Source organism: Oncorhynchus mykiss, chromosome 17, assembly GCF_057628025.1.
Source record: "Oncorhynchus mykiss isolate SJ-2025 chromosome 17, ASM5762802v1, whole genome shotgun sequence".
NCBI classification, from domain to species: domain Eukaryota; kingdom Metazoa; phylum Chordata; class Actinopteri; order Salmoniformes; family Salmonidae; genus Oncorhynchus; species Oncorhynchus mykiss.
The window spans coordinates 74,168,271-74,312,449 of record NC_143038.1 but is presented as its reverse complement, the minus strand read 5'-3'; positions in this window follow the sequence as shown (position 1 = coordinate 74,312,449).

The following is a 144,179-nucleotide window of genomic DNA, read 5'->3' as shown; positions in this document are numbered from 1 at the left end:
CCCCTGGCCTGAATCTAGTAACTAGCCAGTCTGTTCTCCCATCCGCCCCCTGGCCTGAATCTAGTAACTAGCCAGTCTGTTCTCCCATCCGCCCCCTGGCCTGAATCTAGTAACTAGCCAGTCTGTTCTCCCATCTGCCCGCTGGCAGCTCACGTCATGTGTTTTGCTGCAGCGGGTCATTCATCATTGTCGCAGGGGAGCATAGAGATCTTTATTAAGTTGCACGAACCCAATGTCGCCAGGGCATCCATAGCTCCTGCTCCACACACGCCAGGTGATGAATGAGGACCTCACATATAGACTATAGTCAGAGATGATGATGATGATGGAGTAATAACGGCCATTTTCACAAAGCACGCATCGCCTGGTGGCTGGAAGGAGCCACGGGCATCAGACACATTCTTCAGAACGGTAACAGTATTATTTTTTTACTGCTTATGTTTCCATAGGATTTAGTTCATTATCAACCACTTCTGTGGGTTAATGAATTTTTACAGATCTAGTAAAATTTTGAGTCTTCCTCTATCTTATTCGAGAACCGTCTCCATGAAGTTCTGCCCGAGTGGCACAGCAATCTAAGGCACTGCATCTCAGTTTTAGAGGCGTCACTACAGACCCTGGTTTGATTCCAGGCTGTATCACAACCGGCTGTGATTGGGAGTCCCATAGGGCGGTGCACACGTGGCCCAGCGTTGTCCGGGTTTTAGCGGGGGTAGGCCGTCATTGTATCTAAGAATTTGTTCTTAACTGACTTGCCTTGTTAAATAAAGCTTATGTTTAAAAATAAAATAAAAACTGTAAGACTGAATAAACAAAGATGTAAAGAGCTTTAATATCACCCATAACATGACCTCTCTCATGGATGTCTCACAATGGAGAATATGGACTATTGCCTGTTGATTATTATTAGTGCAAAAAGTGTGTTTGTATAAAATCTCAAGAGGAGATGACAGAGCAACACCAGTCACTTCACATGACATTCACTCCCTGCCTGGATGCTTCAGAGCCACAGGCTTCAGAAGAGGATACCAGACACCTTTTTAACTGCTTATCTTGGGACTCTTAGCTAGAAAAATGGTTCCAAAAGGTTTCTCCGGGCTGTCCCCAAAGGAGAACCCTTTTTCGGTTCCAAATAAAACCCTTTTTAGTTCTAGGTAGAACTATTTTGGGATGCATGTAGAGAACTCTCTGTGGAAAGGGTTCAACCTAGAACCGAAAGTGGCCTACCTAGAACCAAAATGTCTTCTTCAAATGGTTGGGGACAGCCGAAAAGTGCAAGAGTGTAAAATACTTATATTTGACATGCATGGGATTTATTTCCACACCCGACTAAGACACGCTTAGTAGTGGCGTGGTTTAAAAAAAAATGTTTTTTGGGGGGGGGGGCACCCATTAGAGTAAATGTCACTCCTGTTCATACATTCTGTTGTATTGTCATCACGTGTTAAGGTTGAACACTGATGGTGTTATTGCTTCAATCAGGCTAACAGTGCTGTATGAGTTCCTCAAGAGCCTATGCACATCTTAAGGTTGGAATAGTTACCACTATTAAGACATGTAATATCCTATCTCCCTCTCTAGCTTTAAGCACCAGCTGTCAGAGCAGCTCACTGCTCTGTACATAGCCCATCTATAATTTAGCCCAAACAACTACCTCTCCCCCTACTGTATTTATTTATTTATTTTGCTCCTTTACACCCCATTATTTCTATCTCTATCTTGCACATTCTTCCACTGCAAATCTACCATTCCAGTGTTTAATTGCTATATTGTATTTACTTCGCCACCATGACCTATTGATTTCCTTTACCTCCCTTATCTCACCTCATTTGCTCACATTGTATATAGACTTATTTTTCTATTATATTATTGACTGTATGTTTGTTTTACTCCATGTGTAACTCTGTGTCGTTGTATCTGTCGAACTGCTTTGCTTTATCTTGGCCAGGTCGCAATTGTAAATGAGAACTTGTTCTCAACTTGCCTACCTGGTTAAATAAAGGTGACATAAAATTAAACATTTAAAAAAAAAAATAATAATTAATCAACAATGTTGTTATTATATTATAATATGTAATAAAAATTCAAGGTACATTTTAAAATGCGGTGTACTAACTTAACATGATGAACAGGAAAGGCATTTACACTAACAACTATCTGAAACCCACTCATTCAATCTGATAGGCTGCCAACTCTACAATCTATTATTAAAAAAGGTTCAAAATGTAACTCCTCCCATCACTAAAAGGTTAGAAATGTAACTCCTCCCATCACTAAAAGGTTCAAAATGTAACTCCTCCCATCACTAAAAGGTTCAAAATGTAACTCCTCCCATCACTAAAAGGTTCAAAATGTAACGCCTCCCATCACTAAAAGGGTTGAAATGTAACTCCTCCCATCACTAAAAGGTTCAAAATGTAACTCCTCCCATCACTAAAAGGTTCAAAATGTAACTCCTCCCATCACTAAAAGGTTCAAAATGTAACTCCTCCCATCACTAAAAGGTTCCGGATTGAAGGTAGATAGATTGTAGAGTTGGCAGCCTATCAGATTGATTGAACCTTTACACAGGGGTTCTTCGAAAACCCTTTTTATATAGTTTCCTCGAGGAACCTTTTTCAACTGGTTACACCAGTGTGGCAACCCTAAAGGTTCTTCTATGTACCTCCACTTCTAAGAGTAAAGGCTGCTTTACCATAGCAGCATTTCTGAGTTTTTTTTGTTTTTTTTAAGGTTTGAGTGACTATTTATTCTGTTAAAAGCTCCCACTTACTTGTAAGTCATGAAATACCGTTAACATTTCTGCAACGCTTTTGAGTGGTTTGAATTTTGCACTTAGATTGGCTTTGGGAAATAGAATATGAGCCTCTGTGAGCCAAGGCCATGTTTGACTGGAGGAAAACAGTTAAGTTAAATGGAATAAAAAAACACTTTCCAAATGGGAGTTGTTTGTGTGACTACACATCATGAAATACACCTGCCACCAACAGTAAAACACATTTAGAGAGAGTAACTCCAGAGTCCAGGACTGATACTTTGAACACCACACAACATGCAGTATATAACTCCAGAGTCCAGGACCGATACTTTGAACACCACACAACATGCATTATATAACTCCAGAGTCCAGGGCTGATACTTTGAACACCACACAACATGCAGTATATAAAGGTCAGTGATAGAAGTAGAGCTCTAGATTAGCCCTCCTCCATTCCATTTCCACATCATTCTAGTTCCAGGGAGGCTCTCCAGTTTCCATGACAACCCAAACCAGGAACAGGAACATTTGGCTCTCAGGAGGCAACTCTGGGGTCTCTCCCGATTTAGAGAAAGGTGGCGTCTTCAGGGGGTTGTTTTTGTGGGAGGGAGATCGGATAAAATCAAATTATATTATTTGCATATATATTTAGGAGATGTTATTGCGGGTGTAGCAAAATGCTGGTGTTCCTAGCTCCAACAGTGTAGTAATATTTAACAATACACAACAATACACACATATCTAAAAAGTAAAGACAACATGGACAGTAAACGTATAGAATACGTAAAACACTACTTGACCGAAAGTACGTGGACACCTTCTTGTCGAACGTCTCATTCCAAAATCATGTGCATTAACATGGAGTTGGTCCCCCCTTTGGTGCTATAACAGCCTCCACTTTTCTGGGAAGGCTTTCCACTAGATGTTGGAACACTTCTGCAGAGACTTGCTTCCATTCAGCCACACAAGCGTCAGTGAGGTCAGGCACTGATGTTGGGCGATTAGACCTGGCTCGTTCCAATTCATCCCAAAGGTGTTTGATGGGGTTGAGGTAAGGGCAGGCCAGTCATGTTCTTCCACACCTATCTCAACGAACCATTTATGTATGGATCTTGCTTTCTTTATGAGGTATTGTCATGCTGAAACAGGAAAGGGCATTCCCAAACTGTTGCCACAAAGTTGGAAGCACAGAATCATCTAGAATGGCATTGTATGCTGTAGTGTTAAGATTTCCCTCATTGGAACTAAGGGGCCTAGCCAGAACCCTGGTAAACAGCCCCAGACTATAATTCCTCCTCCACCAAACTTTACAGTTGGCCCTATGCATTCGGGCAGGTTGTGTTCTCCTGGCATCCACCAAACCCAGATTAGTCTGTCGGACTGACAGATGGTGAAGCGTGATTCATCACTCCAAAGAACACGTTTCCACTGCTCCAGAGTCCTATGGCGGCGAGCTTTACACCACTCCAGCCGATGTTTGACATTGTGCATTGTGATCTTAGGCTTATGTGTGGCTACTCGGCCATGGAAACCCATTTAATGAAGCTCCTGACGAAAAGTTATTGTGCTGACGTTGATCCAGAGGCAGTTTGGAACTAAGTAGTGAGTGTTGCAACCAAGGACAGACTATTTTTCCGCACTGCGTGCTTCAACACTTGGCTGTCCCATGCTGTGAGCTTGTGTGGCCTATCACTTCCCAGCTGAGTCGTTGTGCTCATAGATGTTTCCACGTCACATTAACAGCACTTACAATTGAACAGGGCAGCACTAGCAGTGCAGAAATTTGACGAACTGACTTGTTGGAGGGATGGAATCCTATGGCGGTGCCACATTGAAAGTCACTGAGCTCTTCGGTAAGGTCATTCTACTACCAATGTTTGTCTCCAGGAGATTGCATAGCTGTGTGCTCGATTTTATACATCGGGCAGCCATGGTTGTGTCCACATACACTACCGGTCGAAAGTTTTAGAATTGTAGAATAATTGTGAAGACATCAAAACTTTGAAGTAGCACATATGGAATCATGTAGTAACCCAAAAAGTGTTAAACAAATCAAAATATATTTTAGATTTGAGATTCTTCAAATAACCACCCTTTGCCTTGGTGACATCTTTGCACACTTTTGGCATTCTCTCAACCAGCTTCTCCTCGACGACTTTTCCAACAGTCTTGAAGTAGTTCCCACATATGCTGAGCATTTGTTGGTGGATTCCTTCACTCTGCGGTCCAACTCATCCCAAACCATCTCAATTGGGTTGAGGTCAGGTGATTGTGGAGGCCAGGTCATCTTATGCAGCACTTCATCGCTATCCTTCTTGGTCAAATAGCCTTACACAGCCTGGAGGTGTGTTGGGTCATTGTCCTGTTAAACACAAAATGATAGTCCCACTAAGTGCAAACCAGATGGGATGGCATATCGCTGCAGAATCCTTTGGTAGCCATGCTGGTTAAGTGTGCCTTAAATTCTAAATAAATCACAGACAGTGTCACCAGCAAAGCACCCTCCACACCATCACACCTCCTCCTCCATGCTTCACGTGGGAAATACACATGCGGAGATCATCCGTTCACCCACACCGCGTCCCACAAAGACACGGAGGTTTGAATCAAAAATCTTCAATTTGGACTCAGTTGCAAAGGACAAATTATTGGTGTTGTTTAGTAGTGGTTCCATTGCAGCGATTCGACCATGAAGGCCTGATTCACAAAGTCTCCTCTGAACAGTTGATGTTGAGATGTGTCTGTAACTCTGTGAAGAATGTATTTGGGCTGCAATTTCTTAGGCTGGTAACTCCAATGAACTTATCCTCTGCAGCAGAGGTAACTCTAGGTTTCCCATTCCTGTGGCGGTCATCATGAGAGCCAGTTTCATCATAGCACTTGAACAAACTTTAAAAGTTCTTGAATTTTTCTGGATTGACTGAAAGTAATGATGGACTGTCATTTCTCTTTGCTTATTTGAGCTGTTCTTGCCATAATATGGACTTGGTCTTTTACCAAATAGGGTTATCTTCTGTATACAACACCTACCTTGTCACAAGATAACTGATTGTCTCAAACACAATAAGAAGGAAAGAGTTTCCACATATTAACTTTTAAGAAGGCACACCTGTTAATTAAAATGCATTCCAGATGACTACCTCATGAAGCTGGTTGAGAGAATGCCAAGATCAAGGTAAAGGGTGGCTATTTGAGGAATCTTTGCCATTCCGGTAGGGAGAGTAGCAATGGTCAAACGTTTTTGAAGCATGAGTGGCGCAGGTGTGTTGATAAAACTTTTCCTCAGATTTGCTTTATTGAAGTCCCCAGCTACAATAAATACGGTCTCAGGATGTAAGGTTTGCAATTTTCTTTGAGAGCCGTCGTCCTATCAGCTTGAGGGGGAATATACACGGCTGTGACGATAACCAAAGGGAATTCTCTCGGTAGGTAATGCAGTCGGCATTTGACTGTAAATTAATTCTACGTAGGCCGGGTGAACAAAAGGACTTGAGTTCCTGTACGTTACCACAATCACACCATGAGTAGTTAATCATGAATCATAAACCTATGCCTTTCTTTTTCCCTCGAGATTTCTTTATTGAGAACCCAGCTGGCTGTATGGACAGGGACAGTATATCCAGAGAGAGCCATGATTCCGTGAAACAGAGTATGCTACAGTCCTGATGTCTCTCTGGAAGGAGATTCTTTATTACTTTATTGTTCAGGGACCGAAGATTAATTAGTGAGTAATATACTAGGAAGCGATGGGGGGTACCAACAAAGGATCGATCCAATTCAGGAAAATCCTATTTTTTGGGTCGAAATGCCGGTGAGTTACCTCCGCTCTAATATCCTAAAGGTAATTCCGTCTGTATGGAATAACGCAAAGGACATTCTGAGCTAATAAGGTGAGAAATAACACACCATTGTTTTTTACTGCATAGTTGCAATGGGTTCACCTAGAAAATATCCCACTTTTGAAATGTGCGTGCAGTAATCATTTGGTCTAATTTCAGGTTATAGAGATTCACTGATACAAGATGGTGGAGCCATGAAAAGAGTGACAATGTTATCGGAGGAGCCATGAACAGAGTGACAATGTTATCGGCGCCATCTTGTATCAGTGAATCTCTATAACCTGAAATTAGACCAAATTATCACTGCACGTACATTCAAAGGTGGGATATTTTCTAGGTGAAACCATTGCGCTAGAGTGGACAGTACATTTCAAAGGTGGGACATTTCCACACCTACTGCAGACTGTTTGTGCAAACCGACAGGAACGTTTCAACAGGTTTCTTCACTGACAATATAGGCAAAATAGCCTTATCCTTCCAACACAATGCGCCAATACATATTACCAATGCATATTACCAATACATATTACCAATGCATATTACCAATACATATTACCAATACATATTACCAATACATATTACCAATTCATATTACCAATACATATTACCAATACATATTACCAATACATACTACCAATACATACTACCAATACATACTACCAATACATATTACCAATGCATACTACCAATACATACTACCAATACATATTACCAATACATATTACCAATTCATATTACCAATACATACTACCAATACATACTACCAATACATACTACCAATACATACTACCAATACATACTACCAATGCATACTACCAATACATATTACCAATACATAATATACTGCATCTACAGAATATTTGCACCATTTGCTTCTTCTTTTATATATGAAGTGGACAGAAACTAAGGGTGTTATCTCTCGAGGTTTCCCTAAAGGCTTGGTGATGAGGATCACATCATGGTTTCTGAAACTGTCTCCTCTCATAAGATGTTCTCCTTTCACAATAATTCAGTGTGGATTCCACTCCCCCACCAGGCTTAGGAAAAGCCTACTATTGGCTCTTCTTCTGTCTGTTTATGCTATAGAGCACCTCAGCTATAGAATGTGTTCCACTTGTGTAAAATTCCATCCTTCCTTTTTTTCAGTTTTGTTTGAATCTGATCAGCAAGTCGTTTCTTTATTTTTTGCCACTTATTGTTTATTGTTTTATTCCACATCATAGATTTCCCTGTCTGGCCCACAGTCCCTCAGTATCAATATGTCTTGACTGTCATTATATCAAATATTTCCCTGTCATGACATCAACAGTGCAGTGATGTAAATAATACATTTATATTCAAATATATTTCACTATATTTCATAGTCATAGTATGTGTTGGTGGTATATAAAATATTCATTATTTTTCTCTATATTTCAGTGTAAAAAATGATGTGCTGACACAGACAGACAGACAGACAGACAGACAGACAGACAGACAGACAGACAGACATAGAGTCCTATGAGACCATAGGCTGATGAGACAGACAGACACAGTCTTAAGAGGCTCCCGAGTGACGCAGCGGTCTAAGGCACTGCATCTTAGTGCTAGAGGCATCACAACAGTCCCTGGTTTAAATCCATAGGCTGAGGAGACAGACAGACAGACAGACAGACAGAATCCTGTGAGACCACAGGCTGAGCAGACAGACAGCAGATGGATGCTGAGACATACAGGAGGAGTGACTGGACAGTGAACCCTGGTGGCTTAGATGTTTTGCTGTTCAGTACTTCCGAAGTAGTTACCAATGTATTCTCAATCTGTTTTCTGACATTCCAACTAGCCCATGGTGTGTTGCCTGGATCTATGTGTCTGTCTGTCTGTCTGTCTGTCTGTCTGTCTGTCTGTCTGTCTGTCTGTGCATGTTTAGTAATATAGAAAATAATATAAAATAATTATGTCTTTCTGCTGGTTATTTTAATTCAGACCAACCACGACAGTTCATAGTTTAATTCAGACCAACCACAACAGTTCATAGTTTAATTCAGACCAACCACGACAGTTCATAGTTTAATTCAGACCAACCACGACAGTTCATAGTTTAATTCAGACCAACCACGACAGTTCATAGTTTAATTCAGACCAACCACGACAGTTCAGTTTAATTCAGACCAACCACAACAGTTCATAGTTTAATTCACACCTACCACGACAGTTCATAGTTTAATTCAGACCAACCACGACAGTTCATAGTTTAATTCAGACCAACCACAACAGTTCATAGTTTAATTCAGACCAACCACGACAGTTCATAGTTTAATTCAGACCAACCACGACAGTTCATAGTTTAATTCAGACCAACCACGACAGTTCATAGTTTAATTCAGACCAACCACGACAGTTCATAGTTTAATTCAGACCAACCACAACAGTTCATAGTTTAATTCACACCAACCACGACAGTTCATAGTTTAATTCAGACCAACCACATCAGTTCATAGTTTAATTCACACCAACCACGACAGTTCATAGTTTAATTCAGACCAACCACCATTAAATTGTACAGCCTTTTAACATGCAGGATGGACACTCTCGAAGGTCTTCATCATAGGCTACGCCTACTTTCTCTGTTCCCTAATTCAAAAAAATGTAATATTAGCGACTATCTGTATCAGCCATCAGTAGGCCTAATATCCACACATATTCAACTGCCAATTTGCTGTTAGTTCCCTTTAGTTGCTATAGCACACATGATCAATTTACTTGTAGATCCCTTTAGTTTGTAAAGCCTACATTATCATTACATCATCTATTTCATTACATTGTTTTGTTTACCCAGGGCCAGCTCTAGCCCATTTATTGCCCCAAGCGAGATTTGGTTGCCCCTACTAATTTTGTTGTGGGTCAGAGATCAATTTTTTTTTTAATTTTCCTGCAATTCTACACAAAATCAAATGGGGGATCAGGGCCTCTGGGCACATGCCCTCCATGTCCAGTCGATATTCGGCCATAATTACTACAAGTTTAGAAAACTGGCTAGACTATCCTTAACCATCTGTAAATTGCAGCCTTGGCCTTAAGTGTCCACTTATGTCACTTATGCATGAAGCCGGTCCTGCGTTTACATTAATTTGCTCCCTCTGTAAACGCAGGGCCGGACGTGTGGTTGTTTCTGAGGATCATTAGTAACCGATGATAATATATATGTTTTTAAATTAAATCTAGGCTAATTAAATCATTATGGAAGAGGGGTGCGCAGACCAAGCCGTAACAGTTTTAACTCAAGGCTTAGCGCAATAGACCAGGTATAGCCTGCTATTGTACACTCTTCTCCCAATTATTATTCAGTGTACACTGATATTCCAAGAATTGAATATGGCAACTTTTAGGATGAATCAAACCTCTGAATGTTTTTATTGATCGATATATTTGGTGCGTGAAGGCAAATCAGTTTTTTTTTTTATCATTCAAAGGGATGACTTAAGATAAATGTCCTGAAAATCCTATTGAATGAAAACTCCATGACAATATCTGTTGGCCAAAACAAGTGGGAGGGTTTTCAGTATGTTGTTGAATTACATTCATTCAGAGCGCACAATGTAGCCACACCTGCAGAGCTCGTTGTGTGACCGAATTAAGGTAAGTCTGACATCCAAATACTGAGAAAGGGCAAATGTGTCCTGAGTCGGAGTCAGCTTCCCAGTGAGGTACTGGTCTGATTCAGCTGTTAATTAAGGGCAGCCTTTCTGTATGGAGAAGTAGGGGCTTTCTGTATCATTGAGTGTCCACGACCTTTGAAATGTTTTGAATTCTCCTTGATGTAATGTGATTTGTGGATTAAACTAATGTTTTTGACATTGTGTGCATGTGTGTGTGTGTGTGTGTATGTGCGCGTGTGTGTGTGTGTGTGTGTGTGTGTGTGTGTGTGTGTGTGTGTGTGTGTGTGCGTGTGTGTGTGTGCGTGTGTGTGTGTGTGTGTGCGTGTTAAACAAATATAACTTCTTAGCTGCAGTGACCCCTGAAGTGTACAGAAAGCAGAGAGGGCAGTGTTCTGTTTGAACAGGAAGGAAAAAGTCAACAAACATAAACAAACTAGAGGAATGGACAACAGCTTCTATCCCCAAGCCATGGGACTGCTGAACAGCTTCTACCCCGAAGCCATGGGACTGCTGAACAGCTTCTATGAGACTTCTGAACAGCTTCTATGAGACTTCTGAACAGCTTCTATGAGACTTCTGAACAGCTTCTATGAGACTTCTGAACAGCTTCTATGAGACTTCTGAACAGCTAATCAAATGGCTACCAGGACTATTTGCAGTGACCTCTCAATTTTTACACTGTTGCAACTCTGTTTATGATCTACTGTATGCATAGTATCTTTACATCTCCCTACATGTACATATTACCTCAATACCTCAACTAACCTGTGTCCACGTGCTGTAACTTTGTACCGATACCCCCTGTATATAGCCTCGTTATTGATATTTTATTGTTGCTCTTTAATGATTCCTTTATTAGATATTTCAGTTTATTTCAGGAAAAACTTTCTTAACACAATTGTTTTCTTAAAACTGCATTGTTGGTTAAAAGGCTTGTAAGTAAGCATTTCACTTTAAGGTCCAAACCTGTATTCGGCGCATGTTACAAATACAGTTTAATGTGATTTGATCAGGAAATGCCTTCAAAACTGTCCACTAGGGGAAACAGTGAGCATTATTACCATCAAGTAGACTTGGGTGTTGCTAGGGCTTTGTGGAGGGAGGTAGGCTTGGTTTCTGCTAGGGCTTTGTGGAGGGACGTAGGCTTGGGTTATGCTAGGGCTTTGTGGAGGGAGGTATGCTTGGGTTATGCTAGAGCTTTGTGGAGGGAGGTAGGCTTGGTTTATGCTAGAGCTTTGTGGAGGGACGTAGGCTTGGTATATGCTAGGGCTTTGTGGAGGGAGGTAGACGTGGGTTTTGCTAGGGCTTTGTGGAGGTAGGTAGGCTTGGGTTATGCTAGGGCTTTGTGGAGGGAGGTGGGCTTGGGTTATGCTAGGGCTTTGTGAAGGGAGGTAGGCTTTGGTTATGCTAGGGCTTTGTGGAGGGAGGTAGGCTTGGGTTATGCTAGGGCTTTGTGGAGGGAGGTAGGTAGGCTTGGGTTTTGCTAGGGCTTTGTGGAGGGAGGTAGGCTTGGGTTTTGCTAGGGCTTTGTGAAGGGAGGTAGGCTTTGGTTATGCTAGGGCTTTGTGGAGGGAGGTAGGCTTGGGTTATGCTAGGGCTTTGTGGAGGGAGGTAGGCTTGGGTTATGCTAGGGCTTTGTGGAGGGAGGTAGGTAGGCTTGGGTTTTGCTAGGGCTTTGTGGAGGGAGGTAGGCTTGGGTTTTGCTTGGCTTTGTGGAGGAAGGTAGACTTGGGTTTTGCTAGGGCTTTGTGGAGGGAGGTAGGCTTGGGTTTTACTAGGGCGTTGCGGAGGAAGGTAGGCTTGGGTTTTGCTAGGGCTTTGTGGAGGAAGGTAGGCTTGGGTTTTGCTAGGGTTTAGTGGAGGGAGCTAGACCTGGGTTTTGCTAGGGCTTTGTGGAGGGAGGTAGACTTGGGTTTTGCTAGGGCTTTGCGGATGAGTGTGGTGCATTCCTATGACTTTCGATCAGAAGGTTTTATGTTTGATCCCACAGAAGGTACCTAAACTTAACATTTTATCACTATCCAAAACCTTAACCTTCTAAAATTGATGTTTGGAGCAACTTAGAAATGTGTAATAACAATACCAGGGGGTCAAAAACACTTTGACATTTGACATGGATGCACACCCTCCAATTGGCAAATCTGACCGTAATTATGTACTCCTGATTCCTGCTTACAAGTTCAAATTAAAGCAGGAAGCAGCAGTTGTCAATAAAACAATTGATCAGATGAAGCAGATGCTAAACTCCAGGACTGTTTTGCTAGCACAGATTGGAATATGTTCCGTGATTCTTCCGATGGCGTTGAGTACAACACATCAGTCACTGGCTTCATCGATAAGTGCATTCGAAGACGTCCTCCCCACAGTGACTGTACGTACACACCCCAACCAGAAGCCATGGATTACAGGCAACATTCGCACTGAACTAAAGGGTAGAGCTGCCACTTTCAGGGAGCAGGACTCTAACCTGGAAGCTTATAAGAAATCCCGCTATGCCCTCCGACGAACCATCCAACAGGCAAAGTGTCAATAAAGTACTACGATTGAATCATACTACATCGGCTCCGACGCTCGTCGGATGTGACAGGGCTTGCAAACTATTACAGACTACAAAGGGAAGCACAGCCGAGAGCTGCCCAGTGACACAAACCTACCAGACGAGCTAAATTACTTCTATGCTCGCTTCGAGGCAAGTAACACTGAAACATGCATGAGAGCATCAGCTGTTCCAGACGACTGTGTGATCACGCTCTCCACAGCCGATGTGAGTAAGACCTTTAAACAAGTCAAAATTCATAAGGCCGCAGGGCCAGACTGGTTACCAGGATGTGCACTCCAAGCAAGCGATGATCAACTGGCAAGTATCTTCACAGACATTTTGATCCCTCTCCCTGTCTGAGTCTGTAATACCAACATGTTTCAAGCATGCCACCATAGTCCCTGTGCACAAGAACACTAAGGTAACCTGCCTAAATGATTACCGACCCGTAGCACTCACGTCTGCAGCCATGAAGTGCTTTGAAAGCCTGGTCATGGCTAAAATCAACACCATTATCCCAGACACCCTAATCCAACTCCAATTTGCATACCATCCCAACAGATCCACAGATGATGCAATATCTATTGCGTTCCACATTGCCCATTCACACCTGGACAAAAGGAACACCTATGCTATTCATTGACTACAGCTCAGAATTCAACACCATAATGCCCTCAAAGCTCATCATTAAGCTAAGGACTCTAGGACTAAACACCTCCCTCTGCAACTGGATCCAGGACCTCATGACGGGCTGCCCCCAGGTGGTAAGGGTAGGTAGCAACACATCCGCCACGCTGATCTTCAACACTGAGCACACACCCCTTAGAGGTGTGTGTGCTCAGTCCCCTCCTGTACTTCCTGTTCACTCATGACTGCACGGCCAGGCGCGACTCCAACACCATCATTAAGTTTGCCGATGACACAACAGAGGAAGGCCTGATCACCGACAATGACGAAACAGCCTACGGGGAGGAGGTCAGAGACCTGGTCGTGTGCTGCCAGGAAAATAACCTCTCCCTCAACGTGATCAAGACAAATGGCGTGAATGTGGACTACGGGAAAAGCAAGACCGAGCACATCCCCCATTCTCATCGACAGGGATGTAGTGGAGCAGGTTGAGAGCCTCAAGTTCATTGGTGTCAACATCACCAACAAACTAACATGGTCCAAGCACACCAAGACAGTTGTGAAGTGGCAAAGCTTCCTGCCATCCAGGACCTCTATACCAGCCGATGTCAGAGGGCCCAAAAAATTGTCAAAGACTCCAGCCACCTTAGTCATAGAGTGTTCTCTCTGCTACTGCACGGCAAGCAGTACCGGAGCACCAAGTCTCGGTCCAAGAGGCTTCTAAACAGCTTCTACCCCCAAGCCATAAGACTCCTCAACATCTAATCAAATGGCTACACAGACTATTCCCATTGCCCCGCCCCCCCCCCCCCCCCCCCTCCCCTCTCCACACCACTGCTATTTGCATTCCCCCCCTCTCTTGCTACTCTCTGTTATTATCTATGCATAGTCACTTTAATAACTCTACCTACATGTACATATTACCTCAATTACCTCGACTAACCGATGCCCTCACACATTGACTCTGTACCGGTACCCCCTGTATATAGTCTCCACATGGACTCTGTACCGGTACCCCCTGTATATAGTCTCCACATGTACTCTGTACCGGTACCCCCTGTATATAGTCTCCACATGGACTCTGTACCGGTACCCCCTGTACATAGTCTCCACATGGACTCTGTACCGGTACCCCCTGTATATAGTCTCCACATGGACTCTGTACCGGTACCCCCTGTATATAGCCTCCACATTGACTCGGTACCGTAACACCCTGTATAAAGCCTCACTATTGTTATTTTACAGCTCTATGATTATTTGTTACTTTTATTTCTTATTTTTCATATATTTTTCTTAAAACTGCATTGTTGGTTAAGGGCTTGTAAGTCAGCGTTTCACTGTAAGGTGAAATACCTGTTGTATTTGGCCCATGTGATTTCTGCCGTGAGACTCTGAGAGCTTGTTGAGGAACTCACCACTGCCTGATCTCTATGCACATTTAAAACACACTACATACGAACCCACACACACAAATACACACACACATACATACACACACACACACACATGAATACATACAGACACAATACACACACGCACACACAAATACGCACACCAGTACACATACACATACACATACAGACACAATACACACACGCACACACAAATACACACACACACGCACACACACAAATACACACACCCAAATACACACACACAAATATGCACACACACACACACACTTTCACACTCATCATTAGCAGATGATAGTGGGTGCTAGATCTTCAGTAGATTCTTGGATGTGTCCCTGTGGACCGGCTCCTCCATTCAGGAGGCTTCATTTCACTAGTCTGGCTTACACCAGCTCTCACACCAGCTCTCAAAGTATTCCTGAGAGTCTGGAATGGCTGCTTTGATGTGTCCATAATGAACGGGCTCTCAGACTTCAAGGCAGAATCCTATGCTGGTTGGATATCCCTGTTTCAAGTTGAATGAATCATGATCTATTGTTTTACAGAGGACCACCTAAGTCCTTTCGCTTCCAGTCCAATCCCTTCCAGCCAGTCCTTCAGCTTCCAGCCATCCCTTCCAGCCATCCCTTCTAGCCAAGTCCTTCAGCTTCCAGCCATCCCTTCCAGCCATGCCTTCCACCCAAGTCCTTCAGCTTCCAGCCATCCCTTCCACCCAAGTCCTTCCGCTTCCAGTCCAATCCCTTCCACCCAAGTCCTTCAGCTTCCAGCCAGCCCTTCCACCCAAGTCCTTCCGCTTCCAGTCCAATCCCTTCCACCCAAGTCCTTCAGCTTCCAGCCAGCCCTTCCACCCAAGTCCTTCAGCTTCCAGCCAGCCCTTCCACCCAAGTCCTTCAGCTTCCAGCCAGCCCTTCCACCCAAGTCCTTCAGCTTCCAGCCAGCCCTTCCACCCAAGTCCTTCAGCTTCCAGCCAGCCCTTCCACCCAAGTCCTTCCGCTTCCAGCCATCCCTTCCACCCAAGTCCTTCAGCTTCCAGCCATCCCTTCCAGCCAAGTCCTTCAGCTTCCAGCCATCCCTTCCAGCCATCCCTTCCACCCAAGTCCTTCCCGCTTCCAGCCATCCCAAACACACAGTATCTAGCTAGCTAGCACAAACATCAGGAGTTCTGACATCATTTGTTACTAACAACCTGAATAGGGTGGATAAATCATCAAACATTTTCAAAATGTTATAGCAACCCGTTCTGCACAAAAATGGGTGTCATATTAAACAACTGCAATCTGTTAAACGTTAAAATCTTGTGGCTAACAAGTAGCAACTAGCATTGTTCAGTCCACAGAAAGCCAGCCAGCTAATAACTTTAGCTTGCTTGCTATCAATTCGAAAATCAGCTAGCTAATCAAATGTATGTTTTAGTTATAACTACTTAGCTAATTAAGGTATAGGCTGAACATCTCCTTACCACACTGAAGTTTTTCATTTTCCTTTTTTGGTGTCCTCTGTTTACATAGCAAGGCAATGATGTGAATCAACCATGCATTTGAGCTACCTATGTTTCACTTCTGGCAAGTTTCCTCCCTGCCAACTTAATTCATATACATGTATAGATCATAGTCTGGCCCAAAGAGATCAGACTACAGAAAGTAGTGACCAACCAAACCAGAAGAGATATGAATCATCTTTGATCAAGTCAACCAAAAAAATAATGAAATATTTACTAATGTAAAGATCAAGAAAACAGAAAGTAATGTATAAAATTAACTTGACTTTTCAGGATGATATATTGATGATATATTGATGATATAATGATGATATATTGACGATATATCGATGATATATCGATGATATATCGATGATATAATCATGATATATTGACGATATATTGACAATATATTGATAATATAATTATGATATACTGTAATGATGTATAATGATGATATATTGACGATATATCGATGATATAATGATGATATAATGATGATATATTGACTATATATTGATAATATAATTATGATATATTGACGATATATCGATGATATAATGATGATATAATGATGATATATTGACGATATATCGATGATATAATGATGATATAATGATGATATATTGACGATATATCGATTATATAATGATGATATAATGATGATATATTGATGATATATCGATGATATAATGATGATATAATGATGATATATTGACGATATATTGACAATATATTGATAATATAATTATGATATACTGTAATGATGTATAATGATGATCCAATTTTATTGGTCACATACACATGTTTATCAGATGTTATTGCGGGTGTAGCGAAATGCTTGTGTTTCTAGCTCCGACAGTGCAGTAATATCTAACAAGTACTATCTAACAATTTCACAATATATACCCAATATACAGGTAAATCTAAGTAAGGAATGGTTTAAGAATATAAGAATATAAATATACAGATATCAAATCAAATTGTATTGGTCACATACACATGGTTAGCAGATGTTAATGTGAGTGTAGCGAAATGCCTGTGCTTCTAGTTCCGACCATGCAGTAATATCTAACAAGTAATCCAACAATTTCACAACAACTACCTTATACACACAAGTGTAAAGGAATTAATAAGAATTTGTACATATAAATATATGGATGAGCGATGGCAGTGCGGCATAGGCAAAATGCAGTAGATGGTATAGAGTACAGTATATACATATGAGATGAGTAATGTAGGGTATAAAAACATTATATAAAGTGGCATTGTTTAATTGTCACCGTGGATACAACATCACCGATGCACTTGCTAATAAACTCGCTCACCAAATCAGCATATACATCAGTGTTGTTGTCCAACGCTATCCGGAACATATCCCAGTCCATGTGATCGAAGCAATCTTGAAGAGTGGAATCCGATTGGTCAGACCAGCATTGAACAAACCTCAGCACGAGTGTTTCCTGTTTAAGTTTCTGTCTATAGACTCGGAGCAACAAAATTGAGTCATGGTCAGATTTGCCGAAAGGAGGGTGAGGGAGGGCTTTGTATGCGTCGAGGAAATTAGAGTAGCAATGATCCAGAATTTTGCCAGCCTGGTTAGCACATTCGATATGCTGATACATTTTAGGGAGACTTGTTTTCAGAATAGCCTTATTAAAATCCCCAGCTACAATAAATGCAGCCTCAGGAAATGTGGTTTCCAGTTTACATAGAGTCCAATGAAGTTCTTTCAGGGCCGTCGAGGTGTCTGCTTGGTGGGCGGGGATGTACACGACTGTGATTATAATCAAAGAGATTTCTCTTGGTAGATAATGTGGTCGGCATTGGATTGTAAGGAATTCTAGGTCAGGTGGACAAAAGGACTTGAGTTCCTGTGTGTTGTTATGATCACACCACGACTCGTTAATCATAAGGCATACACCCCCGCCCTTGATTCTGTCGATGCGGCGATGCGTGAAGAAACCGGGTGGCTGTTCCAACTCTGATAACGTATCCCGAGTGAGCAATGTTTCCGTGAAACCGAGAATGTTACAATCTCTGATGTCTCTCTAGAAGGCAACCCTTGCTCGCATTTTGTCTAACTTGTTGTCAAGAGACTGGACATGGGCGAGTAGTATGCTAGGGAGTGGTGAGCGATCTGCCCGTCTACGGATCCTGACCAGATTATCGCTTCATCTGCCCCTTCTGCGGCGCCGTTGTTTTGGGTCGCCTACTGGGATCTGATCCATTGTCCTGGGTGGTGGTCCAAACAGAGGATCTGCCTGGGGAAAGTCGTATTGTTGGGGAAAGTCGTAATGTCGTATTCCTGGTCGTAATGATGGTAAGTAGACGTTGCTCTTATATCCAATAGTTCCTCCCGGCTGTATGTAATAAGACTTAAGATTTACTGATATGTAAGAAATAATACATTAAAAAAAAACTTCGTTTTTTCCTAAGATTGTGAAGCGAGGAGACCGTCTCTGAAAAATGTCAAAATCGGTATTGGACTATGATTCAGTGGCATAGCATGGAGTACAGTATATACATATGAGATGGGTGATGCAATATTTACAAACAATTAAAGTGACTAAGATACCGTAGAATAGTATAGAGTACGGTTTACACATATGAGATGAGCAATACAAGATACGGAAACATTATTAAAGTGGCTAGTGTTTCATTTCCTTAAAGTGTTTTCTTGATGTTGAGCGAGAGGTTGTTTTCCAGACACCACACTCTCAAAGCCCTCATCTCCTCCCTGTAGGCTGTCTTGTAATTGTTGGTAATCAAGCCTACTACTGATGTGTCGTCAGCAAACTTAATGATTGAGTTGGAGGCGTGCGTGGCCACACAGTCATGGGTGAACAGGGAGTACAGGAGAGGGCTGAGCACGCATACTTCTGCTCCTTCTAATTCCCTCTCTCTCTTTCTCTCTCTCTCTAGCTATTCTCTCTGAGGACCTGAGCCATAGGACCATGCCTCAGGACTACATGGCCTGATGACTCCTTGCTGTCCCCAGTCCACCTGGTCGTGCTGATGCTCCAATTTCAACTGTTCTGCCAGCGGCTATGGAACCCTGACCTCTTCACCGGACGTTCCACCTTGTCCCAGACCTGCTTTTTTAAACTCTCTCTCTCTACCGCACCTGCTGTCTCTAACTCAAAATGATTGGCTATAAAAAGCCAAATGACATGTACTCCTGAGGTGCTGACCTGTTGCACCCTCTACAACTACTGTGAATGTTATTATTTGACCCTGCTGGTCATCTATGAAAGTTTGAACATCTTGGCCATGTTCTGTTATAATCTCCACACTGCACAGTCAGAAGAGGACTGGCCGCCTCTCATAGCCTGGTTCTTTTCTAGGTCTCTTCCTAGGTTTGTGCCTTTCTAGGTAGTTTACCCTAGCCAACGTGCTTCTACACCTGCATTGCTTACTGTTTGGGGTTTTAGGCTGGGTTTCTGTACAGCACTTTGATATATCAGCTGATGTAAGAAGGGCTTTATAAATATATTTGATTCATTGATTGATTTTCCATCTATAGCATTTCTTAATATGACTTAGTTACTTTCGCTTTGATGCCTCATGATTGAGCACAGCTCTGTTCAAGTAGTGTGTGATTTACTGTGATCTGATAGGGGTGTCTGTAGGCGGACTGTGAATGAGAGACTCCGGGTAGAGGTTAGTGATAAAGTTGTCTGCAGTACTACTACCTAGAGATGAGCTGTAGGTGTATCTATCATAGGAGTCCCCTCGAAGCCTACCATTGACTATGTACATACTCAGCGTCCGACAGAGCTGCGGGAGTTGTGACCCGTTTTTGTTGGGTGTGTTGTCGTACTTGTGTCTAGGGTGGCATATGGGGGAGGGAATGTTGTCACCTCCAGGTAGGCGTTTGTCCCCCCTGTATGCTGAGGGTGTCGGGTTCTTGTCCAGTTCTGGCATTTATGTCTCTGAGCCTGGAAAATGTTGAACTCCCCCTCTAGGATGGAGAAGCCTTCATCGTTAAGTATGGGGATTCTATTGGGTGGAAATACATGTAGGTAGCACACATGAGATTATTGAGACTATTATTGACATTATTATTGAGATTATTTCCTTATTAATTATTTCTACCCAGATGTAAAATGTTCCTGACTAATTTAATAGAGTGGGTCTGCTCTATACCCCCTTTGTCCTTTCCCTTTTTCCCATCTGGTAGTTTGGTGGATGGGACTACCATCTCTCTGTAACCCAGAGGACAACCAGTGTGTCCATCTCCTCTATACCACCCTTCTGGTAGTTTGGTGGATGGGACTACCATTTCTCTGTAACCCAGAGGACAACCAGTGTGTCCATCTCCTCTATACCACCCACCTGGTAGTGTGGTGGATGGGACTACCAGCTCTCTGTAACCTAGAGGAAAACCAGTGGGTCCATCTCCTCTATACCACCCACCTGGTAGTGTGGTGGATGGGACTACCAGCTCTCTGTAACCTAGAGGACAGCCAGTGGGTCCATCTCCTCTATACCACCCATCTGGTAGTGTGGTGGATGGGACTACCAGCTCTCTGTAACCTAGAGGACAGACAGTGGGTCCATCTCCTCTATACCACCCACCTGGTAGTGTGGTGGATGGGACTACCAGCTCTCTGTAACCTAGAGGACAGACAGTGGGTCCATCTCCTCTATACCACCCATCTGGTAGTGTGATGGATGGGACTACCAGCTCTCTGTAACCTAGAGGGCAACCAGTGGGTCCGTCTCCTTTATACCAGGTTTCTTGTAGGACGACAATGTCTGTATTTCCAATATCTTTGAAGTCTGGTTACTTGCTCTTTAGGCCTAAGGCAGATTACCTTGTATATTCCAGGATGAGATAGAAAAAGCTCTGTGTTCCATTGTGTCTAGTGTTGTTTTTGTGTGTTTTAGGCCCTGACCATCACAGTAGGTCTGAGCAGAGCATGATGAGCATCGAATACATTCCTCTTAGGTCTCAGGATGGGGCTTGGGCAGGTGTAATAGTGGGGGTTGGGCCTGTTGCTCTACTCATGGCCTGGGCATATGTCCTACTGTCAAGTTGAGGTCCTTGCCGTAGGGGCTGGGGGCAAGGTTGGGCAGAAGGGGCATAGGTCTGATATGGGGGGGCCTACATAAGGTGTGGCAGTGGTCTTAGCTGGTTGGGCTGTGGCTGGTGATCCTGTGGTCTTTGTGTTGGTCCACTTGGTGTGGGTTCTTTCGGTGTATGTCTTTCAAAGCGGGTCTTACAGGTCTGGGAGTGTTTCACATTTCTCGGTGGGGTGTCCGTTGCTCTGTTGCTCCTGTGTGAGGTGTTGGGGCTACGGTTGAGGGTGACGTCCTTCAGGGTCTTGGCAAAAGTTGGGATTGCTGCCTTGTATAGGTGGACCTGGTCATAGAGGCTGTTCAAGTCCAGGGTGGAGTGGTGGGCCAGGAAAACATTTGGTTTTGAGGCACAGTCACGGGAAATACTTGCATTTACCCGCTGTATTGTGGCAGGGTGGAAGTCTTTTCGTGGTAGCAGGGTGGAGATAAACACTTGTGCGTTGGGGAAGGTAGAAGAAGCCTTTTCAATCACTCCCTTCAGTGCTGTGGTCACCCTTTCCTGCTGGGCCCTCAGATAATTTGTGCCCGTGTGAATTATGATATGGCTGTGGGGGACCATAGTCTGTCCTCTGACAACACCTCCAGGGCATGCCTAGTGTTTGGGCACCAGAGTTCAGCCACTTTGTGTTTGGTAAAAAAAAAAGTATATCTGAAACTCTCCTGCTATTGTTGGAATTAAGAGTTTTCACACATCTGACTTCACACTTCACTGTTAATTGGAGGTGCTGCCAGGCTTCATTAGTAGCTTCAGACTGAACTCAGTTTTGTGTTGAATGGTGTTTCCACGTGCGATGTGTTGCTTCTGCATGTTTTGGGTTGTTAGATTTTTTTCTTGATAGTCCTTGTTAGTGGTAGGTCATTTTGTCCAAAATCAAGGTTTTAGGTATGGCATTTTGATTTGGATTGGAGGTTTTAATGTTGATGTTGGTATCCTTTTATAAGTCCTTGTGAATTTTTTTTCAGTTAATCCTAAATTTATCCATTTCTAATTCTCTTTTTTTGCAGGAGACCTAGGGAGCTCTCTCTCTCTCCCTCTCTCTCCCTCCATAGAATGTTTCCACATCTGTCAGGTAAAAATATGAAATGTTCTCCCATCTCCTGGTTCTCCTAGTTCATGGAGTATAGCATTTATTAGATAATCTAAGAAGTTAATGACCTTCTGAGATATGACTGTATACACAGCAATTTAGTTGGTGTAAAAATCTGTGTTGACGTTAAAATTGTTGTGTTAAATCTGAGTGTTGATTATGGTGGAGTTAACACCGGTGTTGTAGCTGAGTGTTGATTATAGTGGAGTTAACACCAGTTCTATATCTGAGTGTTGATTATAGTGGAGTCAACACCAGTGTTGTAGCTGAGTGTTGATTATAGTGGAGTTAACACCAGTTCTATATCTGAGTGTTGATTATAGTGGAGTCAACACCAGTGTTGTAGCTGAGTGTTGATTATGGTGGAGTCAACACCAGTGTTGTAGCTGAGTGTTGATTATAGTGGAGTTAACACCAATGTTATATCTGAGTGTTGATTCTAGTGGAGTTAACACCAGTGTTATATCTGAGTGTTGATTCTAGTGGAGTTAACACCAGTGTTATATCTGAGTGTTGATTCTAGGGAAGTTAACACCAGTGTTATATCTGAGTGTTGATTCTAGGGAAGTTAACACCAGTGTTATATCTGAGTGTTGATTCTAGTGGAGTTAACACCGGTGTTGTAGCTGAGTGTTGATTCTAGTGGAGTTAACACCGGTGTTGTAGCTGAGTGTTGATTCTAGTGGAGTTAACACCGGTGTTGTAGCTGAGTGTTGATTCTAGTGGAGTTAACACCAGTGTTATATCTGAGTGTTGATTCTAGTGGAGTTAACACCAGTGTTATATCTGAGTGTTGATTCTAGTGGAGTTAACACCAGTGTTATATCTGAGTGTTGATTCTAGGGAAGTTAACACCAGTGTTATATCTGAGTGTTGATTCTAGTGGAGTTAACACCGGTGTTGTAGCTGAGTGTTGATTCTAGGGGAGTTAACACCGGTGTTGTAACTGAGTGTTGATTATGGTGGAGTTAACACCAGTGTTGTAACTGAGTGTTGATTATGGTGGAGTTAACACCGGTGTTGTAACTCTTATAGTAATTGAAATAATTTATATAGAATGTTTGACGTCCAATTAAATAATTCCAAAAAACAATTTCTTCATTATTATAATTAAATCTTAATTTAAAAGGGGTATCATATTTTGATCTTTACATGACAATTAATATTTTTTTTAAAATGACAATTTTGATAATTTTGATAAGAAAAAGTTTGAATCTCGCAATATAAAATGCGTCTTTGAATAAAAAAAACATTAATTATTCTAAACTGTAGAACAATGATGTTCAAAAGTAAAATTGAAGCGGGAAACGAGTTATGACAAAGAAAAGATTGTTACGGTGGAATGGTGTCTGATACCCGGCACCTCTATGAAGCTGTATGTCTGCGGTGGAATGGTGTCTGATACCCGGCACCTCTATGAAGCTGTATGTCTGTATCTCACCCTGCTTTATTAGAAAACAGTGAACATTTTATAGAACTATGACTGTAAATCAAAAGAATGTTAATCAAAATGTGTGTAGATTTACGATCTGAAAATGTGTGATAGAAAAGGATGAGAGGAATGCATTTCTTATTAACCTCTTTTTCTCCGCAATTTCGATCTTGTCTCATCACTGCAACTCCCCAACGGGCTCGGGAGGCGAAGGTCAAGTCCTGCGTCCTCCGAAACAACACCCGCCTGCTTAACCCGGAAGCCAGCCGCACCAATGTGTTGGAGGAAACACAGTTCAACTGACAACCGAGGTCAACCTGCAGGCACCTGGCCCGTCACAAGGAGTCGCTAGAGCGTGATGAGCCAAGTAAAGCCCCCCAGCTAAACCCCCACCTAACCCGGACGACGCTGGGTCAATTGTGCACCGACCTATGGGACTTCTGATCACGGACTGTTATGGTAAAGCCCGGGATCGAACCCGGGTCTGTAGTAACCCCTCCAACACTGCAATGCAGTGCCTTAGAAGTTTTTTTTTATAAAACATGAGGTTGCCATTAGTCATACCATCATAAAGTGGTCAAATGATTATCCAGCAGTATCACTGAATTCCACCTGCATTCTACCACATATTCCCCCTGTATTCGCCCTGTATTCCACCTGTATCCCCCCTGTATTCCATCTGCATTCTACCACATATTCCCCCTGTATTCGCCCTGTATTCCATCTGTATTCTATCACATATTCCACCTGTATTCTATCACATATTCCCCCTGTATTCCACCTGTATCCCCCCTGTATTCCACCTGCATTCTACCACATATTCCCCCTGTATTCGCCCTGTATTCCATCTGTATTCTATCACATATTCCACCTGTATTCTATCACATATTCCCCCTGTATTCCATCTGTATCCCCCCTGTATTCCACCTGTATTCTACCACATATTCCACCTGTATTCCACCTGTATCCCCCCTGTATTCCACCTGCATTCTACCACATATTCCCCCTGTATTCGCCCTGTATTCCATCTGTATTCTATCACATATTCCACCTGTATTCTATCACATATTCCCCCTGTATTCCACCTGTATCCCCCCTGTATTCCACCTGTATTCTACCACATATTCCACCTGTATTCCACCTGTATCCCCCCTGTATTCCACCTGCATTCTACCACATATTCCCCCTGTATTCGCCCTGTATTCCATCTGTATTCTATCACATATTCCACCTGTATTCTATCACATAATCCACCTGTATTCCACCTGTATTCCACCTGTATCCCCCCTGTATTCCACCTGTATTCTATCACATATTCCACCTGTATTCCACCTGTATTCCACCCTCACATCCCAACATTATGTCAACACGGCACTCACTCTCACGATTCTCCAAATATCTCTGATCCAATATAACTTCATGTTACGTCTCTGGCTCACCCCCGTCAGCCTTTTGTACATTAGATGTAAAATTATTAGTAGCCGTGGCAAGTGTGCTGTCTTATCTAAAACCCTCTAGTTGGAGAGAGGGAGAGAGAGAGAGAAGGAGAGAGAGAGAGAGGGAGAGAGAGAGAGAGAGAGAGAGAGAGAGAGAGAGAGAGAGCGAGAGAGGGAAGGAGAGGGAGAGGGAGGGAGAGAGAGAGAGAGAGAGAGAGAGAGAGAGAGAGAGAGAGAGAGAGAGGGAAAGGGAGAGGGAGGGAGGGAGGGAGAGAGAGAGAGAGAGAGAGAGAGAGAGAGAGAGAGAGAGGGGGGGGGGTGGAGAGATAGACACCCTTCTGCCACAGGATAAAGTGTTAATACACTCTGTTGGGGTTATAACTGAGATAGAGACACCATTCTGCCGCAGGGTAAGTCTTGAACTGACAGCCTTGTAGCTATAAAATGTGTCTGTATATTTGCTATGCCTGGATAAAAGAAAGTAGAGAAGTAGAGGGCCATGAAGAATTGACTATGAAACCCTTATATCCACAGCAAGCTTGGGAGCTGTAGAACACAGTGGACTGACCTATATTGGTGTGAGACTTACTGAATTTATTTTAAAAATAAAAATCTTGAGTATTAAACAAAAAAATTATATAAATTATTCACGTGACTGAATAAGGCTTTTCACCCTTTGAATAATTTACAAATATTATTTTTAAAAAGAGGGTACACGACAGGACAGGACATGACATGAAGGATTAATCGTTTTAAACTGTTAAAATGTATTGTGAAGTTCTGAATAAAAAAAACATTTACAAACATTTTTTAGTTTTTAGTTACATTAATTTCACTATAGCATTTATCAGGGGGCTCTTATTAAGAAACTAGGTTGTGTAGGACCACTGACATATGTGGAAGCACGTCAGCGAGCTGTAACCAGACATGCTGTATGTGGCAGACTTACAGGTTTAGTTTTATGCGATTTCGGGGACTCCGATTTTTGACAGCTCAAGAAGATAAAATATTACTACAGTCTATTGGGGTTATACTTAAGAGATAGAGACACTTCTACTGCAGGATAAAATATTAATACACTCTGTTGGGGGTATAACTGAGCGATAGACACCCTTCTACTGCAGGATACATCATTCATACACTCTGTTGGGGGTATAACTGAGAGATAGACACCCTTCTACTGCAGGATACATCATTCATACACTCTCTTGGGTGTGTCATGACGCGGCCCTTTCTTGGTGTAGATCGTGGCTTCCCCCTGTCTCTCTCTCCTACACCCAGGTTCTGTTTTCTCAGGTCGTAAATTCCTGGCGGAGACTCTCTTCCCATTTTCATGCAGAGAGAGAGAGAGAAACCAAAGAGTGAACAAGGAATTTCACTTGGCCAAACTCCTAAATACCCAAAATGGGAGTTTAAAACAATATGTCCATCTTTGAGAGTGTGGGAATGGTTCGTGGACACTTAACCTCTTGGATCTCTAGGGGCGCTATTTCATTTTTGGATAAAAAACGTTCCCCTTTTAAGCGCAATATTTTGTCACGAAAATATGCTCGACTATGCATATTATTGACCGTGTTGGAAAGAAAACACTCTGAAGTTTCAGAATCTGCAAAGATATTGTCTGTAAGTGCCCCAGAACTCATTCTACAGGCGAAACCAAGATGATACGTCAACCAGGAAATGAGCAGAATCTCTGAAGCTCTGTTTTCCATTGTCTCCTTATATGGCTGTGATTGCGCAAAGAATGAGCCTACACTTTCTGTCGTTTCCCCAAGGCGTTTGCAGCATTGTGACGTATTTGTAGGTATATCATTGGAAGATTGACCATAAGAGACTACATTTTCCAAGTGTCCGCCTGGTGTCCCTGCGTCGAAATTGGAGCGTAAAGCCAGGTGCAATTATTTTTCCATTTGAGAGCAAGGAGAAACCAGGCTTCCACGAAGGATATATCATCGAAGAGATATGTGGAAAAACACCTTGAGGATTGATTCTAAACCACGTTTCCCATGTTTCAGTCGATATTATGGAGTTAATTTGGAAAAAAGTTTGCGTTTTGAGGGCTGAATTCGTTTTTTTTTTTTTTTTTTTGGTAGCCAAATGTGATGTACAAAACGGAGCTATTTCTAATACACAAAGAATCTTTTTGGAAAAACGGAGCATCTGCTATTTAACTGAGAGTCTCCTCATTGAAAACATCAGAAGTTCTTCAAAGGTAAGTTATTTTATTTGAAGGCTTTACTTGTTTTTGTGATAGTTGCCTGCTAAATGCTAATGCTAATGCTAACGCTAAATGCTACGCTAGCTAGCTACTGTTACACAAATGATTGTTTTCCTATGGTTGAAAAGCATATTTTGAAAATCTGAGATGACAGTGTTGTTAACAAAAGGCTAAGCTTGAGAGATAGCATATTTATTTCATTTCATTTGCGATTTTCATGAATAGTTAACATTGCGTTATGGTAATGAGCTTAGGTCTATAAATAGAATCCCGGATCCGGGTTTGGTCGTCGCAACAGGTTAAGGGACAGTCATGTTGAGTGTGTTTCATTTGGTGACCTGACGAGGGACAGGAAACACACAACTATATGTCTGAATGTGTACATTTCTGAATTATTGTGTTTGCATCTAATTCTTGTATAAAATGAATGAGTAAAGATGAAACTATTTGTGAAAGGATGTAATGTGATGTTAACCTTTAAGTTTAACTTGTCAGCGGCCACGCACCCGTGAGCACAGACCTGATTGGGCATCATTGAAGCGCCCTCTTCTACTGCTAGGAATAAAAGCCCCTCCTAAGAAAATCCTCTCTAGACTAATCAAACCCACAGAGTGAGCTGTGATTGTGAACAGTTAAGACTAAGCAAACCCACAGAGTGAGCTGTGATTGTGAACAGTTAAGACGCAAACCCCGGCATAAGCAAAGGTTGCAATGGTTGTTGAATTCCTAACCAACCCATGTGGAGCGTTGGCTACACGGCTGGAAATGGTGAAACTCTGAGACATTCGAACCCTACGGAATAAGAGCAAATCTTAGATACGAAGTACTAGTCTGCAGCTAGAAATGACGTAAACCGAGGACGAGAATACAGACAACCGCCGAAACATCTATCTATGAGAACATTTCTGAATGGTACTCTGAAGTATCCATTCTAACCACGAAATACTTCAGGGAAACAGGAAGAGAGAGAGAGAGACTCAGATGAACTCTCCAGCAGACGGACCGGATTCCAACAGAGAAGACAACAATGACATACACCGTAAATATGAACTCGCAATTATCCTCGAATGAGCAGCCATTCATGTGCGAAGGATTAGCATTTCAATCTATATAATTATAGACTGTGTAATGAATCCATTTGGTCTTTCCCGCTCTTTCTCAGGCCACACCCCCTTCGCTTTGTCCAGCAAGCCGTCCTATCGGTTTAGCCCACCAGGGGATCTTCCTTATCATTGTTAGTAACCAATATCTATTGTTTGTTTGTTATGCATTCCTGTGATTATTTATTTAGTAAATAAATGATTAAGCCAATTGGTGATTTGGATGATTGGATGATTTATAGTAAAGGCTGGGTTCATGTAGATAACCAAGAATTTGCAACGTTCATATGAGTCTGACGTGAGGTAAAGAGTAATTCATTAATAACAAAGTACAGATTGTTCAGATATACACAAAAAAATTATCACGTGTCCTGGTTTGAACTAGACAGCATCCTCACATCTTGATAGTCATTAACATTGAACTAGACAGCATCCTCACATCTTGATAGTCATTAACATTGAACTAGACAGCATCCTCACATCTTGATAGTCATTAACATTGAACTAGACAGCATCCTCATGTCTTGATAGTCATTAACATTGAACTAGACAGCATCCTCACATCTTGATAGTCATTAACATTGAACTAGACAGCATCCTCACATCTTGATAGTCATTAACATTGAACTAGACAGAATCCTCACATCTTGATAGTCATTAACATTGAACTAGACAGCATCCTCACATCTTGATAGTCATTAACATTGAACTAGACAGCATCCTCACGTCTTGATAGTTATTAACATTGTCCCTAATCATTGACTTTGTGTTTTTCTAATCCGAACTCTTTGAATTACCACTGGGATTCCTGCCGTTCCGTACACCTTAGTTTCTATATTGACCTCAAACTGACATAAATGGCGTACTTCTCCCAGCACTGTTGAAGTCAACACACTGCAAAGTTCAGCCGTTGTTTTCTCGACTACACATTACGTGTGCCCCTAAAATTGATAGCCAGCCAACACCTCCGTCCTCAGTCCAAACGTCCCTTGAAATGTGAAATGGAAAGATCACAATACATCCCTCCATCAGCTTTCTACAGTCCTGTCAGCATGTCACGCGTCAAGAGTACGATGTAACCCACACGTCTATCACGTTAGTGATGGATCGCCCGGAGGCAGGTAGAAATGGAACAACACACAACATGGTTTCTGCCAAGCACGATTAACACCATCTTCTTTGGGTTGTTCCACAAGAAGACATTAGCTGTGGTTAACTACAGTGTACGGAACCCGACATCAAAGTGTACATGAGAGAGAATGTAACAATTAAGTTAGAGATATTTTTTTTGTACTAACACAGACCTATATTTTTTTGTACAAACACGGACCTATATTTTGTTACAAAGGCTAATGTTGAAACATGTAACAATATATATTTTTTTATTCAATAAAGGCATTTGAAACACTTAAATGAAGAGAGTTTTGGCTCTGTCCTCCTCCTTTAAAAAAATATATACTTTTGTCTTATTGTTGAACATTTGGAAAGGACATGACATAAGGCCAGTATCGTCAGATATATGAGTGTGGATGTGTTTTGGAGAGAGGGCCTGTAGAATCAAACGTGAGTGTGGATGGGTTTTGGAGAGAGGACCTGTATTGTCAGATATGTGAGTGTGGATGGGTTTTGGAGAGAGGGCCTGTATCGTCAGATATGTGAGTGTGGATGGGTTTTGGAGAGAGGGCCTGTATCATCAGATATGTGAGTGTGGATGGGTTTTGTGCAAATTGAGCAAGTTCAGTAGACAAAACTGCTTGGAGTTACCTTGGATTGTAAACGTCTTCGGTCAAAACATACTGATGCAACAGTAGCTAAAATGGGGAGAAGTCTGTCCTTAATAAAGCATTGCTCTACCTTCTTAAGGCCCTAGATGGCACAGATAGAGATGGCAGCTTCGCTTCTAGTCCTTAGGAAACTGTGCAGTCTTTAGTTTTTGTATGTATTATTTCTTGAATTATTAGCCCAGAAAAGCTTACAAGCTCAACTTACAAGCACAAGCAGAACTACGAACAGGGATACGGCTTTCCCAAGGCAGATCCTTTGTCTGCACATCACAAAGAATTTGAAGTGTTTCCAGAGGCCGACCCAAAACAACGCTGCCGGAGGAGAGGGTATCGAAGAGGTCTTCTAGTGAGGCTTCGGATGCTCGCACACCACCCACCGCTTCCGAGTATATTACTCGCTAATGTCCAGTCCCTAGTTAACAAAGTTGATGAAATCAGGGCAAGAGTTGCTTTCCAAAGAGATATCAGGGATTGTAACACACTCTATTTCACGGAAACATGGCCAGCATGGGACATGCTGTCGGAGACAGTACAGCCAGTACAGCCGGCTGGTGTGTTTACGGACATATTCAATCAATCCCTAATGTAGTCTGCTGACCCCACATACTTTAAGGTGGCCACCATTGTTCCTGTTTCCAAGAAACCTAACTAAATGACTATCGCCCTGTAGCACTCACTTCTGTTATCATGAAATACTTTGAAGTACTTTGAGAGACTATTCATATCACCCTCACCCTACCTGTCACCCTAGACCCACTTCAATTTGCTTACTGCCCCAATAGGCCAACAGACAATGCAATCGCCATCACACTGCACACTGCCCTAACCCATCTGGACAAGAGAATTAGTATGTAAGAATAATAATGCTGTTCATTGACTACAGCTCAGCATTCATCACCATAGTACCCTCCAAACTCTTCATTAAGCTTGAGTCCCTGGGTCTTGACCCCACCCTGTGCAACTGAGTCCTGGACTTCCTGATGGGGCGCTGCCAGATGGGGAAGGTAGGAAACAACATCTCCACTCTGCTGATCCTCAACACTGGGGCCCCACAAGGATGCGTTCTCAGCCCTGTACTCCCTGTGCATGGCCATGCACGCCTCAAACTCAAATCATGAAGTTGGCAGACCACACTACAGTGGTAGGCTTGACACCAACAACAACGAGATGACCTACAGAGAGGAGGTGAGGGCCCTCGGAGTGTTGTGTCAGGAAAATAACCTCTCACTCAATGTCAGCAAAACAAAATAGATTATTGTGGATAGCAAAGGGAGAACCCCCAATCCACATTCACAGGACATCAGTGGAGAAGATCTTCTCACCGACAAACTGAAATGGTCCACGCACACTGGAATCTGGTCAAACTAAGGAATCTGAAAAAATGTGGCTTGTCACTAACTTTTACAGATGCACAATCGAGAGCATCCTGTCGGGCTGTATCACCGCCTGGTACGGCAACTGCACCGCCCACAACCGCAAGGCTCTCCAGAGTATGGTGCGCTCTGCGCAACGCATCACCCGGGGCAAACTACCTGCCCTTCAGGACACCTACAACACCCGATGTCACAGGAAGGCAAAAAATATAATCGAGGACTAAACATCCGAGCCACTGCCTGTTCACCCCGCTTCCATTCAGAAGGCGAGGTCAGTACAGGTGCATCAAAGCTGGGACAGAGAGACTGAAAAACAGCTTCTATCTCAAGGCCATCAGATTGTTAAACAGCTTCTATCTCAAGGCCATCAGACTGTTAAACAGCTTCTAAATCAAGGCCATCAGACTGTTAAACAGCTTCTATCTCAAGGCCATCAGACTGTTAAACAGCTTCTATCTCAAGGCCATCAGAATGTTAAATAGCTTATATCTCAAGGCCATCAGACTGTTAAACAGCTTCTATCTCAAGGCCATCAGACTGTTAAACAGCTTCTCTCTCAAGGCCATCAGACTGTTAAACAGCTTCTATCTCAAGGCCATCAGACTGTTAAACAGCTTCTATCTCAAGGCCATCAGACTGTTAAACAGCTTCTCTCTCAAGGCCATCAGACTGTTAAACAGCTTCTATCTCAAGGCCATCAGACTGTTAACCTGTTAGATCTCTAGGGGCGCTATTTCATTTTTGGAAACAGGAAATGAGCAGAATTTCTGAAGCTCTGTTTTCTAATGTCTCCTTATATGGCTGTGAATACGACAGGAATAAGCTTAGACCTTCTGCCGTTTCCCCAAGATGTCGGCAGCATTGTGACGTATTTGTAGGCATATCATTGGAAGATTGACCATAAGAGACTACATTTTCCAAGAGTCCGCCTGGTGTCCTGCGTCGAAACTGGTGCGCAAAGCCAGGTGCAAGTATTTTTCGATTTGATTGAGAGGAGAAACCATGCTTCCACGAACGATATATCATCGAAGAGATATGTGAAAAACACCTTGAGGATTGATTCTAAACAACGTTTGCCATGTTTTCAGTCGATATTATGGAGTTAATTTGGAAAAAAGTTTTCGTTTTGAGGACTGAATTTTCGGGTTTTTTTTGGTAGCCAAATGTGATGTACAAAACGGAGCTATTTCTAATACACAAAGAATCTTTTTGGAAAAACTGAGCATTTGCTATCTAACTGAGTCTCCTCATTGAAAACATCCGAAGTTCTTCAAAGGTAAATTATTTTATTTGAAGGCTTTTATGTTTTTGTTGAAATGTTGCGTGCTGGATGCTAACGCTAATGCTAATGCTAAATGCTACGCTAGCTAGCTACTTTTACACAAATGATTGTTTTCCTATGGTTGAGAAGCATATTTTGAAAATCTGAGATGACAGTGTTGTTTACAAAAGGCTAAGCTTGAGAGATGGCATATTTATTTCATTTCATTTCATGAATAGTTAATGTTGCGTTATGGTAATGAGCTTGAGTCTGTATTCACGATCCCGGATCCGGGATGGGGAGATCAGAAAGGTTAAGGACAGAGTTGTGGAGAAGTACAGATCAGGGTTGGGTTATAAAGAAATACAGAAACTTTGAACATCCCACGGAACACCATTATATACAGTATTAAAAAATGGAAAGAATATGGCACCACAACAAACCTATCAAGAGAGGGCCGCCCACCGAAACCCACTGACCAGGTAAGGAGGGTATTAATCAGAGAGGCAACAAAGAGACCAAAGAGAACCCTGAAGGAGCTGCAAAGCTCCACAGCGGAGATTGGAGTATCTGTCCATAGGACCACTTAAAGCCGTACACTCCACAGAGCTGGGCTTTATGGAAGAGTGGCCAGAAAAAAAAGCCATTGCCAAAAGACATGTGCTGTGGGGATGTTTTTCACCGGCAGGGACTGGGTAACTGGTCAGAATTGAAGGAATGATGGATGGCTCTAAATACAGGGAAATTCTTGAGGGAAACCTGTTTCAGTCTTCTAGAGATTTGAGACTGGGACGGAGGGAGGGGGGGGATAGTTATGCATGCTCAAGTTCTGTTTTTTTTGGCTTTCACAATAAAATATAGTTTGATGAAAAATACTTTCATTTTCAGCCATAGGAAAAATAAATAATAATAAATCAAATGATTCACACCCTCAAAAAATCATTTTTTAAATTCCAGGTTGTAAGGCAACAATATAGGACCAATTCCAACGGGGGGGGGGGGATACTTTCGCAAACCACTGTCATAAATGGAATACTAGTGATTTCAATGACACGACATTAAGAACGTTTACATATCTCACGTTACTTATCTCATATGTATATAGATTACGGTATCCTGTATCCTACACTATCTATTCTATACTATCTATTGCATCCTTAGCCGCTGTCACAGCTCATCCATATATTTTATATTTATATATTCTTATCCCATTCCTTTACTAGATTGTGTGTATTAGGTTTTGTTGTGGAATTGTTAGATACTGCTGCACTGTCAAATCTAGAAGAATAAGCATTTCACTACACTCGCAATCACATCTGCTAACCATCTGTATGTGACCAATACCATTTGATTTGATTTGTCACACCTGAACAACTGTCCAGTAGTTTGTTCAGGTTTCACAAAGAGGTACTTTAAAAGTTACAATTGGCCAGAACAAGGCTGGCTCTTAAATATACACAGAGAGCCAACATGAATCATATGTCCAGACAGAGTGTTGAGTTTATGAATTCCCGGTTCATTAACCCAATTTAACACAGGCTACTGTTTGGCAGTATCCCGTGCCAAATAAATCAAGGATCACAGAATAAAACAACAGCGACCATGGTTGGCAGATAGCAGGTTGACTGGCATGTCAGACCCCGGGTACTGGTGAGTACAACACAACCAACAAACAGCATAACACATAACACCTGTCTGTGAGGGTTGCTACAGAGCCTCCCGCACCACAAAGTCCTTCGTCGTCCCCGAGGGAACAAACAAAGTCTCTGAAGCGACCCGGATGTCTCCTTTGCCTGCATGGCCATGATGGGAGCAGAGTGTCCAGATGTGGATCAGGGGGCTAGTCCATGGTAGGGGGCTGCCCCTCTGGGGCCCAGGGGATGAAGGCAGGGACATGAGGGACAAGGAGGAGGGAACAGGGGATACATTCCATGTCTCTGGGGAACCACTCAGTGAAACAGGGAGGAAGATTGGGTGAGTGGGCTGTCTGGAGCCTTGTCTGCCGCACCTCTTTCTCAGGGGGCTGTAGATGCAGACCAGCTACCTAGCCCCGGGTGTGCACGTCATAGTTCCTCTTCTTCCTCACACCTGCAATCACCAGCTGCTCTCTGGCGAAGGTGTGGGCTTTCTCCAGGCGGTCCTGGAGTCTCCGGGGATACTCCGGGTTCCAGCACATACTCCGGAACAGGAGGGCTCCGGGACATACTCCGGAACAGGAGGGCTCCGGAACATACTCCGGAACAAGAGGGCTCCGGAACATACTCCGGAACAGGAAGGCTCCGGGACATACTCCGGAACAGGAGGGCTCCGGAACATACTCCGGAACAGGAGGGTTCCGGAACAAGATGGCTATCCAGGGGTCGACCAAACGGATCTCTTTCCCCAGCATGAGGGGGGCAAGCGTGCAAGAGGTGGAGTCTTGGACACCGGAGCAGCATGCCATGAGGCATATGGGCAAGTGCTTGTCCCAGTCACGATGTTGTTTTGCTGAGAGACGATGTCCAGCTGCTGTCCAAGCGTTTTGTTAAAGCGCTCCACAAGGCAATCACTTTGAGGATGGAGAGGAGTAGTGAGGGTCTTGTGCATACCCAGCGTCATACCCAGCCAGTTTCTGCCCTGGTCCCTGTGGATGGCCTCCGCAGCTCCAAACCTGCTGAACATCCTCGCTGTCAGGGCATCGACGATGGTCTCTGCCTCCTGGTCAGGCAGAGCATAGGCTTCGGGCCATTTTGTGAAATACTCCATGGCCATGAGCACCCAACGGTTTCCACTGTCTGTGGTGGGAAATGACTCAACCACATCTACTCCCACCCTCTCCACACAAGCCCCAACTGGGAACTGTTGGAGCTGAGCATGAGAACGGCCTGGAGGGCCCTTCACAGTGGTGGCAAAGTCATCCACATCTCTCTTGTGCTGCCCCCCATAAAGCCCTGATGGCGGTTGCGGAGGGTTTTTATGACCCCAAGGTGTCCGGTCTCCACCCCCCCCAATGAATACTCTGGAGCACAGCCTCACGCAGTGATTTTGGGACCACCACCTGCCACCACTCCTCTCCCGTATCTGGCTCCTTCCATGCCCGCTGTAGCACGCCATCAGCCAGCCACAGTCTCTCAAACTTTGACCACAATCCTTTGGTCACAAGTGAAGGCCTCTATCCGCTCAGTGTTGGCACCCGTCTGCAGTACAGGGCCGACAGGACATGGCGTCGGCATTGGAGTGGAGTGCCCCTGCCCTGTAAACCACTGGATAGCAGAGTGGTCAGTCCTTCTGCTAAAGGCCAAGCCACCCAGGTAGTACTTAAAGTGTCTGATGGAAGCGACAAAAGCTCCCATCGGGTGACATAGTAGCAGCGCTCATGCTTGTTGAATGTTTTACTGAAGTACACCATCACTCTCTCCCCCTCCTGCCCCACCTGGGCCAGCACCCCACCCATGCCCACATTGCTCGCATCTCTGTCCAGGGTAAAGGGCAAGGTGAGGTCCGGGTGGGCGGGGGAGGGGGGGTGAGCACGGGGGCCTCAATCAGCGCAAGTTCGAAGGTGTTGAAGGCATCCTCACACTCCTCTGTCCAAGTGAAGGCCTTGTCCTTCGGCAGCAGACGGTTCAGGGGAGCAGCAACGCTTGAGAAGCCCCGTACAAACCTCCTGTTGTACAAGGCTAGGCCCAGGAAGCTCTTTAGCTATTGGTGGTCGTTTGGGGTGGGCCAGTCTCGGACGGCCCCCACTTTGTCCTCCATGGTGCTGATACCCACCTCCCCCACTTGTTGGCCAACGAAGGACACCGCTCTCCTCATGAAGTGGCACTTCTCATGGTGGAGCTTCAGGCCTGCAGCAACCACCTTCTCCAGAACACACTGTATAGTCTCCAGGGCTGAATGGAAGGAGCTGCCATGGGCCAGGATGTCATCGAGGTATACCAGACACTGCTGTCGGGGATGCCATCCAGCACCCTGTCCATCAAACGCTCAAAAGTAGCTGGAGCGTTGCACAGGCCGAAGCACAGGACCTTGAACTGCCAGTTTCCTCTGTTAGTGGAGAATGCAGTTTTGGCTCTGGCCTCTGGGGAGAGGGGCACCTGCCAGTAGCCACTGCGGAGGTCTAGTGAGGAGAACCAGGAGGACCCCCTAACCAGGTCAAGCGTGGCTGAAATAGTCAAATCCACCAATTTGAAGGGGTGTCCACATACCTTTGTATATATAGTGTATATACTGTAACTGCATTAATGTTGCTGGACCCCAGGAAGAGTAGCTGCTGCATTGGCAGGAACTAATGGGGATCCTTAATAAACCCCAGGAAGAGTAGCTGCTGCCTTGGCAGGAACTAATGGGGATCCATAATAAACCCCAGGAAGAGTAGCTGCTGCATTGGCAGGAACTAATGGGGATCCTTAATAAACCCCAGGAAGACTATCTGCTGCCTTGGCAGGAACTAATGGGGATCCTTAATAAACCTCAGGAAGAGTAGCTGCTGCCTTGACAGGAACTAATGGGGATCCATAATAAACCCCAGGAAGAGTAGCTGCTGTCTTGACAGGAACTAATGGCGATCCATAATAAACCCCAGGAGGAGTAGCTGCTGCCTTGACAGGAACTAATGGGGATCCATAATAAACCCCAGGAAGAGTAGCTGGCTGCCTTGGCAGGAACTAATGGGGATCCATAATAAACCCCAGGAAGAGTAGCTGGCTGCCTTGGCAGGAACTAATGGGGATCCATAATAAACCCCAGGAAGAGTAGCTGCTGCCTTGGCAGGAACTAATAGGGATCCATAATAAACCCCAGGAAGAGTAGCTGCTGCCTTGACAGGAACTAATGGGGATCCTTAATAAACCCCAGGAAGAGTAGCTGCTGCATTGGCAGGAACTAATGGGGATCCTTAATAAACCCCAGGAAGAGTAGCTGCTGCCTTGACAGGAACTAATGGGGATCCATAATAAACCCCAGGAAGAGTAGCTGCTGCCTTGGCAGGAACTAATGGGGATCCATAATAAACCCCAGGAAGAGTAGCTGCTGCCTTGGCAGGAACTAATGGGGATCCATAATAAACCCCAGGAAGAGTATCTGCTGCCTTGGCAGGAACTAATGGGGATCCATAATAAACCCCAGGAAGAGTAGCTGCTGCCTTGACAACAGGAACTAATGGGGATCCATAATAAACCCCAGGAAGAGTAGCTGCTGCCTTGGCAGGAACTAATGGGGATCCATAATAAACCCCAGGAAGAGTAGCTGCTGCCTTGGCAGGAACTAATGGGGATCCATAATAAACCCCAGAAAGAGTAGCTGCTGCCTTGGCAGGAACTAATGGGGATCCATAATAAACCCCAGGAAGAGTAGCTGCTGCCTTGGCAGGAACTAATGGGGATCCGTAATAAACCCCAGGAAGAGTAGCTGCTGCCTTGGCAGGAACTAATGGGGATCCTTAATAAATGCAAATACATGCACGTCTAGGCAGGTGTTTAACAGCGTTGGAATCAGTCACTGAAAGGTCACTGGTTCAAATTCCTGAGAGGACTATCTGAAAAATCTTTTGATGTGCCCTTGAGCTGGGCACTTAACTCACGTCACCCTTCCAGGCTGTATCACAGCAAGGCCGGTGTTGGCGGCGCACGATCGGCCCAGCGTGGCCCAGGGTAGGCCGTAGGCCGCAATTGTAAATAACATTTTTTTCTTAACTGACTAAAATAAATAATTGCTCCGGTAAATCGCTCGGGATTAGAGCGTAAGCTAAATGACTAAAATGTAGTGTGGATGTGTTTTGGAGAGAGGGCCTGTAGCATCAACCATTAGTGTGGACATGTGTTTTGGAGAGAGGGCCAGTAGCATCCACCATGAGTGTGGACATGTGTTTTGGAGAGAGGGCCTGTAGCATCAACCATGAGTGTGGACATGTGTCTTGGAGAGAGGGCCTGTAGCATCAACCATGAGTGTGAACATGTGTCTTGGAGAGAGGGCCCGTAGCATCAGACTTGTGAGTGTGGACATGTGTTTTGGAGAGAGGGCCTGTAGCATCAATCATGAGTGTGGACATGTGTTTTGGAGAGAGGGCCTGTAGCATCAACCATGAGTGTGGACATGTGTTTTGGAGAGAGGGCCTGTAGCATCAATCAGCATCAATAAAGTGATAATTATCTTGTTGTTTATTTCTAATACATCACTGTGTGTCTAATACATCACTGTGTGTCTAATACATCACTGTGTGTCTAATACATCACTGTGTGACTAATACATCACTGTGTGACTAATACATCACTGTGTGTCTAATACATCACTGTGTGTCTAATACATCACTGTGTGACTAATACATCACTGTGTGTCTAATACATCACTGTGTGACTAATACATCACTGTGTGTCTAATACATCACCGTGTGTCTAATACATCACTTTATGTCTAATACATCACTGTGTGTCTAATACAACACTGTGTGTGTAATACATCACTGTGTGACTAATACATCACTGTGTGTCTAATACATCACTGTGTGTCTAATACATCACTGTGTGTCTAATACATCACTGTATGTGTAATACATCACTGTGTGTCTAATACATCACTGTGTGTCTAATACATCACTTTATGTCTAATACATCACTTTATGTCTAATACATCACTGTGTGTCTAATACATCACTGTGTGTGTAATACATCACTGTGTGACTAATACATCACTGTGTGTCTAATACATCACTGTGTGTGTAATACATCACTGTGTGACTAATACATCACTGTGTGTCTAATACATCACTGTGTGTCTAATACATCACTGAGTGTATTTACTCTTTTAACTCCAGCGTTTAGTTCCCAGGAGCCTCTGACATGATCAGTCTGATATGATGGGCATTAGGAAACAAAATTAGGTCACCAAGAAGATGCAGAATACGCTGGACCAGAACATCCTGTTTGCACGGTGGACCGTCCTGACCTGTACCCAGTCTCCCATCTGTTCATTGCAGAATGCCATGATTACTGTATTTACGGGGCAGACTATAGGCCTCTGCGTCAGAGTTAGCAATAAGCATACTTAGTATGTTGGTACAATCTTCAGTATCATCACAACGTATTTTTCATCATTTTGCAAACGTATTTAAAGTATTAATAATAATAACTACCCTCTCTCTTTCATCAGGCTAGTAGTTTTAGTAGTTTCTGACAGGCTAGTAGCTTCAATTCCAATCACAAGCCAGTTTGTTTTAGTTCTTATACCTAATGACAAAAACTCTTCAAATGGTCAATTTGAGCGTTATATTTTGTACAGCTATCAAAGAAAACACAAACATAAAAAAAGACAAGACACAAGCTAAATCATGTAGGCTACCTTGGTCCGTTTTGGTCGAGTTACTGACTGCAGCGTGAACAACAATCAACAGGCTAGCTGCCATTAGTTAGCTCCCAGACTTTGGTAGCTAGCAATCTAGCTAACGTTATCTGAGGAGACACTATAGTGGCCTGGAAATACGATGACATCGCTAAGGTAGGCAAGTAATTATTAGGAATCAAATTTGCCATCATCATGTCATCAAATTTACTTTAAAGAGATGGCAATTACCATAGCTAGAAAGTTAGTCAAAAATCGCTAGCTAGCAATGCTAACGTTGACTAGCCAAGATCCTGTCTCGTCCCTCAATCTTAGCTAGCTTGCTAAAGTTATACTCCATCTAAACTCAATCTGGCGACATCACAATGATGACAAAAAGCTTTTTCCTACTAAAGATTGGTCTCCCTTAGAAATGTCATAGTTCTTCAAAGTCACTATAATCATCTTTCAACACCCTGCATTATCACATTCATGCATGCAAAACACTCACATACACAACTGATTACTGATTACACACACCATTGTATATTATACTTAGTTACTTATTTAATAAATATATATTTTGTTACTCCTTATCGCCACGTTGTCTCCCTTTTATTACGGGCTTTGAGCCGGGTTCGTGACACACTATAATGCACAAAAGCAGAACAGATGACAGAGACAGACATTTTTATAGAAATGCATTTTACATTGTATCATGCAGCGTTGTGTATCTTAATGTATTACATTTATTCTGTTTCATTTCCTGTTTGGGCCCTAGGAATAGTAGCCGATGCCTTGCCAGCAGCTAATTTGGGATTCTAATAAAATACAAAATATTAAATTTGAGATCCATGCAAAGCTTGATTTGCCTGGCTAGCTAGACGCTTTGTTCCGGCCAAATGCTACGCACATGTGGAACTCGGCAGTTTGAAATTTCGTCATTGGCTTTAATACTCTGATTGGTGAGAGAAGATCCAATCGCTCATGACTATGTTTAGTACAACGCCCCTCATCACCAAAAATTACTTAATTGACGGCTAAACTACAGAATGCTTATTATTAGTTTATATTTTATTTTGTTTAACCTTTATTTAACAAGTCAAGTCAGCTAAGAACAAATTCTTATTTACAATGACGGCCTACCAAAAGGGAAACTTCCTCCTGCGTGGATGGGGCAGGGATTAAAAATAAAAATAAATGAAACATAAATATAGGACAAAACACATCACTACAAGAGAGACAACACTACATAAAGAGAGACCTAAGACAACAACATAGCAAAGGAGCAACACATGACAACACAGCATGGTAGCTGCACAACATGACAACGACATGGTAGCTGCACAACATGACAACAACATGGTAGCTGCACAACATGACAACAACATGGTAGCTGCACAACATGACAACACAGCATGGTAGCTGCACAACATGACAACAACATGGTAGCTGCACAACATGACAACAACATGGTAGCAACACAACATGGGAGCAGCAAAAACATGGGACAAACATTATTGGGCCCAGACAACAGCACAAAAGGCAAGAAGGTTAGAGACAACAATACATCACGCAAAGAAGCCACAACTGTCAGTATCCATGATGGAGTCTTTGAATGAAGAGATGGAGATAAAACTGTCCAGTTTGAGTGTTTGTTGCAGCTCGTTCCAGTTGCTAGCAGGCACATTTAGCGACAACATCTATGGGAACATTTGTTGTTTCTCATACCTGTGGAGAACGCATGGAGATAACTCATTGTGTGAAATAGGATAATACTACTACTAATAATAATATTAACAACAACAACAAAAATAATAATCAACAATAATAACAACAATAATAATAACAACATTAATAATAATAGTAACAATAATAATAATAATAATACTAAATTGTTATTATTGTTACTATTATTAATCTATAAAGTATGACAATAAAACATTTTCTGTCAAATAATACAGTTTACAACAATGTAGTTAATTGCTTCAAAATGTTAATCAATAGTAATTGAGTCTGTAATTGAATTGGCCTTAATGTAGAGGGACACAGTCTTCAAGGGCTATAATCTTGATGGTTTCTGTGTCTCTTTCGTACCTAATTGATCGATTCAAATGCCATTGATTTACTAGTGAATGACTAAAGTTCACACACGTGGTCACCCAGGTAGAAATAAGTATCTGATTACAAAGCAAAGAAACATAATAAAATTTAAAAAATTGTATTTAACCTTTATTTAACCAGGTAGGCTAGTTGAGAACAAGTTCTCATTTACAATTGCGACCTGGACCAAGAGAAAGCATAGCAGTTCGACACAAAGCAACAACACAGAGTTACACATGGAATGAACAAAACATACAGTCAATAATACAGTAGAACAAAAGAAAACAAAGTCTAGATGTAACAGTATAACTTTAGACTGTCCCCTCGCCCATACCCGGGCGCAAACCAGGGACGCTCTGCACACATCAACAACAGTCACCCTCGAAGCATCGCTCCACAAAAGCCGCGGCCCTTGCAGAACAAGGGGAACCACTACTTCAAGGTCTCAGAGCAAGTGACGTCACCCATTGAAACACTATTTAGCGTGCACCACCGCTAACTAAGCTAGCGTTTCACATCCGTTACATCAGCACCACCGCTAACTAAGCTAGCGTTTCACATCCGTTACATCAGCACCACCGCTAACTAAGCTAGCCGTTTCACATCCGTTACATCAGCACCACCGCTAACTAAGCTAGCCGTTTCACATCCGTTACATCAGCACCACCGCTAACTAAGCTACCCGTTTCACATCCGTTACATCAGCACCACCGCTAACTAAGCTAGCCGTTTCACATCCGTTACATCAGCACCACCGCTAACTAAGCTACCCGTTTCACATCCGTTACATCAGCACCACCGCTAACTAAGCTAGCCGTTTCACATCCGTTACAGCAGCACCACCGCTAACTAAGCTAGCCGTTTCACATCCGTTACATCAGCACCACCGCTAACTAAGCTAGCCGTTTCACATCCGTTACATCAGCACCACCGCTAACTAAGCTAGCCGTTTCACATCCGTTACATCAGCATCACCGCTAACTAAGCTAGCCGTTTCACATCCGTTACATCAGCATCACCGCTAACTAAGCTAGCCGTTTCACATCCGTTACATATACACAGTTAGTGCAAATTAAATCAAAGAAGGGAGTTAAGGCAATAAACAGGCCATGGTGGCGAAGTAATTACAATATGACAATTAAACACTGGAATGGTAGAGTTAATACCCTGCAGCCTTCTGGGACAGTAAGAGTGGATTCCCTAACGTAAAAGCATGTTGGTTATTTCCACTAACCATACATTTTTACATGTTACATTTAGGCAACAACCTGTGTTAAACGGTCCCTCTAGGGGTCACCTTGCATTTAACCTCTTTTCAGTGTCAAGATACGACATCTGTCTTCTCCAAACCCTCCGTCTAGGGGTCACATTGCATTTAACCTCTTTTCATTGTCAAGATACGACATATGTCTTCTCCAAACCCTCCCTCTAGGGGTCACCTTGCATGTAACCTCTTTTCAGTGTCAAGATACTACATCTGTCTTCTCCAAACCCTCCGTCTAGGGGTCACCTTGCATGTAACCTCTTTTCAGTGTCAAGATACTACATCTGTCTTCTCCATTCCCTCCCTCTAGGGGTCACCTTGCATGTAACCTCTTTTCAGTGTCAAGATACTACATCTGTCTTCTCCATTCCCTCCCTCTAGGGGTCACCTTGCATGTAACCTCTTTTCAGTGTCAAGATACTACATCTGTCTTCTCCAAACCCTCCGTCTAGGGGTCACCTTGCATGTAACCTCTTTTCAGTGTCAAGATACTACATCTGTCTTCTCCAAACCCTCCCTCTAGGGGTCACCTTGCATGTAACCTCTTTTCAGTGTCAAGATACTACATCTGTCTTCTTTATTCCCTCCCTCTAGGGGTCACCTTGCATGTAACCTCTTTTCAGTGTCAAGATACTACATCTGTCTTCTTCATTCCCTCCCTCTAGGGGTCACCTTGCATGTAACCTCTTTTCAGTGTCAAGATACTACATCTGTCTTCTTCATTCCCTCCCTCTAGGGGTCACCTTGCATGTAACCTCTTTTCAGTGTCAAGATACTACATCTGTCTTCTCCATTCCCTCCCTCTAGGGGTCACCTTGCATGTAACCTCTTTTCAGTGTCAAGATACTACATCTGTCTTCTTCATTCCCTCCCTCCCACCCATTAACATGTGCTGTAGCAGAGAACAACAAAGCATGTGTTGTAGCAGAGAACAGCAGATGGTTGTTCTGGGTTGCGTTCCAGCTGGACCCCTAGTCCCTGCATACTGTAGTGCCCTAGTTTTGACCAGAGATGATATGAGCCCCCATCAGAAGTAGTGCACTAGTTTTGACCAGAGCTGATATGAGCACTCATCAGAAGTAGTGCACTAGTTTTGACCAGAGCTGATATGATCCCCCATCAGAAGTAGTGCACTAGTTTTGACCAGAGCTGATATGAACCCCCATCAGAAGTAGTGCACTAGTATTGACCAGAGCTGATATGAGCCACCATCAGAAGTAGTGCACTAGTTTTGACCAGAGCTGATATGAACCCCCATCAGAAGTAGTGCACTAGTTTTGACCAGAACTGATATGAGCCACCATCAGAAGTAGTGCACTAGTTTTTACCAGAGCTGATATGAGCCCCCATCAGAAGTAGTGCACTAGTTTTGACCAGAGCTGATATGAGCCCCCATCAGAAGTAGTGCACTAGTTTTGACCAGAGCTGATATGAGCCCCCATCAGAAGTAGTGCACTAGTATTGACCAGAGCTGATTTGAGCCCCCATCAGAAGTAGTGCACTAGTATTGACCAGAGCTGATATGAGCCCCCATCAGAAGTAGTGCACTAGTTTTGACCAGAGCTGATATGAGCCCCCATCAGAAGTAGTGCACTAGTTTTGACCAGATCTGATATGAACCCCCATCAGAAGTAGTGCACTAGTTTTGACCAGAACTGATATGAGCCCCCATCAGAAGTAGTGCACTAGTATTGACCAGAGCTGATATGAGCCCCCATCAGAAGTAGTGCACTAGTTTTGACCAGAGCTGATATGAGCCCCCATGAGAAGTAGTGCACTAGTTTTGACCAGAGCTGATATGAGCCCCCATCAGAAGTAGTGCACTAGTTTTGACCAGAGCTGATATGAGCCCCCATCAGAAGTAGTGCACAACAGTCCCTTCAGAAAGTATTCACACCATTGAATTAGTTTCCACATTTTCTTGTGTTACAGCCTGAATTTAAACTAGATCATATTGAGATTTTGTTCACTGGCCTACACACAACACCCCATAATGTTAAAGTAGAATTATGTATATATGTTTTTCTTTACAATTGAATTTAATTTTTTTTTAAAGTGAAATGTCTTGAGTCAATAGGGCTCTGGTGAAAATTAGGGCTTAGGGTTCCTTTTGGAACTCAACCTATTGGAATGAAGCCCTTTCTCAATCTCTCTCCGTGACAGTCAAGCCCCTCTGGGTTTTCAGAACTGGGCTGTTTAGAATGGTGACTGATTAAGATAGATACACATTAGTTCTTGATCAGAACAACAGGGTATGTGTGTGTGTGTGTGTGTGTGTGTGTTTATAGCAGTACATCATTTTGTGCTCCCCTTTCACCATGCATTAATATCAGAAGTCGGATGGCACTATGGTGTGAAAAGATTGTCTACTAAATGATTAACTAAATATAGACACAAACCGGACAATTTATTATGTACACCCATCAACTGGCATCATGTAGTTGCTGCAGATTGGTGATTGGCGTTGATCCAGTGTTGGCGATGGCGTGCCCACTGGAGCCACTTCTTCTTGTTTTTAGCTGATAGGAGTGGAACCTGGTGTGGTCATCTGCTGCGATAGCCAATCCGTGACAAGGACTGACGAACCTGGTGTGGTCATCTGCTGCGATAGCCAATCCGTGACAAGGACCGACGAACCTGGTGTGGTCATCTGCTGCGATAGCCAATCCGTGACAAGGACCGACGAACCTGGTGTGGTCATCTGCTGCGATAGCCAATCCGTGACAAGGACCGACGAACCTGGTGTGGTCATCTGCTGCGATAGCCAATCCGTGACAAGGACCGACGAACCTGGTGTGGTCATCTGCTGCGATAGCCAATCCGTGACAAGGACCGACGAACCTGGTGTGGTCATCTGCTGCGATAGCCAATCCGTGACAAGGACCGACGAGTTGTGTGTTCTCTAGATGCCGTTCTACACACCACTGTTGTACTGTGCCGCTATTTCTCTGTTTGTGGCCCATTCCTGCCATCCTCCTTTAACCTCTCTCCTTTTCGCCCCCCACTGGACTGCCGTTGATGGGATATTTTTAGATGGTCGCACCATTCTTGGTAAACCCTAGAAACTGTCATGTGTGAAGAGCCCAGGAGGGCAGCCGTTTCTGAGATACTGGATCCGGGGGCGCCTGGAAACGACAATCATTCCATGATCACAGTCACTTCGGTCACTTGTTTAGCCCATTCTAACATTCAATAGAAAAGTAACTGAATGCCTTGATGCCTGTCTGCTTGCTTTACATAGCAAGCCACGGCCACTTGACTCACTGTCTGTAGTAGCGATCCATTTTCGTGAACGGGGTGGTGTACCAAATAAACTGTCCCGTGAGTGTAAGTTTAAAAATGGACAATTGGACAATTGCAAAGCATGCTGAGTATTATTCTAATGAGTTCCCGCCCCACAAAACACATTTTTGTCTACAAGGGATACAGATGTTTTCAAAATGGACTTTTTTGTAGCAGGTTTAGGAGAATTAACGGGATAGGTTAGGATAATTAGGTTAAGCCGTATCCTATCTGAAAACATGACCCTGAAACAAAGCCAAAACTTTTTACCCAGTGTGCTTTGCAGTTCATTTTGGTATGTTCATTTTCACATATACATTTTGGTCATTTAGCAGACCCTTATGCAGTGTGGCTTCCAGTCAGGTCAATAAACAACACGTCACAGTCAAGTCAAATGCTTCCGTAACCATTACTGAGAATGTTGTTGCTGTTCTGTATTTTGATAACATTCATCTCTATGGTATGGTCATTTTATTTTGTAATTTTAGCCCATTCCCTTTACAGCACACTACCTCCCTTGTATAGGGCTCCATGGGCCCTGGTTAGAAGTGGTATTTAGGGAATAGGCTGCCATTTTAAATGCAGAATATAAATGATGAATACAATGTTATTGTTATTTTAATATGCAACAAAATGGAGGTGCTGAAGACGATAGAGCGCATTACTTTTGTTGTTACATTTAGCACTCACACTTCAACCCTTTGTGTGGTGATTGGGTCAATGGGACCCATTGTCAATGATTAGTAAAAACAAAAATTATACAATGAATCATTTTTTCAACCTGAGACTCATTGGCTTTGGCTCATTTCCTGTGAAGAACATGAAACATCTTCATTGAGTGCAAACTGCACCCCACTACACATTTATATTTATATTACATACAGTGCCTTGCAAAAGTATCCATCCCCTTGGCATGTTTCCTATTGTGTTAAATTACAACCTGTAATTTAAATAGATTTTTATTTGGATTTCATGTAATGGACATACACAAAATAGTCCAAATTGATAAAGTGAAATGAAAAAAAAAAGCTTGTTATTAATAAATATTCAAAAAAATAAAAAAAAACTGAAAAGTGGTGTGTGCATATGTATTCACCCCCTTTGCTATGAAGCCCCTAAATAAGATCTGGTGCAACCACTTACCTTCAGAAGTAACATAATTAGTTAAATGAAGTCCACCTGTGTGCAATCTAAGTGTCACATGATCTGTCACATGATCTCAGTATATATACACAAACACTTGTTCTGAAAGACCCCAGAGTTTGCAACACCACTAAGCAAGGGGCACCACCAAGCAAGTGGCAACATGAAGACCAAGGAGCTCTCCAAACAGGTCAGGGACAAAGTTGTGGAGAATTACGGATAAGGGTTTAAAAACGTTGAACATCCCACGGAGCACCATTAAATCCATTATTATAAAATTGAAAGAATATGGCATCACAAAAAGCCTGTCAAGAGAGGGTCACCCACTAAAACTCATGGACCAGGCAAGGAGGGCATTAAACAGAGAGACCAAAGATAACCCCGAGGGAGCTGCAAAGCTCCACAGCGGATATTGGAGTATCTGTCCATAGGTCCACTTTAAGCCGTACACTCCACAGAGCTGGGCTTTACGGAAAGGTGGGCAGAATAAAGCCATTGCTTAAAGAAAAAAATAAGCAAACACATTTGGTGTTTGCCAAAAGGCATGTTTATTTTACCTTTATTTAACCAGGCAAGTCAGTTAAGAACAAATTCTTATTTTCAATGAAGGCCTAGGAACAGTGGGTTAACTGCCTGTTCAGGGGCAGAACGACAGATTTGTACCTTGTCAGCTCAGGGGTTTGAACTTGCAACCTTCCGGTTACTAGTCCAACACTCTAGCCACTTAGTTGGAAGAAGTGAGTTGGAAGAAGAGGATGAGATTGACCCTCAGCCAGCCCCATGACCAGCTCGTCAGCAGCCAGCCCCAGGACAAGCCCATCAGCAACCAGCCCCAGGACCAGCCCCAGGACCAGCCCCAGGACCAGCCCCAGGACCAGGACCAGCCCATCAGCAACCAGCCCATCAGCAGCCAGCCCCAGGACCAGCCCCAGGACCAGCCCATCAGCAACCAGCCCATCCGCAACCAGCCCATCAGCAACCAGCCCATCAGCAACCATCCCCAGGACCAGCCCATCAGCAACCAGCTCGTCAGCAGCCAGCCCCAGGACCAGCTCATCAGTAGCCTGCAGGAGGAGAAATATGGATGTAAAAAAAAACTGTGAAAATGAATGGTCTACTTTCCCAAGTAATGAGCAACCCAACATGGCTGCCAATGTGATAAGGATGCAACCAGGGCTGACGCGGATGGTGGTTACTCATGTTCAGGACATAAAGTCTTCTTTTGAACTGTTCATCTCAGACACCATGCAGAAAATCATTCAGGACTGCACTAATTTGGAGGGAAGGTGTGTTTTTGGAGAGAGACGGAAGGAGATGGACCAAACTCATTTACATGCATACTTTGGACTTCTTATCCTTGGTGGTGTTTTCAGATCCAATGGGGATTCCACATAATCCCTGTGGGATGCAGAAACTGGCAGATAACCTTTCTGTGCAACAATGTCTCTGGAAAACTTCCACATTATTTCCAGGATTATCAGATTCGAAAATCGAGACACTGCACCAGCTCGGCGGCAGAGAGACAAGCTAGCTGCAATCAGGTCAGTGTGGGACAAGTGGGTGGACTGCCTTCCTCTGTTTTACAACCCTGGGCCCAATGTTACTGTTGATGAGCAGCTTTTGCCATTTAGGGGCTGCTGCCCCTTCAGGCAGTACATACAGTCTAAACCCGCAAAAAATGGAATCAAGATCTGGGCTGCCGTTTAATGCCGCTTCATCATATGTGTGGAATTTGTGTATTTGTGTATACAGGGAAGCCAGATGGAGGAGCCCCTGAGAAGAACCAAGGGATGTGGGTTGTCCTGGACGTGACACAGGGACTCAATGGCCACAACATCACATGAAATCACTTTTTTTCTTCGCACAAGCTGGGACAGGAGTTCCCCAAGAGGAAGCTGATGATGGTACAAAACAGTATGAAAAAAACAAGCCAGAGCTTCCCCCTCAGCTGTTGAATACACAGAACAGGCCTATCAATTCCTGTAAATTTGTGTTCATGGCCATCACGTCCCTAGTGTCCTACATGCCAAAGAAAGGAAAACATGTGTGGTACTCATGAGTACGTTGCAAAGGGATGGGAGACTTTGTGGCCAGGAATATCAAAAAACAGAAATCATAAAGGATTACAATGCCACAAAAGGAGGGGTGGACAATTTTTATACAAGCTGGTGACTGGCTACAGCTGCAGAAGAAGAACTCTACGCTGGCCACTTGTGATATTCTACAACATCTTGGACATCTCGGCTTACAACACATTTGTCATCTGGATGGCGTTGAACCCAGATTGGAACAGAGGGAAGCTCCAGAGGAGAGAGACAGCTCCTTCTTGAGGAGATGGGCAACGCATTGGTAAGACCTAAAATCTAGAGGAGGAAACATATCCCAAGGACCCTAGCTTCTGCAGCCATTGTGAGGATTCAGGAGGAGGATGCTGGTACCCCATCCGCCCCAACCCACAGAACCAACAACTCCAATACCGGAAGTAAATGTGAGCAATGAACACAACAAGGTGATATTTGGGCCTCATGTTCTCTGTCTGGGGAAGTCCAAATGCCATGATGAAAGTGAATATTTCAAACACTCCCCTGTGTGTTAGGCCACAAACCTACACTACTTATCTATTCAACTTAAAGAAGATAAAAATAAACAAGACCCCCCCCTCCCCCCCTTCTCAGCTGTGTGATGGTTGAAGTGGCTAAATGCATCCCTCTTTCCAGTGTGATATGCCTTAAGCGGGTTGGCTATTCCCGGCTGTGTAATGTGGGGGAAGAGGTTTGGTGAAACCAGCACGGAGTCCCCTTGGGTGTCTGATTCTGCTAGAGACACTGATGGGATTGAGAAGAACAGACTGAGACTGAGGAGATTAAATCTGTATTATTGATCCCAGTGCTGTCTAGAGCACAATGACAGATGCCTCCTTCTCTGCACAGCAGACACTGGAGTTAACCTTTTAGAGACTATGGATGCGTCTCAAATGATTACGCAGTAGGGCACTACCCAAATGATTCCCTATCAGTGCACAACCCAAATGATTACGCATTAGTGCACTACCCAAATGATTCCCTATCAGTGCACTACCCAAATGATTACGCATTAGTGCACTACCCAAATGAGTCCCTACTGGAGAACTACCCAAATGATTCCCTATCAGTGCACAACCCAAATGATTCCCTATCAGTGCACAACCCAAATGAGTCCCTACTGGAGAACTACCCAAATGATTCCCTATCAGTGCACAACCCAAATGATTCCCTATTGGAGAACTACCCAAATGATTCCCTATCAGTGCACAACCCAAATGAGTCCCTACTGGAGAACTACCCAAATGATTCCCTATCAGTGCACAACCCAAATGATTCCCTATTGGAGAACTACCCAAATTATTCCCTATCAGTGCACAACCCAAATGATTCCCTATTGGAGAACTATCCAAATGATTCCCTATTAGACCATCATACAAATTGTACCCTATTCCTCATTAGTTGAAAAGGCTCCAATTTGTCTTATTCTTTTTTTGGGAACTTTCCCTTTAATTGTAATTTTTGGTTAACTGTCCCTTTAACTGCAGGCACCTTTGAGCAATATAGATATATAGAGATTGCAACTGATCAGTCCTCAAATAGTGCTGTCCATGTTAATGCCTGTCCCTTTCTCTTTTAATATAGGCTTTTAGTCAATACAGACCTCTATACATCTCCATGCTCTGAGCACACAGGCAGCCAATTCCCTTTATTAACACTCTAAGGTCGATGTAATTAGCATCATTGAAAAAAATCCATGAGTTTAAACTAGAGATATTGTTTTGTTTTCTTATAGCATTTAAAATGTGTCTCAATCAAACCGCATCAGCCGATGTTACACTTCACACTTGACAGAGCTAGAGAGCGGTGTTTGTCAGACCATGAGACATCCCATAAGTCAGTCTTCCCACAAAATCGTTTGTAGCGTCCAAATGGATTGGCCTGGAAAAAGGTGAGACTCTCACGAACTCGTACATGTCAGTTGTTTTGCTCCAGGAAACCGACAGGCTTCAGAAGACTCGTCTGAAAGTCCCCCGGGTACCAGTTAAAAAAACATTTACGGAAGTACAATATATATATATGGAGACTGTTTCATGAACTTTCTTAACTCTCTCAGATATGGGACCGACGCTTCAGAACGAAATTCATTTATATTTTTTTGAGGAACTATTTGTTGTCCCATGTGCGTTTGGATGAGCCAATAGCAGTAAGGACCCAAATATTTTTCATTCAATATTATTTTTTTTTAAATATATTTTGGGGATACTTCAAGGTATCTAAAAATTCTAAATCAAATAACAAAATGATCCTTGGTATGACCTTCTTAAAATAATTCCATATAACTTAATAGTACCCCACCCTCGACTTAGACAGGGTTGAAGGCTTTTTATGAATTAAATAACTGAGTTCCTTTTGTCTTTATTTTAGTGTTAAACAACTCCTGTCTCTTGAAGAAACCCTCCTGCATGGATCCTTTTTATATGTGTTATCTGATTGTCCAATGCACACTTATGGAGATGAAATGGATCATGGAAAGCATAAAATACAATTAAATTACCTTCATTTAAACAACTCTCTGAATTGAAACCCCAAGTCTCCATGAGCTATCCTTGTCCTCTAACAGGGTCAGCTGAATCAGCTGTCTGAACTGAAACCCCAAGTCTCCATGAGCTATCCTTGTCCTCTAACAGGGTCAGCTGAATCAGCTGTCTGAACTGAAACCCCAAGTCTCCATTAGCTATCCTTGTCCTCTAACAGGGTCAGCTGAATCAGCTCTCTGAACTGAAACCCCACGTCTCCATGGGCTATCCTTGTCCTCTAACAGGGACAGCTGAATCAGCTGGTACCTTATCTAGTGCACCCAGAATAGGCAACCTGCATTAATATTAGTGCACTACTTCTGCACACCGATAGGGGACACAGCCATAGAGAAAGGAGGGTGGAGACACAGCCCTAGGGAAAGGAGTATGGAGACACAGCCCTAGAGAAAGGAGGGTGGAGACACAGCCCTAGAGAAAGGAGGGTGGAGACCCAACCCTAGAGAAAGGAGGGTGGAGACACAGCCATAGAGAAAGGAGGATGGAGACACAGCCATAGAGAAAGGAGGGTGGAGACACAGCCCTAGAGAAAGAAGGGTGGAGACACAGCCCTAGGGAAAGGAGGGTGGAGACACAGCCATAGAGAAAGGAGGGTGGAGACACAGCCATAGAGAAAGGAGGGTGGAGACACAGCCCTAGGGAAAGGAGGGTGGAGAAACAGCCCCAGAGAAAGGAGGGTGGAGACACAGCCCACATATGTTAGTTAATCAGTTTATCTCAATTTACATAGTCAAGTCATTCAGTGAATAATTGGCTATGAGAATATGGCTTGACTATATGAAATATTAATGACAGTGACTATGTGAACTGACTAACGACCAAGTGACTGTGTGAAATGACTAAACGACCATGTGACTATGTGAAATGACTAAACGACCGTGTGACCATGTGAAATGACTAAATGACTATGTGAAATGACTAAACGACCATGTGACCATGTGAAATGACTAAACGACCATGTGACTATGTGAAATGACTAAACGACCGTGTGACCATGTGAAATGACTAAACGACCGTGTGACTATATCTTGACTATGTGAAATTATACAATATACAGCAACATATGCAATGCGCCACAGTAAATAGATATGCACTGAAACACACTTTACAATAAGAAGGAAGCATTAATGTAGAACCGATTGCATTTTAGGAACATGAAATCTTATTAAAATGTGTTAATTTACACACCCAGGGACAGTATGACACTTTTCCTTTACATTTACTGACAACCCAGCACTTAGATATGGTAATTTTCACGATTTCGTAAATTCTTAGAATGTTTGGGAATCACGTGTTGTTAGGCATTTGTGAAGATTCTATAACAATATAGAGTGGGAAAGGGGACATGTGTTTATACAATGAATTATACACTGCAGTAAATAAAACAGACCGGCGTGCCATAGCCAATCAGAGATACAGTAGGCCTTTATGCAAACAAGCCGTTTGCCGCGCGGGACTGTCATCATTCACTATGAACTGTGTGTTTACAGGCAGTAGGGCCTGTCATCATTCACTTTGAACTGGACTGTGTGTTTACAGACAGTAGGGCCTGTCATCATTCACTATGAACTGGACTGTGTGTTTACAGGCAGTAGGGCCTGTCATCATTCACTATGAACTGGACTGTGTGTTTACAGACAGTAGGGCCTGTCATCATTCACTATGAACTGGACTGTGTGTTTACAGGCAGTAGGGCCTGTCATCATTCACAATGAACTGGACTGTGTGTTTAGAGGCAGTAGGGCCTGTCATCATTCACTCTGAACTGGACTGTGTGTTTACAGACAGTAGGGCCTGTCATCATTCACTATGAACTGGACTGTGTGTTTACAGACAGTAGGGCCTGTCATCATTCACTATGAACTGGACTGTGTGTTTACAGGCAGTAGGGCCTGTCATCATTCACTATGAACTGTGTGTTTACAGGCAGTAGGGCCTGTCATCATTCACTATGAACTGTGTGTTTACAGGCAGTAGGGCCTGTCATCATTCACTATGAACTGGACTGTGTGTTTACAGGCAGTAGGGCCTGTCATCATTCACTATGAACTGGACTGTGTGTTTACAGGCAGTAGGGCCTGTCATCATTCACTATGAACTGGACTGTGTGTTTACAGGCAGTAGGGCCTGTCATCATTCACTATGAACTGGACTGTGTGTTTACAGGCAGTAGGGCCTGTCATCATTCACTATGAACTGGACTGTGTGTTTACAGGCAGTAGGGCCTGTCATCATTCACTATGAACTGGACTGTGTGTTTACAGGCAGTAGGGCCTGCCATCATTCACTATGAACTGGACTGTGTGTTTACAGGCAGTAGGGCCTGTCATCATTCACTATGAACTGGACTGTGTGTTTACAGGCAGTAGGGCCTGTCATCATTCACTATGAACTGGACTGTGTGTTTACAGGCAGTTGCTACACCGCACCTTTGTATCTTTAGAATGCATTCACATAAATCCCCAAAATATACCTGAATGGATTTCTGCAAATATGTAAGTACCATGGTAGTCTTTACAGTCCTGTTGATCAATCAACCATAAAAAGGTGGGCTATCTTTCCCTATATGCACATCAACAACTACAAGATCAACAATGAATGCTAGCCAGAGCAAGATGAGCTAAAATCTAATGAAGGAACCTTAGAAAAACAATCAAAACTTTTCAGCTAGTTGCCCGTCAAAATTGCACTGATAAACAATGTGGAAAATAGTAAGTAGCCTGCAGCTTGTCTGCAAATACATGCTTGTCCCATCAAAACACCCAAGCCAACTGGCTAAAGTTGACATGCTAGCTACTTACAGACATAAATGAGAGAACACGTCGCTATTTTACCCACCCTAGCAGAGCTGGTTAGGCTGTTTATATGTTTTCTAGAGCGTTAAACTTACGCTTTTTCCCGCCATATTCAGCGGGTGGTGCACGTTACTAAATTCATCACATTTTCTGCGCTCTAGCACACTCAGATGAGAGTGCTCTGAAATCAGTGTAGATCGCCAGAGTGAATTTTGCAAACGCAAGAGATGTGCTAACTGGATAACAGTCGTTCAAGTTCAAGCTAGCTTGCAAAACGATTCACATTTCTTGCTAGCTGCCACCTGCATCTCTCATGTGTAGCTACCCAAAAAATATATATGAGGGGTGAAAAAGTCTGTCAGGCAGTCACTCCTCCGAATGCCATGACAACCTCCTAACAGTTAGCTAACGTTAGGTTGTGTGTTTTTAGCTTTCTGCACAAATAGATACGCTAGCCTACTAGCCACGTTATAACTGACTTGTGAGCATTGCCCTTGCTAGTTTGATTGTGTTGACATTCCCAGCCATAGTTACATTTGTCCGTTTATGTCCAAAATATTGAGTCATCGAAACTTAAACAGTGCATCCCGAATGGAGGCAGCAAATAATGTACCGGGCCAGCTGTGATTTACAACCTGATAGCAATATTTTTTTGAACTAACAAGAAATGTACTGGTGAATTTTCATAAACCAATAAATTTCATAAACCAATAAAAATGTCATGTCTAGATCAGACTGATAACACTTTAATTGCTAAGTTGTAAAGGGTTTACACATTTTTTTTTTTAATACAGTCGTAAATAATTAATAAAGAGGCTGCAAGAGGATGCTGTTAAACCGTTAAATGGAAGTGCTAAATCCCAGGTCAAGGCCGTTTGACGTCAGTTTAACCTTCTTCCTCTGGCTGGAATTTAATCACTGTTGTGTATAAGACAGCAATGTTAGGGTCAGTCAGATTGAATCCACTCTACGTGGATCTGGCATAGAGAGGGTTAAAACCCCATCAAGACAGACACCACAGCACCCCTCATTATACAGAGTTGAATAGAGCATCTTAATATGTTTTTATTCCAGTGTATAGAAAATAAAATCTAACTTTACATCAGTAGCAAACCCAATGACCAAAGTGTAACGTAAACCGTAAATTACAACGTCTATTGTGGCGTTTTAGAACGAATATGATTTCCAGAACTGTGTGCGATTCGTTTATATAATCATGTAATGATGGCAGTTGGATTATTGTCATTGTTCTGTAATGTAATACTGACTGGTTAATTGTCATTGATTTATTGTCTTGCACAATGTATCACCTCCTAAAGCTTTTCCCCGAGAGAGAAAAATACAATATTCCAATCAACCTCTTAGTGTCCTGCCTCCGCCACTTACATTTAGAGTAAATGCATGGTGTTATCGGCTACAGTAAACCTGTCACATTATAAAATCGGCTATGTATACTCTCCCATTAATAGAAGGCTTTAAACCTCTTTTGGGGGGGGGGGGGGGTGTCTTCTCCTAACCCCTATTTAGTCCTGACGCGGTAATGTTCTCTGACTCACCGCTGGCACGTCCCTATATAACTTGGATAATTACAGCCTTGAGAAAAATAAATCACATTCACTGGAAATGTGTGAGACTGAGTCTGGGTATTTGCTCCAATGACAGAGTTGTTTGTAGTACCAGAGGTATGGAGAGAGAATTTCCTGGAAGTGGTCCTTCGGGTCAGATAACACAAATCTCTATAAACATGTGCCAACATGTCTTTAACATCTAGCAACATTTCCCTAAACAACTAAGGCCTTTTACAGATGTTACACCTAAAGTGCCTTCAGAAATTATTTAAACTTATTCCACATTTTGTTGTGTTACAGCCTGAATTCAAAATTGAAATGTTTTTATTTTTTCTCTCTCTCACCCATCTACCTCATAATGACAAAGTGAAAACATGTTTTTAGAAATTATTGAACATTGATTGAAAATTAAATACACAAATATTTAAATTACATATATATTCACATCCCTGGGTCAATACATGTTCGAATCACCTTAGGCAGTGATTTCAGTTGTGAGTCTTTCTGGGTGAGTCTTTCAAAAGAGCTTTGCACACCTCGATTGTACACTATTTACTCATTATTATCTTCAGCACTTTTTCAAGCTCTGTCAAATTGGCTGTTGATCATTGCTAGACAATCATTTTCAAGTCTTGCCAAAGATTTTCAAGCATATTAAAGTCAAAATGCGGCTACTCGGGAACATTCACTGTCTTCTTGATATGCAACTCCAGTGTAGATTTCACCTTGTGTTTTAGGTTATTGTCCTTCTGAAAGGTGAATTCTTCTCCCAGTGTCTGGTGGAAAGTAGACTGAACCAGGTTTTCCTTTAGGATTTGCCTGTGCTTAGCTCCATACTATTTATTTTTTTATCCTGAAAAACTCCCAGTCCTAAACGATTACAAGCACACTCATAACATGATGCAGCCACCACTATGCTTGAAAATATGGAGAATGGTACTTAGTAATGTGTTATATTGGATTTGCCGTAACATGAACACTTTGTATTCCAGACAACAAGTGAATTGGTTTGCCACATTGACTCTAGACATTTCAGCTTTCCTTTTTAATTAATAATAATAATTTAAAAAATAAATAAAACATCATTCCACTGACATTATGAGGCATTGTGTGTAGGCCATCAAAAAATATATTAATGTAAATACATTTTAAATTCCGGCTGCTACCAACAAAATGTGGAATAAGACAAAAGGGTGTGAATACATTCTGAAAACACTGTAGATGTGTACTGAAATGTCCTCTCTGTGATCTAAGAGTGTATTGGTTTAGATGTCCCCTTAACCCTACAGAGTATAGCCTTTCTAGGGAGTTTTTCCTAGCCACCGTGCTTCTACACCTGCATTGCTTGCTGTTTGGGGTTTTAGGCTGGGTTTCTGTACAGCACTTTGAGATATCAGCTGATGTACGAAGGGCTATATAAATACATTTGATTTGATTTGATTTGATTGTGTACAAAACATTAGGATCATCTTCCTAATATTGAGCTGCACCCCCCCCCCACCATTTGCCCCCAGAATAGCCTCAATTCACCGGGGCATAACCTCTACAAGGTGTCGAAAGCATTCAACAGGGATGCTGGCCCAGATTGACTCCAATGATTCCCACAGTTGTGTCAAGTTGGCTAGATGGCCTTTGGATGGTGGACCATTCTTGACACACACTGTGATATAAAAAAAAAAGTAGACAATAGGTTCTTAATTCCCACCCTCATTCAGAATACATGTAGAATTAATTGGTAACAATATATTGAATCACATTTGCTTAGTGGGCTTCCCTGAATAAAAAATAACAATACATTCAACTATTAGTTCTTGCATAGGAAAATGTGTCATGACTGTCCTGTGAGAATTAAATGCCTCAGATCAGCTTGGCAATGGTTGACAATAACCAGACCCTCTCCTACTCCCGCAAAATAGGGGAGGAGGGAACTTACAGATCACACTCTGTGGTAAATTAAGCAGGAGAGGACTCTCTCTTTACTCTCCGGTATTGACTCTCAATCCTGGCCCTAGGCTGCTGGTGGTAAATTTAGCAGGAGAGGACTCTCTCCGGTATTGGCTAAAGCGGGTATTCCCAAACTGGGGTACGGAAAATAAAAATATAATTCACAAAAACAGTCCATTTGTATTTTCCAACGGGGCTATACATTTGGGTGAGTTCGTTTTTTCTTACTTGAGTAGCCTCGTTTCACTGCCAAAAATAAAATGAAACCATCTAGTGTTCAGCGAAATAACAACACAATGTCAAATACAGGATGCCTAGTCAAATAATGAACATCCAATCACATTATTCATTACTCTCTCACAGGAATTCCACTAACAAACATAGCTCATGATCACCTTGAAAATGGATAAATGGTTAAAAAAAGTAAGGCCTTCATAGAGCCACATACCAGCTCTACTGGTAGTACTGCTACTACCAGCAGTACTACACCTGCTCCTGTCTACGACCCAAGTTGCTCTCCTTCCACGAGCACAGCAAATGCTTTGCACACTGTTGGCATTCTCTCAACCAGCTTTGTGAGGTAGTCACCTGGAATGCAATTCTAAGTGTGCCTTGTTAAAAGTACATTTGTGGACTTTCTTTCCTTCTTAATGTGGTTGAGCCAATCAGTTGTGTTATGACAAGATAGGGTTGGAATATCCTTGACTTTCCACATTCGAAAATTGATAAAATCTTATTTTATTTCCTTATCAATCTACACACATTAACCCATAATGACAAAGCAAAAACAGGTTTTTAGAAATCATAGAAAAACTATTAAGTATTCAGACCTTTTGCTATGATACTTGTTATTGAGTTGGGGTGCATCCTGTTACCATTGAACATCCTTGAGGTGTTTCTCCAGCTGTGGTAAATTTAATTGATTGGACATGATTTGGAAAGGCACACACTTGTCTATATAAGGTCCCACAGTTGACAGTGCATATCAGAGCAAAAATCAAGCCGTAAATTCAAAGGAATTGTCCGTAGAGCTCCCCAAGAACACAGTTGGTTCCATCATTCCTAAATGAAAGAAGTTTGGAATCACCAAGAATCTTCCTAGAGCTGGTAGCCCAGCCAATCTGAGCAATCGGGGGAGAAAGGCCATGGTCAGGGAGGTGACCAAGAACCCAATGGTACCTCTGACAGAGTTACAGAGTACTTCTGTGGAGATGGGAAAACCTTCCAGAAGGACAAGTATCTCTGCAGCACTCCACCAATCAGGCCTTTAAGGTAGAGTGGCCAGACGGAAGCCACTCCTTAGTCAAAGGCACATGACAGCCCACTTGGAGTTTCCAAAAGGCACATAGAGAACACAGGAGAACGCAGGAGTGGTTTCGGGACAAGTCTTTGAATGTCTCTAGTGAGTTCTGAAAATAGCTGTGCAGCAGTGCTCTCTATCCAACCTGACAGAGCTTGAGAGGATCTGCAGAGAAGAATGGGAGAAATACAGGTGTGCTAAGCTTGTATCGTCAAACCCACGAAGACTCGACACTGTAATCGAAAGCCAAAGGTACATTAACAACGTACTTAGTAAAGTGTTTGCAAACTTATGTAAATGTTATATTTCCGGGAGGGGTTTATACATTTGCCAAAGTGTCTAAAAATCTGTTTTTGCTTTGTCACTATGGGGTATTGTGTGTAGATTGGTGAGTATTCTTTTTTTGTTGCCATTTTAAAATAAGATTGTAACATAACAAATGTGGAAAAAGTCAAGGTGTCTGAATACTTTCTGAATGCGTGAATATATTTATTCAATTCAGAGTGAAAGCACTTTTTGTTTGTGTTTTTTTTCCTTTCATTTCCCACCCAATGGCGACTAAACAGCTGTCTCTGGTGATTAAGTATTGTACAAATCTGTGGAAACAGAAACACGCCTATAGCAGCTAGATCATTATTGAAGCATCTCATTCAGGTTAGTCGTAATTCAAAGCTGAAACTAATAAGCCTAACAAGGCGTTGTGTCCTCTATGAGCAGCAGATGCATGTAATTTAACACTTCACTGTCTCAGGGATTACTTAAATGCATTAGCAGGAACTCTGTCCTCATACTTAGTGTCTGTGCATTACACTGTTAGTTTACACCTGTTGTTTACAAAGAATATGACAAATAACATTTTATGAGATTTTCATTTCGTAATTAGTGTCTGGTGTGGGGCAATATGGCTGACAGGAGCTCTGTCCTCATAATTTGTGTATTTTGGTGTGGGGCGATGGGCTGACAGGGGCTCTCTCGTCATAATTAGTGTCTTTTGGTGTGGGTCGATGGGGCTGACAGGAGCTCTGTCTTCATAATTAGTGTCCTTTGGTGTGGGGTGATGGGGTTGACAGGAGCTGGCTTCTCTTTTAGATGTATTTTAATCACTATAATTCTTAATGACTGCTGTGATGACCATTGGACTGGCAGGGGCTCGTGTGAATGTAGCCAACATAAAGAATGAAGTCTATCCACATGTAGCCAACATAAAGAATCAAGTCTATCCACATGTAGCCAACATAAATGTTCAATTCTATCCACATGTAGCCAAAGTAAAGAATCAAGTCTATCCACATGTAGCTGTCGTGTCTTTGGCTATGCCGGATTAAGTGATATGACATGCTACTCTATAAAATCCTTTCTCTGTAATTAATATTGCCTGATTGAGCTAATCATGTAAATGTAATTAACTAAAAAGTCAGGGCACCACAAAATAATATTTATAGAGCAGTTATCTTCCGAATAAACTCTTAAAGACCTAGTAATATTTTACATCAATAGCAGTCAATATTAATCCTCACCTTATTTCAGTCTCATCTGAAAGTTGTAAATTCTTGGTTATTTTCACGAACCCTGGCTAACAAGTTGAAACAGCAATAAAAAAATTGGGTTTAATTATTTATTTACTAAATACCTAACTAATCACACAGAATTAAATATACACAGAATGAATCATACCTTGATTACAAATTATGTCATAAAGTGGGCGGAACAGATATGACAGCTGGTTACACAAAGAAAAGGGGGCTGGGTTTGAGTGAAAGAGCAGGAAGACTGAGGAACAAAGGGAGAAGCCATGTCTCTATCAGGCCGTAGGCAACTACTCTATAGTAAATACAGAATCTTATGCATTCTAAATTACCGCCCATTTGGAAAAGGAAAATGCAATAAATATTTACTCTGAGCTGCGCTTCGGTAGGTTGGTGGTAGATAGAAGGCCGTGTTGCCCAACAGAGTCCTTTGCCCTTTGAAGAATGTCTCTGGTGGTAAACTAGATACGTTGTAGTAATGTCATTGTGTGGTAGACGGGATTCTCTGTCTGTTCATTCCTAGCCCACGTTTGCAGCTGCTGTTGCTAACTCAATGGCTAGGATGTCTCACTTCTTTAGTGAGTAAGATTTCAAAGTTTATACCATTCACAACCAAAGCTCACGCTGAGGTTGGCTTACTTCTGTAGTTGACATGTTAGTCCTTTTCAACGTATGGGCCGTCATCCTAGGAACAGGAGGTTACATTTTCGTCAAGGGCTTATATAGTGGAGGGAGAAGGGTGTGTTTTTCATAGTTTTATTCTTTATTTATTTCACCTTTATTTAACCAGGTAGATAAGTTGAGAACAAGTTCTCATTTACAATTGCGACCTGGCCAAGATAAAGCAAAGCAGTTTGACACATACAACGACACAGAGTTAAACATGGAGTAAAACAAACACACAGTCAATAATACAGTATAAACAAGTCTATATACGATGCGAGCAAATGAGGTGAGATAAGGGAGGTAAAGGCAAAAAAAAGGCCATGGTGGCAAAGTAAATACACTATAGCAAGTAAAACACTGGAATGGTAGATTTGCAGTGGAAGAATGTACAAAGTAGAAATAAAAATAATGGGGTACAAAGGAGCAAAATAAATAAATAAATTAAATACAGTAGGGAAAGAGGTAGTTGTTTGGGCTAAATTATAGGTGGGCTATGTACAGGTGCAGTAATCTGTGAGCTGCTCTGACAGTTGGTGCTTAAAGCTAGTGAGGGAGATAAGTGTTTCCAGTTTCAGAGATTTTTGTAGTTCGTTCCAGTCATTGGCAGCAGAGAACTGGAAGGAGAGGCGGCCAAAGAAAGAATTGGTTTTGGGGGTGACCTGAGAGATATCCCTGCTGGAGCGCGTGCTACAGGTGGGTGATGCTATGGTGACCAGCGAGCTGAGATAAGGGGGGACTTTACCTAGCAGGGTCTTGTAGATGACATGGAGCCAGTGGGTTTGGCGACGAGTATGAAGCGAGGGCCAGCCAACGAGAGCGTACAGGTCGCAATGGTGGGTAGTATATGGGGCTTTGGTGACAAAACGGATTGCACTGTGATAGACTGCATCCAATTTGTTGAGTAGGTTATTGGAGGCTATTTTGTAAATGTCATCGCCGTAGTCGAGGATTGGTAGGATGGTCAGTTTTACAAGGGTATGTTTATAACCCATGTCTCTTCACAGGGGAGAGCCACTGATTGAGCAGAGCCCTAACCTTATGAAAACCCAAATCTCTCATTTGGAAGCTAAAATTACATTTAATCTTTTCACCAATAATTTTATTTTCAAACATTTAAATTGCACAACAATTCCATGTGAATCTGATAACTCTAATGTGTAGACTTTCCACTGTAGAGTTTATGTCATCCTATCATTGATGAGAATGTCTCAGATGACAACCGAACTGACATCATATTCATTAAGTACCAACCCATATGTTCAACTGGTCGGATTACCAGAATATGTTTCATTTCCCCCCACCCTCTGATGTTCCCAGAATCTCTGTTTAACAAAGGCTGTAGAGTCAAGAGAGAGGGAAGGGAGAAAGGTATTTATGGGGGGTGGGGGGGTCATAAACCTTTCCCACAGGCCAACGTCATGACATAGCCAACACAAAGAATCAAGTCTATCCACATGTAGCCAACATAAAGAATCAAGTCCATCCACATCTCTCTCCCTCTAGTAAATAGAATAGAACAAGGGCATCAAGAGGTGTTTTATTGTATATTTATGTAATGTCTTTGAATATCTAAGTAAACAGCCTCCTGTTGAAGCGACACTTACTGTTAAGGAGAGCGGCAAATAACACTGTCTCATTTGTCATGTAAATGGCCTGTCAGCAGACCTTAGAAGGCTTCAGTGTAGACGGGCAGATTAGACTGTCATCGCGGACAGGTATCTCTGAGAGAGGACTGAAGAGAGATTCAGGTCAACTAAACCTTGACATGAAGACAGATCGGACTGATACACACATTCTGAGGCATCTGAGGACATGAGCACATCTTGAATCAAACATCTCAAATAAAACTTTATTTGTCATATGCGCCGAATACAACCGTGAAAAGTTCAAGAAAGAGTTAAGACAATATTTACCAAATAAACTAAAGTACAAATTCTAAAAAGTAACACAATAAAATTACAATAATGAGGTTCTATTCAATCTGTATAACGGAAGATTGCTTTACAAAGTGATTGTCACACCCTGAGAACCATATCAGGCCAAACATAGAAATAGACAAACTAGACATGTAACATAGAATGCCCACTCAGATCACACCCTGACCATAGTTTGCTTTGTATGTTTCTATGTTTTGTTTGGTCAGGGTGTGATCTGAGTTGGCATTCTATGTTACATGTCTAGTTTGTCTATTTCTATGTTTGGCCTGATATGGTTCTCAATCAGAGGCAGGTGTTAGTCATTGTCTCTGATTGGGAACCATATTTAGGTAGCCTGTTTGGTGTTGGGATTTGTGGGTGATTGTTCCTGTCTCTGTGTTTGCACCAGATAGGTCTGTTTTGGTTTTTCACATTACTTGTTTTGTTAGTCTATTCATGTGTAGTTGCTTTATTAAAGAACCATGAATAATAACAACGCTGCATTTTGGTCCGCCTCTCCTTCAACTCAAGAAAACCGTTACAGTGATTGAGATTTAAAGGCAATGTTGTCATGTTAGCAGAGACGCTGAACGTGTCGGCTCAATTGGAAATTAGCTAAACATTTCTATCATGCAATCTGTAAGTGCTATATAGTAACCTGGCCTAGAAGGCAACATATAGAACAATCTGTGTACCAGCCAATCGCACTCTGAGACTGCTAGCAAGCTAACAAATCCTTCACTCTACATACCATCAACTCTGACATTAGATCTATGAGAGAACATACACCAAGCTAAATGTGATTCATCATGCTATGGGAAAGCTAACGTAACATTTTTTGTTTCTAGGGAAAAACACTTACCGAAATCTTCACTTGAAAGATTGTCTAAAAACAAATATGGTTTAAATCACTTTGTCAATTTTACAAATATTTGTCTGACATACTGTGTGTTTTTTATTTTCTTTATCCTATAAGTTTTCTAGTTTTATTTTTTACAGAGCCTTCAGGTGTTCATACCCCTTGACTTATTCCACGTTTTGTTGTGTTACAGCCTGAATTCTAAATAGATTATTTTTCTCACCCATCTACACACAATACCCCATAATGACAAAGTGAAAACATGTTTTATACATTTGTAGAAGCACCTTTGGCAGCGATTACAGCTGTGAATCTTACTGGGTCTCTAAGAGACCTGGATTTGCCCATTATTCTTTTCACAATTCTTTAAGCTCTGTCAAATTGGCTGTTGATCGTTGCTATGATCAATGCTACTTAAATATGATCCTCAATTACAGACAACGATAGCCAGCTGCCTCTAATTGGGAATCAGACCAAACACCAACATAGAAAACAAAACTAGAACCCCAAATAGAAAATATAAACTAGACTAACCCCGCAGTCACTCGCTGACCTACTCACCATAGAAAGTAAGGATTCTCTATGGTCAGGACGTGACACAGTGTCTCGTGGAAAGCTGACTGAACCAGGTTATCCTCTAGGATTTTGCCTGTGCTTAGCTACATTACGTTTATTTTTTATCCTGAAAAATTCCCCAGTCCTTAATGACTACAAGCATACCCATGACATGACGTGACGTGGTCACCACTATGCTTGAGAATATGGAGAGTGGTACTCAGTAATGTGTTGTATTGGATTTGGCCCAAACGTAACACCTTGTTTTCAGGACAAAAAGTGCACTGCTTTTTCAGTATTGTTGTCTTGTTGCAGAACAGGATGTATGTTTTGTAATATACAGGCTTCCTTATTTTCACTCTGTAAATTAGGTTAATATTGTGGAGTAATTACAATGTTGTTGATTTATCCTCAGTTTCTCGTATCACAGCCATCACTCTGTAACTCTTGGTCTCATTGTGAAATCCCTGAGCAGTTGCCTTTCCGGCAACAGAGTTAGGAAGGAAGCCTGTATTTTTGTAGTGACTGGGTGTATTGATACACCATCCAAAATGTGATTAATATCTTCATCATGCTCAAAGGGATATTCAATGTCTGCTTTTTATTTTATGTTTACCCACCTACCAATATGTGCCATTCTTTGTGAAGCATTAGAAAACCTCCCTGGTCTTTGTGGTTGAATCTGTGTTAGAAATTCACTGCTTGACTGAGGGATCAAACACTATTATGTGACTTGTTGAGCACATTTTTACAACTGAACTGACTTATGCTTGCCGTAACAAAGGGATTGAATACATATTGAGTCAAGATCAGCTTTTCATTTATTTGTAAAAATGTTGAATAACATAATTACATTTTGTCATTAAGGGGGTATTGTGTTTAGCCAGTGACACAAATCTAAATGTAATCCATGTTAAATTCAGGCTGTAACAAAATGTTTAATAAGTCTTTAGGTATTGAATTCTTTCTGAAAGCACTGTATGTCCGTATTGAAATAGTGTTCAACTAACAGAGAAATAGAGCTTGGCATGCTTCAATACAACATGTTCTACTCCTTGTAAATTATTACCTTTTGATTGTGGAGACATGGGTTTGTGCAGAGGATACATACAACGTGATAACAGCTGAGAGATAAATATTCAACTGGAGAGAAAGTTATATATAAATATAGATTATTTTGTGTTTACAGGACACTGGTGGTGCAGGGAGCAGTATTTATTAATGTAGATGTATGAGCCCAATAAAGATTTAGAAAAGAAACTCACCATAGAAAGGATCAATATGTTTTTGGGTTGTGAGGGGGAGAAAATAAAGATCTTACCCACATCCCAAATGGCACCCTATTCCCTATGTGGTGCACTATTTTTGACCAGGGCCCATAGGGACAAGTGTGCCATTTAGGATGCGCTGCTAGAGTTGAAGTAAGTGCCTAGAGTAATATTCTTTACGGGCTTATTTGTTGCGTGATATTCTGTTAATATTTCTTCCTTCTGTTGTTCTTCTTCTAAACCTGAATGACTTATATGTCTGGGTGCCAATAACATCACTAAAATCTAAAACCGACAGTAATGTACATCATACCAGCTCCTTCCTGGCCTCAAAAGAAAAATAGACCTTATACCGGTAATAAAATCCTATTTTCAGCTTGAGCTTCCTTGTTAAGTTCTCTACATGCACTATTTGTACACTTTATTAACTTGCTCTATAGTAGTCCAGCCAATGTAGCAATGACATGATTTGTAACATGCCTGACATTTGAAAATACCATGCATTTTGTTTTACCCGAATTTAGAATAGGCTTTAAATCAAACAGATTCTGTTGTATGATGTTAAATGCTCTTTGGGCATTTTCAAAAGCCAAAGATAAACTACTACCACTTGAATAAAGAACAGTATCATCTGCATAAAAAGGAACATCTGCTGTTTCAATAAGATCCCCAATGTTGAACAACAAAATGAACAACAATGGGCCCAAAATAGAACCTTGCGGAACACCTGAGCACACCTCTATGGAATCAGATTTACAACCATCCTCCATTACACATTGTGTATGATTTGATAGGTACTTTATAAACCCATCTAGATCATGACCAGTAATTCCACAACATTATAACCTTTGCCCTAACACAGCATGGTTCAGTGTCAAAAGCCTTCAACAAATCAATAAAAACAGACACATAATGTAACTTCTTATCAAGAGCATTTAAAACCTTAAATGTTGCTGAAACAGTGCTGTGGCCAGACCTAAAACCTGATTGCATTCCATTTAAGATGTTGTTTTCTTGGAAGTAGGTCTTTAGCTGCCGAATAACTAAGGACTCCAGTACCTTTGACAGTACAGACAATTTTGATATGGGTCGATAGTTGTCAAGTAGTGAAGGATCTCCACCTTTCAGGAGAGGCAGTACAAAAGCAGATTTCCATAACTTGGGGATTTCCTTTACATCAAGCGTAATGTTAAAAATACATGTTAAGGGGGAGCAATGAAGTCTGCGGCTAGGTTTAGGAGGCGGGGGTCTAGTTCATCAGAAAACATTTGCTAAACATTATGCTGTATCGTGTGTAGATTGTTGAGAGAAATCCATTTTGAATTCAGGCTGTAACACAATTTTTGGGGGGAATAAATCTATGTGTATGAATACGTTCTTGAAGGCAGTGTATACAAACGTAATGGCACGCTACTGTACAACTTCATGCTGTACAATACAATACCGGGACATGGTGTGCTACTTATCATATTTCTATCCAGGAGGTGGTCCAGTCAACTGTCTAGGCTAAGGAGAGGCTGTCTGGGTCTGGGCATCATAAGTCATCTTCATCCTCCTGGAGAGAGAGAGCTGGGCCTGAGGAGAAATGTGGTGGTACATTATGCATCAGCTCCTCCTTTACAGAGTACCTCAGTATGAGTCATACTACCCATAAAACCTAGAGGTCAAACAAGAAAATGGTTCAAATCGTTTTCAACCATTCATTTTTCATATATCATTGCTCCCAATCCTGCTATAGAAGTAGATAACAGTCACCATAAAGCATGATATAAGTCACTATAGAGCAGTAGATAACAGTCACTATAGAGCAGTAGATAACAGTCACTATAGAGCAGTAGATAACAGTCACTATAGAGCAGTAGATAACAGTCACTATAGAGCAGTAGATAACAGTCACTATAGAGCAGTAGTCAACAGTCACTATAGAGCAGTAGTCAACAGTCACCATAGAGCATTAGATAACAGTCACCATAGAGCAGTAGACAACAGTCACTATAGAGCAGTAGATAACAGTCACTATAGAGCAGTAGATAACAGTCACTATAGAGCAGTAGATAACAGTCACTATAGAGCAGTAGATAACAGTCACCATAGTCCATTAGATAACAGTCACCGTAGAGCAGCCGATAAGTCACTATAGAGCATCAGACAACAGTCACTATAGAGCAGTAGATAACAGTCACTATAGAGCAGGAGATAACAGTCACTATAGAGCAGTAGATAACAGTCACTATAGAGCAGTAGATAACAGTCACTATAGAGTAGTAGATAACAGTCACCATAGAGTAGTAGACAACAGTCACCATAAAGCATGACATAACTAAATTAATAGCAACAGTCACTACAGAGCAGTAGATTACAGTCACTATATAGCATTACAGTGGGGCAAAAAAGTGTTTAGTCAGCCACCAATTGTGCAAGTTCTCCCACTTAAAAAGATGAGAGTAATTTTTATCATAGGTACATTTCAACTATGACAGACAAAATGAGAAAAAACATCCAGAAAATCACATTGTAGGATTTTTAATGAATTTATATTTGCATATTATGGTGGAAATTAAGTATTTGTTCACCTACAAACAAGCAAGATATCTGGCTCTCACAGACCTGTAACTTCTTCTTTAAGAGGCTCTTCTGTGTCCTCTACTCGTTACCTGTATTAATGGCACCTGTTTGAACTTGTTATCAGTATAAAAGACACCTGTCCACAACCTCAAACAGTCACACTCCAAACTCCACTATGGCCAAGACCAAAGAGCTGTCAAAAAAATCACTTTGGACATACAGTTCTTTGCAACCAACAACTTACCGCTGGTTTGGTGCTTGTTCACTGGGACGATTCTAACTGAAACATCCTCCATCGTAATGAAGCTACGCAAACCAGCCAATAAGATGCCATGTTGAGTAGGTGAAGGCAAGACAAAACTAAAACCAAAAACCCATTGGCTTAACAATATAGTGGCAAGGGGAATCACCAATACAACCCTGTTACACTCTCCCCTACTGAATTCTGTTTGCAAAGAAAAATACAAAAAATACAAAACGTCACTGTGCAGACATACCTGTTTGGGTGCAGAGATGTAGTGGAGTCAGGCGCAGGACACAGATTTTGTGCAACACAACTGAGTTTACTCAAAAAGGTCAAGCAAAATTCCAAATAGGAACACACATACAAACGAGTACAATCAACAACCACTAAAGACACCAACAATCACGGACAGAACAGAAATGTATGCCAGAGGGTTAAATAAGGAGCATGATATGGGAATTGAAACCAGGTGTGTGTAATACAGACAAATCAAAAATAAACTGATACATGGATCGGTGGTGACTAGAAAGCCGGTGACGTCGACCCCCGAACACCACCCGAACAAGGAGACGAACACCAGCCGAACAAGGAGCCGAACACCACCCGAACAAGGAGCCGAACACCACCCGAACAAGGAGCCGAACAACACCCTGTCACGCCCTGGTCGAAGTATTTTGTGTTTATCTTTATTTATTTGGTCAGGCCAGGGTGTGGCATGGGTTTTTGTATGTGGTGTGTATGTATGGGGATTGTAGCTAGTGGGGTGTTCTAGCTAAGTCTATGGCTGTCTGAAGTGGTTCTCAATCAGAGGCAGGTGTTTATCGTTGTCTCTGATTGGGAACCATATTTAGGCAGCCATATTCTTTGAGTTTGTGGTGGGTGATTGTCCTTAGTGTCCTTGTTCCTGTCTATGCGTTAGTTTACACAAGTATAGGCTATTTCGGTTTTCGTTACGTTTATTGTTTTGTAGTGTTTGTGTTTAGTGTGTTTTTTCATTAAACATGAATTGCAATCGACACGCTGCATTTTGGTCCGACTCTCCTTCACATACAGAAAACCGTTACAGAATCACCCACCACCAACGGACCAAGCAGCGTGTCAACAGGCAGCAACAGCAGCGAAAAGAGGAGATACGTAGTAAGGATTTCTGGACATGGGAGGAAATCCTCGACGGGAGAGGACCCTGGGCTAAACCAGGGGAGTGTAGCCGCACCAAGGTGCAGCAGGAGAAGGAACAGAGGCAGCAGCAGCAGGAGCAGCTGCAGTGGGAGAGGCTGCACCACCTGGAGAAATGGACATGGGAGGAAGAACTGGACGGTAAAGGACCCTGGGCTCAGCCTGGAGAATATCGCCGCCCCAAGGAAGAACTGGAGGCGGCGAAAGCTGAGAGGCGCAGATATGAGGAGGCAGCTCGACGTAGCGAATGGAAGCCTGAGAGGCAGCCCCAAAAATTTCTTGGGGTGGGGCTAACAGGGAGTATGGCTACGCCAGGTAGGAGACCTGGGCAGACTCCCTGTGCTTACCGGGGGGCTAGAGAGACCGGACAGGCACCGTGTTATGCAGTGGTGCGCACGGTGTCTCCAGTGCGGTGCATAGCCCGGTGCGGTATATTCCAGCTCCGCGTGTCGGCCGGGCTAGATTGAGCGTCGAGCCTAATGCCATGAAGCCGGCTCTACGCAGCTGGTCCCCAGTGCGTCTCCTTGGGCCGGCTTACATGGCACCAGCCTTGCGCTCGGTGTCTCCGGTTCGCCTGCATAGCCCAGTGTGGGCTATTCCACCTCGCCGCACTGGCAGGGCGACCGTGAGCATTCAACCAGGTAAGGTTGGGCAGGCTCGGTGCTCAAGAGCTCCAGTGCGCCTGCACGGTCCGGTCTTTCCAGTACCACCTCCACACCCCAGCCCTCCGGTAGCAGCTCCCCGCACCAGGCTTCCTGTGCGTGTCCTCGGCCCAGTACCACCAGTGCCAGCACCACGCATCAGGCCTACAGTGCGCCTCGCCTGTCCAGCGCTGCCGGAGCCTTCCTCCTCTCCAGCGCTGTCGGAGTCTCCCGCCTGTTTAGCGCTGTCAGAGCTTTACGCCTCTACAGCGCTGCCGGAGTCTCCCGCCTGTTCAGAACTGCCAGTCTGCAAGGAGCTGCCAGTCTGCAAGGAGCTGCCAGTCTGCAAGGAGCTGCCAGTTTGCATAGAGCTGCCAGAGCTGCCAGTCTGCAGGATGCCGCCAAAGCTGCCAGTCTGCAAGGAGCCGCCAGAGCTGCCAGTCTGCAAGGAGCCGCCAGAGCTGCCAGTCTGCAAGGAGCAGCCAGAGCCGCCAGTTAGCATGGAGCAGCCAGAGCCGCCAGTCAGCATGGAGCAGCCAGAGCCGCCAGTCAGCATGGAGCAGCCAGGGCCGCCAGTCAGCATGGAGCAGCCAGAGCAGCCAGTCAGCATGGAGCAGCCAGGGCCGCCAGTCAGCATGGAGCAGCCAGTCAGCATGGAGCAGCCAGTCAGCATGGAGCAGCCAGAGCAGCCAGTCAGCATGGAGCAGCCAGAGCTGCCAGTCAGCATGGAGCAGCCAGAGCTCTCAGTCAGCATGGAGCAGCCAGAGCTGCCAGTCAGCATGGAGCAGGCAGAGCTGCCAGTCAACCAGACTCTTCCAGATCTGCCAGTCAACCAGACTCTTCCAGATCTGCCAGGTTACCAGACTCTTCCAGATCTGTCAGTCTACCAGACTCTTCCAGATCTGCCAGTCTACCAGACTCTTCCAGATCTGCCAGTCTACCAGACTCTTCCAGATCTGCCAGTCTACCAGACTCTTCCAGATCTGCCAGTCTACCAGACTCTTCCAGATCTGCCAGTCTACCAGACTCTTCCAGATCTGCCAGTCAACCAGACTCTTCCAGATCTGCCAGTCTACCAGACTCTTCCAGATCTGCCAGTCTACCAGACTCTTCCAGATCTGCCAGTCAGCCAGACTCTTCCAGATCTGCCAGTCAGCCAGACTCTTCCAGATCTGCCAGTCATCCAGACTCTTCCAGATCCGCCAGTCGGCCAGGATCTGCCAGATCTGCCAGTCAGCCAGGATCTGCCAGTCAGCCAGGATCTGCCGAAACCGCCAGCCAGCCAGGATCTGGTAGATTCATCAACCTGCCTGAGCTTCCTCTCACTCCTGAGCTTCCTCTCACTCCTGAGCTTGCCCTCAGTCCCGAGCTGCCTCAGTCCCGAGCTGCCCCTCAGTCCCGATCTGCTCCTCAGTCCAGTGGGGTTCTGGGTGAGGACTACTAGGCCATGGTCGGCGGCGAGGGTGGACTATCCAAGGACGCGAGGAGAAGGGACTAAGACATTGATTGAGTGGGGTCCACGTCCCGCGCCGAAGCCGCCACCATGGACAGACGCCCACCCGGACCCTCCCTATTGTTTTGAGGTGCGTTCGGGAGTCCGCACCTTAGGGGGGGGGGGTTCTGTCACGCCCTGGTCGAAGTATTTTGTGTTTATCTTTATTTATTTGGTCAGGCCAGGGTGTGGCATGGGTTTTTGTATGTGGTGTGTATGTATGGGGATTGTAGCTAGTGGGGTGTTCTAGCTAAGTCTATGGCTGTCTGAAGTGGTTCTCAATCAGAGGCAGGTGTTTATCGTTGTCTCTGATTGGGAACCATATTTAGGCAGCCATATTCTTTGAGTTTGTGGTGGGTGATTGTCCTTAGTGTCCTTGTTCCTGTCTATGCGTTAGTTTACAGAAGTATAGGCTGTTTCGGTTTTCGTTACGTTTATTGTTTTGTAGTGTTTGTGTTTAGTGTGTTTTTTCATTAAACATGAATCGCAATCGACACGCTGCATTTTGGTCCGACTCTCCTTCACATACAGAAAACCGTTACACACCCGAACACCACCTGAACAAGGAGCCGAACACCACCCGAACAAGGAGCCGAACACCACCCGAACAAGGAGAAGAGCCGAACACCACCCGAACAAGGAGAAGGGCCGACTTCGGCGGAAGTCGTGACAATAGCAGATACAGAGACACTCAACATACAGAATAATCCAGAAAAAGAAAGTATAAATATTTTTTATACTACCTAATAGAGAGAACTAAAAGGTAAAGCTGTGTATGGATGCAGACCCTGCTTTAAATCAGTCACTAAATATTCCAGTCATTAGACTATTCTCCTTGAGAATTAGAGTGAAAGCGGTTGATCAATTCCCTTAGCCCTCATAGGTAAACATGCCTGTTACATGTTAAGTACACTCAGTGACTTTAAAACATCCAAGTAATAAAATACACTACCATCAGAGACTGTATCATATCTGTCACCTCTAATCATGGTCACAATGATGTAAAATCAAAACAAATAAAAGATGTCAATACCATTGACCCTCTATTCACATATTAACCTTCAAGAGCTAACTTTCTGCTGATTCATAATCTCAATCAGTCTTGACACTGGTTTAAAATTTCTTGCTCCTACTTGAGACGCAGATGTCTCAACTAGGCACCTGGAAATGCAAATGCGCTACGCTAAATGCTAAATGTACTCGTTAAAACTCAAACGTTCATCAAAATACACATGCAGGGTATTGAATTAAAGCTCCACTCGTTGTGAATCTAGCCAACAAGTCAGATTTTTAAAATGCTTTTCGGCGAAAGCATGAGAAGCTATTATCTGATAGCATGCACCCCCCAAAATACCAGCACGACACGTAAACAACAGATTTTGCGGTAGCCGGCGCTACCCAAAACTCAGAAATAAAATATAAAACATTTATTACCTTTGATGATATTCTTTGTTGGCACTCCTATATGCCCCATAAACATCACTATTGGGTATTTTTTTCGATTAAATCGGTCCATTATTACCCAAAATAGCCATCTATGGAAAATGTGTAAATCAGAAAAAAACATTGTTTTAAAACGCAGCGTCATTTTTTTAAATTAAAAAAGTCGACGATAAACTTTCACAAAACACTTCGAAATACTTTTGTAATCCAACTTTAGGTATTAGTAAACATTTATAATCTATCAAAATGATTACAGGGCGATGTGTATTCAATAGCTCCTCGTCTTCAAATCAATGGCTGAAAATGTGCACTTCAAAACATCCTGGCGGAGACCGGAAGAAATGGAATCCAGTTAGTTGGATTTACCAAGAAAAAACTCCCTGGATAATGACGACAATGGCGACATCGTGTGGAATCTGTAGGAATTGCATGCAGGTCCATAATTCATTTTGTGCCTTTTTAACAATCCATGAAAGTGACGCATGGATATTATTTTTAGCTTTCAGTGTGCAGTTTTTCTTGCGCTTTTCGATGAAACACACAATCTGTTATAGTCACAGCCGTGATTTAACCAGTTTTAGAAACTTCAGAGTGTTTTCTATCCACACATACTAATCATATGCATATACTATATTCCTGGCATGAGTAGCAGGACGCTGAAAAGTTGCGCGATTTTTAACAGAATGTTCGAAAAAGGAGGGGGTAGGATGAAAAGGTTTAAATAGCCTTCCTGCCCTTGACCTAATACGACCCCGGCTACCTTAAACTGCATAAGGAGTGACAGTGTTGTGTACTGTTGCAGTAGTGGGTCTGTCAACACAGTCCGTGCTTAACTGATCAGGTAAGGAATGGTTCGAGTTTGGTAGCTCAGTATGGATATCGTAAGCAGACTGGTCAGTTAGCTCACTCACTACACTGTTACGGTCTCTGTCAGATTCTCTGTCAGACTCTCTGATCGAGGCGGACCATCGAGCTGCAGTATATCTTCCACAGAATCTAAAGGTGGAAAATCCTGAGCATCCAAGGATCACACATCACCCTCCAGGTTTGTGTCACCTGTTCCTTCAGAAGGCAACTCCGACACTCACACTCTTGTTCTGTACTCAGCACCATCATCCACTGCAGTGTCCATGGCAGCTGAGACCACAAGGGTGTTATTCATACCCTCAGACTCTGTTAATCCAAACATGTCTGTTCCCTCATCAACGGCAGCATGGGGAAGAGGAAGAAAGTTGGCTGGCATCATCAGGTTGCGATGTACCGTCTTCTCCCGTCCAGTGGAGCTATTATCCAGTGACAAGGTAGACAGTATCCTCCCAATGGTCAGCGAGATTCCGCTTTCCCCGCTCCCCCTTGTTAGCCAGCAATACTCGATCCGCAATCTCCACTGGTGCTCTCTGACTCTTCTGTCATGAAGGTGCCTGCTTCGCTGCAGATGCCTGTGCTGCATTCATGGCTTCTTTCAGATCTCTCCTCAAAGACTGAACAAACTGGTCATAGTCGGCAACGTCTGTTTTTTATTTATTTATTTATTTATTTATTTATTTATTCGTTATTTTACCAGGTAAGTTGACTGAGAACACGTTCTCATCTGCAGCAACGACCTGGGGAATAGTTACAGGGGAGAGGAGGGGGATGAATGAGCCAATTGTAAACTGGGGATTATTAGGTGACTGTGATGGTTTGAGGGCCAGATTGGGAATTTAGCCAGGACACCGGGGTTAACACCCCTACTCTTACGATAAGTGCCATGGGATCTTTAATGACCTCAGAGAGTCAGGACACCCATTTAATGTCCCATCTGAAAGACGGCACCCTACACAGGGCAGTGTCCCCAATGCCCTGGGGCATTGGGATATTTTTTTAGACCAGAGGACAGAGTACCTCCTACGGCCCTCCAACACCACTTCCAGCAGCATGTGGTCTCAAATCCAGGAACTGACCAGCACCAAGTTGGGTTCACTATGACAGAGCCAAAGACTATGTCAACAGGCAGTCTTGGCGTCCTCCCAAACATTAGCAGGAAAGGGGCAAAGCCTGTAGTCTCGTGGATTGTATGTGCTTTGCTCTCGTTGGCAGGGCCCGGATCATGTTTCCCAAAGTCCTATTCATCCTTTCGCAGGACCCGTTCCCCATCGGATGGTACGGCGTGGTGTGAGACTTCTGAACGCCTGCAACACTCAACAGTTTGGCTATTAAAGCGCTCTAAAAGTTGGCTCCCTGGTCTGAGTGTATACGGCGAGGCATCCCGTAGACAGAGAAATAGTTGTTCCACAACTGATGAGCTACTGTCTTAGCAGACTGGTTCGGACACAAGAAGGCATGAGCCAATTTGGAAAAAGTGGTCAGTAACAACAAGCACATCCAAGGACTTGTTTGAAGAATCTTCTGCAGACCAGAAGTCTTTGCACACTAGTTCAAGAGGCTCCGTTGTTATTATGCTCTCAAGAGGAGCTCTTGCTTCTGGATCAGGAGTCTTGCTCACCACACATCTCCTGCAGCACTTCACATAATCTTTTACCTCCCTCTCCAGGCCATGCCAGAAGAACCTCTGTCTTGTCAGGTAGACTGTTCTCTGTTGGCCCTGGTGGCCAGCTTCATCATGGACACCCTTCAACACCATTGCATGGAGGCTGGAACCACATACAGATACGTTTTCCTCTTTGTAACCACATTCTTTGAAACACGATACAGTACACCCATCTTCTTGGTCAACTTGTCCCAACTTCTGAGAAGACACAAAACCTCAAACACTCTCGTGGGCACGCTCTCTCCGGGATGGTCTTCTCCCCCGCTCCACAAAGAAGATCACTCTGCTGATCACGTTGTCATCACGCTGCTTACTCATCAGTAGGTCGTGTGGCAGAACATCGACATCGGTCTGCTCTGATGGCATAACAGCCTGTGGGAGCTGTGGCAACAGCAGTGCATGTGAGCCCACTTCACCCACCCAGCACCTGTGTGAATGAAGAACAGCTGCAACTTCATGTCTTGATAAAGCACCAGATGGGGGGTCTACAGTAGCCTGACAGCTAATGACCACTTCGTTGGAGTCAGAGGCTTTGTCAAAGGGGTGGCTGGACCAACGAAACACATCTTGCACTCTGTCTGTGCACACAGCGTCGGCTTCAGCTAGTAAGGTCTCGTATGGGACCCTTGTCAGGCGATGGAGTGCACTGGATCGTACGAAGGGCTCTCTGCTCAAAGCATCTGCAACAACATTTATTTTTCCAGGGATGTACTTGATGTCAAACTCGTACGGTGCCAGCTTGGCGACCCATCTCTGTTCACAAGCATCAAGCTTTGCTTTGGTCAGAATGTATGTCAAGGGAATATTATCCGTCCATACCGTGAACTGCTGTCGCCGTAGCCAGTGGTGGAACTTGTCACAGATAGCCCATTTCATGGCAAAGAACTCGAGCCTGTGCGCAGGATACCTCGACTGTGCATAACTGAGGGACTTGCTCGCGAAGGCTATAGGTCTCACTTGTAGCTCCCTGTTCCTGCACCTGGGACAGCACAGCACCTAAGAAATTGCTGGACGCATCCACCGAGAGTAGAAAGGGTTTTTCGAAGTTGGGGTGGGCCAACAAAACATGGTCCAGTAAGGCTTGCTTTAGCTGGAATAAGGCCTGTCTGCATTCTGTTGTCCAGTCGGCAGCCATCAACTTCCTGACAGGTGAGCGTCGCTTCTTTTTCCAGCGTGGAGACTTGTGTACAGCAGTCAATCCAAAGAGAGGCTTTGCGATGGTCAAGCAACCTTCAATGAACTGTTGATAATAACCACCATCGCAAGGAATGACCTCAATTTCTTCTGAGATGGAATGTCAGTGCCATCTTCCATCAGATCAGCTTCTGTTACTCCTGTAATGGCCCTCACCTTCTCAGGGTCTGTAGCTACACCATCTGCACTAATGATATGCCCCAGAAACTTCACAGACCTCTGCAGAAAGTTTTTTTGGCGCCAACATCCGGTTGTGAGCCTTGAGACGCTCAAAAACCATTTCCAGACGCTGTATAGCCAGATCTTCAGTGGGTGCATAGACCAAGACATTGTCAAGGTGACACAGCAGGCTAAGAAAGTTCTGATCCCCAAAGATGTTTAGCATCATCCATGTCATAGAAAGATTGTATTCGTACAATCCAAATGGCGACGTAAAAGCTGTGAATCTCCGGTCATCCTCATGCACTTCCACATTGTAGTAGCCAGAGGTAAGGTCCATTGTCGAGAAAAAGGCATTTCCACCTAAAGCAGCCAGTGCGTCAGCCTGGTGAGGGAGTGGGTGGGCGTCTTTGATGGTGCGAGCATTGAGCAAACGAAAATCAGTACAGAGTCTCAGGTCTCCAGACTTCTTCCATACAAGGACAAGGGGAGAGCCGAACTCAGTACTAGACTTCCTTATGATTTCACATTCTTCCATCTCATTCAATGCTTGTTTGAGCTTCTCATAATGATTTGGTGAAAGGCGTCGGTAGGGCATCCAAAAGGGTTTCTCATCACACAGTTGAATGCGGTGAAGACATCTGGAAGCGTTTCCACAATCCAACTTGTGCCTGGAAAAAATAGTCTGGTACTCAGCAATGAGCTGGATGAGTTTCTTCTTACCAGCAGGAGACGCTTGACAGGAGTCGACATCAATATCAGTCAAACCTAAGTCACGTAAGACCTCAGGATCGCTTGAACTGTCAGGTCCGTCAGTATCGTGAAGTTGGCTGGAACCGTCATCAGTCAGTGTCAAGTCATCTTGGCAGTCAGTGAGTATATCAGCCATTCTCTGCACTTGCTGCTGTAAAGCTGCTGATGAATCATCATTCACACACGAACAGTCAAAGTCCTCTAGAGCCATGCAAGGAAAGACATCGGCTTGAGTGGCGTTTCGTCTCAATGTCACTGTCTTCTGAGAAGGGTTTATCACTCTAACAGGGAGCCACCCATCACCCCGCAATAGAGCTACTGTCCTCCCTACCAGTATTGACCTTGGTGTTGAACTTGAACTGCTGGGCTCAATGAGAACAGCACTGCCTGCTGATAGAATCTGAGTGTTTCGTAGTCTGCCCCAGACTAAGTGCTCATGCATAGGCTCTAGAGTCACAGCCCCTTTTAGTCTCACAGTTACAACTTTGTCAGGTACTTCCTTGTCTCTCCATCCCTCCACATTAGCCATCATATCGATTAGCTTGCTCTCCTCACCCCCGTCACACACAGGAGTATAAACCCTCTTCCCAAGATCTCCATCCGTCTTCAGGTGGCGAATCAAGTGCTTTAGGAGATTGCTGCCCAAGATGAGGTCATCACTCTGGCCTTCAACCACCAGTGTAGGCACGGCAACTCTACATCCGTACACCTCCATCTCCAGCTCACATACGCCCATAGACCTCATCTTCAACCCACCACAACCAACCAACACTACCTCTGTAGGACTCAAAGTTGGACTTTTCACCACTCCAGCATGCAACAGTTCAGGTAAGACCCTAGAGCTCAAAGTACAAGCCATGGATCCACTGTCAAGCATAGCTCTCACTTCTACTTCTCCTCCTATTAACACCTGGACATAGAAGAAATCATCATATGCGGAAAGTCTCTGTGTGTTCTGCATTATGATACTCTTCTCAGTCTCCATTTCGTCACAAACACTTTTATATACAGACTCCAAATCAACAGTTCTCACAGATGGGGACTCTACAAAGGCCCAACACTCTCCCCTTCTACATGCAGGCCTACTAGTTTTCCGGAAGCTGAGCAGTGATTACTGTAGGGACTCCACCAGCTGTGCTCAGAGCTGCGGCCTTGGGGCACTGAGAGCGTGCGTGGCCAGCTACATGACAAAGAAAGCAGAGGTGATTGGCCCTGCAGTGAAAGTAAGTATCATGTCCAGCATCCCCGCACACGTTACATGGCCCATTAGACTTCACTTTGCTCCTATTCCCTTTTTGGAACTTATGGTCAGACTGTTGTGGCCTCTGCTCCAGCACACGTTCCAGCATGGCAAGGATACGTTCCATCGGCTCAGCTGAGCCCTGAATAGTCTGGGCTGGGTCAGGCAACGTGTTGGGTACTTCCATGTGGGGCCTCACAGCAGGCATGGTGATCGGCATGACAGCACCAACTTCCTGCTTCATTGTTGTGATGGCTGGGGTCAACTTAGATAAGTGAGAGTACCTCCGCTCCCTCCTGTATTCATCCAGCCTCTCGTGAACATCTGTAGCGGTCCACTGCTGTAATGGCTTGCACTTAAAGATAAGGGACAGTTCAGCGTTAGGGCAATGTCTGATGAACATGACTGTGAGCTCACGAGATGGGTCTTCAACACCTTTTTCCTGTCTCTTTAGACAATCTTCAGCAACCTCCATAACCCTGTTCAGTCTGAGCCAATATTCAAATGGTTGTTCATCAGTCAGAGGTAATGTGGCATAAAAGTCAGCAAGGGGCATACTTGAAAAAGCAGTGTCACTAAAATGTTGTTTCAGTATGTCAAAGATGGGACTCTGGCCTTTAGATAAATCAGGGATTGCTGCGTATGCCCACGTTAACAACATCGCGGGCCCTTCCCATAAGCCTGCCCATAACCTCAACTGCTTGGTCCATCACAGATACGCCCCTCTTGCGCATGTAAACCATGACCATATCCTCCCACTCATGCACCGTGCACTTTTCAGAGCCATCCCCCCTAAAGTACACTGGTTCCTTGATATCAGACTTCAATACCAGGTTCAGGCCTGACACATCCATAACCCTAGAGCTGCATACACTCCCCATAACATTGTCCCCAACATGTCCAACAATTGCCTTTGACTCCAAACAGGAGGCAATGTTCTCCCCAATGGAATGACCAATCTGCTGTATTATGTCTGCTATGAAATCCATGGAGACCTCCCCACTCCCTGTATTTGGCAAAACTCTTTCATACACATCCTTGGGCGTTTCCTTTGGTAAACTATCATCAAAACTCCCAAAACCCTCCAGTTTAGGCATAGGTGTAGAAGCAACTGGAATTTTGGATGAACCCATACCAACAGATGATGACAGATTAAATGACAGTAAATCCCTACCTCTCCCAACACCTTCCATTTTAACAACGGGAAATCAACACAATAATAAAAATGTAAATAGCAAAAAAAAAAATATATATATATATTTTAAACTCACGTCAAGATCTAACCTATATCTAGTACACTGGTAAAACTCACCCTCCTTATATCAGATATACGTTAGAATTGCAAATAAACAAGTAACACAAAAGTTATATTGTTTATCTGTGAAGAGTCTCAGCCAGAGAAATCATCAATTTCGATAATAAACGTTGCAGTAGCGCCCTCTTGTGTCGAAATGCGATATCGCCATAAACTGCACCAGCAACGTCTTGTCTGATTCTTCAACGGCAACCACGGCGAAGATCTGAGATGGAAATCCAGCGATCCCATCCAGAAGAACGGTCACGGCACCACTGTAACAGTACTCTGCTTGCGTTGTGTACAATCAATCATCGACACGAACTCCAACGTGTAGCACCAGTCATGGAGATTTATTTTGATAGGAACAGCACAAAAACTCCCAGTGTCTGATCTCTACTCCTAGTGACTGTTCTCTACTCCCAGTGTCTGTTGTCTACTATCAGTGTCTGTTCTCTACTCCCAGTGTCTGATCTCTCCTCCCAGTGTCTGCTCTCTACTCCCAGTGTCTGTTCTCTACTCCTAGTGACTGTTCTCTACTCCCAGTGACTGTTCTCTACTCCCAGTGTCTGATCTCTACTCCCAGTGTCTGATCTCTACTCCTAGTGACTGTTCTCTACTCCTAGTGACTGTTCTCTACTCCCAGTGTCTGTTCTCTACTATCAGTGTCTGTTCTCTACTCCCAGTGTCTGATCTCTACTCCTAGTGACTGTTCTCTACTCCCAGTGTCTGTTCGCTACTATCAGTGTCTGTTCTCTACTCCCAGTGTGTGATCTCTCCTCCCAGTGTCTGTTCTCTACTCCCAGTGTCTGTTCTCTACTCCTAGTGTCTGTTCGCTACTATCAGTGTCTGTTCTCTACTCCCAGTGTCTGTTCTCTACTCCCAGTGTCTGTTCGCTACTATCAGTGTCTGTTCTCTACTCCTAGTGACTGTTCTCTACTCCCAGTGTCTGTTCGCTACTATCAGTGTCTGTTCTCTACTCCCAGTGTCTGATCTCTCCTCCCAGTGTCTGTTCTCTACTCCCAGTGTCTGTTCGCTACTATCAGTGTCTGTTCTCTACTATCAGTGTCTGTTCTCTACTCTCAGTGTCTGATCTCTCCTCCCAGTGTCTGTTTTCTACTCCCAGTGTCTGTTCTCTACTATCAGTGTCTGTTCTCTACTCCCAGTGTCTGATCTCTCCTCCCAGTGTCTGCTCTCTACTCCCAGTGTCTCCTCTCTCCTACCAGTGTCTGATCTCTCCTCCCAGTGTCTGCTCTCTACTCCCAGTGTCTCCTCTCTCCTCCCAGTGTCTGCTCTCTACTCCCAGTGTCTCCTCTCTCCTCCCAGTGTCTGCTCTCTACTCTCAGTGTCTCCTCTCTACTCCCAGTGTCTGATCTCTACTCCCAGTGTCTGATCTCTACTCCCAGTGTCTGATCTCGACTCCAAGTGTCTGATCTCTATTCCCGGTGTCTGATCTCTACTCCCAGTGTCTGATCTCTACTCCCAGTGTCTGATCTCTACTCCCAGTGTCTGATCTCTATTCCCGGTGTCTGATCTCTACTCCCGGTGTCTGATCTCTACTCCCAGTGTCTGATCTCTACTCCCAGTGTCTGCTCTCTACTCCCAGTGTCTGTTCTCTACTCCCAGTGCCTGTTCTCTACTATAAGTGTCTGTTCGCTACTCCCAGTGTCTGTTCTCTACTTCTAGTGACTGTTCTCTACTATAAGTGTCTGTTCGCTACTATCAGTGTCTGCTCTCTACTCCCAGTGTCTCCTCTCTCCTCCCAGTGTCTCCTCTCTCCTCCCTGTGTCTGTTCTCTACTCCCAGTGTCTGCTCTCTACTCCCACACTCCCAGTGGGGCTGACGTGAAGTGTCAGGTTTCAGACCACACATTTGCATGAGGATTGGCTCGTTGGAGCGATTTCCTGTGAAACTCACGTCGGCCAAGCGCATATGAAACGGGAAAGTCTCTATATAATGCTACTTTAACGATTCTTCTATTTCTTTAAATGCAGTGGTAAATATGTTTTATAGTGGTAAATATTAAAAGAAAAAGCTTCCAAATGAAATCATTGATTCAACCATTTATTTCTATGTGTCGGTATTGTCCACTCAGTAGTGTTGAATTTTCGTGCTGCAATTTCAACGTGGCACCATCATATGATACCACCTTTCCAACAAGTCAGTTTGTAAGATTTCTGCCCTGCTATAGCTGCTCGGGGGGACTGTAAGTGTTGTCATTGTGAAGTGGAAACGTCTAGGAGCAACAACGGCTCATCCGTGAAGTGGTAGGCCACACAAGCAAAAAAATTGTCTGTCCTCGGGTTGCAACACTCACCACTGAATTCCAAACTGCCTCTGGAAGAAACGTCAGCGCAATAACTGTTCGCCGGCAGCTTCGTGAAATGGGTTTTCATGACCGAGCATTCGCACACAAGCATGACATCACCATGCGCAATGCCAAGCGTCGGCTGGAGTGGTGTAAAGTTCGCCACCATTGGAAACGCGTTCTATGGAGTGAACTGGTGGCAGGTAGCCTAGCGGTTAAGAATGTTAGGCCAGTAACCGAAAGGTTGCTGGTTTGAATCACTGAGCTGACTAGGTGAAAAAGGTTCATTTGAGCAAGACACTTAAACCCTAATTGATCCTGTAAGTCGTTCTGGATAAGAGCATCTGCTAAAATGTCAAATTAATCACTCTTCACCATCTGGCAGTCCAACGGATGATTCTGGGTTTTGTGGATGCCAAGAGAACGTTACCTGCCCCAATGCATAACGCCAAATGTAAAGTTTGGTGGAGGAGGAATAATGGTCTGGGGCTATTTTCCATTGTTTGGGCCCCTTAGTTCCAGTGAAGGGAAACTAGCTAGCTAGTTAAATTATGTTAAGTTAAATTCTGCTATCTGATTTAGCTAGCTAAATTGCTAACGTTAGATGGTTTGCTAGGTTGCCTAACATTAACGTTATATTCAGAGGAGAAAAAAATACAATTTATTCTTGAAGCTACCTAATCTGGTGTGTCTTTCAATTAGGGCAATGGCTAGCCCCAGCATCGTATTCACTCCAGCACCATGTGGATGTGATAGCCACAGGGCAGGGCTCTACTGTGCGACCATTTTACTCACACATGTGGCTAAATATTTTTGCTGGATAACCTGGAATTGTATTTAGGAGCACCTGTGCTCCTAGAAAAAATAAGTATTCTAGCTTTATTACTTCAAATATTTTTAATTGTGCTCCTAAATTTCTTTGTGTGTTTAACCATTTTCCTAAATGTGCTCCTTGTAAAAAAGGTCAGCGTAGAGGGGTCACTGAGGGGTTACCTGCAGGGGTCACGTTAACGCAAAAAAGGAAAGAAAAAAACACAGAAAAAAAATGTATTTTTGTGTTCTGTAAACACAGATCTAAAATGCTTCCTATTGTTAAATTATGTTCAGTTTCAGTCAGGACTTGTTTCCAAATCATGAAAAGAGTCTAAATCTAAAAAGAGTAATTTCAAGCATTTCAGTTGCACTTCACTCAGATGAAATATATTTGCTTTCATTATTGAATCACCAGACAGCGCTCTGACTGATGCTACTTTTCTCCTGTAATATCCTCTGGTGTAGTTTTTCTCTGGTAGAAAGTCAAAATACAAGTTTAGCTGTGATACACATTAGAAATATAACGGCCATATAACGGCCATGCAACCTTTTTGCAAAATATACCTATAGCTTTTTTCCATTTCAGTTAATTTACTGATGAAAGCAATATTTGTTTGGAAGTGTTGCAGGAATGTATTTTGGGTGAATGAAAACTGTAGTTGCACGCCCCTTACGTCCAAAATGTCTGGAGGCGGCGGTGTACAGGGGAGAGGGATCCACTGCAGCGAGGGTCAACATCTTGGACCACCTGTCTCAAAGCCAGACTCTTCCCAGAGCAGATGTGCTTAACGATGGGGAGCAGGTGTGCTTAACGATGGGGAGCAGGTGTGCTTAACGATGGGGAGCAGGTGTGCAACAAGACTGTTCCAACAGCTCAATCCTATCACGCATTTACAATTTCTGTAATATTCTGTACACACTAAAATTACTTTTATCTACCAGACCAATGCAAAAGTTATGTCACCTCACTGAACTACTAATGTAATGTATATACTGTCCTATAATCCAATAGTTATGTCACCTTACTACACTGCTATTGTATATACTGTAATATAATGCAATAGTTATATCACCTCACCTCTCTGCTAATGCATGTACTGTCATATCATTCAATAGCTATATCACCTCACTGCTCTGCTAATGTACTGTCATATCATTCAATAGCTATATCACCTCACTGCTCTGCTAAAGCATGTACTGTCATATCATTCAATAGCTATATCACCTCACTGCTCTGCTGGTGAGACAAAAAACGCGACTCGTCAGTGAAGAGCACTTTTTGCCAGTCCTGTCTGGTCCAGCGACGGTGGGTTTGTGCCCATAGGCGACGTTGTTGCCGGTGATGTCTGGTGAGGACCTGCCTTACAACAGGTCTACAAGCCCTCAGTCCAGCATCTCTCAGCCTATTGCGAACAGTCTGAGTACTGATGGAGAGATTGTGCATTCCTGGAGTAACTTGGGCAGTTGCTGTTTCCATCCTGCACCTGTCCCGCAGGTGTGATGTTCGGATGTACAGATCCTGTGCAGGTGTTGTTACACATGGTCTGCCACTGTGAGGACGATCAGCTGCCCGTCCTGTCTCCCGGTAGCGCTGTTTTAGGCATCTCACAGTACAGACATTGCAATTTATTGCCCTGGCCACATCTGCAGTCCTCATGCCTCCACGCAGCATGCCTAAGGCACGTTCACACAGATGAGCAGGGACCCTGGGCATCTTTCTTTTGGTGTTTTTCAGAGTCAGCAGAAAGGCCTCTTTAGTGTCCTAAGTTTTCATAACTGTGACCTTAATTTCCTACCGTCTGTAATCTGTTAGTGTCTAAACGACCGTTGTTCCACAGGTGCATGTTCATTAATTGTTTATGGGTCATTGAACAAGCATGGGAAACAGTGTTTAAACCCTTTACAATGAAGATCTGTGAAGTTATTTGGATTTTTACAAATTATCTTTGAAAGACAGGGTCCTGAAAAAGGAACCTGTCCTTTTTTGCTGAGTTTATATCCCTATAGGCAATTTTTATAAAATATTATAATTTAATTAATTTTATCTGCCTCTTTTACTTGATTTAGTTTGTTTAGTCTTTTTGTTAGTATGTTATACAAAGCTTTGAGAATGTATTCAGAGCCCTGGACTTTTTCCACATTTTGTTACCTTACAGCCTTGTTCTAAAATGGATGAAATAGTTTCCCCCTCATCATTCTACACACAATACCCCACAATGACAAAGCAAAAATAGTTTTAAAGATATTTTTCAAATATAATAATACAAAAAAATAATAATATCAGATTTACATAACTATTCAGACCCTTTACTCAGTACTTTGTTGAAGCACCTTTGGTAGCGATTACAGCCTCGAGTCATTGAGAATGACGCTACAAGCTTGGCACACCTGTAATTGGGGAGTTTCTGCCATTCTTCTCTGCAGATCCTCTCAAGCTCTGTCAGGTTAGATGGGGAGCGTCGATATACAGCTCTTTCAGAGATGTTTCATTGGGTTCAAGTCTAGGCTCTTGCTGTCCCACTCAAGGACATTCAGAGACTTGTCCCGAAACCACTCGTGCATTGTCTTGGCTGTGTGCTTAGGGTCGTTGTCTTGTTGGAAGGTGAACTTTCACCCCAGTCTGAGGTCCTGAATGCTCTGGAGCAGGTTCTCATCAAGGATCTCTCTGTACTTTGCTCCGTTTATCTTTCCCTCGACCCTGACTAGTTTCCCAGTCTCTGCTGCTGTAAAACATCCCCACAGCGTGATGCTGCCACCACCAGGCTTCACTGTAGAGATGGTGCCAGGTTTCCTCCAGATGTGATGCTTTGCATTCAGATCAAAGAGTTTAATATTGGATTCATCAGCCCAGATAATCTTGTTTCTTATGGTCTGAGAGTCCTTTAGGTGCCTTTTGGCAAACTCCAAGCAGGCTGTCGTGTGCATTTTACTGAGGAGTGGCTTCCTTCTGGCCACTCTACCATAAATGCCTGATTGGTGGAGTTCTGCAAAGATTGTTGTCCTTCTGGAAGGTTCTCCCATCTCCAAGGAGGAACTCTGAAGCTCTGTCAGAGCTCTGTCACCTCCCTGACCAAGGCCCTTCTCCCCCGATTGCTCAGTTCCATTTAAGAATGACGGAGGCCACTGTGTTCTTGGGGACCTTCAAAGCTACAGAATTTCTTTGGTACCCTTCCCCAGATCTGTGCCTCGACACAATCCTGTCTCAGAGCTCTACGGACAATTTCTTTGACTTAATGGCTTGGTTTTTGCTCTGACATGCACTGTCAAGTGTAGGACTTTATATAGACAGGCATAGGCCTTTCCAAACCATGTCCAATCAATTACATTTACCACAGGTAGAAACATCTCAAGGATGATTTAAGGAAACAGGATCCACCTGAGCTCAATTTGAAGAGACACAAACATGCACACAAGGTACAGACACAGTTAAATGAAGGTGAAATAAAACAAATAAAACATACCCACATGTATTGTGTTATTGTTGTATGGTGGTATTAAACATGTATTGTGATATTGTTGTATGGTGGTATTAAACATGTATTGTGATATTGTTGTATGGTGGTATTAAACATGTATTGTGATATTGTTGTATGGTGGTATTAAACATGTATTGTGATATTGTTGTATGGTGGTATTAAACATGTATTGTGATATTGTTGTATGGTGGTATTAAACATGTATTGTGATATTGTTGTATGGTGGTATTAAACATGTATTGTGATATTGTTGTATGGTGGTATTAAACATTTTAATATTGTAGAAAAGTAGTGGTGTAATAATGTTATATGGTGTACTGTTTTATCTTTTGTTTTATGTGTGTGATGTAACTGCTTTAATATGTTTAAACCCCAGGAAGAGTAGCTGCTGCCTTGGCAGGAAGTAATGAGGATCCATAATAAACCCCAGGAAGAGTAGCTGTTGCCTTGGCAGGAACTAATGGGGATTTATAATAAACCCCAGGAAGAGTAGCTGCTGCCTTGGCAGGAACTAATGGGGATCCATAATAAACCCCAGGAAGAGTAGCTGCTGCCTTGGCAGGAACTAATGGGGATTTATAATAAACCCCAGGAAGAGTAGCTGCTGCCTTGGCAGGAACTAATGGGGATCCATAATAAACCCCAGGAAGAGTAGCTGCTGCCTTGGCAGGAACTAATTGGGATTTATAATAAACCCCAGGAAGAGTAGCTGCTGCATTGGCAGGAACTAATGAGGATCCATAATAAACCCCAGGAAGAGTAGCTGCTGCCTTGGCAGGAACTAATGGGGATCCATAATAAACCCCAGGAAGAGTAGCTGCTGCCTTGGCAGGAACTAATGGTGATCCATAATAAACCCCAGGAAGAGTAGCTGCTGCTTTGACAGGAACTAATGGGGATCCATAATCAACCCCAGGAAAAGTAGCTGCTGCCTTGGCAGGAACTAATGGGGATCCATAATAAACCCCAGGAAGAGTAGCTGCTGCCTTGGCAGGAACTAATTGGGATTTATAATAAACCCCAGGAAGAGTAGCTGCTGCATTGGCAGGAACTAATGAGGATCCATAATAAACCCCAGGAAGAGTAGCTGCTGCCTTGGCAGGAACTAATGGTGATCCATAATAAACCCCAGGAAGAGTAGCTGCTGCTTTGACAGGAACTAATGGGGATCCATAATCAACCCCAGGAAAAGTAGCTGCTGCCTTGGCAGGAACTAATGGGGATCCATAATAAACCCCAGGAAGAGTAGCTGCTGCCTTGGCAAGAACTAATGGGGATCCATAATAAACCCCAGGAAGAGTAGCTGCTGCTTTGACAGGAACTAATGGGGATCCATAATCAACCCCAGGAAAAGTAGCTGCTGCCTTGTCAGGAACTAATGGGGATCCACAATAAACCCCAGGAAGAGTAGCTGCTGCCTTGGCAGGAACTAATGGGGATCCACAATAAACCCCGGGTGCTTCTACACCTGCATTGCTTGCTGTTTTGGGTTTTAGGCTGGGTTTCTGTACAGCACTTTGAAATACTGTATCAGCTGATGTACGAAGGGCTATATAAATAAATGTGATTTGATTTGATTTGATTTGAGTAGCTGCTGCCTTGACAGGAACTAATGGGGATCCATAATAAACCCCAGGAAGACTAGTTGCTGCTTGGCAGGAACTAATGGGGATCCATAATAAACCCCAGGAAGAGTAGCTGCTGCCTTGGCAGGAACTAATGGGGATCCATAATAAACCCCAGGAAGAGTAGCTGCTGCCTTGGCAGGAACTAATGGGGATCCATAATAAACCCCAGGAAGAGTAGCTGCTGCCTTGGCAGGAACTAATGGGGATTTATAATAAACCACAGGAAGAGTAGCTGCTGCCTTGGCAGGAACTAATGGGGATCCATAATAAACCCAAAGAAGAGTCGCTGCTGCCTTGGCAGGAACTAATGGGGATCCATAATAAACCCCAGGAAGAGTAGCTGCTGCCTTGGCAGGAACTAATGGGGATCCATAATAAACCCCAGGAAGAGTAGCTGCTGCCTTGGCAGGAACTAATGGGGGTCCTTAATGAATACAAATACCCATTTCGAGTCTCATAGCAATGCGACTGAATACTTATGTAATTAAGGTATTTCTGTTTTTATTTTTAATGCATTTCAATTTAAAAAAAATCTAAAAACCTGTTTTCACTTTGTCATTGTAGTGTATTGTGAGTAGATTAATGAGGAACAAAGTAATGTAATGCATCTATGAATAAGGCTTTAAAGTTACAAAATTTAGAAAAAGTCAAGGGGTCTGAATACTTAGTGTGACTCATTTCTCTCTAACCTGACACGGTGTTGGGCTCACTTCTCTCTAATCTGACACGGTGTTGGGCTCACTTCTCTCTAATCTGACAAAGTGTGGGGCTCACTTCTCTCTAATCTGACACGGTGTTGGGCTCACTTCTCTCTAATCTGACACGGTGTCGGGCTCACTTCTCTCTAATCTGACACAGTGTTGGGCTCACTTCTCTCTAATCTGACACGGTGTTCGGCTCACTTCTCTCTAATCTGACACGGTGTTTGGCTCACTTCTTTCTAATCTGACACGGTGTTGGGCTCACTTCTCTGTAATCTGACAAAGTGTGGGGCTCACTTCTCTCTAATCTGACACGGTGTTGGGCTCACTTCTCTCTAATCTGACACGGTGTTCGGCTCACTTCTCTCTAATCTGACACGGTGTTCGGCTCACTTCTTTCTAATCTGACACGGTGTTGGGCTCACTTCTCTCTAATCTGACACGGTGTTCGGCTCACTTCTTTCTGATCTGACAAGGTGTTGGGCTCACTTCTCTCTAATCTGACACGGTGTTGGGCTCACTTCTCTCTAATCTGACATGGTGTTGCTGGATGATACTATTTCAATCTTTTATTGAAAACACTCCGTTCTCAATCTCTTGCTGAGATGATTTCAGAGCTCTGCTGCCTGTGGATCAATTACGTTTTGGTGGGATTGATACAACGAATCAATTTAGCTGTGCACCATGATGGGTAAGGATTGCAAGAACAATTACGACAATGGATTTTTTGAAGTGCTCACACACACACACAGGTAATGCGTACATTTGCAGGTGGGCTCATACGATACGCACACAAGCACACACATCTGTGTGCCACTGCAGATGTACTGTGTGTGTGTGTGTGTGTGTGTGTGTGTGTGTGCGAGCACTTCTAAATAATCACACCAGTCCCTGAGTTTACTCTATGGACTTTTGTCAAAACACACACATGTTAGATTCTATCCAACCACTGAGGCTTCTAGGGGGACTTGTCACGTTCTGTAAACATGTGTATGTTATTATGGTTCTTGTTTTAATCAGTTTTCCGTTATATCAGCTATGTAATCCAATCAAGTTGGATCAATAGACATGATCTGTCATTGCAGCAGACCAAAGGCTCAACACATTTAATCGTTTTGATGCAACCAAAAAAAAAAAAGACTAAAGAAAAGGATTCAATCAAAGCCGCACTGCAGCAAAAACTAAACACTTCATTGTTTTATTCTGATGTTATGAACGGCTGTTGTTGATTTCACCTGTTTCTGGTCAATAACAACGATGTAGCTTTTACCTTGTACATTATAGTGGACAGGCATCAAATTAAACGGAAACAAGTCATTCTGAATGAATTCACACAGCATAAGAGGCTCCCGAGTGGCGCAGCGGTCTTCGAGAGCCGTCACTACAGTCCCTGGTTCGAATCCAGGCTGTATCACATCCAGCTGTGATTGGGAGTCCCATCGCGGGGGCGGCGCACAATCGTCCGGTTTTATGGCCCCGGGGGTAGGCCGTCCGTCACTGTAAAGTAGAATTTGTTCTTAAAACTGACTCGACTAGTTAAATAAAGGTTAGATTAAATTGTAAAACATAAAGCATGGTACTTCTCTCAGCAGGCTGCAGTGGTTCTCCGTCTGCATGCTGTGTGGGGGTGTTACCATTGTCTAGTGGAAACCTGCAGAGGCCACTAAACTCCAGGTACCCTTGGTGTTTCTGTCCGGTATTATTAAATTACCTGTTGTTTTCTAGTTGCTTCATTTGCAATTCCTTGACTCAGTTAAATTACATTTTAACAGTAATGTAGTACAGGCTACATTAACAGTAATGTAGTACAGGCTACATTAACAGTAATGTAGTACAGGCTACATTAACAGTAATGTAGTACAGGCTACATTTCAACAGTAATGTAGTACAGGCTACATTTCAACAGTAATGTAGTACAGGCTACATTTCAACAGTAATGTAGTACAGGCTACATTTCAACAGTAATGTAGTACAGGCTACATTTTAACAGTAATGTAGTGTAGTACAGGATACTTCAACAGTAATGTAGTACAGGCTAAATTTCAACAGTAACTGAGTGTTACGCACGCCTCTATGAAGAGGGAACGCAACACCCTGCTGCAAATAAACTCTGTGAAGTGAAAAAGGTATGGACTGTAGGTGCGAGTAAGAATGACAGACAGAATGTGGTACCATTTACAAGGACTTTATTCCTGTACACGGTAATATGGGGAAAAGGGGCTGGACGGAACCAAAGCAAAGAAAGTAAATCTCAAAGCCCCCCCCTCTCCTATCTTACCTGCCTACCCACTACTTACCTAATTTAGCACCACCTGGTGCCCTAACCAAAACACAGGGGGTGGTCCGCCCAGGTCTTACCTAGTGTGCCTAGACAGTGAATATACTACGGGTATATGTATGCCCGCGGGCCTCTTGCCTAAACACTCCCAAGGTGCCTTCCCCTTCCGCCCTGGGAACAAATGAAACAGAATATTAAACAATTTCACAAACAAACTAAGAAACAAAGGACATCAAATAAGCTCTATCTGAGCAACAAACTCACAAAACATACCAACTTCCCAGCAATGAACTCCCAGCAAATCAACCTCTAGCAAAAAACTCTATCACAAACAATCGCTCTGCAATGACCTCCCAGAAAAAAAAAAATCTCTAGCAAAATCTCTCTCAGCAATCCCTACCTCCAAAATCTCTCTCTCCTGAACAGAACACTGGCTTTTATATAGCTTTAGAAGGAATGTGTAACTGGAGACAGCTGTGTCTTGACGAGGGGGCGGGGTCAGCTCTCCAATTAGCCCTGGAGTCGACCAATCAGCTGCTTGAGGGATTTCAAGAAGCCATTTCCTGAAATAAACACATGCAAATACACAAACTACAACACATAAACTGGGGAACGTAACACTGAGTACAGGCTACATTTCAACAGTAGTGTAGTACAGGCTACATTTTAACAGTAGTGTAGTACAGGCTACATTTCAACAGTAATGTAGTACAGGCTACATTTCAACAGTAATGTAGTACAGGATACATTTCAACAGTAGTGTAGTACAGGATACATTTCAACAGTAATGTAGTACAGGATACATTTCAACAGTAATGTAGGACAGGATACAATTCAACAGTAACTGAGTACAGGCTACATTTCAACAGTAATGTAGTACAGGCTCCATTTCAACAGTAGTGTAGTACAGGCTACATTTCAACAGTAATGTAGTACAGGATACATTTCAACAGTAACTGAGTCCAGGCTACATTTCAACAGTAACTGAGTACAGGCTACATTTCAACAGTAGTGTAGTACAGGATACAATTCAACAGTAACTGAGTACAGGCTACATTTCAACAGTAATGTAGTACAGGCTCCATTTCAACAGTAGTGTAGTACAGGCTACATTTCAACAGTAATGTAGTACAGGATACATTTCAACAGTAATGTAGTACAGGATACATTTCAACAGTAACTGAGTACAGGCTCCATTTCAACAGTAGTGTAGTACAGGATACATTTCAACAGTAACTGAGTACAGGCTCCATTTCAACAGTAGTGTAGTACAGGCTACATTTCAACAGTAGTGTAGTACAGGATACATTTCAACAGTAACTGAGTACAGGCTACATTTCAACAGTAATGTAGTACAGGCTACATTTCAACAGTAACTGAGTACAGGCTCCATTTCAACAGTAGTGTAGTACAGGATACAATTCAACAGTAACTGAGTAAAGGCTACATTTCAACAGTAGTGTAGTACAGGATACAATTCAACAGTAACTGAGTACAGGCTACTTTTCAACAGTAATGTAGTACAGGCTCCATTTCAACAGTAGTGTAGTACAGGCTACATTTCAACAGTAATGTAGTACAGGATACATTTCAACAGTAATGTAGTACAGGATACATTTCAACAGTAACTGAGTACAGGCTCCATTTCAACAGTAATGTAGTACAGGCTACATTTCAACAGTAGTGTAGTACAGGATACATTTCAACAGTAACTGAGTACAGGCTACATTTCAACAGTAATGTAGTACAGGCTACATTTCAACAGTAACTGAGTACAGGCTCCATTTCAACAGTAACTGAGTACAGGCTACATTTCAACAGTAGTGTAGTACAGGATACATGTCAACAGTAATGTAGTACAGGCTACATTTCAACAGTAGTGTAGTACAGGATACATTTCAACAGTAATGTAGTACAGGATACATTTCAACAGTAGTGTAGTACAGGATACATGTCAACAGTAACTGAGTACAGGCTACATTTCAACAGTAACTGAGTACAGGCTACATTTCAACAGTAATGTAGTACAGGATACATGTCAACAGTAACTGAGTACAGGCTACATTTCAACAGTAGTGTAGTACAGGCTACATTTCAACAGTAATGTAGTACAGGCTACATTTCAACAGTAACTGAGTACAGGCTACATTTCAACAGTAATGTAGTACAGGATACATTTCAACAGTAACTGAGTACAGGCTACATTTCAACAGTAGTGTAGTACAGGATACATTTCAACAGTAACTGAGTCCAGGCTACATTTCAACAGTAGTGTAGTACAGGATACATTTCAACAGTAGTGTAGTACAGGATACATGTCAACAGTAACTGAGTACAGGCTACATTTCAACAGTAGTGTAGTACAGGATACATTTCAACAGTAATGTAGTACAGGATACATTTCAACAGTAATGTAGTACAGGATACAATTCAACGGTAATGTAGTACAGGATACATTTCAACAGTAATGTAGTACAGGATACATTTCAACAGTAACTGAGTACAGGCTCCATTTCAACAGTAGTGTAGTACAGGCTACATTTCAACAGTAGTGTAGTACAGGCTACATTTCAACAGTAACTGAGTACAGGCTACATTTCAACAGTAGTGTAGTACAGGATACATGTCAACAGTAACTGAGTACAGGCTACATTTCAACAGTAGTGTAGTACAGGCTACATTTCAACAGTAACTGAGTACAGGCTACATTTCAACAGTAGTGTAGTACAGGATACATGTCAACAGTAACTGAGTACAGGCTACATTTCAACAGTAACGTAGTACAGGATACATTTCAACAGTAACTGAGTACAGGATACATTTCAACAGTAGTGTAGTACAGGATACATTTCAACAGTAATGTAGTACAGGATACATTTCAACAGTAATGTAGTACAGGATACATTTCAACAGTAATGTAGTACAGGATACATTTCAACAGTAGTGTAGTACAGGATACATGTCAACAGTAACTGAGTACAGGCTACATTTCAACAGTAACTGAGTACAGGCTACATTTCAACAGTAGTGTAGTACAGGATACATGTCAACAGTAACTGAGTACAGGCTACATTTCAACAGTAGTGTAGTACAGGCTACATTTCAACAGTAGTGTAGTACAGGATACATTTCAACAGTAATGTAGTACAGGATACATTTCAACAGTAATGTAGTACAGGATACATTTCAACAGTAACTGAGTACAGGCTCCATTTCAACAGTAGTGTAGTACAGGATACATTTCAACAGTAATGTAGTACAGGCTACATTTCAACAGTAATGTAGTACAGGATACATTTCAACAGTAATGTAGTACAGGATACATTTCAACAGTAACTGAGTACAGGCTACATTTCAACAGTAGTGTAGTACAGGATACATGTCAACAGTAACTGAGTACAGGCTACATTTCAACAGTAGTGTAGTACAGGATACATTTCAACAGTAACTGAGTACAGGCTACATTTCAACAGTAGTGTAGTACAGGATACATGTCAACAGTAACTGAGTACAGGCTACATTTCAACAGTAGTGTAGTACAGGCTCCATTTCAACAGTAATGTAGTACAGGATACATTTCAACAGTAGTGTAGTACAGGCTACATTTCAACAGTAACTGAGTACAGGCTACATTTCAACAGTAATGTAGTACAGGCTACATTTCAACAGTAGTGTAGTACAGGATACATGTCAACAGTAACTGAGTACAGGCTACATTTCAACAGTAGTGTAGTACAGTATACATTTCAACAGTAACTGAGTACAGGCTACATTTCAACAGTAGTGTAGTACAGGATACATGTCAACAGTAACTGAGTACAGGCTACATTTCAACAGTAGTGTAGTACAGGCTCCATTTCAACAGTAACTGAGTACAGGCTACATTTCAACAGTAACTGAGTACAGGCTCCATTTCAACAGTAGTGTAGTACAGGATACATTTCAACAGTAACTGAGTACAGGCTCCATTTCAACAGTAGTGTAGTACAGGCTACATTTCAACAGTAGTGTAGTACAGGCTACATTTCAACAGTAACTGAGTACAGGCTACATTTCAACAGTAATGTAGTACAGGCTACATTTCAACAGTAACTGAGTACAGGCTCCATTTCAACAGTAGTGTAGTACAGGATACATGTCAACAGTAGTGTAGTACAGGATACATGTCAACAGTAATGTAGTACAGGCTACATTTCAACAGTAATGTAGTACAGGCTACATTTCAACAGTAACTGAGTACAGGCTACATTTCAACAGTAATGTAGTACAGGCTACATTTCAACAGTAACTGAGTACAGGCTACATTTCAACAGTAGTGTAGTACAGGATACATTTCAACAGTAACTGAGTACAGGCTCCATTTCAACAGTAATGTAGTACAGGATACAATTCAACAGTAGTGTAGTACAGGATACATTTCAACAGTAACTGAGTACAGGCTACATTTCAACAGTAGTGTAGTACAGGATACATGTCAACAGTAACTGAGTACAGGCTACATTTCAACAGTAGTGTAGTACAGGATACATTTCAACAGTAACTGAGTACAGGCTACATTTCAACAGTAACTAGTGTGGTACAGTGCTTGTCGTAAATTATTTAACTCCTCCAAAATTGTTCCTGGTAGATTCAACACATCAGAAACGCAATGAAAATACCGTTCCTTCCTGGTATCGTATATATCATGCTACTTACTGCACAGAGTACTTTTACGTAGCATGATAAGTCAAGTGATTTAAGGCAATAATGCAATGTATGCTATGTGATTAACACTTCATTCCCATCATGTAAAGCTGCCAGAGTGTTTCATCTTTGTTATCAAGTGAACTCGTTACATGGCACCAGTTCGCCATCCAATGATTCATTATATGGAAACTGGGGCAGGAGAGCGACACACGCAGCTGGGGTTCAGTTAAGTGATGCTTACTCTACTGGGAGAAGAGAAAAATGACATGGAAATATGTCGGCAGCAGTACAGTGCCTGACTATATAGTAGTTCAGTACAGGGCCTGACTATATAGTAGTTCAGTACAGGGCCTGACTATAAAGTAGTTCAGTACAGGGCCTGACTATATAGTAGTTCAGTACAGGGCCTGACTATATAGTAGTTCAGTACAGGGCCTGACTATATAGTAGTTCAGTACAGTGCCTGACTATAAAGTAGTTCAGTACAGGGCCTGACTATATAGTAGTTCAGAACAGGGCCTGACTATATAGTAGTTCAGTACAGGGCCTGACTATATAGTAGTTCAGTACAGGGCCTGACTATAAAGTAGTTCAGTACAGGGCCTGACTATATAGTAGTTCAGTACAGGGCCTGACTATATAGTAGTTAAGTACAGGGCCTGACTATATAGTAGTTCAGTACAGGGCCTGACTATGTAGTAGTTCAGTACAGGGCCTGACTATAAAGTAGTTCAGTACAGGGCCTGACTATATAGTAGTTCAGTACAGGGCCTGACTATATAGTAGTTCAGTACAGGGCCTGACTATATAGTAGTTCAGTACAGGGCCTGACTATATAGTAGTTCAGTACAGGGCCTGACTATATAGTAGTTCAGTACAGGGCCTGACTATATAGTAGTTCAGTACAGGGCCTGACTATATAGTAGTTCAGTACAGGGCCTGACTATAAAGTAGTTCAGTACAGGGCCTGACTATATAGTAGTTCAGTACAGGGCCTGACTATATAGTAGTTCAGTACAGGGCCTGACTATATAGTAGTTCAGTACAGGGCCTGACTATATAGTAGTTCAGTACAGGGCCTGACTATATATTAGTTTATTGTAGCAAGCTGATGTGTAGTGTAGTGTAGTGTAGTGTAGTGTAGTGTAGTGAAATGTAGTGTAGTGAACTGTAGTGTAGTGTGGTGTAGTGTAGTGAACTGTAGTGTAGTGTTGTGTAGTGTATTGAATTGTAATGTAGTGTAGTCTACTGTAGTTTAGCATAGCGTAGTGTAGTGTAGTGAACTGTAGTGTAGTGTAGTGTATTGATTTGTAGTGTAGTGTAGTCTACTGTAGTTTAGCATAGCGTAGCATAGCTACACTACAAATCAATACACTACACTACACTACAGTTCACTACACTACCCTACACTACAGTTCACTACACTACACTACGCTATGCTAAACTACAGTAGACTACACTACATTACAATTCAATACACTACACAACACTACAGTTCACTACACTACACAACACTACACTACAGTTCACTACACTACACTACACTACACTACAGTTCACTACACTACAGTTCACTACACTACACTACACTACACTACACTACACTACACTACACATCAGCTTGCTACAATAAACTAATATATAGTCAGGCCCTGTACTGAACTACTATATAGTCAGTTGTGTAGTTTGGTACAGTGTACTGTAGTGTAGTGTAGTGTAGTGTAGTGTAGTGTAGAGTAGAGTAGTGTAGAGTAGTGTAGTGTAGAGTAGTGTAGTCTACTGTAGTGTAGTTTGGTGTAGTGTAGAGTAGTGTAGGGTAGTGCTGTGAACTGTAGTGTAGTATAGTGTATTTTCTAGTGTATTAAATTGTAGTGTAGTGTAGTCATGCCAGAGGAAGAGAATGTGAGACAAACTTGGCTGCGTTTACACAGGCGGCTCAATTCAGATTTTTCTTTCTCTCACTAATTGGACTTTTGATCAATCAGATCAGTTCTGAAAAACAGCTGATTTTAAAAGATCTGATGTGATTTGTCAAAAGACCAATTGGTGTAAAAGATATCTGAATTGGTCTGTGCAAAGGCAACCAATGTGCCGTCATTTATTTATCATGTTCCCGAGGAGCGTAATGGAACAGAATGACATTTCGGTTCTTCCGGACCCTGTTTTGATTTTGAATATAAAAATTGTCCTTGGTAAACGAGTTGCAGCCTCATATCCCCTAATAAACAAACAGTCAACAATACATAGTTAAGGATATGTAAGATATCAACTTCATGTGGGAGATGCTGTACCACTCAAGTACTTACCATAATATATAAAAAAATGAAAAATAAACATTTTCTAGGAGCAAGCAAGTAAAGTATGTGCCTATTGAAACAGAATCCCATTGTAAGAGATTAAAAACATGACTCATATCAACTGAGTGATCATCTCTAAACCGGTAGAGACTGGAGGTTATTTAGGATATAGAAGGATATCGAGATAAAATCGGACCTCTCTGAAATTAAAATGGATGAACGCTTGAAAAAAAAACAAGTGTCTCACCCCTATACCCAAAATAATAATTAAAACATAAAGTGGATGGCAGAGAACATGCCTACCATTAACCCTCACCACTAGTAAAGACCAGAGAATTAGATATGAAGTTAACCCCTCACCCCTAGTACAGACCAGAGCATTAGATATGCAGTTAACCCTCACCCCTAGTACAGACCTGAGCATTAGATATGAAGTTAACCCTCACCCCTAGTACAGACCACAGCATTAGATATGCAGTTTACCCTCACTCTTAGTACAGACCAGAGCATTAGATATGAAGTTAACCCCTCACCCCTAGTACAGACCAGAGCATTAGATATGCAGTTGACCCTCACTCTTAGTACAGACCAGAGCATTAGATATGAAGTTAACCCCTCACCCCTAGTACAGACCAGAGCATTAGATATGCAGTTAACCCCTCACCCCTAGTACAGACCAGAGCATTAGATATGCAGTTAACCCTCACCCCTAGTACAGACCAGAGCATTAGATATGCAGTTAACCCTCACCCCTAGTACAGACCAGAGCATTATATATGAAGTTAACCCCTCACCCCTAGTACAGACCAGAGCATTAGATATGCAGTTAACCCTCACCCCTAGTACAGACCAGAGCATTAGATATGCAGTTAACCCTCACCCCTAGTACAGACCAGAGCATTAGATATGCAGTTAACCCTCACCCCTAGTACAGACCAGAGCATTAGATATGAAGTTAACCCCTCACCCCTAGTACAGACCAGAGCATTAGATATGAAGTTAACCCTCACCCCTAGTACAGACCAGAGCATTAGATATGAAGTTAACCCCTCACCCCTAGTACAGACCAGAGCATTAGATATGAAGTTAACCCTCACCCCTAGTACAGACCAGAGCATTAGATATGAAGTTAACCCTGACCACTAGTACAGACCAGAGCATTAGATATGAAGTTAACCCCTCACCCCTAGTACAGACCAGAGCATTAGATATGCAGTTAACCCTCACCCCTAGTACAGACCAGAGCATTAGATATGCAGTTAACCCCTCACCCCTAGTACAGACCAGAGCATTAGATATGCAGTTTACCCTCACTCTTAGTACAGACCAGAGCATTAGATATGAAGTTAACCCCTCACCCCTAGTACAGACCAGAGCATTATATATGCAGTTGACCCTCACTCTTAGTACAGACCAGAGCATTAGATATGAAGTTAACCCCTCACCCCTAGTACAGACCAGAGCATTAGATATGCAGTTAACCCCTCACCCCTAGTACAGACCAGAGCATTAGATATGAAGTTAACCCCTCACCCCTAGTACAGACCAGAGCATTAGATATGCAGTTAACCCCTCACCCCTAGTACAGACCAGAGCATTAGATATGAAGTTAACCCCTCACCCCTAGTACAGACCAGAGCATTAGATATGCAGTTAACCCCTCAACCCTAGTACAGACCAGAGCATTAGATATGCAGTTTACCCCTCACCCCTAGTACAGACCAGAGCATTAGATATGCAGTTAACCCCTCACCCCTAGTACAGACCAGAGCATTAGATATGCAGTTAACCCCTCACCCCTAGTACAGACCAGAGCATTAGATATGCAGTTAACCCCTCACCCCTAGTACAGACCAGATCTTTAGATATGCAGTTAACCCCTCACCCCTAGTACAGACCACAGCATTATATATGAAGTTAACCCCTCACCCCTAGTACAGACCAGAGCATTATATATGAAGTTAACCCCTCACCCCTAGTACAGACCAGAGCATTAGATATATGCAGTTAACCCTCACCCCTAGTACAGACCAGAGCATTAGATATGCAGTTATCCCTCACCCCTAGTACAGACCAGAGCATTAGATATGCAGTTAACCCTCACCCCTTGTACAGACCAGAGCATTAGATATGCAGTTAACCCTCACCCCTTGTACAGACCAGAGCATTAGATATGCAGTTTACCCTCACCACTAGTACAGACCAGAGCATTAGATATGAAGTTTACCCTCACCACTAGTACAGACCAGAGCATTAGATATGAAGTTAACCCCTCACCCCTAGTACAGACCAGAGCATTAGATATGAAGTTAACCCTGACCACTAGTACAGACCAGAGCATTAGATATGAAGTTAACCCCTCACCCCTACTACAGACCAGAGCATTAGATATGCAGTTAACCCTCACCCCTAGTACAGACCAGAGCATTAGATATGCAGTTAACCCCTCACCCCTAGTACAGACCAGAGCATTAGATATGCAGTTTACCCTCACTCTTAGTACAGACCAGAGCATTAGATATGAAGTTAACCCCTCACCCCTAGTACAGACCAGAGCATTATATATGCAGTTGACCCTCACTCTTAGTACAGACCAGAGCATTAGATATGCAGTTAACCCCTCACCCCTAGTACAGACCAGAGCATTAGATATGAAGTTAACCCCTCACCCCTAGTACAGACCAGAGCATTAGATATGCAGTTAACCCCTCACCCCTAGTACAGACCAGAGCATTAGATATGAAGTTAACCCCTCACCCCTAGTACAGACCAGAGCATTAGATATGCAGTTAACCCCTCAGCCCTAGTACAGACCAGAGCATTAGATATGCAGTTTACCCCTCACCCCTAGTACAGACCAGAGCATTAGATATGCAGTTAACCCCTCACCCCTAGTACAGACCAGAGCATTAGATATGCAGTTAACCCCTCACCCCTAGTACAGACCAGAGCATTAGATATGCAGTTAACCCCTCACCCCTAGTACAGACCAGATCTTTAGATATGCAGTTAACCCCTCACCCCTAGTACAGACCACAGCATTATATATGAAGTTAACCCCTCACCCCTAGTACAGACCAGAGCATTATATATGAAGTTAACCCCTCACCCCTAGTACAGACCAGAGCATTAGATATATGCAGTTAACCCTCACCCCTAGTACAGACCAGAGCATTAGATATGCAGTTATCCCTCACCCCTAGTACAGACCAGAGCATTAGATATGCAGTTAACCCTCACCCCTTGTACAGACCAGAGCATTAGATATGCAGTTAACCCTCACCCCTTGTACAGACCAGAGCATTAGATATGCAGTTTACCCTCACCACTAGTACAGACCAGAGCATTAGATATGAAGTTTACCCTCACCACTAGTACAGACCAGAGCATTAGATATGAAGTTAACCCCTCACCCCTAGTACAGACCAGAGCATTAGATATGCAGTTAACCCCTCACCCCTAGTACAGACCAGAGCATTAGATATGAAGTTAACCCCTCACCCCTAGTACAGACCAGAGCATTAGATATGCAGTTAACCCCTGACCCCTAGTACAGACCAGAGCATTAGATATGAAGTTAACCCCTCACCCCTAGTACAGACCAGAGCATTAGATATGCAGTTTACCCTCACCACTAGTACAGACCAGAGCATTAGATATGCAGTTAACCCCTCACCCCTAGTACAGACCAGAGCATTAGATATGAAGTTAACCCCTCACCCCTAGTACAGACCAGAGCATTAGATATGCAGTTAACCCCTCACCCCTAGTACAGACCAGAGCATTAGATATGAAGTTAACCCCTCACCCCTAGTACAGACCAGAGCATTAGATATGCAGTTAACCCCTCACCCCTAGTACAGACCAGAGTCTTAGATGTGCAGTTTTAGAAAAGTATTTAATGGCAAGGTAGCAGTGTTTCTAGCGTGCAGCGCTGTGGGCCAGAAGGTTGTAGGTTCACAGACCATAGCGAACAAGGCTAAGGGTTCAAATATATCCTTGTTTTTAACAAAAGCATTACACGAATCTACAATATCATCGTATTTGCCTGTCAAACAATCGTTTTTTATTATTATAAACACATTTCATGCAATTCTACATCATTTTACATGACTGGAGACAAGCAGAATGTATTCTAATACAACAGCAGAGCATGTGAGCTGAGTAGAGTGAGGAGTCGGTGTAATTTGTCTGGAGCGCAGAGAGGATTTAAAAAAAGATAGATCCATGGCCTAGGGCTCAGCCATGAGCTCTGGGCATGCTATTACCAGCATATTCCGGGTTGTTTTATCACAATTATTTTAATTAGGCCTATTATTTTTTTCTATTTATATAACCTACCCCATCACTATTAATGTGCAGAGATGTTGATATGAGTTGAACAAGATAAATAAATGTGTTTTTTTTTAAGGAGTGACTGAAGGAATTGTCTCACAAAATCTATGGACAGCAGACACTAATTTTGTTTGTTAACTCTTATTTCTTAAATAGAAAGAAATAGGCTCCAAACACAAAGCCCCATTGTTGTTAGTAAAGTTGAAATAAAATGAAGAATGTTTAACCCTTCCAGTTGAGGGTAAAGTTTGAAATCACTAAAATACTAATTTACATATTTTTTCCACCATGACACTTGACTGAAGTATGGGTCTGAAACGGAATAGTGACATCCATCATTTTCTGGTCCAGCAATTTGAAAACACAGGCCCCCCTTGATATTGCGCGTCCTGCAGAGAATCAAAGGGATAAGGGGCAGCATCAGGCAATATTGAAATTGAATTGATTACAAATGACATGACCCTACCCTGGACTAGACTGAAAAAAATACTAAACCATCCCCTTGACTGAAATTGAAATAGAGAAAGAGGCAAAGAGAGAGAAAGAGAGACGTTCTGACCTTAGTTCTTTTGTTATGTCTTTGTTTTGGTATGGTCAGGGCGTGAGTTGGGTGGGTAGTCTGTTCGTTTTTCTATGTTGTGGTTTTGTGTTTGGCCTGGTATGTTTCCCCATCAGAGGCAGGTGTCGTTCGTTGTCTCTGATTGAGAATCATACTTAGGTGGCCTTTCCCCACCTGTGTGGTGTGGGTGATCGTTTTTCTGTTATGTGTCTGTCACCTTACAGAACTGTTTCGTTTCTCCTTTGTTATTTTGTTCAGTGTTCTCTGTTTAATAAATATAATGATGAACACTCACCACGCTGCGCTTTGGTCCTCACCTCATTCCAACGACGAGCGTTACAGAATCACCCACCAACCAAGGACCAAGCAGCGTGGTATCGTGCAGCAGCAGAAATCTCTGGACTCATGGACATGGGAGGAGTTTCTGGACGGAGAAGGACCCTGGGCACAGGCTGGGGAATATCGCCGCCCCAAGGCAGAGCTGGAGGCAGTGAAAAAGCTGAGAGGCGGTGATATGAGGAGGCAGCACGGCTGGGATGAGAGGCAGCCCCAAAAATGTTCTGGGGGGGGGGGGTGGGTACACGGGGAGTGTGGCTAAGTCAAGTAGGAGACCTGAGCCAACTCCCCGTGGAGAGAGGTGGACCGGGCAGGCACCGTGTTATGCCGTGAGGCGCACGGTGTCCCCGGTGCGCAGGCATAGCCCGGTGCGCTACATCGCAGCGCCTTGTATCAGCCGGGCTAGAGTGGGCATCGACCCAGGTGCCATGAAGCTGGCTCAGCGCATCTGGTTTCCAGTGCGTCTCCTTGGGCCGGTGTACATGGCACCAGCCCTACGCACGGTGTTCCCGGTTCGCCAGCACAGCCCAGTGCGGTATGTTCCACCTCACCGCACTGGCCTGGCTACAGGGAGTATCCAGGCAGGTAGGGTTGGGGAGTATCCAGCCAGGTAGGGGTGTGCAGGCTGGGTGCTCGAGACCTCCAGTGCACCTCCACGGTCCGGTCTATCTGTTGCCTCCTCCACGCACCAGGCCTCCGGTAGAAGCCCCACGCACCAGGCTGTCTCTCCGTCTCCTTCCTCCAGGTGCTCCCATCTGTCCTGAGCTGCCAGAGTCTCCCGTCTGTCCTGAGCTGCCAGAGTCTCCCATCTGTCCTGAGCTGCCAGAGCCTCCCATTTGTCCTGAGCTGCCAGAGTCTCCCATCTGTCCTGAACTGCCAGAGTCTCCCGTCTGTCCTGAGCTGCCAGAGTCTCCCGTCAGTCAGGAGCTGCCAGAACCGCCCGTCAGTCAGGAGCTGCCAGAGCCGCCCGTCAGTCAGGAGCTGCCAGAGCCGCTCGCCAGTCAAGAGCTGCCAGAGCCGCCCGTCACTCCGGCGCTTTCGGAGTCGCCTTTCACGCCGGCGCTGCGGAGTCTCCCGTCTGGCCGGTGCTGCCGGAATCTCCCGTCCATTCGGGGCTCGCTGTCGCCGCTCTAAAGGCGCCACTGAGGCGGGGAAAGAAGCGGGCAAGACTACTATGGTGGAGTGGGGTCCACGTTCCGCACCAGATTCGCCACCGCGGACAGACGCCCACCCAGACCCTCCCCTATAGGTTCAGGTTTTGCGGCCGGAGTCCACACCTTTGGGGGGGGGGGCTACTGTCACGTTCTGACCTCAGTTATTTTGTTAAGTCTTTGTTTTGGTATGGTCAGGGTGTGAGTTGGGTGGGTAGTCTATGTTCGTTTTTCTATGTTGTGGTTTTGTGTTTGGCCTGGTATGGTTCCCCATCAGAGGCAGGTGTCGTTCGTTGTCTCTGATTGAGAATCATACTTAGGTGGCCTTTTGCCACCTGTGTGGTGTGGGTGATTGTTTTCTGTTATGTGTCTGTCACCTTACAGAACTGTTTCGTTTCGTTCTCCTTTGTTATTTTGTTCAGTGTTCTCTGTTTAATAAATATAATGATGAACACTTACGAGGCTGCGCTTTGGTCCTCACCTCATTCCAACGACGAGCGTTACAAGAGAGAAAAATATGAGAAAGAGAGAGAGAGAGAGAGGAGAGAGAGAGGAGAGAGAGAGAGAGAGAGAGAGAGAACCTGAGACGGAGCTGCATTTCCTGACAAAATGTAAAAAATATAAAACAATTAGAGAGTGTCATTTCCCCAAATTTGAAACCCTTAAGGTTTCAAAGACCTCTCTGATGAGAATAGGCTACCCTTCCTGTTGGGGAGGACGCAGAGAGCTGTGGGTTGGCAGCGCACTACATGGCTGCCTGCCATAAGTTGAGGGACAGTGTCTGACAAACCAACCAACCTGCACATGTCCTCTACTGTATGCTTATTGTTAAATGTATGGTTATTTTGACCCTTGATTATTGTTGTTACTGTTGTCCCGTTGACATGTTTATATTGTAAACATCCAAAATAAGCTTTGGCAATATGTACATTGTTACGTCATGCCAATAAAGCAAATTTAATTGAATTGAATTCAGAGAGACAAAGAGCGAAAGACAGAGTGAGAGAGACAAAGAGAGAGACAAAGAGAGAGACAAAGAGAGAGACAAAGAGACAGAGAGAGAGCGAGAGAGTTACATCAACTAGTATTTCCTGACATTCATACAAGCCTTTGAGGACTCCATGTAGCAGTGGTGGCTTGGAAACTACAGTGAGACATCAAGGTACAGCAGGCTGGGACCAGCATGGGCATGTGGTGTACTGTAGACTGGGACCAGCATGGGCATGTGGTGTACAGTACTGTAGACTGGGACCAGCATGGGCATGTGGTGTACTGTAGACTGGGACCAGCATGGGCATGTGGTGTACTGCAGACTGGGACCAGCATGGGTATGTGGTGTACTGTAGACTTGGACAAGCATGGGTGTGTGGTGTACTGTAGACTGGGACCAGCATGGGTATGTGGTGTACAGTACTGTAGACTGGGACCAGCATGGGTATGTGGTGTACAGTACTGTAAACTTGGACCAGCATGGGTATGTGGTGTACTGTAGACTGGGACCAGCATGGGTGTGTGGTGTACTGTAGACTAGGACCAGCATGGGTATGTGGTGTACAGTACTGTAGACTTGGACCAGCATGGGTATGTGGTGTACTGTAGACTGGGACCAGCATGGGTGTGTGGTGTACTGTAGACTAGGACCAGCATGGGTATGTGGTGTACAGTACTGTAGACTTGGACCAGCATGGGTATGTGGTGTACTGTAGACTAGGACCAGCATGGGTGTGTGGAGTACTGTAGACTAGGACCAGCATGGGTATGTGGTGTACAGTACTGTAGACTTGGACCAGCATGGGTATGTGGTGTACTGTAGACTAGGACCAGCATGGGTGTGTGGTGTACTGTAGACTAGGACCAGCATGGGTATGTGGTGTACAGTACTGTAGACTTGGACCAGCATGGGTATGTGGTGTACTGTAGACTGGGACCAGCATGGGTGTGTGGTGTACTGTAGACTAGGACCAGCATGGGTATGTGGTGTACAGTACTGTAGACTTGGACCAGCATGGGTATGTGGTGTACTTTAGACTAGGACCAGCATGGGTGTGTGGTGTACTGTAGACTAGGACCAGCATGGGTATGTGGTGTACAGTACTGTAGACTGGGACCAGCATGGGTATGTGGTGTACAGTACTGTAGAATGGGACCAGCATGGGTGTGTGGTGTACTGTAGACTAGGACCAGCATGGGTGTGTGGTGTACTGTAGAATAGGACCAGCATGGGTATGTGGTGTACTTTAGACTAGGACCAGCATGGGTGTGTGGTGTACTGTAGACTAGGACCAGCATGGGTATGTGGTGTACAGTACTGTAGACTGGGACCAGCATGGGTATGTGGTGTACAGTAATGTAGAATGGGACCAGCATGGGTGTGTGGTGTACTGTAGACTAGGACCAGCATGGGTGTGTGGTGTACTGTAGACTAGGACCAGCATGGGTATGTGGTGTATTGTAGAACATGTGCTCCACCTACTGTTTTTAGTTTGTAATTGATCTGTTAAATATACTGTTTACAGTTACAGAATTAAGAATATTGACCATACATTTAATATTATAATCACAAGGTTTTGGGATCAATTCCTGTAAGCATATGATTATCAGCTAAAGTGATGAACGTGAATCCAGTTTAAATATCCCCATTTTGCAACTCCAGCAGGGAGAAATATTGGATAGCTGACAATTAGATCTGGAGTGCACCTCGCATATAGTCATCTCAAACTGTGTTCTATCTCAGTCTCTATCAGACTGTGTACATCAGCCAATGTTCTATCAAACTGTGTTCTCTATCAGACTGTGTATTTATATATCTGTGTTCTATCTCAAACTGTGTTCTGTCAGACTGTGTTCTGTCAGACTGTGTTCTGTCAGACTGTGTTCTGTCAAACTGTGATCTATCAGACTATGTTATATCTCAAACTGTGTTCTGTCAGACTGTGTTCTCTATCAAACTGTGTTCTTTCAGACTGTGTTCTATCAAGAGGTGTTCAGTCAAACTGTTTTATATCGAACTGTGTTCTATTAAACCTTGTTGTCTATCAAACTGTGTTCTGTAAGACTGTGTTCTGTCAGACTGTTTTATATCAAACTGTGTTCTGTCAGACTGTGTTCTGTCAGACTGTGTTCTATCAAACTGTGTTCTGTCAGACTGTGTTCTGTCAGACTGTTTTATATCAAACTGTGTTCTATCAAACTGTGTTCTATTAAACAGTTTTATATCAAAATGTGTTCTATCAAACCTTGTTGTCTATCAGACTGCGTTCTCTATCTAACTCTGGTCTATCAGACTGCATTCTCTATCTAACTCTGGTCTATCAGACTGCGTTCTCTATCTAACTCTGGTCTATCAGACTGCGTTCTCTATCTAACTTTGGTCTATCAGACTGCGTTCTCTATCTAACTCTGGTCTATCAGACTGCGTTCTCTATCTAACTCTGGTCTATCAGACTGCGTTCTCTATCTAACTCTGGTCTATCAGACTGCATTCTCTATCTAACTCTGGTCTATCAGACTGCGTTCTCTATCTAACTCTGGTCTATCAGACTGCGTTCTCTATCTAACTCTGGTCTATCAGACTGCGTTCTCTATCTAACTCTGGTCTATCATACTGCGTTCTCTATCTAACTCTGGTCTATCAGACTGCGTTCTCTATCTAACTTTGGTCTATCAGACTGCGTTCTCTATCTAACTTTGGTCTATCAGACTGCGTTCTCTATCTAACTCTGGTCTATCAGACTGCATTCTCTATCTAACTCTGGTCTATCAGACTGCCTTCTCTATCTAACTCTGGTCTATCAGACTGCGTTCTCTATCTAACTCTGGTCTATCAGACTGCGTTCTCTATCTAACTCTGGTCTATCATACTGCGTTCTCTATCTAACTCTGGTCTATCAGACTGCGTTCTCTATCTAACTTTGGTCTATCAGACTGCGTTCTCTATCTAACTCTGGTCTATCAGACTGCGTTCTCTATCCAACTCTGGTCTATCAGACTGCGTACTCTATCTAACTCTGGTCTATCAGACTGCGTACTCTATCAGACTCTGGTCTATCAGACTGCGTTCTCTATTTAACTCTGGTCTATCAGACTGCGTACTCTATCAGACTCTGGTCTATCAGACTGCGTACTCTCTCAGACTCTGGTCTATCAGACTGCGTACTCTCTCAGACTCTGGTCTATCAGGCTGTTTTCTCCATCCAACTGTTTTCTCTATCTCAAACTGTGTTCTTTATCAAACGGTGTTCTCTATCCATCTGGGTTATGTCAAACTTTTGTTCTATCAAACTGTGTTACATCAGACAATGTTCTATCAAACTGTGTTCTCTATCCATCTGGGTTATGTCAAACTTTTGTTCTATCAAACTGTGTTACATCAGACAATGTTCTATCAAACTGTGTTCTCTATCAAACGGGTTTCAATCTCAAGATGTGTTCTTTGTCAAACTGTGTTTTTTCTTTAAATTTGTGTTCTTTATCTAACTGTGTTCTATCAGACCATGTTCTATTAAACTGTGTTCTATTAATCTGTGTTCTATAAGACTGTGTTCTATCAGACTGTGTTCTATCAGACCATGTTCTATTAAACTGTGTTCTATCAGACCATGTTCTATTAAACTGTGTTCTATTAATCTGTGTTCTATAAGACTGTGTTCTATCAGACCGTCCTATTAAACTGTGTTCTATAAGACTGTGTTCTATCAGACCACGTCCTATTAAACTGTGTTCTATAAGACTGTGTTCTATCAGACCATGTCCTATTAAACTGTGTTCTATAAGACTGTGTTCTATCAGACCATGTCCTATTAAACTGTGTTCTATAAGACTGTGTTCTATCAGACCATGTCCTATTAAACTGTGTTCTATAAGACTGTGTTCTATCAGACCATGTCCTATTAAACTGTGTTCTATAAGACTGTGTTCTATCAGACCATGTCCTATTAAACTGTGTTCTATAAGACTGTGTTCTATCAGACCATGTCCTATTAAACTGTGTTCTATAAGACTGTGTTCTATCAGACCATGTCCTATTAAACTCTGTTCTATAAGACTGTGTTCTATCAGACCATGTCCTATTAAACTGTGTTCTATAAGACTGTGTTCTATCAGACCATGTCCTATTAAACTGTGTTCTATAAGACTGTGTTCTATCAGACCATGTCCTATTAAACTGTGTTCTATAAGACTGTGTTCTATCAGACCATGTCCTATTAAACTGTGTTCTATAAGACTGTGTTCTATCAGACCATGTCCTATTAAACTGTGTTCTATAAGACTGTGTTCTATCAGACCATGTCCTATTAAACTGTGTTCTATAAGACTGTGTTCTATCAGACCATGTCCTATTAAACTGTGTTCTATAAGACTGTGTTCTATCAGACCATGTTCTATTAAACTGTGTTCTATTAATCTGTGTTCTATCAAACTGTGTTCTATCAGACTGTGTTCTATCAGACCATGTTCTATTAAACTGTGTTCTATTAATCTGTGTTCTATAAGACTGTGTTCTATCAGACCATGTTCTATTAAACTGTGTTCTATTAATCTGTGTTCTATAAGACTGTGTTCTATCATACCGTATTCTCTCAAACTGTGTTTTATCAAACTGTGTTCTATCAAACTGTGTTCTGACAGACAGTGTTCTCTATCCAACTTTGTTCAATCAAACTATGTCGTTTCAAACTGTTCTCTCAAACTATGTTATATCAGACTGTGTTCGTTCAGACTGTTCTATATCAAACTGTGTTCTCTATCAAACTGTGTTCTCTATCAAACTGTGTTCTCTATCCAACTGTGTTCTCTATCAAACTGTGTTCTCTATCAAACTGTATTCTCTATCAAACTGTGTTCTCTATCCATCTGGGTTCTATCAAACTTTTGTTCTATCAAACTGTGTTCTCTATCCAACTGTGTTCTATCTCAGACTGTGTTCAAACTCAAACTGTGTTTTCTATCAAGCTGTGTTCATTATCAAACTGTGTTTTTATTTTAATCTGTTTTCTATCTCAAACTGTTCTGTCAAACTGTGCTCTATTAAACTGTGTTCTATCAGACCATGTCCTATTAAACTGTGTTCTGTCAAACTGTGCTCTATTAAACTGTGTTCTATCAGACCATGTCCTATTAAACTGTGTTCTGTCAAACTGTGCTCTATTAAACTGTGTTCTATCAGACCATGTCCTATTAAACTGTGTTCTGTCAAACTGTGCTCTATTAAACTGTGTTCTATCAGACCATGTCCTATTAAACTGTGTTCTGTCAAACTGTGCTCTATTAAACTGTGTTCTATCAGACCATGTCCTATTAAACTGTGTTCTGTCAAACTGTGCTCTATTAAACTGTGTTCTATCAGACCATGTCCTATTAAACTGTGTTCTGTCAAACTGTGCTCTATTAAACTGTGTTCTATCAGACCATGTCCTATTAAACTGTGTTCTGTCAAACTGTGCTCTATTAAACTGTGTTCTATCAGACCATGTCCTATTAAACTGTGTTCTGTCAAACTGTGCTCTATTAAACTGTGTTCTATCAGACCATGTCCTATTAAACTGTGTTCTGTCAAACTGTGCTCTATTAAACTGTGTTCTGTCAAACTGTGTTCTATCAGACCATGTTCTATTAAACTGTGTTCTATCAGACCATGTTCTATTAAACTGTGTTCTATTAATCTGTGTTCTATAAGACTGTGTTCTATCAGACCATGTCCTATTAAACTGTGTTCTATCATACCGTATTCTCTCAAACTGTGTTTTATCAAACTGTGTTCTATAAGACTGTGTTCTATCAGACCATGTCCTATTAAACTGTGTTCTATCAGACCATGTCCTATTAAACTGTGTTCTGTCAAACTGTGCTCTATTAAATTGTGTTCTATCAAATTGTGTTCTATCAAAATATGTTCTGTTAAACTGTGTTTTATCAAACGTGTTCTATCAAATGTATTATCTTAGACTGTGTTCTATCTCAAACTCTGTTCTAACTAAAACTGTGTTCTATCAAACTGTGCATGTGTGTGTGTGTGTGTGTGTGTGTGTGTGTGTGTGTGTGGTGTGTGTGTAGCTATATACAAGTGGATCAGATGGATAGAGTAGAGTAGAGAATCTAGTTCTCCTGAAGATCCTCCTGGCTGATCCTAGTTCAGAGACCTCTGTCTATAACACACACACACACACACACACACACACACACACACACACACACACACACACACACACACACACACACACACACACACACACACACAGACACACACACACACACACACACACACAGACACACACACACACACACACACACACACACACACACACACACACACACACACACACGCACACAAGGCCTAGAGACTTTTCACTGTGTAGGGCTAAGCGGTGTTGGGAATTAATAAAACATGGACATCAGCCAACTCCCGCTAGCAGTAGTGTACAACATCAGCACTTTCTAGTTCCACAACAGTTCAGTTCCTCAAAACTTTCTTTGCCACTTTCCCCCTCTCATCTGAGATGTGTACAGTAGAGTTTAGTTTTACTAACTATCTGGTAATGAGACTGGTAGTCTGCTCATCATTCGACCTGTATATACACACACACACACACACACACACACACACACACACACACACACACACACACACACACACATACACAGTACACACACACACACACACACACACACACACACAGTACACCCTCTTGCTTTGTGCTGTGACGGTTGTTTTCTGTCAGTATAGTTTACAAGAGTTCCATGAGTTCCAATGGATGCCTCACAGAATTTATAGAACACAATATTGCATGTTTATGCAAAGCCTCTTCCTGCTGTCTCAACATTCTGTTTACAAAGATAGCATGCTATTTAAAATCTACTTAAAATCAAAAACAACAAGGCTCAAAGTTAATCTTTAAAATGTATATTTGAGCCTTGTTGATGTTGAAGTTGGTGTGTTTAAATAAACTCGAATAAACATCCTGGTTGGTTAGAGTTATACAGTTTCTTGCTACAGTAGCGCAGATGACTGGCATGACATTTGCATACTACCGTGCCGCAAATGAGAAGAGTCAAATGGCTGACTTGAGTCGTTCCCCTGTGCCACAAGTGAATGACATGTAAATCATCCCCATCAATTTCAGCTTGGAAAGAAAACTAGATAATTATGTTAGGGAGGAGGACATATTATATATACAACACCACCTGCTAAGAGATTCTCGAAGATATGGAGAGAGAATAAATTATCATTGATGTATTTTATAGTCATCAAAATTCATGTCGATCATTAGAATCCAATATATTGCCACATTAGCAGATGGTACAAGACAAACAGAAATAATTAATTTTTGCAGCTATTATCTGACTCAATGCTGCTGACTCAATGCTGCTGATGTTATTCAATGTCAATCAGTGAGTCAGAGGAAACTAATCAAGGTTTCATGCTGTCTTGGATATACCACATATATTATTTATTTCAGCTTTTATTTCTTTCATCACTTTCCTAGTGGGTCAGAAGTTTACATACACTCAATTAGTATTTGCCAGCATTGCCTTTAAATTGTTTAACTTGGGTCAAACTTTCCAGGTAGCCTTCCACAAGCTTCCCACAATAAGTTGGGTGGATTTTGGCCCATTCCTCCTGACAGAGCTGGTGTCACTGAGACAAGTTTGTGGGCCTCCTTGCTCGAACACGCTTTTTCAGTTCTATACGGTTGAAGTCAGAAGTTAACATACACTTAGGTTGGAGTCATTAAAACTCGTTTTTCAACCACTGCACAAATTTCTTGTTTACAAACTACAGTTTCGGCAAGTCGGTTAGGACACCTACTTTGTGCATGACACTAGTAATTTTCCTACAATTGCTTACAGACAAATTATTTCACGTATAATTCCCTGTATCACAATTCCAGTGGGTCAGAAGTTTACATATACTAAGTTGACTGTGCCTTTAAAGAGCTTAGAAAATTCCAGAAAATTATGTCATGGATTTAGAAGGTTCTGATAGGCTACTGGACATCATTTGAGTCAATTGGAGGTGTACCTGGGGATGTATTTCAAGGCCTGCCTTCAAACTCAGGGCCTATTTGCTTGTCATCATGGGAAAATCAGCCAAGACCTCAGAAAAAAATTGTAGACGTCCACAAGTCTGGTTTATCCTTGGGAGCAATTTCCAAATGCCTGAAGGTGCCACGTTCATTTGTACAAACAATAGTACGCAAGTATAAACACCATGGGACCACGCAGCCGTCATACGGCTCAAGAGGGAGACGCGTTCTGTCGCCTAGAGATGAACGTGCTTTGGTGCCCAGAAAAATGAGTCCTATACCGACATAACCTGAAAGGCCGCTCAGCAAGGAAGAAGCCACTGCTTCAAAACCCCCATAAAAAAAGACAGTCTACGGTTTGCAACTGCACATGGGGCCAAAGATCATACTTTTTGGAGAAATGTCCTCTGGACCGATGAAACAAAAATATAACTATTTGGCCATAAAGACCATCGTTATGTTTGGAGGAAAAAGGGGGAGGCTTGCAATCCGAAGAACACCTTCCCAACCGTGAAGCACGTGGGTGCTTTGCTGCTCGAGGGACTGGTGCACTTCACAAAATAGATGGCATCATGAGGAGGTAAACTTATGTGGATATACTGAAGCAATATCTCAAGACATCAGTCAGGAAGGTAAAGCTTGGTCGCAAATGGGTCTTCCAAATGGACAATGACCCCAAGCATACTTCCAAAGTTGTGGCAAAATGGCTTAAGGACAACAAAGTCAAGCTATTGGAGTGGCCATCACAAAGCCCTGACCTCAATCCTATAGAAAATGTGTGAGCAGAACTGTAAAAGCGTGTGCTTTTGTCAAGAGGAATGGGCCAAAATTCACCCAATTTATTGTGGGAAGCTTGTGGAATGCTTCCCGAATCGTTTGACTCAAGTTAAACAATTTAAAGTCAATGCTACCAAATACTAATTGAGTGTAAACTTCTGAAACACTGGGAATGATATGAAAGCAATAAAAGCTGAAATAAATCATTCACTCTACTATTATTCTGACATTTTGCATTCTTAAAAATAAAGTGGTGATCCTAACTGACCTAAGACAGGGAATTTTTACTAGGATTAAATGACTGGAATTGTGGAAAAAACTGAGTTTAAATGTATTTGGCTAAGGTGTCTGTAAACTTCAGACTTCATTTGTATACACACCAGCTTCACAAAACAGTTCAGTTGTATATGGATATATATCCCATAATAGTCAACACTCTAATAAAGGTCACATTTAAGATTTCTTGAAAGGATTTGTTCTTTCTTCGGTGTTCAGATTGTTTGTTTTTGCAATTTCCCACTTGTTTGTAGATAGTCTAGGAAATATTATGACAATGAAGTCCCGCCATAAAAGCAAAAGCTGTTGAAAAGATGTGTCTTCAGCTTCCAGCGTCTTCAGCGTCCTGTGCTCACCGGGTGTGTAGTTTCTCACAGATGTGTCTTCAGCGTCCTGTGCTCACCGGGTGTGTAGTTTCTCACAGAGAGAGTCAAATACAAACTCTAGTCCAAAGTTGCTATCTTTGTTATCTATGAATTAATTTTATTATACATTGAACAATGTGAGATTTCGTCACCTTTCATGAATCCACTCCGGTTCTGTCAAGCCTTAAATTATCTGCTTCTTTAAAGCTTTTGTATTTTGCTTACATGTCTCTCCTCTATAATACTGTAGATCCACCTACTCAAAAAAGGGAGATGGCACCCTGCTCCCTATATACCCAACTGGGCACACCATGTCATTTCAATGTTAATAATTGGGTAATATTTTCTTGAGACGTTTTAATCAATGATATTACAACCTATTTTCAGCAGCTCAAGAAGAACCATCTAAGAAACGCAACCAAATTCCAATGGATAAACACTGTTTTTTTATTTAGTTGTCAGGGGCGACAGGTAGCCTAGTGGTTAGAGCGTTGGGTCCAGTAACCGAAAGGTTGCTGGATCAAATTCCCGAGCTGACAAGGTACAAATCTGTTGTTCTGCTCCTGAACAAGATAGTTAACCCACTGTTCCCCCGGTAGGCTGTCATTGTAAATAAGAATTTGTTCTTAAATGACTTGCCTACTTAAAAAAAAAACTAATTTTTTAAATGTCTATCACTGAGCTTTCAACCATTTAAAAGCAAAGTTCAAATTGAAATATAATGTCAGGTATTTTGTTTATTTGTACAACAGATTAATGTGTTATGGCTGTGCTTAATCTAATAGCAGAACCAAATGACCTGGATTGTAGTTGAGATTACATTAAAGGTAAATGGTACAAGTGATCAATGCATTCCAGATTCTGCACAGATTATTATGGTAATGTTGGAGATCTCCACAGGCCTGTAATGTTTGCATGCTGTCTTGAACATGAACACTTTCAAAGATGACATAAGAAGACGTTTATAGTGAAAGTAACCTCAAAATATGGCCATGGATGTGTTTTAGGCTATTTATATTCTGCTTGGATAGTTCCATCTGTGCCACTGATTTAGTCTGGCATTCATTCCAGTTTGTCTACAAATTGACATGTTGATGTGTTGTAATCACATCTCAACCAAAAATCTAAGTTAAAGAATATGACTAAATCTAATCAAATCAAAATGTTAAATGCACTTCTATTAGATTATATTAGAGTGTGCAGTCCTATTCTACAATAGAAAGCCAGACTATTTAAAGCCAGACTAATTAAAGCCAGACTAATTAATTAAAGTCAGACTAATTAAAGCCAGACTAATTAAAGCCAGACTAATGAAAGCCAGACTATTTAATTAAAGCCAGACTATTTCATTAAAGTCAGACTATTTAAAGTCAGACTAATTAAAGCCAGACTAATTAAAGCCTGTTTCATTAATATCAACTGGAGCTTGAAACCCTAGGTCTAGTGTATTGTCTATTGGTAGCTGAATCATTGTTAAGCGGGGCTTAGTTAACACCATGAATATCATAGCTAAGCAGGGCTTGATTAACACCGTGAATATCAAAGCTAAGCAGGGCTTGGTTAAGACCGTGAATATCATAGCTAAGCAGGGCTTGGTTAACACCGTGAATATCAAAGCTAAGCAGGGCTTGGTTAACACCGTGAATATCAAAGCTAAGCAGGGCTTGGTTAACAACGTGAATATCCTAGCTAAGCAGGGCTTGGTTAACACCGTGAATATCCTAGCTAAGCAGGGCTTAGTTAACAACCTTAATATCATAGCTAAGCAGGGCTTAGTTAACAACCTTAATATCATAGCTAAGCAGGGCTTAGTTAACAACCTTAATATCCTAGCTAAGCAGGCCTTAGTTAACAACTTTAATATCATAGCTAAGCAGGCCTGGGCTTGGTCAAGTCAAGTCATAGACTGTTCTCTCTGCTTCTGCACGGCAAGCGGTACCACTGGAACCAACATGACCATGAACAGCTTCTACCCACAAGCCATAACACAACTAAACAAGGCTTGCTAAATAGCCAATCAAATGGCTCCCTGCATTGACTCTTTTTTTTAACTCTCTTGCACCGATTCCATACAACCACCCTGGACTCTATCCAACATAATCACACTGACTTACACTGGCACCCCAACAAACACACACACACACGCGGCTGCTACTGTCTATTATCTATCCTTTACCCATACCTATAGCATACTGCTGTTACTGTCTATTATCTATCCTTTACCCCTACCTACAGTATACTGCTGTTACTGTCTATTATCTATCCTTTACCCCTACCTACAGTATACTGCTGTTACTGTCTATTATCTATCCTTTACCCCTACCTACAGTATACTGCTGTTACTGTCTATTATCTATCCTTTACCCCTACCTACAGCATACTGCTGTTACTGTCTATTATCTATCCTTTACCCCTACCTACAGTATACTGCTGCTACTGTCTATTATCTATCCTTTGCCCCTACCTACAGTATACTGCTGTTACTGTCTATTATATATCCTTTACCCCTACCTACAGTATACTGCTGATACTGTCTATTATCTATCCTTTACCCCTACCTACAGTATACTGCTGTTACTGTCTATTATCTATCCTTTACCCCTACCTACAGTATACTGCTGTTACTGTCTATTATTTATCCTTTACCCCTACCTACAGTATACTGCTGTTACTGTCTATTATCTATCCTTTACCCCTACCTACAGTATACTGCTGTTACTGTCTATTATCTATCCTTTACCCCTACCTACAGTATACTGCTGTTACTGTCTATTATCTATCCTTTACCCCTACCTACAGTATACTACTGTTACTGTCTATTATCTATCCTTTACCCCTACCTACAGTATACTGCTGTTACTGTCTATTATCTATCCTTTACCCCTACCTACAGTATACTGCTGTTACTGTCTATTATCTATCCTTTACCCCTACCTACAGTATACTGCTGTTACTGTCTATTATCTATCCTTTACCCCTACCTACAGTATACTGCTGTTACTGTCTATTATCTATCCTTTACCCCTACCTACAGTATACTGCTGTTACTGTCTATTATCTATCCTTTACCCCTACCTACAGTATACTGCTGCTACTGTCTATTATCTATCCTTTACCCCTACCTACAGCATACTGCTGTTACTGTCTATTATCTATCCTTTACCCCTACCTACAGTATACTGCTGTTACTGTCTATTATCTATCCTTTACCCCTACCTACAGTATACTGCTGTTACTGTCTATTATCTATCCTTTACCCCTACCTACAGTATACTGCTGTTACTGTCTATTATCTATCCTTTACCCATACCTACAGTATACTGCTGTTACTGTCTATTATCTATCCTTTACCCCTACCTACAGTATACTGCTGTTACTGTCTATTATCTATCCTTTACCCCTACCTACAGTATACTGCTGTTACTGTCTATTATCTATCCTTTACCCCTACCTACAGTATACTGCTGTTACTGTCTATTATCTATCCTTTACCCCTACCTACAGTATACTGCTGTTACTGTCTATTATCTATCCTTTACCCATACCTACAGTATACTGCTGTTACTGTCTATTATCTATCCTCTACCCCTACCTACAGTATACTGCTGTTACTGTCTATTATCTATCCTTTACCCCTACCTACAGCATACTGCTGCTACTGTCTATTATCTATCCTTTACCCATACCTACAGCATACTGCTGTTACTGTCTATTATCTATCCTTTACCCCTACCTACAGTATACTGCTGTTACTGTCTATTATCTATCCTTTACCCCTACCTACAGCATACTGCTGTTACTGTCTATTATCTATCCTTTACCCCTACCTACAGTATACTGTTGTTACTGTCTGTTATCTATCCTTTACCCATACCTACAGTATACTGCTGCTACTGTCTATTATCTTTCCTTTACCCCTACCTACAGTATACTGCTGTTACTGTCTATTATCTATCCTTTACCCCTACCTACAGCATACTGCTGTTACTGTCTATTATCTATCCTTTACCCCTACCTACAGTATACTGCTGTTACTGTCTATTATCTATCCTGTTGTCTAGTCACTTTACCCATACCTAGAGTATACTGCTACTGTCTATTATCTATCCTTTACCCCTACCTACAGTATACTGCTGTTACTGTCTATTATCTTTCCTTTACCCCTACCTACAGTATACTGCTGTTACTGTCTATTATCTATCCTGTTGTCTAGTCACTTTACCCCTACCTATATGTACCTACTGTAGCTCGACTCGCCATTGGTGCTCCCTATTCAGACCCCTTGACCTTTTCCACATTATGTTATGTTACAGCCTTATTCTAAAATTGATTACATTGCCCCCCCCCCCCCATCAATCTACACACAATACCACATAATGGCAAAAACAGGTTTTTAGAATTTTGTACACATTTTTTATAAAACAAAATACATTTTCAATTTACATAAGTATTCAGACCCTTTGCTATGAGCCTTGAAGAAATTGAGCTCAGGTGCATCCTGTTTCCATTGATCATCCTTGAGATGTTTCTATAACTAGATTTTTCAGGATAAAGAACATGTTTCCTTTTTGGATGTATTGGTTAAATGGCTGCAGGGGCAGTATTGAGTAGCTTGGATGAAAAGGTGCCCAGAGCTGCCCATAGTAAACGGGCAGCTCCTCAGTCTCAGTTGCTAATATATGCATATTATTAGTAGTATTGGATAGAAAACACTCTAAAGTTTCCAAAACTGTCAAAATATTGTCTGTGAGTATAACAGAACTGATATTGCAGGCGAAACCATGAGGAAAATCAAAACAGGAAGTGGCTTCTATTTTGAAAACTCCATGTTCCATAGCCTCCCTTTGCTGGATTTAAAGGGATATGAACCAGATTCCTTTTTCTATCGCTTCCTCAAGGTGTCAACAGTCGTCATACATAGTTTCAGGCTTTTATTTAGAAAAATGAGCCAGAACGATAACATCGCGTCAAGTGGTCACATGAGTTTTGCTCGCGCAACAGAATTTGGACAGCAATTATTTTCCCCTCTCCTACTGTGAAAGACATTTGCGGTTGATATATTATCGATTATATATTTTAAAAACAACCTGACGATTGATTATAAAAAACGTCTGACATGTTTCTGTGGACATTATGGAAACTATTTTGAATTTTTGTCTGCGTTGTTGTGACCGCTCTTTCCTGTGGATTTCTGAACATAACGCGACAAACAAACGGAGGTATTTTGGATCTAAAAATAATCTTTATGGAACAAAAGGAACATTTGTTGTGTAACTGGGAGTCTCGTGAGTGAAAACATCCGAAGATCATCAAAGGTAAACGATTAATTTGATTGCTTTTCTGATTTTCGTGACCGAGCTACCTGATGCTAAGTGTACTTAATGTTTTGTCGTGCGATCGATAAACACAAACACTTGGATTGCTTTCGCTGTAAAGCATAATTTCAAAATCTGACACGACAGGTGGATTAACAAAAGGCTAAGCTGTGTTTTCCTATATTGCACTTGTGATTTCATGAATATAAATATTTATAGTAATATTTATTGTATGTAGCGCTATGCTATTCAGCGGGTGTTGATGACACTTATCCCGATATCGGGATTGCAGCCATAACAAGTTTTAAGACGGCAATGGCTTGCACACTGAGGTGTGTCGAAAAGAAACGTTTAGAAAAACCTTTCTTAATTTCAGTAGTTAAACACCTTCATAAAAAAATTTGTTTACCCTACAGCCAACTCCTTCGCATTTGCCATATTTGTGACTCTGATGTATCATTTGATGTACGTACATGCCAAAGAATCATTTGGACAATTGAGAGAAAGACAAACTGATTGAAATGCATTGTACTAACAAAGTCAAAAGGAATCCCTCTCCTCACTCTGCAACTTGTGTCCACCTACAGTCCCAATTGAAGGTCGATGAAGGAAGGAAGGAAGGAAGGAAGGAAGGAAGGAAGGAAGGAAGGAAGGAAGGAAGGAAGGAAGGAAGGAAGGAAGGAAGGAAGAACAGACGGACGGACGGACGGACGGAAGGAAGGAAGGAAGGAAGGAAGGAAGGAAGGAAGGAAGGAAGGAAGGAAGGAAGGAAGGAAGGAAGGAAGGAAGGAAGGAAGGAAGGAAGGAAGGAAGGAAGAGGTTCATAAACTCTGGTATATATAACACAGTGACCGCAGCTTTTGTAAAGCGCTTGAATCGCCTGAGGTTTGGTCTAAAAGAGACCCTCAAATTTTACAGGATTGTTTAGTAAGGTCAGATTCACCTAAGAAAAAGGCATCGCAATTTTACATCTATATCATTCCTGATGGAAATTTCCCTCGGGCGCAACTTTGTTCATTGCTTTGCCATGATCCCTGTTCCGGTGAGAGGATAAAGGAGGATAGAGGTAGATGTTGTATATCTCCTTAAGTGTTCCTGTAACTTTGATTATGTAGGTAAGACCAAACAGGAACTTAAAGGCTAGGATATGTGAGCATAAGAGCTCCATTCACAATCATGATGAAAAATCACCTGTTGCCAGGCATTTCAACAGCCATTATCTTGAACCTTACGTTATATGGACATAGGATTGGTGAAGGCGCCACCTAGGGGAGGAGATAGGGATAAATTACTTCTCCGAAGAGAGACAAATTGGACAGACCGCTTGGTCACTCTTGCCACAGCAGGCCTCAATGGCCTTTTTCAGGTTTCTCGTGTGCATGTTTTTTTGTAGGAGGTTCTAAATAGGCCAAACATTTAGGTAATGACATCATAATGACAGGTAATGACATCATAATGACAGGTAATGTCATCATAATGTCTTTGTATTGTGAGTCTGTCTGTATTTGATTGTTATGTTTTACCCCACAGCTCCCTCTGCTGGCATCTCAATGGGCCAATAGTGGCTGGTAATGTATCATGAGGTTGTGTTCTTGTGACATTGTGATTTCCGTTGCCTTGCACGCTGAAGACGGGCTCATGCCCTAAAACGTTGGTGCAATAAATACAAATATGCAAATGTATGTTTATTTACCGGAGTGCTGTCTTATTTCTGTTCTTTGGATTATAGATTATAGGATCCTGCACCCGATTTCAGTTTATATAAAATGGAGTTGAGCACTGTTTATCTTTTCAACATTGTTGGTTCAACCAGTTTATGCCCGGATGGTTCCATTTGGATCGCACACAGGGAGAGAGAACTGCATGAAAACTTACATTTATAGGAAGTGAGCGTAGGAACTTCCAAGGCCAAAACCACTTCATTATCAACATGTATAAAACAAATTACAACGACATTATGCATTTGAACTTACATCATTATATACTATATTTGCCACGAGTTTTACAAAGGTTGCTCGTCTACCCATTGATTTATTTTTAGACAGGATTGAAATGAAGTATCTTTCACTTTTATAATTTATGTCAAATTGGCAATACAGGGCTGAACCATAATATATATATCATATATAATATATCATATACTTCCTGCACCAATGTTCCTCTTCAAGCCCAACCTCAGATTTTACCTGAGTTTAGAAACACATTTTTCTTAGAACCAAATACTGAAAAAAAATCTGAGGTTCCTTGACCAATATATTTTAGGGTTTTGGAGAGCGTTAAAAACTCCATGTCCAATATCCTGTTCTCCATTCTCTTTTCAAGAGAAAATAATACGTTACCTTCTTCCTCAGAGTCTCTTCCACAGAGTCTCTTCAACGGTCTCTTCCACAGAGTCTCTTCAACTGTCTCTTCCACAGAGTCTCTTAAACTGTCTCTTCCACAGAGTCTCTTCCACAGAGTCTCTTCCACAGAGTCTCTTCAACTGTCTCTTCCACAGAGTCTCTTCCACAGAGTCTCTTCAACTGTCTCTTCCACAGAGTCTCTTCCACAGAGTCTCTTCAACTGTCTCTTCCACAGAGTCTCTTCAACTGTCTCTTCCACAGAGTCTCTTCAACTGTCTCTTCCACAGAGTCTATTCCAAATACTTTCGTCCACAGTCTCTTCCACAGAGTCTCTTCCACAGAGTCTATTCCACAGATTCTCTTCTACTGTCTCGTCCACAGATTCTCTTCTACTGTCTTTTCCACAGAGTCTCTTCCACAGAGTGGAAGCTCTCCAAAACGTTCCCCCTACTTACATTTTGTCAACGGGCAGTTAGGGTAAAAGATGTAGCTACCTTCTGTACATCTGGTCAATGTGACAACAACCAGAATTACAACGCAAACTGATCTGGAATCAGGTTAGGTAAATGGTGTTATTAGAGAATCATATGATACTTCCTGTATGTTCAACAGGTCCGGGATCAATACACCTCCAGGGATGGAGAATACTGGGGCTGTGACACACTGCTTTAGACCAGAGCGCTATGGGGCGCTATGGGGCGCTATGGGGCGCTATGGGGCGCTATGGGGCGCTATGGGGCCCTATGGGGCCCTAGTCAAAAATAGTGCACTATATACAGTGGGGCAAAAAAGTATTTAGTCAGCCACCAATTGTGCAAGTTCTCCCTTCAATGGAAAACATATAATTCACATCAACATTGTTACAGGTCTGTGAGAGACAGAAATCTTGCTTGTTTGTAGGTGACCAAATACTTATTTTCCACCATAATTTGCATAATTTGCAAATAAATTCATAAAAAATCCTACAATGTGATTTTCTGGATTTTTTTTCTCATTGTGTCTGTCATAGTTGAAGTGTACCTATGATGAAAATTACAGGCCTCTCTCATCTTTTTAAGAGGGAGAACTTGCACAATTGGTGGCTGACTAAATACTTTTTTGCCCCACTGTAGGCCATTTGGGAAGCGGAATGGGTGATGCACTACTGTAATTGACTACAGTGTGAGGAGAGCAGCCTGGCTATCTTATCTCAGGCGAAAGACTCATGCATTCTAATGCTATCCAAGCTACCCAGGAACGACATCAAGGCCACTCCAATAACTTACAAAGGCTACGCATCCCAAATGGTAACCTACTCCCTATATAGTGCGCTACCTTTGATCAGAGCCCCTATAGGAGCCCTATGGGTCTACTAGTCAAAAGCAGTGCACTATAAAGGGAATAGTGTGCCATTTTGGACAGAGACCAGGTCTCTTCATCTGAATGCAGTGAGATTCCCCCTAACAAACACATTCCAAAAACACATGTCTATATTTTAACATGTGAAATCATGTGGGGTTTTTTCTGTAAGGGCCATGACTGGGAAATGATTTACCCATGAATAATAAGGGTTGCTTTCACCATTACAGGCCCAATTGGTTCGCTTTTCCATTTTTCACAGGAAGACGGGTGGATGGATGGTCTTGTCCAACTTTCTCAAAATGTATTTTCTAATTAAAATGAACTCTCACACGTTTCTCTGTGTTACTCGGAGAATTGATGTCCCCTAATCTAGACAAAAAAATAAAAAAATACAGTAATTAACGACATAACAAGAAAAAGAATCAAGCAATTCTTAGGAGACAAGGAGATATTGACACCGAAATACCCTAGAGAGAGAGTGTCTATGTACAGGCCAGACCTTAAGCACTCGAAGGGGATTTTTAATATTGCTAGACGGTTAGTCTGGATTCCTGTGCCCCCGTAACAGTCTGTTATTTCAGCCCTGCTAGATTGAACCTTAAAAGAGGCAGGGAGAGGGGGAGAGATTTATATTTGATATATGTTAGAGAGAAAAGTCAACCAGGACATCAGTCTACCTCCGACTCAATCTCTCCTCACCCCCTGTGAAGGATTTCGATTGCAACACAACAAGAGCCAATCCTTTTAACTTTTTTTTTTTCAATTGACTTTTCATTTCATTAGTTCTGTAGAAGACCGAGCTAATGGCCTGCACCTAACGGACGGTTCATATATATACGTACATTATGATTGCTTGTAGGATACAGGAAGATAATTAAAATATAATAACATAGTCCATCTGTTGAACGAAATTACTTTACTAAATGAGCCTTCATGATGTCATCTTATCATTTTAAGCAGTAATACATGAGAGGCCAGATGTAAAGACATGTTGTTATTTTTTTAAATCATGGCTGTGATCATAGCCACGAGGCGAACTGTGAGGGGACATAAACACACACACACACACAGATACACTCTAACACACACAGATACACTCTAACACACACAGATACACTCTAACACACACAGATACACTCTAACACACACAGATACACTCTAACACACACAGATACACTCTAACACACACAGATACACTCTAACACACACAGATACACTCTAACACTCACATATACACTCTAACACTCACATATACACTCTAACACTCACAGATACACTCTAACACTCACAGATACACTCTAACACACACAGATACACTCTAACACTCACAGATACACTCTAACACTCACATATACACTCTAACACTCACAGATACACTCTAACACTCACAGATACACTCTAACACACACAGATACACTCTAACACTCACAGATACACTCTAACACTCACAGATACACTCTAACACTCACAGATACACTCTAACACACACAGATACACTCTAACACACACAATATTTTTTGTTGTTGTATTGTTTGTTTACATTATATGGTTGCATTGTTTGTTTACCATATATGGTTGCATTTTTTAAATGTGTGTGATTGTCCTTGTCCATCAGTGTATCAGTGTTGTGTTTCTTGTCATGTTGTTTGTTTCTCGTGAACCCCCCAGGAAGAGTAGCTGCTGCTGCCGGGAAATATAACAGGGGCTCTTAATAAACAAATTAAATTGCATATCAAATTATTCACCTCTTTTCTCCGTACAATGTTGATGTGAATGATATGTTTTACATTGAAGGGAAATTATACACATCACGAATAACTTACGATAAGAGAATTGGAGACTGCAAAACCACACACAACAACCCTGGCGTTATATATCCTTATCTCTATGTCAGAAAACGACTCTTTGAAAACCACTACTGCCCTCATCTGGTTAAAGGTGACCATGCAGCCTTCCTCTGTGTCCCTTCGGTACTATACAGACAGTAGATGCAATAATGACAAAAAAATAAAAAAAAAATAACAAATAAATCAATGGTTTGCAAGTCTTTGACAAAATAATTATTTTCATAAAACAGAACTATTACATTGTCAAGGAATTAATGTTGGGGCTGGTGCAGCGGTATAAGGCACTGTATCTCAGTGCTAGAGGTGTCCCTACGCACACCCTGGTTTGAATCCAGGCTGTATCACAACCGGCTGTGATTGGAAGTCCCAGAGGCACGATTGGCCCAGTGTCATCCCTGTTTAGCTGGTGTAGGCCGTCATTGTAAATAAGAATTTGTTCTTAACTGACTTGCCTAGTTAAATAAATAATGAATCAATGCAAATAATTAATCAAAAAGTTCACTTGGTAATGTTCATATTTGACCACCAACACCGTGGAAGACTCTATGTAAAAATGAACCTCTGGTCAATTCCTTTTTATGTGAAGGACAAGAGGTTGATATAGTAGCAGCCATGTGAAGTGTTGTGGTATATTGCTTAAAAAAATAAAATAAATTTAACCAAAATATCACAGACGAGACAAACGTTCAGCTTCCCTTTTAAGGGCAGGAGGTTACCGTGACAACGAGGGCACTCTATGCACTGGAGCAGTCATTTGCCTCCATCTCTTCATTCAAAGACTCAATTATGGACACTCACTGACAGTTGTGGCTGCTTTGCGCGATGTACTGTTTGTTGTCTCTAGCTTCGTGCTGTTGTCTGTGGTTGCCAGGTCTCTCTTCATGTAGTGTTGTGTTGTCTCTCTTGTCGTGATGTGTGTTTTATCCTATATTTTTATTTAATTTATTATTATTATATTTTTTTAAATCCCAGCCACCCGCTTTTTGGCTTTTTGTAGGCTGTCACTGTAAATACGAATTTGTTCTTAATTGACTTGCCTAGTTTAAATAAAGTTTGCCTAATTAAATAAAGGTTAAATAAATAAGCGCGATCAACACTGCCTTGCTGGGGAGTTGTGCGCAATCTGATAGAACACGTTGGTCTATTTTACTGTGAAGTCTACTAAAGTGAGCCTTTTCCTTTCTGTTTCTTGGCTATTTACATTGTTTTGTACACAAGCAAGGTTGTTTTTAAAAAGTTTGAGCTTATACTTCAGTGAAGACACATTGGCTACAATTCAAATTCTCATCTATTTGAAACTTTTTTGTTAATTTAAACTTCATTTAAACAAGACAATCCTAGGTAGGATTTACTGTGTATATAATAGGATTTGTACGTCTTTAGCGTCCAGCTATGAAACAAAAATACACTTAGAAAAAAAGCTACTGCAAAATGTATTTTACTATAAATGTGCTCATACTTAATTTCTAGCTCTTTTAATTATCTTGTGGAACACTCACCAATCAGTAACGTGGCTGGTGAACTAGACATTTTACCCACCAATACCTATACCAATACCTATACCTATACCTATACCAATACCTATACCAATACCAATACCTATACCAATACCTATACCAGCATTTGGGGGGAGGCAGGAGTTCATTTTAGACCCTGGATGTGCGCATGACTTCAAATGAATCTATCCATGAACTATAGAGAACCACAGTATGAATTTATTTTCCTGTATTTACCGTGCAAAGCTGATCAAGGTAAAGGTGAGAATTACTGGATTAATTATATAATGTTGGCTAAATGTAGTAATGAATAATGTGGCTACATACTCTTTAAATGTACTATTCTGTGAACTGTCCTGTGCAAGTTTAAAATTGACACAATACCTGTTAGCATAAGTGTCAGCTAGAGATGACGTGCAGGAGCTTGTTGGGATTTGTAGTTTTGCATGACGTCTACTTCAATGCTAATTAGCATTTTCAGATGTGAGAGTAAATAAGAGCCCCGAATATATTGATAAAAGTACCCTTGTCTAAGAGAGATTTACGTGGTTGTCAAAATGTCACGCCAGGGTAAGCGTACACTAAACACAGCCCTTATTTTAAGTGTTTGTAAAATCCCCTGTGGGAACATTAGTTAAGGTAGCTAGCAGCTTGTTGACATATGTAGCTACGTTAGCTAGTTAGCTTATCAGATTTCTTTACAGATGTATTTTTCCTGCAAAACATATCCCACCCACCCACTCATGATTTATTTTATTGAACTCAATTCAGTGATCATCTGGGTGTTATAAAACTGTCTACTATCTTTGCTACGGTGAAAATAGGATCAACTCGGGCATCATGGAAAGTGAACCAACTGTGTGGCTGTAGCAAAGATAGTAGACCGTTTTATAACACCCAGATGATCACTGAATTGAGTTCAAGAAAATAGCAAAGATAGTATAAACCAAGGTTTGTGTTGTATGTCTTTCATAAAGCCATAAAACATTAGTTTGGTGATATTTGGGAAATTGTATGCATTAATTAGCTTTGCATTTTTTTGTGGGATAAATACAGGCGGGTATATTGATAAAAGTCACCTTGTTCAAGAGAGATTCACGCTGTTATCAAAATGTCACGCCAAGGTAAAGCCTACATGAAACACAGCCCTTATTTTAAGCTTTTTCTAAAATCCACTGTGAGAAAAGTTAATGTTGGAAAAACTATTGGAAACATTTCCCTGTTTGACCGCTAGGTTTTATGGGTATTCTGACACCTCCACTGTGGGGCTCTATTAGAAGCTGTTTAATATGGAAGAGTCCTATGGAAGCAGAGGTCTGGTAAGTCTGTATCACCTCTTGTTAACGCCCACATCTGCTGAATACTGGAAGATAACATCTGAGTATCTGGAAGGTTCTATAGAAACAGCAATATACAATATTTTATTGGATATTGTATTCCCTTTTATGTGACCATGTTTTATAAAGGTTATATGGGTGTTTGACGGATGGCTGATAGTTTTCAGAGTTCTTCTGATGAATTGTAGAAAAGAAGACAGAGTAGTGTATTCTATGAGAGGTAAAAATGCAGAATAGGGAAATATATACATTGCCTCACTTCGTTCAAACAGGGAAATTAATGACTATTGTTATTATTATTATTTTATAGGGGGGTGGATCAGCTTTAATATTGAGGATAGATTGAAACTTCCATCGATGTAATTGTCTGCATCATTTTCAATCCTCCATATCTTTTTGGGGTAAATATATATGTCTATATGTATATATACACTGCTCAAAAAAATAAAGGGAACACTAAAATAACACATCCTAGATCTGAATGAATGAAATATTCTTATTAAATACTTTTTTCTTTACATAGTTGATATGTGCTGACAACAAAATCACACAAAAAATATCAATGGAAATCAAATTTATCAACCCATGGAGGTCTGGATTTGGAGTCACACTCAAAATTAAAGTGGAAAACCACACTACAGGCTGATCCAACTTTCATGTAATGTCCTTAAAACAAGTCAAAATGAGGCTCAGTAGTGTGTGTGGCCTCCACATGCCTGTATGACCTCCCTACAACGCCTGGGCATGCTCCTGAGGGATCTCCTCTCAGACCTGGACTAAAGCATCAGCCAACTCCTGGACCGTCTGTGGTGCAATGTGGCGTTGGTGGATGGAGCGAGACATGATGTCCCAGATGTGCTCAATTGGATTCAGGTCTGGGTAACGGGCGGGCCAGTCCATGGCATCAATGACTTCCTCTTGCAGGAACTGCTGACACACTCCAGCCACATGAGGTCTAGCATTGTCTTGCATTAGGAGGAACCCAGGGCCAACCGCACCAGCATATGGTCTCACAAGGGGTCTGAGGATCTCATCTCGGTACCTAATGGCAGTCAGGCTACCTTTGGCGAGCACATGGAGGGCTGTGTGGCCCCCCAAAGAAATGCCACCCCACACTATGACTGACCCACCGCCAAACCGGTCATGCTGGAGGATGTTGCAGGCAGCAGAACGTTCTCCACGGCGTCTCCAGACTCTGTCACGTCTGTCTCATGTGCTCAGTGTGAACCTGCTTTCATCTGTGAAGAGCACAGGGCGCCAGTGGCGAATTTGCCAATCGTGTTGTTCTCTGGTAAATGCCAAACGTCCTGCACAGTGTTGGGATGTAAGCACAACCCCCACCTGTGGACGTCAGGCCCTCATACCTACCACCCTCATGGAGTCTGTTTCTGACCGTTTGAGCAGACACATGCACATTTGTGGCCTGCTGGAGGTCATTTTGCAGGGCTCTGGCAGTGCACCTCCTGCTCCTCCTTGCACAAAGGCGGAGGTAGCGGTCCTGCTGCTGGGTTGTTGCCCTCCTACGGCCTCCTCCACGTCTCCTGATGTACTGGCCTGTCTCCTGGTAGCGCCTCCATGCTCTGTACACTACGCTGACAGACACAGCAAACCTTCTTGCCACAGCTCGCATTGATGTGCCATCCTGGATGAGCTGCACTACCTGAGCCACTTGTATGGGTTGTAGACTCCGTCTCATGCTACCACTAGAGTGAAAGCACCGCCAGCATTCAAAAGTGACCAAAACATCAGCCAGGAAGCATAGGAACTGAGAAGTGGTCTGTGTTCACCACCTGCAGAACCACTCCTTTATTATGGGTGCCTTGCTAATTGCCTATCATTTCCACCTGTTGTCTATTCCATTTGCACAACAGCATGTGAAATTTATTGTCAATCAGTGTTGCTTCCTAAGTGGACAGTTTGATTTCACAGAAGTGTGATTGACTTGGAGTTACATTGAGTTACATTGTGTTGTTTAAGTGTTCCCTTTATTTTATTTTGTTTTTTTTGAGCAGTGTGTATATATATATATATATATATCGAGCTGTTTTGCAAGGAGGAATGGGAAAAAATTTCAGTCTCTCGATGTGCAAAACTGATCGAGACATACCCCAAGCGACTTACAGCTGTAATCGCAGCAAAAGGTGGCGCTACAAAGTATTAACTTAAGGGGGCTGAATAATTTTGCACGCCCAATTTTTCAGTTTTTGATTTGTTAAAAAAGTTTGAAACATCCAATAAATGTCGTTCCCCTTCATGATTGTGTCCCACTTGTTGTTGATTCTTCACAAAAAAATACAGTTTTATATCTTTATGTTTGAAGCCTGAAATGTGGCAAAAGGTCGCAAAGTTCAAGGGGGCCGAATACTTTCGCAAGGCACTGTATCTATATATATATATATATATATATAAAGATGCATACATATACACATACAAATATAATTATTTAATCCTAGCTACAACTCTCTATCCATAAGGCAGTGCCTCACTTTGTACTGTGATCTCCTCCATACTGAAATTCAACCAATCAGGCTGATGAAGGCTAAAGTCACACAGTCTGCCTCCATAAATATCTAACAGCCATAACACAAATGCCAATGAGGTGGCAGGTAGCCTAGTGGTTGGAGCGTTGGGCCAATAACTGAACGATTTCTAGATTGAATCCCTGAGCTGACAAGGTAAAAATCTGTCGTTCTGCCCCTGAACAGGCAGTTAACCCACTGTTCCTAGGCCGACATTGAAAATAAGAATTTGTTCATAACTTACTTGCCTAGTTAAATAAATAAATAAAAAATAGGAAATATGGCTTCTACATCTAACAACCATAACACAAATACTGATGAGGAAGTATGGCTTCTGTGTTGTTATGTGTTAATAACATTTAGACTACGTTACCCAGCAGGCTATGCGGGAGGGGGGGGGGGCAGGTGGTTGAAGAATGTCTTGCATGGCTAAATAAGGAGTTTTCTAGCTGAATATGTTCATTAAAAGTAGTTAAACCTACGCCCCGGTTTGTCGTTATATAAGGAACAAACATAACATGGTGTCAGATTGGTAGTCGCTATGACGAGACAGAGAAAAGAAAGGACTAACTCTGCAAACTTCCACGATGAAAATTGAACATTCTACCACAAGTCAAGTGACGTGAGTAGTCGAAGATGCTAGCTTGCAAGAACAAGGGCAACGAGCCGCAGCAGCGAGAGTGACAGCTGCGAGAGAATCTGTTGACAAGCAAGTTGATGAGCAACACACTGAAGTAAGATAATTTGACACTGTTCATCATGGATAGGCTTAGTCCTCTTACTCCTATGCAGTTAACAGACAATCTATCTGACAATTGGAAACGTTTCAAGCAGAGATTCAATATCTCCCTAGCAGCCAGTGGTGCAGGGGGAGATGATGACAAATTGAAAGCTTCTATTTTTCTGCATGTTATTGGAGAGGATACATTGGACATTTACAATATCTTTCAGCAATACGAGGCAAACACGACATTGACTTTGGCTAAATGTGAGGAGTACTTTGTACCAAGCCAGAACATCACATTTGAGAGATACAAGTTTTTCTCTCATGATAAGAAACAGGGAGTCAGTTTTGACCAGTATTTGGCTGAGCTGAACACACTGAGCAAAACGTGGGAATTTGAAAATCTGAAAGACTCACTAGTGAAAGACAGGATAGTCTGTGGCATAGTTGACAATGGACTCAAGGAGAGATCGCTACGTGAGCAAGATTTACCTTTGGATAAAGCAGTGGATATGTGTCGAGCAGCTGAAACCATCAGAACACAAGCTAAAGAGCTGTGCAGGAGAGAGACGTCAGTGCATGCAATAAAAAGAGGAGCACCACACACACCGCCTTACAAAACAAAAACAAGCAAAAGAGAGAAATCAAAACACTACATGTGGAAAATGTGGATTTATCCACAAGCCAAAATAATGCCCTGCATATGGCAAATCATGTAACAACTGTGGGAAAAATAATCATTTCTCGAAATGCTGCAAAGCTGAGTGTCACGACTCCAACCGAAGGTGGCTCCCCTTCTCGTTCGGGTGGCGCTCGGCGGTCGTCGTCGCCTGCCTACTAGCTGCCACTGATTTTTTTCTCCCCCTCCTTATGTGTTTATAGAGTACACCTGTTTTGAGTTGGTTGTATTAGTGGTGCTTTATTAGTCAGCCTGTTTCTTTGTGCGGGATTGATTATTGTAACCCTGGTGTTTGCTACAGACGAACGTGTTCGTGTATTTAGTGATAGACTGTTTTCGTTCCCTGTGTCTAGTGCATTTTGTAGGAGCACCCAAAAGTGGGGTGGTCGTGGTTCACCATGTGTGCATTAAAGGAGCACTTTATTGAACTCTCTGCTTTCCTGCGCCTGATTTCACCCTCACGACACCCAGGACCTTACACTGAGGCTACAGAGAAATAGGTTCACTCAGTCGAGGAGGAGATTGAATAATTCTTTGAAATGTGCAATGCAGTAAATGCTGAATGGATTGTGCCATTGACTGTAAATGAAGCTATAATACCATTCAAGGTTGATACTGGAGCTGGAGGTAAACCTGTTGTCGCTGGATGACTACAAAACACTGAAGGTGAAGAGCAAAATACACCCTGTGAAAATTAAGGTTACTGGTTATACTGGGGAGAACGTACCTGTCAAAGGTAGCTTTACAGCACAAAGGAAAACAGTTCAGAGCACAGCTGCTGATTGTGGAAAAGAGTGTACAGCCTATTCTAGGAATCAATGCATGTGAAAAGCTCAATTTGTTGTAAAGAGTGTGTGTATTGACATCACAGACTGAAAATGACCAAGAATCGCTACTGGCCGAGTATGAGGATGTGTTTGAGGGTCTTGGATGTTCATCAGGAGAACAAAAAATATGTACTGATGACAAAATTTCTCCAGTTGTGCATGCATGCAGAAAAGTTCTATTTGCACTGAGGAAAAAGCTCAAAGATGAACTCGGACGGATGGAAAAGATGGACGTCATCGAAAAAATGGGTGAACCTACAGACTGGGTAAGCTCACTGGTAAGCTCACTGGTTATTGTGGTGAAAAAGAACGGAGATCTCAGGATATGTCTAGACCCGAGAGATCTCAATAAGGAAGAAGAGAAGAGATAATGTTGTAGTTTGCTGGAGCAAAGTGGTTCAGTAAGCTTGATGCCTCATCAGGATTCTGGTAAATGAAGCTAGATGATGCAAGCTCAAGGCTATGCACATTCAACACACCTGAGGGCAGGTACAGGTACAGATTTCTTTGTGCACCATATGGGATTCTCTCAGTGCCAGAGGTCTACCACAAGACAATCCACATGATCTTTGAGCACATTCCAGGAGTGGAGACCATGATGGATGACATCATCATCTGGGGTCCACAAAAGAAGGACACGATGTGAGAGTGAGACAAGTGCTGGACCTGACACAGAAAGTCAACCTAAATCTAAACAAGGACAAATGCGAGTTTGGTGTGAAAACACTTACCTTCGCGGGAGATGTACTTTCAGAGGACGGAGTCATACCAGACCCGAGGAAAACATCCGCCATAAACAACATGGAGCACCCCGAAGAACAAGGACGACGTGAGACGCTTCATGGGCATGATCACCTACCTTGCAAAGTTCATACCTCATGTGTCAGCACTGTCCACTCCACTCAGATATCTTCTGGGACAGAAGAACGAATGGGAATGGTCCCATGAACAGGAAAACTGCTTCCAAAACCTAAAGAAGACAATCACAGAAGAGCCAGTGCTCAGGTTCTATGATCCAGAGAAAAGGATTTCTGTAGACGCGTCACAGTTTGGCCCGGGAGCAGTTCTTCTGCAACAGCATGACGACACATGGCAACCCATCGATTATTCGTCCAGAGCCTTGACAGGAGCAGAGACAAGGTATGCACAAATAGAGAAAGAACTACTGGCGAACACATACGCTTGTGAAAGGTTTCACCTCTACGTCTACAGATGAAACTTCGAAGTAGAAACTGACCACAAACCATTGGTGTCAATCATGCCTAAGCCACTGAATGATTATCCAATGAGAATCCAGATAATGTTGATCAGACTGCAAAAGTATGATGTGAAGATGTTCTATACCCCGGGAAAGTTCATGTTTGCCGTCGTCACTCTTTCTCGAGCAGTCGGCAAGAAGGAGAGCTTCGACACACAGAAACACTGAGATTCAGGCCTACGTCGACAAGATCGTAGCATCACTTCCTGTATCTTCTGAGAGAATGGAGCAGATCAAAAGAGAGACCGCAGCTGACCAAACAATGACAGAGTTGAAAGAAACAACACTGATAGGATGGCCCGCACAGAAAAACAACTGTCCAAGGAGATTAGAGGATTACTGGATGTGCAGAACAGAGCTCACCGTTGTGGATAACATAGTGTTCAAAGACAACAAGATTGTCATTCCCATGACACTACGCAAAGAAATGCTACAGAAAATACACGAGGGCCACTTGGGTGAGGAAAAATGCAAACGAATAGCACGAGAAGTAATGTACTGGCCAAGAATGAACCAGGAAATCAGCCAGACCACTGCTTCATGTGAACTGTGTTTGACCTACAGGCCAAAGCTGTAATGTCCAAAGAGTGAGTGGGTGTGGAGTCAGGCGCAGAAATCCAAGGATACGGGAAAAACTACGCTTTAATGTCCAACCAACAAAATGTACAAATAGGTTACGCCGAAACACAGGCGTAAAACATACACACTGGTCAACAACGGACGGACTGCGGACTGCGGACAACCCACAATAACGAACACCTTAATTAACAGAAACCACACAAACACAAGCGGGCTAATCAACCTTAAATAACACCAACCCCAAAACCCCAACAAGGAACAGGTGAAAACAATTAGACAAAACCAAACGAAAAGGGAAAAAGGATCGGTGGCAGCTAGTAGACCGGCAACGATGACCGCCGAGCGCCACCGGAACGGGAAGGGGAGCCACCCTCGGTGAAATTCGCGACAGTACCCCCCCCCCCTGACGCGCGGCGAGGTGCAGGGCGATCCGGATGGAGGCGATGGAACTCCCTCAGCATAGATGGATCCAGTATATCCCCTACCGGGACCCAACACCTCTCCTCCGGGCCGTACCCCTCCCAGTCCACGAGGTACTGCAGGCCCCTCACCCGGCGTCTCGAGTTCAGAATGGCCCGTATCGTGTACGCAGGGGACCCCTCGATGTCCAGAGAGGGCCGAGGGACCTCCGGAACCTCACCTTCCTGCATGGGACCAGCTACCACCGGCCTGAGGAGAGACACAAGAAACGAGGGGTTAATACGATAATACGAAGGAAGTAATAATCGATAACACACCTCGTTTATTCTCCTCAGGACTTTGAATGGCCCCACACACTGTGGACCCAGCTTCCGGCAGGGAAGGCGGAGGGGCAGGTTTCGTGTCGAGAGTCAGACCTAATCCCCCGGTGCAAACACAGGGGCCTCACTGCGGTGATGGTCTGCGCTCCTCTTCTGCCGTCCACTCGCCTGACGTAATGACTGCTGGTCGTCCCTCCAGGTCTCCTTAGAGCGCTGCACCCACTCCTTCACCGCAGGAGCTTCGGTCTGGCTCTGATGCCATGGTGCCAGAACTGGCTGGTACCCCAACACACACTGAAACGGTGACATGTTGGTAGAGGAGGGGATGTATCTCGCCCACTCCCCTGGCCTGTCCTGGCAATACGACCGCAGAAACCTACCCTCCTCCTGGTTCACTCTCTCCACCTGCCCATTACTCTCCGGGTGAAACCCTGAGGTCAGACTGACCGAGACCCCCAGACGTTCCATAAACGCCCTCCACACTCGGGATGTAAACTGGGGCCCCGATCAGAAACGATATCCTTGGGCACCCCATAGTGCCGGAAGACATGGGTGAACAGAGCCTCTGCAGGGCCGTAGGGAGACCGGGCAACGAGATAAGACAGCAGGACTTCAAGAACCGATCCACAATGACCAGGATCGTTGTGTTTCCCTGAGACGGGGGAAGATCAGTAAAAAAATCCACCGATAGATGGGACCACGGCCGCTGTGGAACGGGGAGGGGTTGTAACTTCCCTTGTGGCAAGTGCCTAGGAGTCTTACTCTGGGCGCACACCGAACAGGAGGAGACGTAGAATCACACATCCCTCACTAAGGTGGGCCACCATTACTTCCCCACAAGACCTTGCACTGTCCTTGAAATACCCGGGTGACCTGATGAGGGTAGACTATGAGCCCACCGAATCAATTGATCACGAACAGCGAGCGGCACGTACCTACGACCCTCCGGGCACTGTGGAGGCGCAGGTTCCTCCCTTAGCGCCCGCTCGATGTCCGCGTCCACCTCCCATACTACCGGTGCTACCAGCCTAGCCGCCGGAAAGATGGGAGTAGGATCGATGGACCGGTCCTCAGTGTCGTAGATTCGGGACAGCGCATCGGCCTTAGTGTTGAGGGAACCTGGTCGATACGAGATCGTAAATCGAAATCTGGTGAAATACATGGCCCAACTTGCCTGACGAGGATTCAGTCTCCTAGCTGCTCGGATATATTCCAGGTTATGGTGGTCAGTCCAGATGAGGAAAGGGTGCTTAGCCCCCTCAAGCCAGTGTCTCCACACCTTCAGGGCCTTAACCACAGTCAACAACTCCCTGTCCCCCACATCATAGTTTTGCTCCGCCGGCCCAAGCTTTTTCGAAAACGACGGAAAGCTCCGTCCGCCTCTGCTGACCACTGCAAACACACCTGCCCCCCCTTCAGCAGTGAGGTAATAGGAGCCGCTACCTGGACAAAACCCCGGATAAACCTCCGGTAGTAAACTCTGGCAAACCCCAAGAACCTGCACCTCTTTTACCGTGGTCGGAGTCGGCCAATTACGCACGGCCTTGACGCGGTCACACTCCATCACCACCCCCGAGGTGGAAATGCGATAACCCAGGAAGGAAACGGCCCGTTTGGAAAACTCACATTTCTCCGCCTTCACGTACAGGTCATGCTCCAGCAGTCACCCAAGAGCCTTGTGCACCAGAGACACATGTGCGGCGCGTGTGGCGGAATAGATTAGGATATCATCAATATACACCACCACACCTTGTCCGTGCAGGTCTCTGAGAATCTCGGTGACGAAGGATTGAAAGATGGCTGGAGCATTCTTTACTGAACATGGTACTGAACATGGTTTTCCACTCATCTCCCCCCTGAATAAGCACCAGATTATATGCGCTCCTGAGGTCCAGTTTTGTGAAGAACCGCGCCCCTTGAAATGATTCCACCGCCGTAGCGATAATAGGTAGTGTGATGATGTAGGGGTAAGTTTTCATTGCACACATTGGGCCCTTTGATAAAAGTGGAGGAACATTTGAATGCTACAGGGTATCTGAACGTCATTGCCAATCAAGTGCATCACTTCATGGCAGCAGTGTATCCATTTGCAAATACATTTTTTTCAGCTGGATATTTGCCCCATGCCACAAGGCTAGGATTGTCCAGGAATGGTTCCACGAACATGCCAGAGAATTCAGCTTACTGCAGTGGCCTGCCCAGTCACCAGATCTCAATCCAATTGAGAGTCGGTGGGATGAGATGGAAAGAGCTATTTGAAATAGTGATCCACTACCAGCCTACCTGGCACAACTGTGGGAAGCTTTGGAGTCAACATGGGCCAGCATCCCTGTGGAATGCTTTATACACCTTGTACAGTCCATTCCCGGACAAATTGAGGCTGTTCTGAGGGCAAAGGGGGGTGCAGCTCAATATGCATGCCACCCTGCATACCACTGCTGGCTTGCTTCTGAAGCTAAGCAGGGTTGGTCCTGGTCAGTCCCTGGATGGTAGACCAGATGCTGCTGGAAGTGGTGTTGGTGGGCCAGTAGGAGGCACTCTTTCCTCTGGTCTAAAAAAAGATCCCAATACCCCAGGGCAGTGATTGGGGACACTGCCCTGTGTAAGGTGCCGTCTTTCAGATGGGACGTTAAATGGGTGTCCTGACTCTCTGAGGTCATTAAAGATCCCATGGCACTTATCGTAAGAGTAAGGGTGTTAACCCCGGTGTCCTGGCTAAATTCCCAATCTGGCCCTCAAACCATCATGGTCACCTAATAATCCCCAGTTTACAATTGGCTCATTCATCCATCTGCCCTGTAACTATTCCCCATGTTGTTGCTGTAAATGAGAACGTCTTCTCAGTCAACGTACCTGGTAAAATAATGGATACATTTAAAAAAATAAAAATCTAAATTAGTAAGGTGTTCCTAATGGTTTGTCCAATCAGGGTTTGTGATGTCACACACATTTTATCATTCATTCGTCTAACCTGTTGCCTGTAGACAGATCAGAAGTCCTCAGAGCCCTTCTCCGTGTGTGGGCTGGGCATCAGACAGTCTAATTGGTGTAACTCTCTCTCTCTTCAGTGTGAGGGCTGGGCATCAGACAGTCGAATTGGTGTAACTCTCTCTCTCTTCAGTGTGAGGGCTGGGCATCAGACAGTCTAATTGGTGTAACTCTCTCTCTCTTCAGTGTGAGGGCTGGGCATCAGACAGTCTAATTGGTGTAACTCTCTCTCTCTTCAGTGTGAGGGCTGGGCATCAGACAGTCTAATTGGTGTAACTCTCTCTCTCTTCAGTGTGAGGGCTGGGCATCAGACAGTCTAATTGGTGTAACTCTCTCTCTCTTCAGTGTGTGGGCTGGGCATCAGACAGTCTAATTGGTGTAACTCTCTCTCTCTTCAGTGTGAGGCCTGGGCATCAGACAGTCTAATTGGTGTAACTCTCTCTCTCTTCAGTGTGAGGGCTGGGCATCAGTGGTTCCTCAGACGTAGCCCACTTAACTGCCCCCATCTCATCTCACCTCAGACACGAAGCCCACTTACTGTAAGTAGCCCACTTACTCTCTCCTCAGTAGACACACAGACATGTACACTGTGTAGTTGTTCTTAAAGGAGATCCCCTGGATCTAGGAGGAAGAGTGAAGAAGACACAAATACTAAGTATGTCTCTGTATGTGGACAATGGTTGAATTGCAATCATGTCTAGCTTGAAAGCTGTAGGAATAGAGTACTATGGTGACCCATGCTTGTGTAACTTAAGTGAAATGGCTAGTTAGCGGTGGGGCGCGCTAATAGCGCTTCAATCGGTGACGTCACTCGCTCTGAGGTCTTGAAGTAGTTTTTCCCCTTGCTCTGCAAGTGCCGCGGTGGCTTTGTGGAACGAAGGGTAACGATGCTTCGAGGGTGGCTGTTGTCGATGTGTGCAGAGAGTTCAAGCCCAGGTAGGGGCGAGGAGAGGGACGGAAGCTAAACTGTTGCACTTGATCTCAACGGCCCTACCTGTCATTTTACTTTACATTTTAAATGAATGCGTGAAGAAAAAAACTAAAATAAAAAGGTTTGCACAAAAAATACATATGTAAAGAAATCTGACAAGCTAGCTAGCTAACGTTAGCAACATACGCTAGCAAGCTGCTAGCTACTACCCTGACTGTTAGCTAGCTAATGTAAGCTACATACGCTAGCAAGCTGCTAGCTACTACCCTGACTGTTAGCTAGCTAATGTTAGCTAATGTTAGCAAGCTGCTAGCTACTCCACTGACTGTGAAGTTCGCTAGCTAGCCACCAAACTAGCAACCATTCCTTCCTTTGGGTGTCAATATAGAGCAGCAAAGGTTGCTAGATGTCGATGTCCTAGCTCAGCCTTTCTTAAAGTCTGGGTCGCGACCCAAAGTTGGTCACGGACCTGTTAATGGTGGATCGTGATGTGTAAGAGTAAACATATAATTATTCCATTAATTACTGTATTAGATTATTTTCTGCAGTTTTCTTGAAGATCACCACACGACCCACAGGCTGCAGATGTGCTTTCAGCCAATGACTTGTCATCCCCCACTCGCCATCACTCACCACTGTCATCAAATGGAGTCAAGCTAGCAACAAATTCTGACTGAACTCAATCGTTATGAAACGCAAATACAGCGACGAGTTTCTCTCTCTAAGGGGTATGTTCATAATTTCAATCTGGAGTGCCAGAGTGCGCTCCAAATTCAGAGTGTTGTGCTCTCGGAGCGCACACTGGATGCTCTGGCCGAGGTGTAGGGTTGATCAGAGCGTTCTGACCTCTCAGCCGCAGTCAAGCACCCAAAGCTAGCTGGCTAACTGACTAGCTGGCTAACTGGCTAACTGGCTAGCTGGCTAACTGACTAACTAATTAAAAGGACACGTCCTGACGAAACAGCAATAGCTTTAGCATAGATGGTAAACCCAGGAAGTTCTTTCAGAACAGGGCAGAATGATTTGTTAAAAAAGTTTGAAATATCCAATAAATGTTGTTCCACTTCATGATTGTGTCCCACTTGTTGTTGATTCTTCACAAAAAAATACAGTTTTATATCTTTATGTTTGAAGCCTGAAATGTGGCAAAAGGTGGGCCGAATACTTTCGCAAGGCACTGTATTTATAATATATTTGTCAAGAACAAGGTCTCTGTTTGCCTTGCGAGGTGGGACAGAGAGCCCGTATATACGAAAATTGCATTTACCACTTATTGCTTAGCTAATAAAAAATACATAGTATACAATCGGTGACTCAATGTCATATTTATCCTGATACCAGATTTGAATTGACGCAACTCTAAAAAAGCCTACTGTAGAAATGATTGGTGAAAACAAGTCTAGGTTGGAACTGTTGCTATTAAATTACAAGTAATATTTTTTTTCTGAACTGGAAAAAATTGAATGAAGCAAGATGCTTTCTGAGGTAAACACACTCACACAGTTCATCTACTGCAGGTAGTGGTCTCCTGCCTGACTGAGAAAGTGGCAGATGTTCTGATCCAGTTTGGCACCACATACCTATGTGAGTCAGGGTTCTCAACTCGGACATACTTTTAAAAATAAGTACAGAAACAGTCTCAATGGTGAGCACGACCTCAGGGTTGCAGTGTCCAGTACTAAGCCCAGAATAGACATGCTTGTTGAAAACTTCAACCAGCCACACACCTCTCATTAGGAATGTGTGTGTGTGTGTGTGTGTGTGTGTGTGTGTGTGTGTGTGTGTGTGTGTGTGTGTGTGTGTGTGTGTGTGTGTGTGTGTGTTTTCAGTGTGATGTGAACAGTCAGTTCATTCCAATTCAGAATACACATTTATTGTATTTTAACAGCAACAGTTCCAACCTAGATTTCTTTTCAACAATAATTTCTACATTGAGATGTACAGTAGGCCTGATTGTTTTAATTTCTACAGTAATATATTACAGTAGGCCTGTTGTTTTAATTTATACAGTAATATATTACAGTAGGCCTGATTGTTTTTCATCCGTACTGTTACTTAGGGTTGCACTGTCAAAAACAGAGCCTGTTTGTGTAATGTTATGCATCTGTGTGATGTGATCATATACAATTATTTATTGTATTTTAACAACAAGAGTTCCAACCAAGACAGATATGTAAGAGTTTTTAATGTGGGAAAATAAACAAACATGAATGGCTATTTATATTATTACATTCAATTTACAAGTTATTTGTCTATATTGCATTTGGCTGGCATAAGCGTAATGAAATGTACCAATATTTACATATAGTTGCATGTTTTCATAAGCTTTGGTCCCAGGAAAAAACATGATTT